General features: G+C 34.4%; 1 protein-coding gene and 1 pseudogene across 2 annotated transcripts; one reads left to right on the forward strand and one right to left on the reverse strand.

The window, feature by feature from the left end:
• The first annotated feature begins 1,425 nt into the window (after positions 1 to 1,425).
• LOC149552281 (pentatricopeptide repeat-containing protein At3g09040, mitochondrial-like) lies at positions 1,426 to 59,961 on the forward strand (annotated as a pseudogene). Its single transcript, XR_016352895.1, has 4 exons — positions 1,426 to 3,537; positions 19,935 to 19,965; positions 56,692 to 59,472; positions 59,639 to 59,961. The product of XR_016352895.1 is annotated as a pentatricopeptide repeat-containing protein At3g09040, mitochondrial-like (transcript).
• A 78,748-nt stretch (positions 59,962 to 138,709) lies between these two features.
• On the reverse strand, positions 138,710 to 140,731 carry LOC149552282 (uncharacterized). Its single transcript, XM_089787803.1, has 4 exons — positions 140,502 to 140,731; positions 140,340 to 140,409; positions 140,058 to 140,244; positions 138,710 to 139,603 (listed from the first exon to the last, which is right to left on the reverse strand). The coding sequence occupies exons 1-4, from the start codon at positions 140,606 to 140,608 to the stop codon at positions 138,882 to 138,884; spliced, it is 1,086 nt and encodes a 361-aa protein (XP_089643929.1). The 5' UTR covers positions 140,609 to 140,731; the 3' UTR covers positions 138,710 to 138,881.
• Positions 140,732 to 144,179: the final 3,448 nt, after the last annotated feature.

A 144,179-nucleotide genomic window follows, 5' to 3' on the forward strand; every position in this document is an offset into this window, starting at 1 on the left:
CGTAATGACCTGTACTAGTCATTATAGTTATAGTTAATAAAATAAATAGGTAATATATAATTATAATTAATAGAATAAATTATTTATTATATAATTATAGTTAATAAGATACACATTTATTATATGTAGCTAGAATACACTATTATAGTTAATACTATTGTATTATATAAATAATAAATGAATTAGATTGTTTTATTCTTTTAGGTGCTGATAAACTTGATTTAATGTGTTATAAGTAGATCAATACATAATTTATTTTTACAAACTTGATTTAATCTGTTATAAGTAGGTAAATTACATTTATGATTTTTTGATACATTCTATAAAAATGAAGAGGAAGGTAAGTTGTTGACTCACTTTTAACAAGTGTCATATAATGACTTAGTGCTTGTTGTTAGTTTTAATAGAAATTTACTTGCATTTAATAAATTTAGTATAATGTATAGAATATTTAAATTAATAAAAAACTTATATATAGTATTTTTATAATACTTCATAATATTTCATAACAGTTTGTATAATATAAGTATATATTATATTTTTAATTAAAGAAAAAATTTAATTTGTAAATTATAATTAAAAAAATACAATATTAAAAATCTTTAAAAATAGCAAAGTATCATTTTTACAATCAGAGTTAAAATGATATAAATCACATTATTTAAAATATAACTCTTAAAAATTATCATTCCATGAAATTTGGCCCATATAAGAGAGTTAAAAAGCTTGCATCACACTAAGCACAATGTATTGAAAAAGTATCACAACAACACCTGACAAGTACTAATAAATTACATTAAAAAAATTTCATCGCCTATTTAATTTTAGATTATAGTTCTATTATAAAATAATGAAACAAAGGAGATGGTAAAGTTTAGACAAACATAATTTATCACTATCAATTGAATTTGCTCCAAAATTCTCCACTACCCTTTTATAAATTCAATTTATTTGGATCGTCTCTCCTATTAATGTAGCTTAATGAAACAATAACTATATATTATATTATTATAATGTTTAATCTCCAAATATGTCACATAACTAAAGTTATCATCTTGCTACACATACATTTGTCAATACATAATCAATTTTCTCTTACATTAGTTATTATTAAAATATTTACACCCAACCAAAACAATTTCATACCTTCAAACTTTCATGCACTAAAATTTATTTTAGCCATTAAAATCTATCATATCATATCATGCCATTGATGATTCAAAGAAACTAAAGTACAAATTTCTCTTACATTTTGTATAACATCAACTATAATCAAAATGATTAAATCCAACAAAAGCTAATTCAAATTTTGAATTTACCTCCATTACCAAATCACATATACCACACACATATCCAACTATCCGCATATCTTTGCACCTAATATAGGTGCAAGGGCTAGTTTATAATATCAACCCAAAACAAATATGAGATTTCCTCAAAGTAGTGAAAAAATCAATATCCATTTTCACACTCACACCCTCTTCAAAGGAGCTCTCTCCAAATGCGAATGCGAATGCCGCTTGCGCTTGCCTGGTATCTTTCCTCTTTCGGAGATCTTTTCCCCAGCAAATAATTTAGATTAGCAAGAGACATAAACTGAATGACAATTACAATTACAGTCACTTCCATAAATAAATAATGCGATTGCCACCTACTGCCCATCTCAATCTGACAGCAATATGTAGAGAGGGGCAGTTGATGGAGGCGCTGCACATTCTGCTCACTGCACACAACCCCCCTGAAAATTCTTCTCCATATCTTCAATTGCTGCACACTTGCATTCTGCAGAAGGCGCTTTCACAAGGTAAAAAGATCCACTCTTTCATCGCTCAGAGAACATTTTCGTCTACCCCGCGTACAAATCTGCATAATAACCTTATCAACATGTATGTCAAGTGCGGAAGTTTGGTTAATGCTCGGAAGCTGTTTGATGACATGACAGAACGAGACGTCTGCTCATGGAACACCATAATTGCAGGATACCGAAGTCACGAGTTTCCTCGCGAGGCGGTCACTCTGTTTCACCAGATGCAGCGAGCAGGTTTTCAACCCGATCAGTTCACATTTGCCACCGTACTCCCCGCCTGTGCCAAAATAGGAGCTCTGAAACAGGGCATGGATATCCATCAAAGCGTAAAGGAGAAAGGAATTTCGTCAAATGTTGTAGTTGCAACTGCCCTGGTAGATATGTACGCTAAGTGTGGAAGTATAGACAATGCACGTGAACTATTTGACAAAATGCCTCAAAGAAATCTGGTTTCCTGGAACGCCATGATTGCAGCATATGCACATGTGGGATATGATGACAAGGCTTTAGAAATTTTTAAGAAAATGCGGTTGGCCGGTGTGAAACCAAATTCCACAACATTTGCCAGCATCCTCCCTGCCTGTGCAAAAATCGGAGATCTGCAACTGTGTGTGGACATCCATCAATGCGTTGAGGATAGAGGAATTTCGTCAGATGATGTAGTTGCAACTTCACTGGTAGACATGTATGCAAAATGTGGAAACATGGTTAAAGCACATGAACTGTTTAACAGAATGCCTCGGAAAGATGTAATCTCATGGACTGCAATGATTGCAGGTTATGCAAAAAATGGATTTGTTGAGGAGGCTTTGCAAATGTTTAAGCAAATGCAATTGGCAGGCGTAAAGCCGAATTCCAAAACCTTTGCCAGCATTCTTCCAGCCTGTGCGAAAATGGGTGCTTTGGAACAGGGTATAGACATCCATCAGAGCATTAAGGATAGAGGGATTTCGCAAAATATTGTAGTTGCAACTGCCCTGGTCGACATGTATGCGAAATGTGGAGGCATAGAAAAGGCATGTGAATTGTTTGAGAAAATGCCTGAAAGAGATGTCTTCTCCTGGAACACAATGATTGTAGGGTATGTACAAAATGGGCTTGTTGAAAAGGCATTAGAAACTTTCAAGCAAATGCAATTGGCAGGTGTAAAGCCAGACTCCACATCCTTTGCCAGCGTCCTTCCAGCCTGTGCCAAAATGGGAGCTTTGGAACAGGGTATAGATATCCATCAAAGCATAGTGCAACAGGGTTTTATGTTAGATGTCGTGATTGCAAGTGCCCTGGTGGACATGTATGCGAAATGCGGAAGCATAGATAAGGCATGCCAACTGTTTGACAGAATGCCTCGAAGAAATGTAATCACATGGAATACCATGATTGCAGGATATGCACAAAATGGATTTGTTGACAAGGCTTTAGAAACTTTCAAGCAGATGCAATTGGAAGGTGTCAAGGCAAATTCCACAACCTTTATCAACATCCTTCCGGCCTGTGCCAAAATGGGAGCTTTGGAACAAGGCATGGACATCCATCAAAGCATAACTGAAGAGGGATTCATGTCAGATGTTGTAGTTGCCAGTGCCCTTGTAGACATGTATGCAAAATGTGGAAGCATTGAAAAGGCACGTGAATTGTTTGACAGAATGCCTCAAAGAGATGTGGTCACATGGAATGCCATGATTGCAGGATATGCACAAAATGGATTATGCAAAGATGCTCTCAAAGTATTTGTATTGATGAAGGACTCTGGAACATATCCTAACATTGTAAGCTTTGCTTGTGTTTTATATGCATGCAGCCATGCAGGTTTAGTGGATGAGGGTTGTACATACTTCAATCACATAAGTAAACATTCTTGTATTACACCTACACTTGATCATTATGTGTGCATGGTGGATCTTCTTGCCCGTGCTGGCTATCTTGAAGACACCCTTAACTTTATCATTAAGATGCCAGTTAAACCCGTGGCGGTTGTGTGGATGTGTTTTCTTGGTGCATGTAAGTCGCATATGAATATCGGCTTAGGGGTATTTACAGCGATGCTGCTTTTAGATTTGGATCCTGAAAATTCTGCAACATATGTTCTTCTCTCAAATATCTATGCAGAAGTGGGCAGGTGGACTGAGGTTCAGATGGTAAGGAAATTGATGAAAGATAGAAGAATTAATAAGATCCCTGGTTGTAGTTGGATTGAAGGCCACAAAATGTTACAGATGAATTAATGAGAACCCTGGATATAGTTGGGTTTAAGGCCATAAAATGGTAAAGAGGTTGTTTGTGGAGGAGACAGTTCACAGCCAACAACATGCAAGATCTGTGCAAAAAAGTAGGAGAAATTGGGCTCGGAGATGAAGGATTTTTTCCCACATTCAAGACATTTACTTAATGATGTGGAAGAGGAGGAAATGGTGGCAGATATGTTGGCAGTTTGATTTCATTTGTTTAACATGCCCTGTGGAACAAAAATTTCAGTTGTTAAGAACTTTCGAGTATGTGCTGATTGCCTCATTATAAAAAAACTTATCTTCAACATTGTTGTAAGAGAAATTGTTCTGAGAGATGCAAACCGTTTTCATCATTCTAAAGGGATGACGCTCTTGAAGAGATTATTGGTGATGTGAAATGAACCAATCTCAAAAATAGGCCCACTCTACGATAATGTGCACCGTGTTAGGCCTGCAATAAAACAAGGGTAAATATTTTTATTTTCATGTTAGACCTGCATAATAATCAAGGAAAGAGACTCTATTTTCAGTATCTAGGAAGGATTAATTTTTTTCAGAGTATTTGGCAATCTAGGCCATGCTGTTACATTGTATAATTAGATGCGTAATGTAATGTAGATCACTTTTTACATAAATGTTGTGTATTTGGAAATTAAAAAGTTTTATTGAATTGTTTTAGGAAATCTGTACGAAATAAAAATTCTGGAGGATGTGGTGGAGAATGAGGATAAAACAGAAGCTAAGGAACACTTCAAATGGAAAGCTAGTATGAAATTGGAGAGGAGGGCTCACAATCAACCCTTCTTATTTTCTAGCTTTTAAATATCAATTGTAATTACTTTGGTCTATATTAGACCTGCAATTTGAGTTTGGGTAACTTTAATCAGTGCAGCTGAATTCTGTTTCATTTATAGTTTGTTAATGTTGCTTCACATCCGTGTGTTTCATGAGATATCTAGTAGATTTGTGAATATATAAATACTTTTAATTAGTTCCTGCCTACGGCAGATAACTAATGTATGTGTTGAGGTACTAATTTTTTAATTTGACCATTCAATTGACCAGCAAGCGCAAAAACATTATAGTTATTGTTAATTTTTAATTCTCTGAATTGTTATTGGCTAAAACAAGCAGAAAAATCAAATTTTCTGAAAAATAAAATAAAATTATTAATATCATTATGTAGAAGCTTTATGATTTTTCCCAAATTCTTTTCCTCGCTTCCAGAAAACTCTCCTCTCATAGCCTTCTGTAGTGGTCTGGAATCCACCTCTTCCTTCTCCAACCTGCAAATTTTGACCAAAGAATGTGCATCTATCAAGCAAGTTGATTACATACATATGGAGAATTGGTGCAACAGGAATAAGAGGAGGATAATGTTTTAGAACTGTTTTTGGAATTACAAGCATGAATTTATGCTGGAAAAAAAACTGGGTGGTGCTTGTTTTCTCTCTATGGGGAATCACAGAGGCACATTTCTGTTCTAGTTCTTATTTTTAGAATCCCTTTTTGAGAATTGAATACAGAGTGTTGGCAGCAGGCTCACAGATTTTTATGCAGAACAGGTACAATTTCGTATAGAAATTGCTATGAATTTTAAATTTCAACGACATAATTCCTACTATCCATAGAACTGACACAATATTTCTTTCAAACAAAGGCTGCAAATCTGTTACAGTTCATCATATTACAAAATAGAATTATTTAGCTGAGGATGCACGACTTAAAAAAAAATTGTTTATCGTTTTGGTTTTGTTTTAGTGAGGTCTGCAGGGGGAATGGGCTTGCAATGATGAGATATGATCCTATAAATGTGAGTTTATTCCTTGTGCTATGTGGGAATTGCTACAGAAAACCATAATCTCTTGCCTTACTGGCAATGGAGTGAAATATATTACATAATAAGTAAATTCCAGGCTCATTCAGCAGCCCTACATTTTGCTACTGGATTCCTCCAAAATAGAATCGGTGTGGGCAACGGGTGTTTGAGATTTCTGAATTTGTTTTGAGCAAAGGGTGTCATTTTGAAGATACAATCCATTACTGCAATGGGCTAAATGGTGTAATCTTTCATTCTCACTACAGGGAATAATGGAGATGTGAGAAATATTGAAACTCCTAATGTGTAATGTCCTAATGTTGTTACTATTATGCCCAAATATGGATTTTATGTTGTTCTTGGGTGTGAAAGGGGCGGTTGTGATGGTGGAGGGTGGAGCAAGTATAATCCTGGGAATACAGAGGCCAACAACGTATCTGTCTCAAAGAGAAAAAACCAAAATATCTTAATGTCAAGCAATCATATTTAACATATTGACAATCAACCATTTAATATATGTCAAGGATTAACAAAATAGAGGAATTGAAAACACTGTTGTACATAGCAAAACAATTGTTGCAATAAATCATGAATGAGCTTCTTACTGTTCAATAGAAGCTCTTATTAGTAATGGGTAGTGGTATCAGGTATGTATTGAAGAATATAAAGCCAGTACATTCACATTTGGACCAAGTTCATGATGTTTATTACTGCGTGAAAGTCAACAGTAAAATATTGATTATTAACATTTTATCATTGCTTATCCACAGCCCTGCTCTGTAGCTATCAATCAAGTGAAATTACCTACGGATTTCACAAAATTCATGAAATAAAACAGCACAGGTAGTAGAAATGACAGATTTAAATTGGGGAAGGAGAAGTTGGAGACAAATACAACATTTTATATTGCATATAATATTGAAATGAAACCAATGCATTAGCTTACAAGCAAGCACTACATGATATACATAAATTACAATGGTACAACTTTTATTGGGCATGTCAGATGCCCTAAATTCTTGCAGTTTGGTCCATGTCATATCACAAAAACCGTGGTCTTCATCTAGCTCCAAATTCAAATCAGTGATTTTAATGTTCAAACAATCAAAGGCTGAAAGTCCATCCCACTTGTAATCTATCTACTTGAGATCTATTAATGCAAATAAGCATTCCGAAATTTCTGCCACAACCTGAAATAACACGGGCAGACAATGTTCAATGAGCCCATGTTGAAATAACTGTAAAGTTGAATCTAGAGACTTGGACCTTCATTGATATCTTAGCTGAAATTTATCTCTGGAGCTCTCCTTACTAATAATTTTGTCTTTCGGGGAGGCAGTTTGCATAGATATATTGATGTTGTTGACAGCATCACTGCTCCCATATGACCCAACATGTCAAATATCTCCTATTGCATTCATTAGCAATGACAGAACTTTAATACATTCAAACGTACCAAGTGAAATGAATCAACACTTATTCAAACCCGTCATGTCCGATATTCCCAGCTATGTTTATTAATTACAAGAGTGCAATTCTTGCAAACCACACTATGATAAATATGAACGCTTGCTTAGTTCCCAGGAACTCAATTCTCATTTTCCCTCTGGGAAATAGAAACCATGGCTTAGTTTCCAAATTCCAAAGGCATCTGGGCTCAGTTTTGCATGATATAAAGCCAATTTATAAGAAAGAGTTTAGATTTGGACAGAAGAAGATCGATGCAGATTAAAAGAAATATGATTCTATATTTTGCATTAGATTAAAACTCATGTATCAGCAGAAGCTAGGACTTCATTGAATGCAAACAATGCTAGATAAGACTAAAGGATAATAACTCTGTTTACCATTCTCAATAGTGTGATTGCAGTCGAATCCGTTACAGTTAGAATTTTACATGTAGAGTGGGCTCTGCCATGGCTGAACATGTCACCATACAACAAATATAGGATCTGTTCGGTCTCAGTGCTTAAAAACACTTCTTTTCAATTTATTTTTGTTTACAAGAATGCTCCAGCTTCCTTTTCATCTCATTTTTTAATTTATCCTCGAAAAAAAACCTCCAAGTGTTGTCACTGCAACTGGTTTTTCTTTTCTATTCATATCAAGTTTGTAACTGTAAAGAATTGCTTCATTTAAAACCATGAGTCTTAGGCAGTTGTGCTGAACACTTGGGGAAGCAAGATGTCACTAGAGAGCTTGTATAGTGGAGGATATTGCTAATATAACAAAGAAGAAAGGCCTTGCTTTAGAGAAAAAACGTTGTAACAACTTGTGCGATAGTGACTTAGGAGGAAATGAAATCTTGCCTTCTATAGTTTTCCATACTTTGGGTTTATGTGGGTTCTATCACTGTTATCTTTCATTTTTGTTCTTACTTGATCCTCTTCAATTATAGCTACATACTTGTTAACTTCGCTCTTTGCTCTATGTTGGTGAACATAGTTATTCTTCTAAAAATGAATACACAAACTGACTCAAAATGCCCACGAGGAAGAATAAACAGCACTAACAGTTGGAGAGGTTGTCATGGAACTGACAACTTTCTTCTGAATTGAGAGGTGCAGCTCCCTCTTAACAAGATTTTCAATGAATAAAACATCAAATATGCATTTTACCAGAAAGAAATAAAGGCCATTAACATCCTACCCATAGCTATGCAAGTAGATGCAGATGAATGATTTAAATTGAAGTAAATGTAGATAACGAGGCTGAAAGGTAAAGCATAGAGATCTAGGACAAAGCCAAAATTATCCATACCTTACATTAATACGCTTAAGAAATAAATGGAGATATCCACCCAAAACATAACATAGTAATAAGGCACAACTTGAAATGAATTATTTCTACAACTCATATCAATGAATAAACATTGACACATAACTGCAGAAGCTCAAAGTCTATTTGTAATAGGAGATCAACTTAAACACATACATGATAAGAACTTATCCTCATTTTATTAATGGATGCACATCAGTTCAAAAACTATACATTCATACTATGAGTTTTTTCAGTCTTTCCTCATATGAAGCTTCCTCCTTTTTTACACAAATCTGAAATTCCCTTATGATAAGATTAACTATTTTTGTTTCTCAAGGAATTCATCAAGAACAAGGTCTTCTCTGTGATCCTTGAACATTTTGCGAAGTTTTGCTCTGTCTCTTTCCCCTTCAAGTTCAATAATATCGTCTCATGCTGAGTCAAAATTGGTTTTCAATTCCCTTGCAGCTACAAAAAGGTTGGAGATAATGTCAAATTGTTCAAGCTCTTGCTATGTCAAGTCAATTTGCCATACTAGTTGAGGGTCTTCATTCTAGAAGTTGACATTTGCATGTAATCCCATTCTCGAAGTTGAAATGAATAACAGGGGTAGGAAGCATCAAGTGTCCAAACAAGGAGGTGACAAAGAATTAATTTGAAAGATTAATTCTAACATGTTTTCTTACAAACATGAGCTTGACAGTCTAGCAATGGGATTTGGATGACATGAGACTTAATTGCACATGTGTCACCTTTTCACTGAGATAATGCAATTTCATCCCAACACTTCAATTTTTCAGTTGGTATTCACATCAATGATCTTGAAGGATCAAATTCAAATTATTTTGCATCATTCCCAATTTTCCAAATTAGAATCACCTCGATAAGCCTATTGTAAGTTAATTGCCTCTTTTTACTAGCTTCAAATTAAAAATTGTAAGTTGTGGCCTTTTGGGAGCCAACAATTAGATGGTAAGTCATGAGAACATATCAAAGTAAAAGCTTAGAAATAAATGTTAGAATTACACATTTGGTTGGCACTTGGATATGTTGATGATGCATTGTACTGATGACAAGTTTGTCATTGATGACAACATATATGTTTGAGTTCATGGCATACAAGGTCAATGTACATAATAGAGGATTATTGAGTCAGCAAAGCTGACACATAACAGGTTAAGCTATGTGAGCTTAGGATTGTGTTCACAAACGAGTATAGAAGCTACATCTATGTTCACTTACATTTGTGTTGAGCATTGGATGAGTCATAATTCATTTGGTGAAGAATGGTCGCAAACCAGTGTGCAGGAAGTTCTGTTAGAGATAGTTGCTGGTAGATTGATTGTATCTTATCATCAAGGTGAAATTAAGGTTAGCGAGCTTGAATCGTGGTTGAAGACATGTTCATGATACTATGTTCGCGTTAGCATATCTTGGAGACCATTCTAGAGAGGTTGCAGAAGTAAAACATGTGACATGTTTCATCAACAGTTAAATATGTTTGTGAAATGTGTTGATCGTTATTGGAAAAAGTGTTAATTATTTTGTAACGCGTGGAAACTTTATTGTAGTAATTGTAATGATGCTTTAGAAAGCATGTATGCCTTAGGGTGGTCATATGTAACCAATAGTACATTAGGGAAGCTTTAACAAACCAACCTAATTAGTTATTTGGACAAGGTATAAAGGAAAGATGTTTTCCTTGGATGTATTTTCATATCATATTACATATAATTGCGTGGATCAGTGGATACAAATTTGATTAGAGAAGAGCAAAGATAGAGTTGGATGTTGGATTTGGACATCAAAGAAATTGTATTGGCAATTGAGTTGTATTATTGGTCAGTTTAGTAAATTGGATTTATTTTTTATTAAGAAAACATGTTTTGAAGCGGTCTTGAAACCCAAATTCAAAACAGGTGCAAAACTAAACACCTATAGAACAAACCCGAAAGATAATCATTACATTCTACAAAGAGACAAGGGACATAAACACGACATAACATAAACATAAAAAGGGGGTGCAAAATAACTTGCAAACTCCACAAAACAAGATGGTGGTCCAAGAAAGGATAAACTTTATAAATCGACCACCCAACAAAACATCAAATTTTAAGATTTTCCCAATACCCCCTTCTTAAGGGAATTAGGAGAAGAATGAGAGGGAAGTTTTCCTTCCAAAATGCTAGACCTGCGAATCAATAGACCTATCAACACCCACAAAACTAGGATCGGATATTTCAAGTATAGCACAAGCAACTCAACAACACTAGTATCACCCATCACAGAACCCAAGTCAATTTCATTAACCTTATCTGTGGAAATTGAATTACAACCACTTCCAGCCATAATAACATGTTGGGTTGAGCCAACAATATCATTCTGAATCTGAACAACATCGATAGTAACATTAGAAGCTCCATTAACAAAACTAGCCATAGGGGAAGTCACAAAAAATTCATAAGGACAGTCACATCAACCTAAACAAAAGAAGGGACAACATCAACATCCTGATGTTGAATAAAATTAGTAGCAACTTGGGATGCTTTCACTTCAACTTTAGACATCTTGACCACCATATAATGTTGTCGCAAAGCCCCCATCCACCAAGAGGGTTTTAGATTTGATCTTTTCATTATCAGACTTTGCTGCAACATGCCCGATATTAAAGCATTTCCTGCACCTAAATAGGGGACCCTCACAATCAAAAGACTGGATCTAAGAGCCAATACGGGTATAAAGCTTAACCTTCACCAGAAGGCCTTTAAAAGCATCAATATCAACTAGTATCCTTGTGTAGGTAGAGTACAATATGTCAGAGGATTCCAAATCCACCATTAAAAAATCTCCTAAAGCTTCCCTAACTTCCTCAAGCAAAAAATCATGTCATAGATGAAGAGGGAGGTTAGGAAGTCGAACCCAAATAGGCATTTTACAAAAAGATTTAGTGGCAAGGTTGAAGTCCTTATGCCAAGGTTTAACCATTAAAGGGAAACCATTTTCCCAAGTGAATAAATGATCACATAAAATCACTTTCATATCATTTGCATTGTCAAATCTGGCAATAAAGAAACCCCTTACCAGAGGAAAGATCTGTAAATAATTAGTAAGATATGGATCCCGGTGCTTTGAGATCCAAGTATGGAGATTCTCAAGAGAGGGCCAAAAACACTTGAATCGACAAATGAGCACATCCACCTTAAGAGCATTATTCTGTTGTTGAATCTCTGAAATAATTTCCTTGTTCAAATTAACTAAACTAGGGTTGCATGCAAGAAAAGGTTTGGAGATTGTCAACTTAGTGACATTCCCCAAACCACTGTCAAAATGTACAGATTGGTTAAAAGAATACCCTTCCTCACCCACTAGGGACTCCTTCCATGCCTTGGCTTCTTGCAATATGGCAATATCGGTGACAAAATGAACCTTAGAGGATGGCAACCCAGATTGCCCCACCCTTAGCGATCGAAACCCTAGGGACCAAAGGAGTAGGAGAAACCTACCGAATCACAATATTATGCCCATCTAGCTCATCATCAAGTGCAGAAGAAGCCATCGACATGAGCGAAAATGACCCTACATCTCCTGCATTAAGGGAAGAACCATCCCCACAAACACCTTTAGTGGACAAAATAGGAATTGCAACCACAGGAACACCAACGCAACTTTACAAACTCTTGCCAATAGAAACCCTAACATGTGTGAAATTGGGAATCATTGACGCCATTAACATAATAATTGAAATAATATAAAATAAAATTGGTAACTTCATTTGCCTACTCATCATAGTTGACTGAAGCAATTTGGACAGTGAGTTCATTTATCTTCATATAAGCCTTTAACAGGGTTTGAATCTTCTAGCAAGGGTTCAAGGTCTCCTAATAGGGATTTGTCCTCTAACAAGGATACACAAATATATCTGTTTTAGTTTCTTCTTTCTAGATCTGTAATTTTTGTTTTTTTATATGGTTGTTGTTTGTGGTGAGAATCCTCAGTATCTCATATTTTCCCTATATCAAGAATCCAACTCACATCTTTTTCAATATTGAACATGGACTATTGGACCCACCTTGTGCTCAATCCTTTTTGTCTATATTTGAGGTTGAGCTCATTAAGTCCACTTGCTTTAATATAATCAAGTGAGAATAGGCTTGATTCCTAGTTTACATGCATAAGCTAGTGAACGACTCATTTCCACCACATTACATGTACTTCCCAATTATAGTGGACAATTGTAACTTTTCCAACTTTAGTGGATGATAATTCATTACTATATGTGTCAATTCATATGATTATGAAACATGTCACAATTGAATGTCATCCTTGTTAGATAGCTGAGAGGGGGGGGTGTGAATGAGCTATCCTCAAGTCCTTTAAAAAAATTTGCCAACTTTTACCAACCTAAACTTATCAACAAACCCACTAGATAAACATATTAACTTTAATTAATCGAATCACAACAATAATTAACGGTCTTCACATGTAAGTGGAAAATAACATGTAAAACATTCACGCACAAATTAACACCAATATTTTTAATGTAGAAACCCAGTTAGGGTAAAAGCCAATAGAAAATTGTCACCCAAAAATAATTCGCTCTTCTAAAGTTAATTAACAACTTGCTTCATTAAAGGTTACATATGCATTTGCTAGATGTGACCCTTTAAGCGATTTTCATCAAAGATCATTTAGACCTTGTCACCCTTCAATGAGTGCCCTATGTAAAGGAATTACAAACATTCAATGGAATGTCACCTACAAAAGGATTACGAATAGAATTATTAAGTCCACACAGGTTAAGAGATTTTCTACTACAGTGGTTAGAGAGTAACAATGACATGATCTAATAAATATGCAACTACTTTTTTCTTGTTGAGATCTCCACACTAACTCCTTCAATCCACTTCAATCTGTACTTTAGATTTGTTTGATGTCAACTCCTTTAGTAACTTTTCCACCAACTCGACTAGCAAATAGACCATAAATATTTGTCTTCTTGCCCTCTCCTTATATAGACAAATTTTTGCTACTTCATCTCATTCATTAGGGTTTCCATGAATTCCTTCCATCCACGCGATCAATTTACAACTCAAATTCATTGAACCTATAGCTATGGAAAGCATTTTTTGAATCTTGTCAGCTTTATCTCCACCTTAGAACTTGAAATTTTCTTGGATATCAAAACACGTCCGAAATCTCCACCATCTGATTTTGCCTTATCAATTCCATCCATTGATCTTGCTAACTAACTTTCTCCTTATCTTAGAATCTTCTAGAATAGTCCAGATCTTCACTTGATGTCATCCTTTACTCAATCTTCCACAAACTATTCGTCTTAACCAAATTTTGTGTTCTTACTTCATCGAAAACCTCCATCACAAGGTTAACACTAAGCTTATTCGATAACCATCCTTTCTCGGGTATAACTTCTGCTTGGTTAACACTTGACTTACTTAACCTTTCTTCCTCTTTATTTACCGACCATCATTTCTAGTTTGGTGCAACTCGTTGATTTCATACCTTTTCACTTTACAACTTCATTCCTTTCTTTATCGACCAAAATAAATTACTTGTGCATTATCTCAACATTCATCAAATCATGTAAAACAATCAAACCAACATTATCTTTCCATAGACCAATGCATTGGTTTCCCAATTAAGTTACACATACTTACATCACTTCTACATTTCATCTTCTATCTTTTCCATCCATTTGAGCTATTCAACACCACCTCCTTCAAATAATTTGCAACTTACATGAATCAATATTGTCAATCAACTTGACATCAATGACAACATAACAAGTGATCTAACTCTTCTACATACAATTCATAGCTCAATTATATGACCATGTTCCTCATCAACGTCACTTTCATTCATCAGCATCAGTTGTGCCCAACAATATCCCCCTTTGACATTTATGGAAACACATTATGAAATATACCATCCAATACCAAACTTCTTCATCTTCTTAGCAACACATTTCAATACATCTTCTTCATCAAGTCTCACCCTTTGATTATGCTTCCTTCTTCTTTCTTCATATTTGTTCATGCTCAAGTTCATCATTTTGCTCTTCATCCCATTCAATACTTCAAGTAACTCTCTCCCTTAGCTCATACATACACACACTCATGAAGTAAATCTAATATCTCTCATGCACATGTTCTCCTATTTATCATAAACCAAAGGTTCTCATGTACACATTCTTCCCCTTTGACACCAATGCCAAAGGTATCCATAAACCTCTACTAAAAACATATTTTCCATGTAGTCGTACCTTGTACCTTGCCTGTACTAATCATGTTTGCTTCCTTTACATCATTTTCATAAATTTAGGTAGCTTCTAAATAGTGAACTCCTGCATCAACTCACAAATAGATATTATAATAAAGCTTGACTTTAAGCAATTCTACATCTTCTTCTAGTGAAAATTAGATAGGGGAATGACCCTTAGTTTTCATCTCAGATAATCAAAGGTATCCTTAGGTAATAATTTGTAAGCATTTCTACAATTTTTTCATTTGACTTCTTATACTCCAATCTTACTTGTTTTTCCTGAACTTTCTCTCTCAAATAGTGATACTTGATTGATATAAGATTTGTTTTTGCATACATCATTGGATTCTTTGAAATGTTTATAGCACTTATGTTGTTGCAATAGATTGTTACAGGATCAATCAATTCTTCTTGCATTCTTTCCTATAATTGTTTGATCCACACAATGTTAGAGAAAATTAATTGCAGCTGCAACATACTCTACCTCAACAGTAGATTGTGAAATACAACTTTGTTTATTTCTCCTAAAAGGAAAGATACACCACTTGTACTATTTCTATCATCTATGTTGCCTGCCCAATCTGCATCAATATAGACTATCAATTTAAAATCTCCATCTTTCTTATACTATAAAGCATATTCGTCTGTCCCCTTCATATTTATAAAGATTCTCCTCACAATAGTCATATTTGTTTCCTTAGGATTAGAAGAAAATCTTGCCACAATACCTACAACACGAGCAATATCTAGTCTGCTATGAACAACATATTGTAGCTTACCAATCATAGATTTGTAAAGTGTTTTATTTACCTTGATAGTATCATCTTTCTTTGATGGTTTACATCTAGTGATCATCGATGTACCAATTGGTCTTGAATCTTCCATGCCAAAGGTTTTCAAAATCTCCTTGATATATTTGGATTGTGTTATGTAAATACCATCTTTGACTTGTTGAAATTGAAATCCAATAATGAATTTGATCTCTCCAAACAAAGACATTTCAAACATTGGTTCATGTCCTCCATATATAGTATCATTAACAAATATTTCAGCTATCAAGATCTTTAGATTCACTTTTCAGGTACAGATGACTATTCTCACTAGTTCTAACAAAACCAATTCTCACCAAATAAGAGTGTAATCTATCATACAAATGCTCGAGGTGCCTGCTTCAATCCATATAAAGCCTTATGCAATTTGCATACCATGTTTTTCTTATTATGGTCCACAAGTCTCTTTGGTTGCTCAATGTAGACTTCCTCTTCCACAATTCTATTCAGAAAAGCAGACTTCACATGTATTTGATAAACCTTGAATCCTTTGAAAGTATCATATGCAAGTAAAGTTCTCACACCTTCTAATCTAGCAACATGAGCAAATGTCTGACCATAATCAATGCCTTCTTCCTATGCATATTCTTTACATACTAGTCTTGCTTTGTTTCTTGTTACTTCTCCATTTTCATATAGCTTACTTTTGAAAATCTGCTTTGTACCAATAACATTCTTATCCTTAAGTCTTAGTACTAGTGTCCATGTGTTGTTGTTCTCTATTTGATTAATCTCTTCATTCATAGCATTAGTCCAATTTTCATTCTCCAGTGCATCCTTAACCGTTCTAGTCCCAAATTCAAAACTCAAACATGTATTGTCTCTCAACTTACTTCTTGTCATTACTCCAACATTCTTGTCTTCAATCATCTAGTTCGGTGAATGATTCCTTTTGACATACTTTGCTAATACAAACTTCGTTATTTGTTCTTCAATATTTTCTCCACTCGCTGGGGGCTCAACTCGTTGATCAGTTGTTGGATTTTGTTTCTCGGTGGCTTTTGGTTGTTGCTTAGGTAGTGCACTTGGTGCTCCTTCTTGTACATATACAAATCTTTCATAGTCTTCATGTTCTTTCTTTCTTTCTTCATCACTCTTTTTTGCAAACTCATCAACTCTCACATTTGAATTTTCACCACTTTGTTGGTGACCTTATTCAAACATTTATATGTTTTGGTTCTTGTGGAATAACCTAATAATATACCTTCATCTCCTTTAGAATCAAGTTTTCATTCCTAGAATTTTTTAGAATATAGCACCTACTTCCAAAGATTTTAAAGTAGCTAACATTTGGTGTATACTCATACCAGAGTTCATAAGGAGTTTTGTTTCTACATTTTTTCAATTATACTCAATTTAGGGTATAGACAACAATGTTGATTATCTCTCTCCAATATATATGTACAATATCCTTATCAATTAACAATGTTCTAGCACAATCAATAATTGATATGTTTCTTCTTTTAGCTATGCCATTCTATTGTGGTGTCCTCAGTGCTAATAGTTATCTTTTAATTCCATTCTCATTGCAAAACATGATTAACTCATGAGATCTCAAACATTTTAATTTCTTACCTATCTCTTTCTCAACTATTTCCTTATACCATTTGAACGCAACATATTTTTCCTTTAGAAACATCCCACACATTATTCTTGAGAAATCATCAACAAATAATATGAAATATTGATCACCATTATAATTTTGTACTTTAATTAGACCACATATATTAGTATGAACCAACTCCAATACTTCATTAGATGAGTAATACTTTCTCTTAAAACTTGGTCATTTTTCAATTATGACATTGCTTACACATCACTTTATCAGGTTTTCTTACGCTCGGTAAACCTCTCACTCTTTTCTTCCTACTAACCTTGATCATGTCATCAAAATTCATATGACATAACATTTCTCCATAACCAAACATATTATGTTATTGCAATCAAGCACATGTTCTTAGTGGAATCTAGATAGAATAAGTTACCTCTTTTTTTCTCTCCAACACCAATTAGATTTCCAACTTTTTCATAGATCTCCACTTTTCAGTTTTGAAACTCTAGTCAATGACCCATGTTATACAACTATGCCACACTCAACATATTTTATTTTAGACCTTGTACCTATGCATTGTCACATCTAATCTTTTCATTCAACATAATAGATCCTTTTCCATTCACAAGACATGGGGCATCATTTCCAAGTTTAACAAATCATCCATCATAATTTTCTATATTATCAAATTTTCCAATATCACCACTCATGTGATGTGAATAACCATTGACAATAATCTATGTATCATTCTTACTAACTTGTGAAATGAGAGATTTTTCTTCTTCATAAATTTCTTGTCCTTTAGAATCATCCTTCACTGCAACATAAACAACTTCTTCACCTTCTTCTTGATCAACAGTTTCATACTCGGTGTCATCTTCCTATGCTAGGTAACAAGCCATTTTTCCTTATCTGTGTAGTCTCCATTTGTTCAGTATCTTCTCTCCCTTTTGTAATTCCTTTCATTCTTGTTCCTATCAAGACATCTAGATGCAATGTGACCAACCTTGTTACATTTAAAACAAATCTAGGATAGTTTACCTTTAAACTTTCATTTTCCTCTCGGTAACCTCTTTGTCAGAAATCCTTCAACCTCTTCTTAATCTTTGTCTTCTACTTCATAGTCACTATCATTCTAACTGTAATGAGTGCTCTTTTCTTTTCTTTAACTTCCAATGGTTAGAGAAGAAGGCAATTTCAATCTTAGGTAAACAATTACCAAAATTATTAAGCTCAAAAGCAATCAGCCTATGAACCAAATCATCAAGAGTAATATCATTTCTAGGTATGGATCTCAACTCCTGAATAATAGAAACTCTAATAGCATAGATGGGTAATATAGTTCTAAAAAAATTTCTTACCACAACTTTTTCACTTATGACTCCACCAACTCCTTTGATAAAATTAACTACTTCCTTGATTCTATTACTATAGTGCACAATGTTCTCACCATCTTGCATTCTCATGTCATCAAATTTTCCTTTTAGACTTTCATCCTTCGCTCTTAGTACATTTTGAACTCCTCCATGAACAAGTGCAAGATTTTCCCACATTTCTTTTGTAGTAACATTGTCTTTGACATCATTAAATTCAACTCATTCAAGGAAGAAGTGATTTCTATCATCAAGATATTGTGTTCTTGTTTTTCTCTCATCTGCTCGATTGTCATTGGTCCAAGGGGTGGTAACTAGTAATGATTGTCTAGGTAGTACAATGCATAATCTCTAATTTCATAAAGGTGTAGCCTCATCCTACTTTGTCATAATAAAAATTTCTCCTTGTTCAACTTTGGTACCCCTCTCTTATACATCTTCAAATCTTTGGCTTTAAGTATTTCAAACTTGTTCCTCCAATGACCTTTTCTTTGATACCAATTGTTAGATAAATGAGAGGGGGTTGAATTAGTTATTCTTTGGTCCTTTAAAATAATTCACCAACTTTTACCAACTTAAAACTTATTAGCAAATCCACTTGGTAAACAGATTAACCTTAATTAACCAAATCATAGAAGTAACTAATCTTCACATGTAAGCAAGAAATAACATGTAAAACATTTGTGCACACATTAAGACTAGTATTTTTAATGTGGAAACTTGATTAGGGTAAAAACCATTTGGAATATTCACCCAAAAATAATTTTCTATTTTGAAGTGAGCTCAGTTAAGAGCCAGCCTTGTTAAAGGTTGCATACACATTTTTAAGATGTGACTCTGTTATGGGGTTTTCACCAAAGATCATCTAGACCTTGTCATCATTAAATGAGTGGCCTATCTTAAGGACATGCAAACATTCAATGTAATGTCACCTTATAAAGGGATTTACAAATGGAATTGTTAAGTCTACCCAGTTAAGATATTTTCTACTACAATGGTAAGAGAGTAACAATGAAATGATATGATAAATATGAAACCACCTTTTAATTTTTCATATATGCATTTCGCTCATATCTTTCCTTACTAACTATCCATCACACTAACTCCTTCAATCCACTTCACATCATACTTTAGATATGCTTGATATCAACTCCTTCAACAACTTTGCCACCAACTCAACTAGCAAAAAGACCAACAACATTTGCCTTCTTGTCCTCTCCTAATATAGACATATTTTTGCCACTTCATCTCATTCATTAAAATTTACATGGTTTCCTCTCATCTAAAAGATCAATTTACAACTCATATTCATTGAACCTAGCACTAGGTAAAATATTTTTCAAATCCTTCCATTGATATCTCCACCTTGGAACTTGGACTTTTCTTGGATATCAAAACACGTCTCAAATCTTCACCATATGATTTTACCTTATCAATTCCATTCATTTATCTTGCTAATTAACTTCTTCCTTATCTTAGAATATTTTAGAATAATGTAGATCTTAACTTGATGTTGTCCTTTACTCGATCTTCCACAAATTATTCTTCTTTACCAAATTATGTTCTTACTTTGTTGAACACTACCATTACTTGGTTAACATTACACTCGGTTAACACTAAGTTCACTCAACAACCATCCTTCCACAATTAGCTTGCTTGACAACCATCCTTTATTAGTTATAACTTTTTCTTGGTTAACACTTGACTTACTTAACCTTTCTTCCTCTTCTTTTACAAACCACCATTTCTAGCTCGGTGCAACTTACCGATTTCATACATTTTGACTTTACAACTCATAGATCGATTATATGACCATGTCTCTCATCAACATCACTTTCATCCATCATCATTAATTGTGTCCAAAAATCCTATATTCACCTTTTCCTATATAACCAAGGGGATCACTTTGTAATCATATCATTTTTTTAATTTTTTATCATTTTCATCCTTGATAGAATAGTATTATTCTTTTATTACTAATATCTCTTATATTTTCATGGAGGTCCTATATCTTTGATGTCTATAATCTTCAACCAATACCATAGATCTAACCTAAATTTATTAACTCTATTTTGTGGTGACCCATTTTAAGTTGTATCTATAGGGGAAAAACCCTTTCCCTCGGGTGAAGATTCTATTTATCAATTAAAAATAAGAACCTAGGAAGTAGAGGAGACAAAAAAATAGAAGGGAACCAAACTATCACTAAGGGAAGCCTCACTATCCAGATCATTAATAATAAGTCCCTAGGCTCTCACATCCTCCAAAGACCCTACCCTAAGCTCACCAAGAATATTTACACGAGAAGGAAATGCTAGATAATTGGGGTGGGGGGGAGAGGGGTGAATCAATTATCCGTAGGCCCTTTTAAATAATTCACCAAATTATACCAACTTAAACTTATCATTAATTCCACTCGATAAACACGATAATTATAAACAACCATATATTGTAAACTTCATTTACTAAGTATCAACTTCATTAACCAAATTACAAAAATAATGACAATTTTAACATATAAATAAAACATTCTTGCACATGTTAACACAAGTATTTTAACCTAGAAACCTTGTTAAGGTAAAAACCACTTGGAAATTTTTAGCCAAAAATTAGTTGACTCTTCTAAAGTGAGCTTGCTCAAGAGCCAACACTGTTAAAGGTTACAAGCACACTTGTTAGGTGTGACCCTATTAGGGGATTTTTACCAAAGATCATCTAGACCCTGTCACCCTTCAATGAGTGGCTTCTCTAAAGGAATTACTTACAAACATTCAATTGAATGTCACCTTACAAAATAATTTACAAGTAAAGATTGTTAGTCCACTTGGTTAAGAGCTTTTCTTCTATAATGGTTAGAGAGTAATAGTGAAATGCTCTGATAAATATGCAACTCATTTTGCTTGTTTAGATCTCCATTATGGTCATATCTTTTCTTATTGACGAGCCATCACATCAACTCTTCACTCTAATTCAACTTGAATTTCATATCTGCTCGATATAATCTCCTTCAGCAACTTTACCACCAACTTGACTAGCAAATAGACCAACACCATTTCCCTTCTTGTCTCTTCCTTATATAGACAATTTTTTTGTTGCTTCATCTCAATCAATAGAGTTTCCATGAATTAATCTCATCCACATGAACATTAACCAAGTCAAATACAATGAATTTGGCACTAGGTAAACCATTTTTTAATCTTGCAAGCTATATTTCCACCTTGGAATTTAACTTTTCTTGGATCTCAAAACACGTCTCAAATATTCACCATCAGATCTTGCCTTAATTATTTTATATGTTGATCTTGTTACTGACTTCATCATTGTCTTAGAATCTTCTATAATAGTCCAAATCTTTGCTTGATGTCATCATTCACATGATCTTTAACAAATTGTTCTTCTTTTATCGAACTGTATTCTTCCTTCATCGAACACTCCATTACTCAATTAAGACTATGCTTGGTAAACACTAAACTCTCTCAGTCAACCCTTCTTCTCAGTTAATACCATTCTTTACTTAACCTTCCTCTTTCTCTTCATATACTGAACATAATTTCTAGCACAATGTAACTCACTAATTCCTTATCTTTTCACTTTCCAACTTCATTCCTTTCTTTACCAACAAAAAATGCTTGCTTGTACATCATCTTCACACTTCATGAAAACATGTAAAATAATAAAATCAACATTAACTAGTCATATAATAACTCATCAATTTCTCGATTAGATTCACATACTTAACATCACTTTTACAACTTATCTTATATCTTTGCCTTCTACGTCTCTATTCAACATCGCATCCTTCAGATGATTGCGACTTACATGATTTAGTATATTGTCAACCAACTTGACATCAATGAAAACATAAAAACTAATCTAACTCTTCTACATACATCTCATAGTTTAATTCTGACATTATACCTCATCAACATCACTATATTAAAAAATCTCCCCTTTCTTTTATCAAGCATTAGTTGTGTCCAACAATCTCTCCCTTTGGCATTGATGGAAACACATTATGAAATATATCATTCAATGCCAAACTTCATCATCTTCTCAATAATACATCTCACTTATCATTAAGTCTCCCCTTTTGATTATGCCTCCTTCTTTCTTCAATCTTTATCTCCTGTCATCCTCAAGTTCTCATTTTGCTTTGTTATTCTACAACTCATACACTTCCTTTAACTACATTCTCTCCCATTCAGTTCTTCAACACAATATCTCCCTTTTGACAATAATCATTCTACTTATCTCCAAACATCTCCCCCATACTCAATCTCTCCCCCTTTGATAAAAATGGCAAAGGTATCAACAATTTTTTGATTAAAAACTCATTTTCTATATAGTTATACCTTATACCTTGCATGTTCCAATCACTTCTGCTTCATTACATCATTATCACAACTTTAGGACTATCTAAAGAGTGAACTCCTACATCAAATCACAAACACATACTATGATATGTTGGAAATTTGGTTAGGATAATGTATTATGGTTGTCATTTATGGTAACATATAGCCAATTTTGATATGGAAAAAGCAAAGAATATTTTTGAAATATAAAAATCTAGAAAATTTTCTAAGTATGGTAAAGGGAAATAGTTAATAGTCAAGCATTTTGATTGAGCACACTTCATAGAAGACACTTGAGGTTATGCACAATTGCAGGAAAGGTAAAGAAAAGTGTATACATCACATGGGTAATTGCACTAAAGATTATGCCAAGTATAGTGTGAGTTATTACAAATTTACCAAGTATGGTTTGCTAGGACTAAACAAAGTTAAAGGCAAAATAATGGCATTTTTGTCAAGGAATTATTTTGGTTTACCAAAACAATGACTTAAAAATGTTGGCACAACATCCTAGATGTTAACCCACATGTGGAAAAGGATTATTTGAAGACTTAGCAAAGTATCAAGCAACAAGATCAATAGGACTAAGAAATCTGGTATAAAGGCAAAATATTTTGTATAGCGAAGTGTGGCATTGCATTGTATTGATATAACATTTACATGTGAACTTTATGTGATTGGTGTAGATGAAAATATGATGCTAGAGAAGATAGTAGTTATGTGTATAGTTTTGAAGAAGGAACTAAAGATAGATTAAATAATAAAGATATCAACACTATAAAAGGTTTTTGTAACTATCTCTATTGATAGCATTGCACTGTATGCATGTTTGAGCAATGGGCTCATATTAAACTCTTTTATATTGTAATTACAACTCCTAACATGGATGAGGCTTCTAACAAGGTCTGGTCCTCTAACAAGGACATATACATTATACAGATATAATAGACTCCTAACAAGGTCAATATCTTTCACAAAATACTTTTTATTAGTGGATCATTTTGTGTGTGTGCCATCCCCATAGGGGTTTTCCCTTGGCCAGGGCTTCCTTGGTTAAAAAATAATGGTGTTATGAGTTGCATTATGTTATGCTTACATTTACTTTTCAATTTAATCATCTATGAAAGTTTAAAAGATTGTCAATTATATCCATAGTTGGGCAAAATTTTGTAGAACACATATTCACGCCCCCACCCCCTCTTTTGTATACCTTAGTTGTAACAATTAGTATTCCATATTTCTAACAATTAGTATTAGAGGTCATTTACTTGGGGAAGGCCTAGTAGCTTGAGCAAGATCACTATGGATATGGAATAGTTGCAGAACAATCTTGAGGAACTTGATATAGTTAGTGAAGAGAGGAACAAACTAAAGATCAAACTTAAAGATGCACAAGATTTCATATCTAAATTGAAAGAGAAGATTGAAACCTCTAGAATGAAAAAGAAAGAATCAAATGATCAGATCAAGGATTGTGAAGCAACTTCAAGGCTTAAGAAGGAGAATGAAATTTTCAAACATGAGCTTGGAACTACAAATTTGAAGATGAGTATGATGGAAGATGAAAATAAAACTCAGTCAAATTTCAATATAAGAATGCAGATCTAAAATCTAAACTTACTAAGGTGACATCTAAATTTGAAACTACAAATTTATAGTATACAAAACTTGAGAAGTACAACATTGTTGTTAAAGGATAACTTACACACAAAAAAAGAAACATCTTAAGAAGTTATATTCAAGAACTAAGAAGCTTGATGAGAAGATTATGGCATAGAGACCTGCTGGAGACAAAAAAGGAATTGGATATGTTGAAGGAGAATCGTCTAAAGGATCAAAAGTTATTGAGGAACAAGATATAGTGAAAAAACAACCTAATCAACAAGAAGATCTAAACAAAGAATATATGAATAAAGAAGTACCTAGTCAACATGAACAACCTAGAGATGTAAAGAGACAATTTGATGGAAGATGTTTTGCATGTAATCAATTTGGACACATGAAGAAGTATTGCATAGGTAAGTATTCTAAACCCTTTTCTAGTTATTGTTATAATTTTTGTATTTATGGTCATAGATCTAATGAATGTAGGAAATATGGATTTAATAATGATAATAGAATATATGAAAGTACTAACCTTGCAACTAGTAAACCATTAGGAGCAACACATGTTATTAGAAATGGAGTAATGTGTTATAAATGCAATAATTTTGGACATATTGCTAGAGATTATAGACTATAAACTAATCAATTTGGACCTAGATATGGAAACAAAGTTATAGCATGCTAGATTTACAAGAATTTGGGACATACAACAAGATTTTGTATAATGAACAACATGAGAACACATAACATGATAACACCTAATCCTAGAAGAAATGTGAACAACAATACAAGAAGGAATGAAAGAGTGAAATGAAAGTGAGTTGAAAGTTTTAGTAAAAAAACATTTGTTAGAGAAGAAACAGCTACAAGAACTAAGGTATGGGCTGAAAAGACAAAATACACATCATAGAATAAGATGAAATCAATAATTACCACAAAAACCCCCTTATCAAATTGAGAAATGATTGAAACTTATGCAAAAGAAATACTTGAATTAGATTTGTATGAAAAAAGTGAGAGATGGGGAACATATGAGGAAACGTTAAGTGAAGATCAATGACAACTTACTAGAAAGATGGGAAGGAAGAAATTTGACAATGTGATAAAGAGCATCTTGAAGGATACCAAGATGACAAAGAAAGAGTTTGCTAAGATAGTACATATAGCCTTAGAGATGAAGACTAGTGGATAAATTAATTTTTTTTGGCCAAAACTTTGGCAATGGAAGAGACACCAAGTACCCTTGCAACATCCAATGCATCACAAATTCCACTATCAGTTGCACCATCACGAATACTTGGTACACCTTCAGCAACAACAATCGAGACTTTAGCAGAGGAAGAAGTTAGCATAACAAAAGTTTAGTCTACTCCTACAAAAGATACAAGAAGGTCAACATGGACCTCTCCATAAATTACACAAGGAGTGACACATATTAAGGAAGGAGGAGAAAGCTCCTAAGAGAAATAAGAGAGTAAAGGAAATAGGAGCTAGGAAAAGACCTAAGAAGAAGCCAAAGATAGAGATAGTATACTTGGGTAGAAAGAATTAGGATCAACCTAAAGTTGCATTAGTCAAGAAAAAGGATGAGAGGACAGATTTCTTTACCAATATAACAACCTAAAAAAGATTAGCTAGATCCAAGTAGCAGTGGAAAGAAAAAGAAGAATTATAAGCCTAAGATTGGCAAGATGAATGAGATGATCATGAATGAAGGTAACTTAGCAAAGTTAAAACAATTTTATGATAATTATGATGCTAATCAAAAGAGGAGTTTGGAAGTATCTATCATCCAGTACATAATCAAATTTAGGACACCTCTTATCAATTTGCATGGAACTTTTCCTAATGAAATGTATACAAATCAAGTCTAGGGATAATAGAGGAAGAAAATAAGTTAAGAGAGTTGTCTATCCATAAATGGTGTATTATAGAGAATGATGAGAGTTAGAAAGGATTAAGAAAAATTTGAACCCACTCTTGAGAGACAAAATGAGGGAAACTAGATTAATGGGTGGATTGTATGAAGAAGTAAGGGAAGAAATAGATAAATGTGTCTACCAAGTACTAAGTGAACCTAGCATACTAGACACATTAGTTACAACAACAAAAACAAAAGAAGAAACATAAGATGATGCATTAATAGATAACCCTACAAATCAGTTTGACATCATGACCATTAGAGGAGTGAGGAAAACAATAGATAATATAGAAGATCCATTCAAGGACTAGTACAATTTTTATGTTAGCAATTTGGTGACAAAGAATGTAGAGACCTATGATGAGCCTAAGCAGAAAGCACACTAGATCCTAGATAAGAATGTTTTTTTCAGTGAGTAAACATCACAACCTATTCTTTTGACTTTTTCATATGATAGTTCACAACCTGTAATACCTAGTATTGAGAATGCAATAGTTAGTCGACAAAGCCAATGGAAAAAATATTGTATAGAAGATGACTACATCAATGAGAACAAATGCACAAATTGAAGTCTAGGAAGAGAATAAGGAGACATAAGATAAGGTGGAGAGAATGAAAGACAATCAAGATCAATCTACAAATTAGTTAGAGAAAGAATATGAACAAAGGGAAGATAGGTATAGGCAATACTCTCAAATGAAACTAGTAACCCTCGTAAAGGATAGTACAAAAAAAAATCAAAGTTCATCTCAATCACCATTTGAGATTTTGTTGACTAGCATGGCTAGCAATACATCCATGACATATGATATGGACATAGGAAAACTATGTCAAGTTGTAACATTTTCAATGAGAAAAATTGCAGAGAAAACCACAAGATGATCAAGAGCGTACAAGGTACCCTAGAGAAAGTGAGAGATAGACTTTAAATTACTATACCAATTAAAGGTCACTTAGCAAGATTTAGAGAAGAGAGAAGAAAGAGTAGTGGAATCTTTTGATAACCACTTCTCTACACTTGAGGATGTTGTCATTTTGAAGGCTTAAGGAGAACATGATGCAAGTTTGTTCAACATATTATGTGGAAATATTAGAAATGATCTAACTACACTAGACATTTGCATCAAGGAATTGAGGAGTTGTACCTTACAGGGTAAAGACTTGTATAGGAAATGTGCCTTAGAACATAAATTTACTGAAGACATCTCCACAATAATCAAGAATAAATAAGATAAATTGGCTAAAATGGTAGATGAATTAAAAAAAATCCAAATGCCAAAACTATAGAGATCAAACAATGAATTAGTCAAATCTATGATAAGTTAAGGTTACATGAGCTAAACAAGGAGATAATCTTGAAAATATTATCATTACTAAGAGAACACCTAACTTTAAAGATTGACATTTTTCAAAGGCAGTCAGACACATGCTTAGAGGAAAAGGAATCGAATTCAAAATTTGTCTATTCATATCTCAATGCAGAAGAGGTTGCAACCTATGAGTTGTGTGCATTAACCAACATTGTAGAAGCTATGAAGGAATCTAAGGATAAAGAGTTTGGCAGCTTAATGAAGCATTTTGATGACTACATGGCACTTCTAAGCACCCATACAACATGATGACTCTAGGGTAGAACTAAAATTTTGACTTGTACATAATTTTTGGACTCACCTTTGTCATTGATGTTAAAGGAGGAGAGTGATAGTGTGAAAAATTGTAAATATTATGTATATTGTAAAGGGAGATATAAGTTATAACATAGTATAAGGTGGAGTACATTATATATATGTGAAAGATGGTATGATAAATAGATATGATCCATAAATTTTGAGATTTAAATGGCCATGTGAAATACTTCACAAATTTTACAATATTGGAAAATTTGACATTTAGCCAATTTTCCCCATATGTTACCATTAATACAAAAGGGGGAAGTTATGGCAACTTGGATAAGGTAATGTATTAGGATTTTCATTTATAGAAATATATAGCCTATTTTGAGATGAAAAAAGATAAGAATATGTTTGGAATATAAAAGCCTAGAACATTGTCTAAGTATGGTAAAGGGAAACAATTAATAGTCAGGCATTTTGATTCAGTGCACTTCATAGAAGATACTTGAGGTTATGCATACTTGCAAGAAGGAAAACATAGTGTATACATCATGTGGGTAATTTTGCTAAATATTATGTGAAGTATAGTGTGAGGTATTACATATTTACTAAGTACAGATCGCTAGGACATAACAAAGTTAAAGGGAGAATAATGGCATTTTGGTCAAGGAATTGTTTTGGTTTACCAAAATAATTACTAAACAACGTTGGGACAAAATCCTAGATGTTAACCCACATGTCAAAAAACATTATTTGAATATTTAGCAAATTATCAATTAGTAAGACTGACATGACTAAGAAATTTGGTATAAAGGTGGAATATTGCGTATAGTGAAGTGTGCCATTGTATTGTAATGATATAATGTTTACATGAACACTTTATCTTATTAGTATAAATGTGAATCTGATGCTAAAGTAGAGTAGAGTAGAGTATTTGTATGTACAATTTTAAAGAAGGAACTACAAAGAAAGATCAAATATTGAAGATATCAACACTATAAAAGGTTTGTCTATCCATCTCTATTGATAGCATTGTACGGTTGTATATGCATGTTTGAGTAGTGGGATCATCTTGCAAGATTTTGTATTGTAATAATAACTCTTAATAGGGTAAAGGCTTCTAACAAGGCCTAGTCCTCTAATAAGGAAACATACACTATATGGATATAATAGACCCCTAACAGGGTCAATATATTTCACAAGATACTTTTGATTAGTGGATCATTTTGTGGGTACCATCCCCACAGTGGTTTTCCCTTGGCCAAGGTTTCCCTAGCTAAAAAATAATGGTGTTATGAGTTGTATTTTGTTATTCTTATGTTTACTTTTTAGTTTAATCATCTATGCAAGTTTAAAGATTATTAAGTATATCCATAGTTGGGAAAACATTTGTGGAACATTGATTCACCCCCTCCCCCTCTCGGTATTCCCTATTTCTAACATAATAAAATATGAATTAATGCAATCTTGCATCTTCTTCTAGTAAACATTAGATAGGGGAATGACCCCTAATTTACCTCTTAGATATTCAAAGGTATCCTTAGGTAATGGCTTAGAAAATATATTTTTAATTTGTTTCTTTGATTCCACATTCTCCAGCCTAACTTGTTTCTGTTGAACTTGCTCTTTCAAATAGTGATGCTTGATAGGTATATGCTTTGTCTTTGGATGCAAAACCAAATTCTTTATAATGTTTATAGAACTTGTGTTGTCACAATAGATTTTTGCAGGATTAGTCACTTCCTCTTTTATACCTTCCAGTAATTCTTTGATCCACACAATATTGGAACAATTGATTACAACTACATATTCTGCCTCAATAGTGGATTGTGATATACAACTTTGTTTCTTGCTTATCTATGTCACTAGTCTTTCTCCTAAATTAAATAAATCTCCACCATAGTCTTATAGACTCTCAACCCAAAATCTCCATCTTTCTTATATGATTGATGCAGGAGCATCCTAGGTTGGCTAGCAATCCTGCATGTTGGTGTGGTTTGACCTTGGAGTTGAAGGACTTAAGCAAAGAATGAAGGGGACTCAGTCGATGCTAAGTTGCTTAGGTTGTTGTGTTAACCAAGTGACTCGATTAATGAAGATGTTTGGTGATGCTTGGGGCACACAATAGATACTAGGAGCTCAGTTTTCTCTAGGAGCTTAGCAAGAGTGTTTCCCAAGCAACTCAATTGATGATGGGGCTTGGTTTCTTCTGAAGGACCTAGCACATGCTTGTGCTTAGTTAGTGAAGGAAATCAGTTATGTCTAGTGGAATTCTATCACTTGACATGGTTTTCTTTGACACTTAGTTTGGTCTTGGATCCTGTGGTGCCTGAGTTGTTAGTGAGCCAACTTTTGGCATTTAATTTATGTATGGGTATTTAATTTGTGTTGAAACTGATTTTTGGCTTATGCAAATATTTAATGTAAGGGTTTATTTTAATTTTTAATGGGCTAGGCCGACTTATGGCTTAGTTGGGTATAAGTAGGGGTATTTTGTGGAGTCTTAAAGGAGAAGGTAGATCATCCATCTTGGAGAGAGGATGGAGTGTAGGAGAAAAATTTGAAGGGCTAGTAGTTGAGGCTTGGTAAACCAAGAGATTTCTTGGTGCACTTGCGAGCACAGGTTGAGATTTCCTTGGAGGTTTCTACCAGAGTGTGGATCTAAACTAGCTAGGATTAGGATTGTGAATTGGATCTTGTGAGATCTTATAGAACTATTTTGTATTTTCTTTTGTATTTGGCTCTAACCTAGAAGGCCTTACAGCCAGGCATATTGCATGTAAAGAGTTATATTTATTAATAAAGTATTGTGATTTGGTACCAGATCTTTCTTTGTTTTTGTGTTTCTATCATGTGGTTATTTGTAGGAATCTAGATTGCCTCTATTAGGGGCACCCTTAGATTCTTGTTGCATAAGATAGTATCATAGCACAATTGTTCTTGAGTGTGTAGACTAAGCACCGAAGTTGAGGCAGTTTGCTCTAGGAAATGGGTGAAGGCTGGAAGTGAAGTTTGATCTTATAAAGTTGATTGATCTTCTAGAATTGTGGATTTGTTGCCTTGGGTTCATAAAGGATCTTGAAAGATTCCTCCAAGAATATTGGACCCTAGGGAAATTGATGATCTTAGCAATGTTGTGGAAGAAAGGATCTCAGAGAATATTAAAGTTGAATTTAGATCTGAGATAACATTGATGAAGAGTGATAGGATTGTTGAAATTATGACTATTTTAGGTGATGTACTTGGGCATGTGAGTAATGAATATGGTTATGAGGAAGTTGTTGAAGACTTTTAAGTTGTTGGATTGAGTGGTGAAGACAAAACTGATCATGTCGAGAGACCTATGGGAAATAGAGTTGGTTAGTTTGCTAGACCTGGATCTCAGTTGAAGTTGAAGCATAAATGGGGGTTTCTAATTTCTCAAGTACTTTGACTCCTAAAGACCTAATTGATTGGATTGGTGAATTGGAAGACTATTTTGAGCTTGAGGATATTGAAGATCCACCTAGAGTAAGGTTGGCACAAACTAAGTTGAAAGGACATGCTACTCTTTGGTGGAAAGAACTGCAAATAGACAAAGAGGAGGAAGGTGAAATGAAGATTACTAGATGGAGGTTGATGGTAACTAAGTTGAAGGCTAAGTTCATTACTTCTAATTATGAACTTGAGTTGTTTAAAAGGTTGCATAATTTGAAATAGAAAGATATGACTATTAAAGATTACAAAGGAGTTCTACAAGTTGACTATTCAGTGTGGGCATAAAGCGTTGTCAAAGGACAAGAAGCTAGGTACATTAATGCTTTGAGAAATATCCAAGTTAAGGTTGGTATGTTGAAGATTGATTTGGTTAAGGATGCTTATCAATACTCCTTGAAGGAAGAAGATAAGTTGAAGAGGAAAGGTCAAGGTAATTCTAGAGGGAAGGAGAAGTAGGATAACTCGGCAAAAGCTAAACTGAGTGAAGAAGATGAACCAAAACCTGTTGATCAAAAGAGGAGGACATGTAGAGGCGAGTTTAAGGGTACTTGCTACAAATGTGGAGAATTAGGACATAAATTTTATGTCCTAAAGCTAGAGATAGAAGAACTGTTGTTGTGAATGAGGTTGAAGTCCAAGATAGTCAACTTGAGCAAGCAGAGAGTTTGCTAGCTCAACAATTTTGTTGATTAATTAGAGGACAATGGAATCTTGTTAGAGGACTAGTCTATTTAGGACTTTTTGCAAGTCTGGTGGTGGTATTGATAACCTTGTTGTTGAGGAGATGGTTCAAAAATTTGGTTTCAAGAGAATGAGACATCTTTATCCTTATAGGATTGGCTGGTTGCAAGTTGAGCATGCTTTGGAAGTAAAGGAGCAATTGGAGGGTTGTGTGACATTGGGTAGTATAAGGATAAAGTGTTGTGTGATATTGTGGACATGAACAATTGTCATGTGTTTCTTGGTAAACCTTGGCAGTATGATTGCAAGGTTGTGCATGATTGTGTCAAAAAAGTGTTTTCAATTGTGAAAGGTGGTAGGAAGCATTCCCTAATTCCTTTGCAGAATGAAAAGCTTGGTAGGAGGAACCTGAGTATTGGTAGCCGAGTTAAGTTGAAGGATTCTAAGAAGGTTGGATATCAGCATGGAAACTAAACCTGTAGCACACTAAGGATGGATGTGAAGAAGAAAAAGAAGATCAAGGGAAAGAGTGTACAAGTTGAGGACATGGAAGATGTGTATGTGAAGAACCAATTTGGGATTTATGGGCTAAATCCCAAAAGATGTTCTTCTAGCTACTGAGAACATCTTTTCAAACTTGGGGTGTGTGATGTAGGAGCATCTTGGGTTGGCTAGTAATCTTGCATGTTGGTGTGGTTTGACCTTGGAGTTGGAGGACTTGGTCAAAGAATGAAGGGGACTCAGTCGATGCTAAGTTGGTTTGGTTGTTTTGTTAATCAAGTGACTTGGTTAATGAAGATGTTCGATGATGCTTGGAGCACTTGATAGATATCGGGAGCTTAGTTTTCGCTAGGAGCTTAGTAGTAGTGTTTCCTTAACAACTCGATCGATGATGGGGCTCGATTTATTCTAAAGGACTCAACACATGCTTGTGCTTAGTTAGTGAAGGAACTTGGTTATGCCTGGTGGAATTCTAGCACTCAACATGGTTTTCTCTAACACTCAGTTTGATCTTGGTTCCTATGGTGCTCGAGTTATCATTGAGCCAAATTTTGGCATTTAATTTATGTATTGGTATTTAATTTGTGTTGTAGATGACTTGTGTCTTATGCAAACATTTAATGTAAGGGTTTATTTTAAATTGTAATGGCCTAAGCTGACCTATGGCTTAGTTGAGTATAACTAGGGGTGTTTTGTGGAGTCTAAAAGGAGAAGGTAGATCATCCATCTTGGATAGAGGATGAAGTGTAGGAGAAAAATTTGAAGGGCTTGTAGTTGAGGCTTGGTAAACCAAGAGATTGCTTGGTGGGCTTGCAAGCACAAGTTGAGATTTCCTTGGAGGTTTCTACCAAAATGTGGATCTGGACTAGCTAGGATTAGGATTATGAGTTGTATCTTGTGGGATCTTGCAAAATGGTTTTGTAATTATTGTTGTATTTAGCCCTAACCCAAAAGGCCTTACAGTCGGGCATATTGCATGTAAACAGTTATATTGATCAATAAAGTATTGTGATTTGATGTTAGATCTTTCTTTGTTTTTGTGTTTTCGTTGTGTGGTTATTTGCAGGTATCTGCATTACATCTTGTAGGGGTACCCTCAAATATTTCTTATATGATAAACCATAATTCTTTGTCCCTGTTAGATATCTAAATATTCTCTTCTTAATAGTCACATGTGTTTCCTTAAGATTAGAAGAAAATCTTGTCACAATACCTACAACATGAGCAATATTTTCTTTGCTATAAACAACATATTGCAGCTTTCCAATCATAGATTTATATAGTGTCTTGTTTACCTTGGTAGTATCATCTTCCTTTGATAGTTTACACTTGGCTATCATTGGTGTACCAACTGGTCTTGATTCTTCCATGTCAAATGTCTTCAAAATCTCCTTGATATACTTGGATTGAGTTATGCATATACTATCCTTCACTTGTTGAACTTGCAATCCAATAAATAATTTGATCTCACCAAACATAGAAATCTCAAAATATTTTCTCATTTCATCAATAAATTTTCTACACATTAGTTCATGTCCTCCAAATATGATGTCATCAACAAATATTTCAAAAATCAAGATCTTATCTTCATATTCATATTTTAGATACAAATTATTATTCTCACTAATTCTAAAAAAACTAATTCCCAAAAAATATGAATGTAACATTTCATACCATGTTTGGGGCTCTTTCTTCAAACCATATAAAGCCTTGTGTACCTTCCATACCATGTTCTCTTGATTTGGGTCAACAAATCCTTCCGGTTGCTCAATGTAGACTTCCTCTTCTAGAATTCCATTTAGAAATGAAAATTTGACATCCATTTGATAAAATTTGAATCCTTTCAAAGAAACATATGTAAGTAAAATTCTTATACCTTCTAGTATAGAAACAAGGGAAAATGTCTCACCATAATCACTTCCTTCTTCTTGTTCCTATCCCTTTTAGACTAACCTTTCTTTGTTCCTTGTTAGTTCTTTATTTCCATTCAACTTATTTATGAAAATCTACTTTGTGCCAATAACATTTTTATCCTTAGATCTCGGTACCAATGTCCATGTTTTGTTCTTCTCAATTTTCTCAATCTCTTCATTCATAAAATTAATCCAATCTTCATTCTCTTGTGCATCTTTAACTATTCTAAGCTCAAACTCAAAAATCAGACATGTGTTATCTCTTAACTACTTCTTGTCATCACTCCAACATTCTTGTCTCAAATTATTTGGTTTGATGAATGGTTCCTTTTGGCATACTTTGCTAATACATGATCGGTTCTTTGTTGTTCATCATATTCTGCACTCTATAGGGGCTCAATAAGTTGATCAAATGTTGGTTGTTGTTGCTTGGGTAGTTTTCTCTATCGCTCGTGATTTCTGGTTATTTCTCAAGTAAGGTACTTAGTGCTCCTTCTTGTACATAGACAAATTTGTGATAATCCTCAAGTTCTTTCTTCATCACCTTTAGAATCAAATTTTCCATTCCTAGCATCTTTTATAACTTAACACCTACTTCCAAATATTTTCAAATAGAATAGATTTGGTGTGTGCCCATATCAGAGTTTATAAGGTATTTTGTTTGTACATGTCTTCAATTGTACTTGATTAAGTGTATAGAACATAGTATTAATTTATGCAACCTTATTCTCAATCAACAGTGTTCTATCACAATGATCAATAGATCCATTCCTTCTTTCAACCATAGAATTCTATTGTGGTGTCCTCGGTGCAGATAGTTATCTCTTGATTTCATTCTCATTGCAAAAGATAGTAAATTCATCATAAATGAATTCACCTCCTCTATCATATCTTAAACATTTCAATTACTTACATGTTTCTTTCTCAACTCTTGTCTTATACCATTTGAACATTTTAAATGCATCAAACTTTTCTTTCAGAAACATTAATGACATCATTCTTGAGAAATCACCAACATATAAAGTGAAATATCTCACCATAGTAGCTTTGAACTTTCATAGGACCACATACATTATATGAACCAATTCCATTACATCATTCTATGAGTCAAACTTTCTTTTCAAACTTGATTTAGTCATTTTCCCAATTTGACCTTTCTTACACATCTCTTTATAAAGTTTTCTTAAGCTCAATAAACATCACTCATTTCTTTCTACTAACCTTGATTATGTTGTCAAAATTTATAAGATATAAAAAAAATTTCCATAACAAAATATCTTCAGTCCTTGCAATCAAATATATATTCTCAATAGAATCTAAATAGAATACATTACATGTTGTATGTTCACCAATACTGATCATATTTTTAGTATCATTGTATATCTTCACCTTTCAGTTTTGAAACTCCAGTCAATGACCTCTATTATTTAGCTGAGGCACACTTAACAAATTGTACACTAGTCCTTGTACTCAAAATGCATTAACACATTTAATCATATCATTCAACATAATATAACCTTTTCCTTTCACAAAACATAGAGTGACATTTCCAAGTCTCACAAATACACCATCATAATGTTCTAAATTATCAAAAAAATTAAGATCATTGGTCATGTGATGTGAACATCCACTATCAATAATCAATTATGCATCATTCTTACTAACTTGATAGGTTAGAGATTTTTCTTCCTCATTCCTTTCTTCTCCTCCAAAGTCATCTTTCATTGCAACACAAACAACTTCCTCACCTTCTTCTTGATCAACAATTTCATACTTGGTGTCATCTTCCTCAGCTAGGTAACGAGAATTCTTTCCTTTGTCCTTTTAGTCTCTATTTCCTTGGTGTCTATTCTCCTTTTTGTCATTTCATTCATTTTTGTTCCTATCAGGACATCTAGATGCAATATGACCAACCTTGTTACATTTGAAACAAATCAAAGGTAGTTTACCTTTATACCTTCCTTTGCTTTTTTGGTAGCCTCTTTACCAAAAATGCTTCAATATCTTCTCAATCATTATCCTCTAATTCATTGTCGCTATCATCTTGTATGTAATACAAGCTCTTTTCTCTCCTTGAAATGTTTAAAGAAGGCTTGAAAGAAAATTCATTCTTAAGTAAACAACAATTATCAAAATTATTAAGCTCAAAAGCAGTCACCTCACCATCCAACACATCAAGAGTAATATCATTTCCAGGTATAGATCTCAACTCTCGAATAGAGGAAACTCTAATAGGATAGATAGGTAATAGAGTTCTACAAAATTTTATTACCACAACTTCATCACTTATGACTCCACTAGCTCCTCTGATAGTATTAACCACATCCTTGATTCAATTACTCTATTGTACAATATTCTCACCTTCTTTCATTCTCATGTCATCAAACTTACCTTTAAGACTTCTAGCCTTTGACCTCAACACATTATGATCTTATCAATAACACAATATTTGATATTCAAATTTAGCGTTAGTCAGGGAAGAAGTAATCCCTTCAAGGAGTTGTGTTCTTACTTTTCTCTCATATGCACTATTTTCATAGGTCTAAGGGGTGACAGTGTGTACTGATTGTCCAGGAAGTATACTGCAGAGTCACCAATTCTAGATAGATACAACCTCATCCTAGTTTTCCATCATGGGAAGTTTTCCTTATTCGGCTTTAGTAAGTCTCTCTCTTACACATCTTCAAATCTTTAGCTTAAGTCTTTCAAACTTCTTCCTCCAAGCACCTTCTCTCTTATACTAATTGTTATATAACATGGAGGGGGTGGCAGAGGGTGGGGGGTGAATCAATTATCCTTATACCCTTGTAAAACTCTTCACTAACTTATACCAACTTAAATGTATCAATAGTTCCACTCGATAGACACAATAACTTTAATCAATCTTATGTACTACAATTTCTATACCAAGTATAAGCTTCATTAATAGAATTACAAAAATAATAAAGGTTTAATATGTAAACATAAAATAACATGTAAAACATTTGTTCACACATTAACACAATTATTTTACTATGGAAACTTGGTTAGGGTAGAAACCACTTAGAAATTGTCACCCAAAAATAATTCACTCTTTTGATGTGAGCTCGATTAAGAGTTGACACTATTAAAGGGTATAACCTCACTTGTTAGGTGTGAACCTATTAGGGTATTTTCACCAAAGATCATCTAGAACTTTTCACCTTTGAATGAGTGGTCTCTCTAATGTACTTACAAATATTCAACAAAATGTCACCTTACAAAAGGATTTACAAATAAAGACTATTATGTCTACTCGGTTAAGATATTTTCTATTACAATGGTTAAAGAGTAAAAGTGAAATGATCTGATAAATATGCAACTCACTTCGCTTGTTCATATCTCCATTCTTCTCATGTATTTTCTTACTAACTGGTCATCATATTAACTCTTCACCCTACTTTTACTTGCACTTTAAATATGCTCAATATGATCTCCTTCAACAACTTTACCACCAACTTGACTAACAAATAGACCAACAATGTTTGCCTTCTTGTCTCTTCCTTATATAGACAATTTTTTGTCACTTCATCTCAATCATTAGGGTTTCCATGAATTAATCTCATCCCATGATCATCAACCAACTCATATACAATGAATATAGCTCTAGGTAAATCATTTTCTGAATCTTGCCAGCTATATTTTCACCTTGGAACTTGAACTTTTCTTGGATCTCAAAACATGTCTCAAATCTTCACCATCAAATATTTCCTTAATTATTTCATACGTTGATCTTGCTAACTGAATTCGTCCTTATCAAAATGTTCTAGAATAGTTTAGATATTTTCTTGATATCATCCTTCTCTATCTCTCACAAATTGTTCTTCTTTTACCAAACAATATTTTTCCTTTGTCGGACACCTCTAGTACTTGGTTAATAATGCACTCGGTGAACACTAGACTTGCTCGGTTGACCCTTCTACTTGGTTAATACTATTCTTTACTTAACCTTCCTCTTTCTCTTCATTTACTGACCACAATTTCTAGCTCAGTGTAGCTCACTAATTCCTTATCTTTTCACTTTCCAACTTCATTCCTTTCTTTACCAACCAAAAAAAATTGCTTGCACATTATCTAAAAACTTCTTGAAATCATGTAAAATAATCAAATCAACATTTTATGGTCATAGACCAATTCATTAGTTGCCTAATTAGGTTCACATACTTAACATCACTTTTACAACCCATCTTCTATCTTTTCCCCCCACTTCTCTATTCAACATCACATCCTTCAGATGGTTACAACTTACATGAATTGGTAATGTCAATCAACTTGATAACATAACAACTTGTTGGCTACTGATTTGACAAGATTTCATTCACCTTTTGAGAATGTAAAAAACACCTAAGAATTAACTAAAGACCATGATAGGCATTTCTCATGCAAGCCAACAAGACCAACTAACAAGACTTTGTAGCCGTCTCCCCTTTGAATTCTGCAAGATTTAGGTGGGTATACCTCAGAATTTATCTTTGTTTTCCATGTCAATAATATTTAACATAAATTCCATTATAGGAGACATTTTCCTTGAAATCTTCTAATTTAGGGACAATAATAGGGATGCACAATAGCTAATTCTCCATACCCTAAAATTCTCCAAATCAAGTGCAGGTTAACTTTATAGATCTGCAAATAGGACATGAAATATTTAAGATTTTATTTATAAATTGTGACACTATGTAGTCTTAAATGACTTGTTCAACATCAACTCTTGATCAATGTTTTATCCATTTGGGCAATTTATTCACAAAATATGACACATTGTATGAGATCTATTCTTTGACTTTGTGGAAAGAAAATAAATACTCAACTTCAAATCTCGTACAGTGATTTTTTTAGTGGCAAATCTTTGCCAATTGGCTATTCCATCTCTTTGGGACTAATAAAACCTAAATATGGGTTCAACCATGTCGTCGAGATATTAAATAATTTGGGTCAAAATCCAAGGCTAATCACTTATTAGTTTACACATAATTGGTCCCAAATCCTGATCCAATCGCCAATGTAATCTACATTTAAAACACAAATATTTTAAAATTTTTGCCAACATTTCCGTAATGTTTTCTTATTGGACAATATTATTTTGCCCTTAAAATAAGATAATATTTTCCCTCTGGTTTAGCATCGCCTACCATTTTATTGACATATGTCTCTAACTATCCCCGTTTAGCCAACTATTTTATGTTTTGGTCTTTGGGACATGTGTCCTAATTTCGAGAAGATTTAGATTTTATGGTATGCTGTTTAAAATTGGGCCCAAAATAGAGCTAAAGCCATTAATCTATATTGCATCAATGGTCCAAATTAATTCCTTTCACCATAAAATGACAACATTAAAAGTGATGACCACCAAATTGGCAATAAAAAAGGGCACATTATTAATTGAATCTTAATGGATTAGCATACTACAAGTACACTGTATAATGTACACTTGGCATGTGGGCCATGGACTACTTGTGACTATAAATTCACCAAAAAAAAAAAAAAATCTCTCTTTGGAAACCAACATATTATCTAATTATATTAATATTTTGTGTTATATGAAATAATTAATTCGCCTCTTACATTATAAAAATATTTATGACCAACAAAAAAAATTGCCTACATTTATTTGTGTACCAAAAAAAATTAATTAATTCGTCACAATTATTTTTAAATTTTGATATGGGAAGGAAAATTTCACCAATGGAAAATAAATTTCTCCCTTGCCTCGAATGAAAAAATCGCCATCAATTAGAAATTTTTCATGCATATAAAATGTTGAATTCGCCAGAATTTTACATATTTTTCTCAGGAGGGGCTTCTTAAAGTTATCCCTGATCTCATATTTATCAGAATCTTCCAATGATGCATTTAATTCTCTCAAATCATACCAAGAATTTACATAATCAATTTGATTAACAAAAAAATATGAAATAAGATATGATTCAAAGTGAATTGTAACTAAAACTCAATATACTTTTTATTGAATTTCAAAAAATTAAAAGATGCACAAGAAGAGACATGATCTAAATTGAGAAATCAAATATTTCTCCATTTGTATTAATTAGCTTGGAAAAATATAGTCAAGGTGTCAAATCATATGATTTAAAATGACCCAGGATAGACTTAACCCACTACAAATCTATACTTCCATTATAAGAACAAGATAAGAGAGCCTTAATACACAACACTAGACCAACTTAAAACATGATAAACATTTATCCTATCAAAACTTGAACCTCTCTCTAGCCTCGGGAACTCATTTATATAGATGAGTTGCAAAAAAGATTTAGGCTTAGAGAAAGAAAAAAAATGTCAATATTTCATTTGATAAAATATTCTATTTGTAACAATACATGTGACTAATTAGATGAAAAGACATGCATTTATTTCTCTACTAGCATGATGTGACATCTCTTAGCATCATGTGATTTTCTATCACCTTTCTCAAACTGCCAGTCACTTTCAAAAGGGACTATCGTCCTTTATCATCATTGCTCTAGTGGGCTTTCACCGTTTGAATCATAAGATGAAATGTATTTTTTAGCCCACTCATATTCTTTATCAGCTAACCACTCAAGCCTAAGGATATGATCTACCACCTATCTATATGGGTTATATTTCACTGTAGCTTGTGTGACTTTCTTTTTAAAATTTTCATAAAGTATTCTAGAATTCACCAATTTTGAAATACATTCTTGAAAAAGTGTCATATTCATATTTTGGGCTATGGTTTTTACCATGTCATTCACCTTGGTAATAGCCTCATTTCTCCATTCAGATAAATCTTTTACATTTTTGTCTTCTTTCAAAATTGGTGGTACCAACATATCCTCAAAGTTCTCCAAATTATCTTTTAATTCCATCATTTTGCTCTCAATATGATCTGGGAAAAATGAAAAAAACTTTTTAAATGACTTCAAAAACTTACATGTAGACTCAACCTTTGGGGGAGAAATAGGGTCCACCTTAACACATAAGTCAAACTGCTTCATCTTCTCTGTTCTATTGACCCATTTTCTATATGTTGGCTTTACAAAGGTTTTATCATCCTCTAGCTTGTTGATGACCAAATACAACTTACATACTTGATGAAGCCTCAAGATCCTTAAATTTATCTTCTCATGTAAATGCATTAGATCACTCCTAACAATGAGCTCCCTATTATAATCTAGACAATCTTTATTGCTTTCAATCTGCAATTGCACATCAACCGCTTCTTTGATTAAAGAATCAACATCTTTATTTTCCCTTAGTGGGATCTGTTGAAGGGGCACTAGAGCACTAGTAGGAGAAATTGGAATTATACTTAATTGTCTTGAAGAGCTTGCTCTCTCCATATTTTGTGATCTCTCTACTTCTAGTTGTGTTATTCTCTATTCCAACATCTAATTTTTAGTTTGTAAGCTAGCATTTACCTTTATCTAATGTTCATAAGCAACAAAAACATGATTAAATTTTTATTGTAACTTTTCTTGTCTCATTTCTTTTCCCTTAGTTATATGGTGCACATATGATACATAATTACCTAAGCCACTTGTTGCATTAGTGAGCTTGGCACCCTCAACTCTTTGTAGAACCACATTTCCTCTAACACTAGTTTCTTTATGAATTTTTACCCTTTTTCTGGGGCAAAGGCAAAAAATGGCCATCTGACAAAGGAACCCAAATCTTCACTGAAGTATGTTCCTATGGTAGGCATATCAACTTCTCTAAAAAAAATTTCCCCCTTATTTATTGCATCACTGAATCAATGGCAACAACATCTTCTATATTCAAATTTGGAAGCAACATAATCCCTGACTTTTGCAAAATTTTCCTTCCTTCTTCTAATGTAATGGCCTCAAATTTGGTCATCATTTCCATCTCTATTTCTTGTCTAATTGTCTCAATATCAACTTTAGGCCTCTATTCCTTTTTCTCATCCACTTGCTAGAGGCATTTAGGCCTGTAATGTTGCCACATTAGTTATTTGAAAGCAATTGACTTTATGAATTCATCATCCTCCATGAATTCTTTGCATGCCTCTATTCTCACATCCCTAGGGAAAAATCCCTTTATTTCCTTAGTTGTAATAATAAAATTTGGTGCCCTTGACACTTGGACAAGGCCTTGTGTCATCATTTCCTCAAGCATGTGTGTGTAGTCCTCCTCTTTAGATTCCTCTTCAGGTTGGTTTTTCTCTATGTTTTCTTCTGCAAGTGGAGTAGTAATTGTATGGCTAGGAGCTCCCTTCTCTTCCTTCAAATAATCATGATGTCTCCCTGAAGGAAAGGGTGGAGTAGGAGGTCTTGGAGATTGTGGGGAAGGAGTGCTCCTCTCAATATTCTTAGCCTCTTGCCCTTGGTAAATAATTCCTGCATTCCTATCCCTATTTGATCTCTTTCTTTGATAAACCATCAACCTAGTGTCACTTCTCTACCTCTTTGATGGATCTTCATCTTGAGATCCTTCCTCTTCTCTTTGTCTTTTCTATCTTCTACCTTCACAAGGAACCATATCAAAATCCTTTAATAGAAACTTTAGGCCTTCTGCATCTTCTACAAAAGTGACTTTAGATACCTTGGCTCTACCAAGCTTCTCATTCATTGTGTCATATACCTCTGCAAAGTTATTAAAAATTATCCTCAATTTCTTTTCCCATGTCTTAGAATCTCAATGGATCATAATTGGGCTCTACTTTCTTGATTTCATCCCATAGATCTTTGATGGCATGCCAACATCTCTTCTTTCTCTTTTAAGATTCTATCTCCTCATCATTTCTGATGATATCCTCAAGGAAATCAAACTCATGTTTACCCCTTGATGCTAATCTTACCTTGTTTACTAGCATCTCATAAAAGCCTTCTATTTCTTTTAGCCTTTTTAAACTAACACTCATGGAGTAGGGTCTAAGAAAATTAATCAATTCATTCTTTCCTTCATAATAGCAAAATAGTGGAACACTAGGAGTTCAGGAAAGAAAGTACCTTTTTGGGCCTTAACTAGTGGAAAATGTGTCTTGAAGCATTTCAACTTTCCTAATAACTTCAAGGAATCCAATTCTTAGTGGGGAAAAACTTGATAACACAAAAGGTCTCCCCAAGAAACCATAAACCCTGATGATAGTTGTGTGAGGGTACAAATAGATGTCCCCCTATTCATGGAACAATCTTGACTTGGCATCACAATTAATTGGCCTTAGGAAAACTTGGATAAATGAGAAAAATGTATAACAAAGGGAAAACTTATCCTCCTAAGGGAAAAAGAAAACAATTTTCAAACAATGTGAAGCTAAAACCATCCCAATCAGAAGACAAAATTGTTGACCAAAGTTGGATAGACAATACTTCACAATCCCTTTCAAATTCCATACATATGTTGAGCAAAGTAGTCAATGTTATGCAAAAGATTTAGGTGTATCAATAATGAATACCACCTAAAATCTATGAATTTTCCTTCATGCAAAGTTTTCATCGCTTCATTGAACTTCTCTTCTAAATACTGAGGGAAATCATAGATTACAACTTCTCCATACTTCTAGAAACCCAAGCACATCCACATGGTAGCTTTACTGAATTGTTTTCTATTAGTCAATCCTAATACTTGGTATAAGGCAGTATGGGTGTTCACTTGTGTATCATCATAATGTTCCACATTCCCTACAGTGTATGATATGGCAGCAAGGGTCAATTTAATTCCATCCACTTCTTTCAAATAGGGGGTTATTAGTTTATGTTGCACAACTAGTCTAGCTTGGTCAAAACCCTCTTCAAACACTTTGAAGTCTACCTCATTTGTCATGGATAGGGAAGAGTTGAGATCAAATGTACTCCTTATTGATTCTGCATCATTTTTCAATAAAACCTCCCCATCCAAGTCCCTGGTTCTATGAGTGATGGATCATATCTTGCCACCACTTCTAATAACAAATCAATATTCAAAAAATAGTAGGGACTACCAATTTACCAAAATCATACTAACATATATTTTGGAATGGGCTACTTGTATTACCCTATCCATACCATATTCTAAAAACATCAAGACCCTTACTAGATATATTGGTATCACATACATTTCTATATTTATCTTTCAATCCTAGACGAACCTCATTATTCAAGGTTTTCCATATTTCTATAGCTTTTCTACCTTCTTTACATAATGGTAATTGGTTTATGAAGTCATTTTGTAGCCTCCTTTCTTAATAATTGAATTTCCCAGAGTACTTCTTGGGAAGCATTTTGATAATCTTTTGGCAAATTACTCAATTTAACTTGACAAGGGTTTACTAATTTGAAAATAGGGTTTTCACCAGATGCTAACAAATCAAAGAAAACCAAGGAATTTAATCTCTACAAGAATAACAAGGCTCATAAAATCTTGTGTACTTACTTGTTCCAAGTCTCCTTTGCTGAGAATTTTTTCTTTGAATTCTATTCTGAAGCTTTGTGCAACAAATAATCTTTGAAAAAGGAATTCTAAAAGCACCAAGATGATGGAAAATCAAGAAGAAGGGGCTTTAAAATCCCTCAAGGTGGAATTTAACTCACTTCATGCAAAATAACTCCAAATTGCAAGTAGAAAAGACTTTTTGTCATTGTAGTATGCAATTTGAATTGGCTCCATTGATTTGGTTACATATTTAATCTAATAGCTACAATCTCCCTCTAACCTTGTCTAACCATCTTAATCATCATCTTGGTGTAGATAATGCCATATAGTTCCCCTTTTAAATTTCCACATTTTGGAACAAAGATCTACATGTCAACATTGTGATTATTTGCTATCTTTATGTCAGAGATTGCCAATAAATGCAGACCATTCATCTTGCTCTTACAATTCATCTATACTATTGAATCTTCATTACAATAAGATCAAGTCCCAATCATGTCAATTCAACACATGTGGAGAATCTACTTCTTAAGTGATTGACATCTTATGGCCGCATGAGATAATCCACATGGAGAGATCTTGCTTATTTTCCATCCAAGAGAGAGAAGGTCTTGAATAAGTGAGTGTCATCTAATCCCTCACCTTTTAGCCTTCATTTGTAGTGTCATTCAAAACCCAATGAATCAATCCATGTAGCTCAATGAGATCTATTTGTTCGACCAAGCAGTCAAGTACCACTCAACATTTCCTTTGTTAGAATTTGGACATGTGTTTGCGTCATGATTTTTCACTATGTTTGTGTGTCTAATATGCAAACAAGTGATGACCCTCTAATATTCAATCCAATCATTCCCCATTTGATTCCCTCACTTTTCCACGTGGCAGACCTTAGCAACTCCAAATTCTTGATTGTGCTCTGAACCCACCATCTGCATTCCATATTGGAAAGACATGGACTAATGAAATTGATAATAATGCTTCCGATGATACAAGCCCCACCTTGAGTGTTTGTGCTCTAGTCTTTTCCATGTGACACCATTGCACTTATTCACTATGCAGGAGAGAGAGGCTCACAAGCAAGCGAGAACTGTTGATCTCTTTAACTGCAAGCGAGAGTGTCTTGAAATCCTCAAGCTTGCCATGGGACATGTGCTTGCATCTCGCTTCTTCACTTCATCAATTACTAAAAGTTTTGAATAAGTGTAAGCTATTTATTTAGTGACTCCACTCCACTTAGGCATATTACATGAAAAAGATATGAACCAAGTTAAAAACGAATATGTTAAGACTATCTGACCATGGGCATTAATCTAGGTAAAAGGAAAAACACGACTAGGGAAAATTTAAAGAAACCTATCAATGGTGTAACACCCCTTAGCTAAGTGACATTTGAAAAATTAATTTGTGTGGGGTCTAGACATCTTAGTTGATCACTTTGGAAAAGGGGAACACCCAACCAATGTAGTAAGGACCCTTACTTAAGTTATTTAAGAGATAACATCAAAATAGAACATTTTAAGGGTTGATTCATCATAGAAAGGGTTTTATTATTATTTTTACAACTTGGTTAATTTCACAAACCCTATACAAACATAACCTAAGGGATAAAGCACAAAAACCTTTTAGAAAGACTGGAAGGGTGCCAAGCCAATTGATCTAACTCTTCTACATACATCTCATATCTCGGTTATGACCTTGTTCATCATCAACATCACTTATATCCAACGATCTCCCCTTTCTTTAATCACCATCAATTGTGTCCAATAGGAAATACCTAAGAGAGGAAAACTCTTCATTGGACAAAATGAACCCTTGTGGAGACCCCTGACTTGCAACATAGTGTGGACACTAAGAATTGGCTACTGCCTACAATGAGATCTTTTACTAATATTTCCTCCACCTCATGTAATTGATCTTTATATTCATTTGATATCATTTAGTCCTCTCTTTCAATAAATAATTCTAATTATTTAATTAATAACTAATTATGTCCTCTAATTTGATCATTCTTTATTGATTTGTCCTAATTCAATTAGTTTACCTTTCTAATTAAATATTTTTATAAATTATTTGACCACCCCCCCCCCCCCCCCCCCCCCTCTCTCTCTCTCTCTGAGAGGGGCGAGGGGGGGGGTGATGTGGCAATCAATTGCCTTCATTTTTTCTTAAGGTTAAATAATTATTTTACTTATTTATGTAATCACCTAAAAATAGTCATCTAGACTATTAGCCATTTCTCAACATTTTGGCTAAACTATTTAATCATTTATCTAGGCCAAATTGCTAAAAATCAATTTATTTGATTTTAACCTATAGTTTAACTATAATATCCTAAGTCCACATTTGATTAAAAGAACATGTCCCCTTTTAATTAAATAAAAGGCCTCATTCTTCTAACCCACTTAATGTGCACACATAAAGACCTTTTCCTATTTTAAAATTAAAAGAAAAGTCTTTTGCCTCACATGAAGAGTAAACTCTTTTTTGATTGGCTTGCTCTTACACATGGATCATGCCAAAATTTAACCTACATCCTTGATCATCCACTTTGTGATCTTGATCTCAACCGTCTATACATATTTAAAAGGGATAGCTCTCTCCTCATCTAAGGACCCCAATTTTGAGCTAATGTTATGTTGCAGGTTTCTTGATAGGTTTCCTAAGAGCTCTATGGAGAACTTCTTTCTTCTTGTCTCATTCTTGCATCATCATGTTGTCTAGTGTAGAGTCTGATCAGTCCCCAAGTGGGAGATTGTTAGTTTGTGGTGACTAATCAGGGAAGTATTGTACATACTTCATAAATTCCTTAGGATTTGGGGCATTGTTAGTTTGTGGTGACTAATTAGGGAAGTATTGTACATACTTCATGGCCGACATATGGCCAACATGTTGTACACCTAAAGCAGCATAAAATTACTTGTATAAAAGTGCTTAGGGTTAGGGATTATTTTATTAATGTGATGTGAAATTGGTTCTTGTGGTGATATTGAGCTGTAAGGGATTATGGATTGTAATAATAAAAGACTTGCTATTTGGTGGACATAGCCCAAGGATTGGGTGAACCACGTTAAATCTTGTTTTCTTGTGTTCTTTTCTATTTGATCTATTATTTTTTGATATTGGTTATATTTGCATGTAATTGTTATTTCTGTCTATGGTTAAATCCTAACAAGTGGTAGCACAACGAGGTTATTTTTTTCAATTATCCTCTGCAAGAAAGTCTCACAATTGAGTGGGAGTCTCACGATTGAGTGGGAGTCTCATAGTTGAGTGGGAGCGATGGCAAACGAGGGTAAGCTAAGGGTTGACAAGTTTAATGGGAAAAAATTTTAGTTATGGAAGATGCAAATGGAAGACTATCATTATCAGAAGGATTTATGGAAGTCGTTGGAAGGCAAAACCAAGAATCAAGGATCTATGTCAAATGATGACTAGGATCTTTTAGAGAGAGAGGCACTTGGAAGCATTTGATTATGCCTAGCACCATCAATGGAATTTAATATTACAAAAGCAAAAACAATAGAAGAATTGATGCAAACCCTAGTGAAACTATATGAAAAGCCCTCCGCTTCAAATAAGATATTTCTCATGAAGCATTTATTTAATATGAAAATGGCAGAAGGTGGATCTGTTGTGGATCATTTAAATGAGTTTAATACTAGTACTACTCAATTATCTTTTGTGGGTATCAATTTTGATGAAGGAATTAGGGCTCTCTTGATTTTATGTTCTTTTCCTGAAAGCTGGAGTGGCTTGGTAATGGTTGTGATTAATTCTATTCCTGGATCTAGTATCCTAAAATATGATGATGTGATTGGTGTTATTTTGAGTGAGGAAACTCATGGGAAATCCTTAGGTGGATCTACATCAGGAAGTGTTTTGAACGTGCAAAGCAAAGGTAGAACGACTGAAAGAGGAAGTAATTCCAAAAATCATGGGAAATCAAGAGGAAAGTCAAAGGAGAGGAGGTCTCAATCGAGAGGACTGAACAACTGCTGGTACTATGGGAAACCAGGGCATAAAAGGAAAGATTGTTGGACTAGAAAGCAAAATGAAGGAGATAAACCAAGTGGAGACAAGGAGGCAAATGTGGTAAGTAATGAATCCGAAGAGAATGCTTTGCTTCTTTCTTTAGAAAGTGTTGATGATTCATGGGTTTTAGATTCTGGTACTTCATTTCATGCTACACCTCATAGAGGCTATTTCAATGATTATGTCCAACAGGATATCGGACTTGTTTATTTGGCAGATAATGAACCCTGTCAGATTTTGGAAAGGGAAAAGTTAAGATTAAGTTGTAGAATAGGAATCATTGGCTACTACATGAGGTAAGACATGTTCCAAGGCTAAGTTAGTTGTAAAAGGATTTGCACACAAAAAGGACATTGATTTTGATGAGATATTTTCTCCTGTTGTTAAAATGAATTTTATTCGTACTATTTTAAGTATTGTGGCTACTGAAAATTTTCATTTAGAGTAGCTTGATGTTAAAATAGGCTTTCTTCATGGTGATTTGGATGAAGAGATATATATGGCATAGCCACAGGGATTTGAGGTCAAAGGTAAGGAGAACTTAGTGTGCAAATTGAAGAAAAATTTATATGGCTTGAAGCAAGCACCTTGACAATGGTACTTGAAATTTGATATTTTTATGCATGAGCATGGATATAGTAGGTGTCATTTAGATCATTGTGTTTATTTTAAAAGGTTGGATGATGATAGCTACATAATTTTATGTTTATATGTTGATGATATGCTTGTAGTTGGGTCTGACATGGATCAGATTAAGGGGTTGAAATGCTAGTTAGCACATGCATTTGCTATGAAGTATTTGGGGGCAGCAAAACAAATCCTTGGTATGAAGATTTGCACAGATAGGAAGAACAGAAAATTGACACTATCTCAGGTTGATTATGTTGAGAAGATGTTGCAACGTTTCTCTATGGAGAATGCTAAAGTTGTCAGCACACCTTCACCTAGTCATTTGAAGTTGACTAAGGAGATGTGTCCCAAGACACAAGAAAAGGAGGATAAGATTTCCAAGGTACCCTATGCTTCAGCTGTAGGAAGCTTGATGTATGCTATGGTATGTACAAGGCCAAATATTGTACATGCAGTGGGAGTCATTAGTAGGTATATGAGTCATTCAAGAATTGAGCATTGGAATGCAGTCAAATGGATTCTCAAATATTTGAGAGGAACATCCAATAAGTGTTTACATTTTGGGGGTTCTACTACTAATTTATAGGGTTATGTTGACTCGAATTTGGCAAGGGATATTGATATTGGGTAGAGTACTACAAGTTATGTATTTACTGTTGGTGGGACAGCCGTGAGCTGGGTTTCTAGGTTACAGAAGGTTAATGCTTTATCCAATATAGAAGTAGAGTATGTTGTTTCTACAAAGGTAGCTAAGGAGATGATATGGCTTTAATTCTTCTTGGAAGAATTGGAATACCCTCAAAGGGATAATTGTTTGTTTACAAATAGCCAGAGTGCCATTCATCTTGCCAAGAATTCAACTCTATATTCGAAGACCAAACACATACAATTGTGGTACCATTTTATTAGGTCCATTTTGGACGATGGAGAGTTAAAGCTGGACAAGATCCATACATATGACAATCTAGTGCATATGTTTACAAAGGTAGTGACAAGGGAGAAATTGGATTCCTCTTCAACTTTGGTTGGTCGTCTAGATCAAACATGCATAAAAGAACAACAGAGTCCAGGGTGGTTTGATCTAGTGGGAGCCCCATGTAGTGGCGGTATTGTTATAGGATTAGTCTCCAAGTGGGAGATTGTTGTCTAGTGTGGAGTTTGATCAGTCCCCAAGTGGGAGATTGTTAGTTTGTGGTGACTGATCAATGAAGTATTGTACATAGTTCATAAATTTTTTTTAAAATTGGGTCATGGTCGATGTATGGCCGAAATATGGTCGACATGTTGTAACCCTAAAGTGGCATAAAATTACTTGTATGAAAAGGCTTAGGGTTAGGGATTATTTTATTGTTGTGATGTGAAATTGGTTCTTGCGGCGGTATTGAGCTATAAGGGATTATAGATTGTAATCAAGTTGTAATCACTCGATTGTAATAATATCAGACTTGTTGTTTGGTGGACATAGCTTAAGGATTGGGTGAACCATGTTAAATCTTGGTGTCTTGTGTTCTTTTATGTGTGATCTCTTATTTTTTGATATTGGTAATATTTGCATGTAATTGTTATTTTTGTCTGTAGTTAAATCCTAACACATCATCCTCATTCTAGTTTAGATGCATTTGCAATAGCTTAGCTTTTATATTCACATTAGCATAGATCACATAGCTTAATTAAAATTGTTGTAATATGCTCATCTTTCTTAATCTAGTTGCACTCTTGCATTTCATTCTAGTATAGATCATTCTTTCATTGCATGTTCGAAAGCTCTTTTGGACATTTGCACTCTTTCTCTTGTCTAAGGAATCTCCCATTGCATGGTTTACTAGCAAGGGTCATGTCTATAAGGCTCAGTTGAGAGATCCTCATATGCACAAACACACACCTTTGCACTCCATGAATAGGGAGCTCTAAGCCAAAATTTGAGTGTTCCAATCTATGGGATATCTTGGATAGAGGGGTTTAGAGAAAATAGGAAAAAGGAGTTGACTTCTCAATGAGACAAAAGACTTTTCTTTTAATTTAAAAATAGGAAAAAGGCTTTATGTGTGCACACTAAGTGGGTTAGAAGAATGGGGTCTTTTATTTAATTAAAAAGGTACATGTTATTTTAATCAAATGAAGACTTGGGATATTATAGTCAAACTATAGGTTAAAATCAAATAAATTAATTTTTAGCAATTTGGCCTAGATAAATGATCAAATAATTTAGCCAAAATACTAAGAATGGTCTAGATGACCATTTTTAGGTGATTACATTTGTCTCTCTTTGAATGATGTGTGATCGATCTAGGAAAACATCACATCAAAGAATACAGAAGCCAAGTAGGAAGCAATAGATGGATATAACTAATTCCAAAGAACATAATGTAGAAAGAGATAGCAAGTCCTTAATATACAGCCTGATAGCGATAGTACTGAACACTAGGAGAGAAAAGATATCAGGACTCAAGAAGAGGACTAACACCTAAGCAAAGTAGATAGATCAGGAGAAAAATGAAGAGATCAAACATATGCTCTTGAGAAATAGATAGTTGTAGCAAGCAATGATAGAGTATTTTGGATAGAAGGGTTTAGAGAAGTGCACTTTCTTAGTGTACAATTTAATCCATTGTTCTAACTATTCTTCTTGGAATAAATAAATGTCAATATTTTTTATCACCTTTTCCACTCCTAATTGAATAAGTCTAATATTATTTAATTCGCTAATTTATGATGTGTGGAGGAATTTATTATTTCTCTCCACTTAATTCTATTTCCATTTTGATTTATTTTCCACTCAACTCTATTACTTTTCAAAATCTTCTCTACTCCCAGTCCCACTTAATAATTTCTTCCTCCACTTAACTCAACTTGATTTCAATTTCCTCCTCTACTTAACAATATCACTTTCCCATTTATCCTCACTTAACTCTTGTCATGCAATCTTAGTCATCTCCAATTCCAAATTATTTTAGGTCATCCAATTAACCTATAATTGTCTATAAATTGTGATTCATTTGTCTAATTTATTTAACCAAGAATCTTCAAATATTATTATATCACTATCATATCTTTTCTAATAGCTTTCAGTTTGCATTAATTTTTTTAGAGCAACATCATTGTAGAAGTAAGAAGAAATTAAGAAATTATAGAGTTTTGTTGAATAGGATGCTTGATTAGTGCTTTTTTAACAGTCATTCACATATTTATTTTATTTTTCTATTGCATAGATTAGGTCTATTTGCATTATTTGATTTTTTTGGTAGTCTTCACATTTTGTGTATTCACACCCCCCCCCCAACTAATTTCCTTGTATATATACATGTAGTATAAAAGAATGGGAGTATCCAACAATCTAGCAAAAAATTGTTAAGGAGTTTGTTATATGTTTCATCCCAACATTCCTCCTAATCAAAGTTGCCTTTGTGATTGTCAATTTCATCTTGCATCCATTATCTTTCTCACAAAGTGATCAAACCTACCTCACCTCTCCCATTCACGTTAATGTTCCAAGCTCTTGAAATATGATTTATTTCCAAATATAGTTTGGTGTAAAATAAGTACATTTTTGGGTTTATGTTACAAAAGTTTTATGTTGTTGTAAATAATTATTTCAAACCTAATTTCTTATTATTTATATAAGAAAAAATTAATAACATATAGAGTTAGAAATGACTAATCAAGAAAAACTATTCGAAAGTAAATGTTAGAACATAGGAAACTAAATGAAGAGCATGCACACCAAGTTCTAAGGAGTCATGAGATTTGTAAGGGAGGGACAAATAAAAGCCCACAATATAGTGTAGATGGAAAAATCCTAGAAAAAGTCAAGAGGAAGAGAGAGGAAGAACAAGTATAGAAATTTTGCATAACCTAATAAATGAGAGAAACAACTCAAACATATAGAGACAAGAGAGAAGATATTCAAATTAACTCTCAAGTCTAAGGATTTCATATGAATTTCAATGTGTGTAATGTGTCACAATCCTTCTAAGGAGTAAATTTAATACTCCAAAATTTGGAATAAAGAAAATTAGCTATGCATAGGACTTGTGAGGATTCCTTAGAAATATTTCTACAAGAGACAAAATAGAGGAAAATATCTTTACCAAGTAAATATCAATTCCTAAAACCCCCCTTAATCTTTACTTGAGGAGTTTACAACAAATCATTCAATATGTTACAAGTCAAGATTGTAACAATGAGTGAGAAATTTATCTTTACAAGTGAAAATATCTGCAACTTGATCTTCACCCTTAGATAAATGTATTTGTCTTCAATTTTCCCTCTAACACAGTGATGTTGAAGAGAAATTTTTTGCCCTTGCACAAAGATTGAATTATTTTCCAAGTTACTAGCTCTTTGATTTTCACAATAGAAAGGTGTAGGAGCATCTTGAGGTAGCCCAAATTCTTCAAAAAGTCTTCTTAAAATAGATCATCTCTGTATGCATTGGTACAACCTTTACATTCAGCTTTGATAGAGCCATGAGAAGTATATTGTTGCTTCTTAGGATTGCACCTAATAAATAAATAATATCTTCGAGTAGATCTCACATCATTGATATCCCCTAGATCTAAATCAATACATCATTTTAAAATATTTTCACAATTTGCATCATATAAAAAAAATATATCGCTAGTACTTTAAAACTTATTAAAAGTATTCTTGAAACTCTAAAATGTCTTCATTATGGTTTGGGCATAAATCTAGAAATTAAATCAACACTATATGTGATATAAAGTCTAATAAGAGTTAATTAATTTAAAATTCTAGTTATTTGTCTGTACAAAAGTAGCATTAACAAAGGAGTTTCCATATCAATCATTAGTTAGTTCCCATTTCACAAAGAGTAGAAGCAAGGTTAGCATCATTCATTTCAAATCTATCTGAGCGATCCTAGGTATGTTTTCTTTGAGGAAGAAAGATACCTTTAGTATTTCCCGAATTTCCATACCAAAAAATAATATAACATACTTAATCATTTGAATTCCTTAATCACTTAAGACTTAACATCACAAATCAAATATTAGAACTTGAAATGATAATCAAATAATCAACATACAGAATAATAATCACAATTTCATCTTCATTGTGCTTGATTTTTAAATTAAGACTATCTCTAATGAAACCGTTAGAAATAAAGAAAACATTGATTTTAGAATACCATGCTCTAGAAGATTGTTTTAAACTACAAATTGAATTTGTCAACTTGCAAACAAGATGCTTATTATCTTCAAATAACAAAACCAAAAGGTTGAAACATAACTTTCTTCATGCAAATCATGTGAGCTTCACTTAGAGAACCTAAGTCATTGCATGTGTGTTTGTGGCATACTAAAGAATACCTTTATTTTCAAAAATATTGCCTTAGACTTCTTTTTTGTCATCTCCTACTAATACCCACCTAGTACCCCTCACACCCTTTTTTCCTATATGAATCCCCCACCCTATATAGATAATAGATTACCCTATTTTTTTGGCCCATTTTAGACCTCCCAAAATGAATACACGTGATATAATATTGCCCCATTAGTAAAGCTACTATGATGCAAATCACCATTTAAAAAGGCAACTTTGACATCTATTTGATGAAAAAACCAATGCATATTAGAAGCTAAAGCAAGAACTAGTTTAATAGCAGACAATTTAGCTAAAGAAGCAAAAGTGTTATTACAATCTAAGCCTTCAATTTGATAACTTAGTTGAAAATTAGTACTAGGATGCTATTAGTTTAAGGAGCTTTGATGGTTTATAAATGAGTGATTACGACCTATAAAATGCTTAGTAGAGATAACTTATCTAGGGATTTGCTAGTATATTTATCTTGATACACAAGCCTAGGCATACTCATGATATCAATCTCAATAAAAAAGGCTATCATCACCTAGCATACTCATAATATCGATCTTTAAAAAAAATGCTATCATCACCATTAAAGGTTATAGTGGAGGTAGCAATATATAGTATGAAAAGACATGAAAACATGAATGCATAAGGTATATGGTAGAGAAGGATGTATATGAGAGGTGAAGTTATGAACCAAAATGGAATGATTGAGAATGATGAATATAGGAACTTGCGAGGATGGAATGCTTAACTGAAGAGGAAAATCCTCTAAGTTATCTAAGATGGTGGAAAGGTTAACATGAGGTAGAAATGATGATAGGCTTTATAAGGTACACCAAAACAAAAGTTAAGTACTTGAGTAAGTAGGGAATGATGAATTTTGTTCTATCATAATATATTCTTTAAATACAAAGACAAGCTATAGATTTTAAGCTTAAATTTATTCTCTGTAAAGTCAACAAATTTTATACATAGACATATTATTATCTTTCAAAAATATTTACTAAATGATTATTTATAACTATTCATAAAAATCATTTCTAAACATGTTGTACTAATCTTACAATTCATAACAATCATGTATGTGACATTGCTAATCTCCAAACAAATGCACCAAAGAAAAAAACAAAAGTCAAACGTGATTTTTTTTTAAATTCACGAAAACACAGCGAAATTTTTTCAAAAATTTTGTTGTTTTCGATCACAAAATATACATATTATGAAGATCATGAAGATCAACTGTTAAAAATTCCAAAAATTTTCATTATATATATGTTTTTTAAATTTAGTCAATAATGCAATTTGTAGAGAGGATGGCCATTCTCCTCCACATTATTGTTTTCAAGAACAACATCGTTAAAAAATTAACATTTTGTTTGATATTTCGCTTATCAAATATGCCGTGATAGAGAAAGCGAGCCGTTGCCTAAAAACTTATACAAGATTGGTTATGTCGCAGGCTTGATCTGTAAGAAGAATTTAGATTTGCAATGAGCTCATTTAAGATTGTTATAAAATGAGATTGCCATCAACTTCCAATGTCGATCTCACAGCACTGTGTAGAAATGGGCAATTGAATGAGGCCCTGCACATTCTGCTTACCACACACAATCTCTCTGCAGATTCCACCACATATCTTCAGTTATTGCAGGCCTGTATTCTCAAGAACGCGCTTTCACAAGGGAAAAATGTCCACTCTTTCATCGCTCACTGGCATTTTGCATTTGCTACACGAACAAGTGTTCATAATAACCTCATTAACCTGTACGTCAAGTGCGGAAGTCTGGGAGAAGCTCGTAAAGTGTTTGACCAAATGTCAAAGCCCGATGTCTGCTCGTGGAATACCATGCTTGCAGCATACAGAAGACATGGGTTTCCTCAGGAGGCAGTCACACTGTTTCACCAAATGCGACGAACAAATCTCGTACCTGATCGCTTCACTTTTGGCAGCGTAATTCCAGCGTGTGCCCAAATGGGAGCTCTGAAACAAGGTATGGACATCCATCGAAGCATTCAGGATAGTAGAATTGAGTCTAATGTTGTAGTTGGAACTGCGCTTGTTGACATGTATGCAAAATGTGGAAGCATGGACAAGGCGTCTGAACTGTTCGATAAAATGCCTCTCAAAGACCCTGTCTCATGGAATGCAATGATTGCGGGTTGTGTACAAAATGGGATTTTTGAGAAGACTTTAGAGATATTCAAACGAATGCGATTAGAAGGTTTCAAGCCTAATTCCACAACCTTTGCTAGCGTCCTTCCAGCCTGTGCCAAAATGGGAGCTTTGGAGCAGGGCATAGACATCCACCAACGCTTAGTGGAAGGGGGATTTTTGTCAGAAGTTGCAGTTGCAAGTGCTCTGGTAGACATGTATGCAAAATGTGGAAGCATAGACAGGGCAAGTAAATTGTTTGACAGAATGCTTCAAAGAGATGTGATCTCGTGGAATGCAATAATTGTTGGATATGCACATAATGGGCTTGTTGAAAAAGCTTTAGAAACTTTCAAGCAAATGAAATTGTCAGGTGTGAATCCAGACTCCACAAGTTTTGCCAGCATTCTTCCAGCCTGTTCCAAGATGGGAGCTCTGGAACAAGGTATGGACATACATCAAAGTATACTGGAAGCGGGACTTTTGTCAGACGTTGTGGTTGCAAGTGCCCTGGTAGATATGTATGCAAAATGTGGAAGTATAGACAAGGCATGCGAATTGTTTGGTAGAATGCCTCAAAAAGATGTGATTTCATGGAATGCCATGATTCTAGGATATGCACAAAATGGGCTCGCAGAAAAGGCTGTAGAAATTTTCAAGCAAATGAAATTGGCAGGTGTAAAGCCAAATTCTACAACCTTTTCCAGTATCCTTCCAGCCTGTGCTAAAATGGGAGACTTGGAACAGGGTATGGAATTCCATCAAAGCATAGCGGACTCTGGTTTGTTGTCAGATGTTGTAGTTGCAAGTGCCCTAATAGACATGTATGCAAAATGTGGACACATAGACAAGGCACGTGAATTGTTTGACAAAATGCATAAACGAAATGTGGTCTCATGGAATGCCATGATTGCGGGATATGCACAAAATGGGTTTGCTGAAAAGGCTTTGGAAATGTTCAAGCAAATGCATTCGGCTGGTTTCAAGCCGAACTCCACAACCTTTGCCACCATCCTTCCAGCCTGTGCCAAGATAGGAGCTTTGGAACAGGGTATAGACATGCATCAAAGCATAATGGAAGGGGGATTCTTTTCGGATATTGTAGTTGCAAGTGCCCTCCTAGACATGTATGCGAAATGTGGAAGCATACACAAGACACGTGAACTGTTTGAAAAAATGCCTCAAAGAAATGTAGTTTCATGGAATGCCATGATTGCAGGATATGCACAAAATGGACTTTGCAAGGATGCCCTGAAAACCTTCGAATTGATGAAGCAATCTGGAACACATCCTGATAACATAAGCTTCGCTTGTGTTTTATTTGCATGCAGTCATGCAGGTTTAGTGGATGAGGGCTGTGCATACTTCAATTACATGAGTAATTCTTATTGCATTACATCTACAATGGATCATTATGTGTGCATGGTTGATCTTCTTGCCCGTGCTAACCATCTAGAAAATGCACTAAACTTTATCATCAAGATGCCTGTAAAACCTGTGGTGGTTGTGTGGATGTGTTTTCTTGCTGCTTGTAGATCACATATGAATATAGGCTTAGGAGTATTTACAGCAACTATGCTTTTTGATTTGGACCCCAATAAATCTGCGGCATATGTTCTTCTCTCAAACATATATGCAGAAGTGGGCAGGTGGGGTGAGGTTCAAATGGTAAGGAGATTGATGAAAGATAGGGGATTAAAAAAGCTCCCTGGATGCAGTTGGATTGAAGACCAGAAAATGGTACATGCTTTTTCTGTGGACTCAGATCACACTGAGAGACACAGGGGATCCATGCATGGTTAGAAAACATGGCTTGGGGGATGAAGGCAGCAATTTTCTGGATTCAAGACACTCACTCGATGATGTGGAAGAGGAGGAAAAATAATCATATCTTGGTCACCATGGTGAATTGTGGCAACTGCATTTGGTCTGTTAAACATGCACCCTAGAGTGACCATTAGAGTTGCTAAGAAATTTTCAGTATGTGCTAATCACCAAGTGAAATGAAATTATCTCCAAGGCTGGTGTGTGAAAAATTGTTATGTGAGCTAAGTCAGAAGGTTCGGGTTCGAATTTGAATTTGAATTTAGCCACCATAAAATTTCGATGAAGCTCCACAAGAATAAAACTCCCAACGCCATGGTGAATAGGGACAATGTTCTTGCACAGATTATTGGTGGAAGCTATTTGAAAAATAGGCTTGCACTACAATAGTGTATGCAATGGCTTGCAGGATTTATGAAGAACCAAGGTTTTATTTTCAGTTTCTAGATCTTTTTATTTTAATTGAAAGCTTTTTTTTCATACAGTATTTGGCAATTCAGACAATGCTGTAGACTTTGTAAGATTGGATGCAGAGAGTGCAATGCAGAGACCTGTTTTATAGTAACATGAATGTTTTATTTAATTGTTTTCAGGAAGCTTGCAGAATCTATGAAATGGAAAGTTGGAGAACATGGAGAATGGGGAAAATCAGAAGGTGACGAACGCTACAAGTGATTAGGTAGATACTTGCCCAATATGAAATGGGAGAGTAGAGATCTCAATCAACTTTCGCCATTTTGTGTAGTTCTTCTGTTTGGATTAATTACATTATATTTTGCTTGTGGACCATTCCAAATAAAATTATATGTTTCAGATTACACATATAACATGAAAGTGCATTATATTCTGCCTGTCAACCATTCAAACTTAATACACATTCAAATGTAACATGTGGGTGCATTTAGATTTTGTCTCATTTATAGCTACGTGTTTCTATTGATGCTCAACATACCTAAAGTTGATGAGATGGCTAATAGATTTGTTTTTTAATTACAAATATTGATTTTATTTTGTATGATTTTAATTTGAAATAAATTGTTAGCCAATAGGCTTTTTCATGCGGGGAACCCCCACTGGAATTGTCTCATGCAATCAGAAGGAAAATTTATTGACATCAGAAACTTGCGCAAAAATATTTGTCTTTGTTTAGCAGTTGTTTTAACACTCACTTCTTATACATGCCATCAAGGTAATAAAGGAAATGTTTTTCATTTTGATACGATGCTGATGTGTAATCACACAGCTGGGTCCAGATGTGTGTGTCAAATTTGATAAGTTTCCTATCAGAAGCAGATATGCTTGGCACCACTTGCGAGTACACTGCATCTTTCTCAGTAATCCACGACATTATTTGTGGCAATGTGGTCTCATGGCTTGTAGTGGTTGCAGGATAGGCAGAAAAAAGATTTGATGAAAAAAATTGGAAGCAGAAACCAAAAAGTCATGGAATGGCAACCCCTCCTGAATTCAGAGACCTTGAGTTGAAGGAGGCATTGCACAATCTACATACTACACGAAAACATGCATATCTTCAGTTATTACAAACCTATGCTCTATCAAACAAATTTCATTTAAAGCTAAGTTTGGTTGATACCCATCAAATTGTTTGACTCCATAAACAAATGAGAGAGGATCTCATGGCAAATGATTTTTCCTGTGTGCAGAAGACATGGATATCCTCAAGGCACTCACACTCTTCTGCCGTATGAAGAAAATAAGTCTCCAACCTGATTAGTTCATACTTGGCATATTCTCAGCCTCTGCTAAAATAAGAGCTTTGGGACAGGGTATAGATATGCATTAAGGTATGAAGAATAGAGGATTCTAACTAGATGTGGTATTACCAACTACTCTGGTAGACATATATGCGAAATGTCGAAGTGTTGACAACTTACATGAATTGTTTGACAGAATGCCTCAAAGAAATGTGTTCACATGGAATTTAACAAGAACAGTTCATGACTCAATCCAACAGGATTGACTAAAATTGTATTTGGTCATTGAAATCAGAACTTAATTAAGCAGAATTGCCAAAGTTGTTTCCCCAAAAAGATGTTTGTTCAGCTCCCTTACGGGAGGAACTCCCACTGTGAAAAGGAAAAGGAGTGTTTGGAACCACTATCAGCTGAGGAGTTTGGTATTCATTTAAGGAAACATTTTACCCCAAATTACCCATTTGATGAAATTGCTTATATATATATATATATATATATATATATCGATCTGGAGTATGAGGTGGTGGGGGGTTCTGTCATCATTCTTTGAATTTTAACCATTCACAAAATTAAGGTATCGATGTATTTTCGCCTAACTCTGTGAATATAGTATGATAGAGTAGTGAAGCATCTTTCTACAGCATTCATTTAGGAATTGAAGCTTATTGCTTACCTTTTGTATTTTATCTTTTCAATCCATTATATCCTTCTTCACCTTGGTGTCTTGGTTACATCTCAACATCAGAGTGATACCGTTTGCTATTAACAATACTAAAACCAATATGACCAACAAATGTTATGTATCATCACAAATTTAAATAAGTCTCCTATGGTTATTTTGCAGCAGTATGTTTTACTTATCTGAATAGCACTAATGATTAAGTGCATATCTAATGGCAAGTATTTTCACATCATTATTGGAGTTACTAGATCTCAATCTACATCTTGTTCCATATCTCCTTTATCTCTTTAATCTTTAACAATGTGTGAATATACTGCAACAAGGGCTGCAGGGCAACATAGTTCCTGGAAAAGACATGCAGGACAGGTTGTTTTAGAGTAAAAAATAAGGAATGGATTGTTATATAGTCCAAACTAAGGAAGTACATTTTTTGTACTCTTTGTTGCAGGCAAGTATGGAGCTTGTGTAGCTCATTTTTGTTTAAACTCATTTAATGAATGTCTTATGAGCTTTGAGTAATGAATTCCTTACGAGCTTTAAGTACAATAATTATGTCAATGTTTGCAAATTTGCAAATATTAATTTAAATAGGAAATTGTTTCTGTCCCTTCAAATTATTTCACCATTGTTTATGTACTGAAAACTAAATAATCATTTTCAAAAAACATATTCAGCGCATGCAACTAGAAAGCAAAAGAAGATGCCGAAATTATCATTTCAGTAACTAACAGTACAAATTCAAAAATGCCATAGCTCTCCACCAATGTGCTTCGTGGCAGAACAAAATACTTGCAGAAGTAACTTTTTGATGTCTTTGTATTATCTTCCATAAAAGGAAATGATTTTTGCCCCAACTATTTTGAACAGTGTTGTATAATTTTATTTGCCAATTTCAAAGACCAAGCTTGTCGTAGGGCTTGGAAAATAAAAGACTCAGAACATCTGAGGCAGAAAAAAGTTTAATTCTATCAGGCTTGGGATAAATGGCATGCAGTACAAATGTCCATAAACCTGAATGCCAGCACAAAAGATAAGAAAGGACATACAAATTTAGCTTATTGAAGCCAGCTGACCAACATAGAAGGCAACATTCACTTGAAATGTGCAGACAACTTAAAAATGAATATCATTGCCAACTGTAAAAAGCATTGATTATCTTCCTAAAATTTTATATCATAGCTCCTGTAAGACATTGAAAAAGACTTCAATATATGACGATAACTAGAATGACTTCTAATATTTGTTGAGTCAGAACAAAGTAGAGTTTGGATCAATATTATTTGTGTTGGATTTGCAATACACAGACTTACAAAGTGCATGTACATGTGCTAGAATGTAAAGATCCAAAATCAATCATCTATGACAGGAACATCGCATGATGTCAATGCTAAATATTGGAACATAGTGAGGTGGATTGACTGTTAGAAAATATGAAAGAAATAGTGTTTTTTGAACATTCATATAAATGTTGTCTATATTTGCTAAACATTATCAAATACTTATAAGAAGGAATAAACTAGCTTATATATACCTCTATATATATATTATGCCGACAGTAATCGTTCTCGAGGCGCCTATTTTCATTTAATCCCAAGGTTATTTTAATCACAGTTGGGATTTATGAAAATGAAAATAGGCATCTCGAGAACGATTATTGTCGGCGTAATATAGATAGAGGTATATATAAGCTAGTGGCAATCACGACGCAACAGGAAAAGTATTTTTTAAATTTTTTCTATTTTTTTATGGTTAGTGCTGAATTATTTATTTCTTTTTAAATACAATTGTATAAACTTAATATAAAAATGTAATAGAGTAAACTTACCATAAAATTATTCTTGAATATTTTATTTTTAAATTCTATATATGGTGTTTATTTGCATCACTTTAATTCAGTTTTATTTTAAGCATATTGTTACGTAAAATGTTATATTGAAGAGTAGAGTTATAGTTAGGGTTAGGTTTAGTGTTAGGGTTGGGGCTATTGTTAGGGTTTGAGTTATGGATAGGGTTAGAGTTACGGTCAAGAATAGAGTTACAATTAGAGTCAGGATTAGCATTAGGGTTAGGGCTAGGGTTATTTTTAGGATTAGGAATCGTGTTAGGGTTATAGTTAGGGTTAGGTTTAGAATTAGAGTTAGAGTTAATGTTAGGATTAGGGTTAGAATTAGGGTTACAAATATAGTTAGGTTTAGGGTTCAGGTAAGGGCGAGGGTAAGAATAAGGGTTTAGGTTACAAATATAGTTAGGGTTAGGATTATAATTAGAGTTAGGGTTTGAGTTAGAGGTAGAGTTAGAATTGGAGCTCGAATAAGGGCTAGAGTTAGAGTTGAAATTAGGGTTATAATTAGGATTAGGGTTAGGGTTAAAATTAGATTTACAGTTAGAGTTAGAGAAAGGAGTAGAGAAAGGGTTAGTTTTAGGGTGATGGCTAAGGTTAGGTTTATATTTAGAGTTAGGGTTGTATATAGAGTTACATCAGGGTTGAGGTTAGGGTAAGGGTTTGAGTCGGGGTTAAGGTTAGGGCTATGGTTTTCGTCTAGATTAAAGTAAGGGTTAAGGTTAGAGTTAGAGTTTTGAGTCAGGGTTAAGGTTGAGTTAGGCTTAGGTTACGATTTTAGTGAAGGTTAAATTAAGGATTAGGGTTAGGATTAGAGTCTAATTATGGTAGAGTTAGATTTACAGTTAGGGTTATATTTAGGGTTAGAGTTAGGGGTAGGATTATGGTTTTAAAAAAGTAATTTTCTTTTTGGCATATTGTAATGTAAAATGTTATAGTCAAACATAGATTATGGTTGGGGACAAAGTTACCATTAGAATTAATGTTAACCTTAGGGATAGAATAAGGGTTAGGGTTAGCATTAGGGTTAGGGCTGGAGTTAGGGTTAGGGTTTGAGTTATGGTTAAGGTTAGGGTTAGAGTTATGGTTATGGTGATTGTTAGAGTTATGGTTAAGGTTTGGGTTAGAGTTATGTTTATGGTTAAGGTTAGGGTTAGAGTTATGGTTATGGTTAAGGTTCGGATTAGAGTTATGTTTATGATTAAGGTTAGGGTTAGAGTTATGGTCATAGTTAAGGTTAGGGTTAGAATTATGGTTATGGTTAGGGTTAGTGTTATAGTAAGGCTAGGGTTAGGGTTTGAGTCAAGGTTCGAGTTTGAGTTAGGATTAAAGTAAGGGTTAGGGTTAGGGTTAGAGTCCAATTATGGTAGAGTTAGATTTAGGGTTAGAGTTAAGGGTTAGAGTTATGCTCATGGTTAAGGTTAGGGTTAGAGTTATGGTTATGGTTAGGGTTATTATAGGGCTCAAGTTAGGGTTATTGTAGGGATAGGGTTACGGTTTGAGTCAGGGTTAAGGCTAGATTTAGGATTAGGGTTAGGGTTTTAGTTAGGATTAAAGTTAGGATTAGGGTTAGGGTTAGAGTCTAATTATGGTAGAGTTAGATTTAGAGTTAGAGTTAGGGATAGAGTTATGTTCATGGTTAAGTTTAGGGTTAGAGTTATGCTCATGGTTAAGGTTAGGGTTAGACTTATGGTTATTGTTAGGGTTAGGGTTATAGTAGGGCCAGGGTTAGGGTTAGGGTTAGGGCTTGAGTAAGGGTTAAGGTTCTAGAGTTATGGTTAGGGAAAAGTTTTGAGCCAAGATTAAAGTTAGGGTTAGGGTTATGGTTAGAGTCCAATTATGGTAGAGTTAGATTTAGGGTTAGAGTTAGGGACAAATTAATGTTTATGGTTAAGGTTAGTGTTAAGGTGAGGGTTAGGGTTAGAGTTAGAGTTAAGGTTAGGGTTAAGGTTGGAATTAAGGTTAGGGTTAGTGTTAAGGTTAGAGTTAGGGTTAGAGTTAGAGGTAGGGTTAGCATTAGGATGAAAATTAGGGTAAGGGATAGGGTTTGAATTAGAGTTAGGGTTCTTGTTACGGTTAGGTTTACAATTAGAGCTAGAGTTAGGGTTAGGGTTAGAGTTATAGTCAGGGTTAGAGTTAGAGTTAGGGTTAGGGTTAGGTTTAAAATTAGAGTTAGAGTTGGGATTAGGGTTAGGGTTAGAATTAGGGTTAGAAATATAGTTAGGATTAGAGATAGAGTTAGGGTTAGGGTAAGTGTAAGAATTAGGGTGAGGGTTAGAATTAGGGTTGCAAATATAGTTAGGGTTAGTGTTAGGATTAGAATAAGAGTTAGGGTTAGGGTTAGAGATAGAGTTAGAATTAGAGTTAGAATAAGGGTTGGAGTTAGAGTTAGAGTTAGAGTTAGGGTTATATTTAGGGTTAGAATTAAGGTAAGGATTAGAATTAGTGTTAGAGTTAGGGTTAGGGTTATGGTTAGGGTTAGCATTTGTGTTAGGGTTAGGGTTAGTGTTAGGGTTATGGTTAGGATTAGCATTAGGTTTAGGGTTACAATTAGAGTTAGAGTTCAAATTAGAGGTAGTGTTAGTGTTAGTGTTAGTATAAGAGTTAAGAGTTAGAATTAGAGTTAGAGTTAGAGTTAAAGTTAGAGATAGACATGTGGTCAGGGTTAGATTAGGGTTAGGGTTAAAGTTACATGATTAGATTTAGGGTTAGGGTAAGAGTTAGGGCTAGGATTAGGATTAGAATTAGGGTTAGTGTTAGAGTTAGAGTTATATATAGTGTTAGGTTTAGGATTAGGGGTAGGTTTATAGTCAAAGTTAGGATTAGGTTAAATATTGGGGTTAGGGTTACAAAAAGAGTCAGAGTTAGAGTTAGGGTTAGAATTAGGGGTAGGGTTAGAATTAGAGATAAAGTTAGAGTTGGAGTTAGGGTTAGAGTTAGAGTTAGAGTTAGATTTAGGGTAAGAATCAAGGTTAGGATTAGAATTAGCATTAGAGTTAGAGTTAGGGTTAGAATTAGGGTTAGGTTTAGGGTTAGGGTAAGAATTAGAGTTAGAGTTATAGTTAGGGTTAGAGTTAGGAACAAAGTTATAGTTAGGGTTAGAATTAGGTTAGGGTTAGAGCTAGAAGTGGGGTTAGGGTTAGAATTAGGGTTAGAGTTAGGGTTATATAGGTTTGGGTTAGGATTAGGGGTACAATTAGAGTTAGAATTAGGGTTAGGGTTAGAATTAGGGTTACAAATATAATTAGGGTTATAGATTGAGTTAGAGCTAGAGTCAGGGTAAGGGTAACAATTAGGGTTAGGGCTAGAATTTGGGTTACAAATAAAGTTAGGGTTAGAATTAGGGTTAGGGTTAGGTTAGATTTAGAGGTAGGATTTGAGCTAGAGTTAGAGTTAGAATTAGAATTAGAACAAGAGTTGGAGTTAGAGGTAGGGTTAGAATTAGGGCTAGGATTATGGTTAGCATAAGGGTTATGGTTAGAGTTAGGGTTAGCATTAGGGTTAGGGTTATAATTAGTGTTAGTGTTAGTGTTAGTGTTAGTGTTAGGGTTAGGGTTAGAATTGGGGCTAGAATTGAGGCTAAGGTTAGGGTTAGGGTTAGGGTTAGGGTTAGGGTTAAAATTAGAGTTAGAGTTAGGGATCAAGTTAGAGTTAAAGTTGGAGATAGAGTTGGGGTTAGGGTTAGGGTTGGAGTTAAGGTTAGAATTAGGATTGGGTTTATGATTAGAATTAGGGTTAGGATTAGCATTATATATAGTGTTAGGATTAGGATTATGGGTTGGATTAGGGTTAGAGTTAGGGTTACAATTAGAGTTAGAGTTATAATTATAGTTAGGGTTAGAGTTAGAGTTAGAGTTAGGGTTAGAATTAGGGGTAGGGGTAGGGTTAGGGTTAGAGATAGAGTTGGAGTTAGAGTTAGAATATGGGTTAAAATTAGGGTTAGAATTAGCATTAGAGTTAGAATTAGAGTTAGGATTAGAGTTATAGTAAGGCTTAGGGTTAGGGCTAGAATAAGGGTTAGGGTTAGAATCAGCATTAGATTTAGGATTATAAAGGATTAAGGTTAGGGTTAGGGGGAGAATTAAAGTTAGAGATAGAGTTAGAGTTAGAGTTAGAGTTAGGGTTAGGGTTAGGTTTAGGGTTAAAATTAGAATTTTCTAGTTAGATTTAGAGTTAGAGTTTGGGTTTGTGTTATTATTGCGGTTAAGATAATTTTTGGGTTACTAATCATATTATAGTTGATGTTAGTGCTATTATTACACTTTACCTTGGTGTTAGGATAACTAACAGGTTAAATTTGAATATGGGTTAGTTCTATTATAGTGCCCATGATTAGTGCTATTGTGATACAAGTTATTAACCTTTTTAATAAGGTAATCCCTCCCCCCCCCCCTCTCTCCCTTTCTCTCTCTAACTACACCCATTAATATCTCCCCCCACTATCTAAATATACCCTCTCTCTATAGTCTCTAGTAATGCCCCCTAATCTGTCTCTCTAATCTCTAGATACACCCACTTATCTCTCCCACCCTACTTTCTAGATACTCCTCCTAATCTCTCTCTCCCTTTATGCTCTCTAGATACACCCCTAATCTCTCTCTCTCTCTCTCTCTCTCTCTCTCTCTCTCTCTCTTTATGTGCTTGCTCTCTAGATACACCTCATAATCTCTTTTTCTCTCTCTCTACATAAAACATGCTTTTATAAGAAACATAATATGAGCTCCTTCTTGTCTACAGGTATGCTCTCTCTCTCTCTCTCTCTCTCTCTCTCTCTCTCTCTCTTTGGGTGTGTGTATATACATATTATCACTTATAAAAAATATAATATTATTTCTAGTTACTTGTACATATAGGGTTAGGCTAAGGTATATAATTTACTAAATGATTAGTACAATCATATATAGAGTAAGAGTTAAAGTTAGGATCCAAGGTTTACAATTTCATTTATATGACACTCAGTGTTATGGTTAGGGTTAATAAGTGGTTAAATGTTACACTAAAATAAGGGACAAGGTTAAGGGAAGTATGATATTTAGGCATAGTGTTGGAGTATTTGGAGTAAAACTCTGGTCAAATTTGGGATATATGTTATACAAATGACTCGAATAGTGGAAAAATTAATTCATGAAAGGGAAGTTTTAAGTCCCAACACAACAATTCAGATGATGTTAAAAGTGTGAAAGAATATTATAAGTCTCCATGAAAGTTACATTGAACAATGGGGAAATAAAATTGCCAATACAACTAATTAGAAGTAAAAATTTGAAACCGGAGACAAGAATGAACTATATACAAAAAATATATTTATGATGGTGTAAATACATGTCACATTCTTCAATGATTAGGATTCTTTTGTGACCTTTATTTGAACAATGATTGTGAAATACTTCTTTCATCATTGAGGGAAACCCATCCACTTTTGTAGATGTGTCACACAGAAATTTTTATGCATCTTCCATATGCATTTCTTCCATTTCCTCAACATAGTCAATTGGAAATATTGCTTCTCTACAACTTTGATTATAGTTGTGTGCATCTCTTTAATTATTTGTAGGCATTTGTCAATCTCAATCTCAAAGAAATCATTTGAGATAATTGAAGTAGTTAGGCTCTAGTATCCAATAATGTTTGATTCTCTATTCGAGGTATCCATAACTCAAATAGTAACCTGCAAACTTATAAACAAAAATCAACATATGGAAATAATCATAATGAAAAAGTATTAATAGTTAACATAAATTATTTCAAATGAATAATGTTCAAAATAACATAAATAAAAATCAAAACTATTTCAAATGAAATAGTTAGATTGTAATGCCTAAAATATGGTGGCATTGTCTTCCACTTTTCAAACATTACAAACATAAATATTAATAAAAATCTATATATAATATGAAAAATATTTAAATAAAATACATATATAATCTAATTAAATAATGACAATATAAACTAAATATATGATTCGTTTATTTTAAATTAATCACTAACTTTAATAAAATACAAATTTTATTGATAAGGTGACCTTCTTATCCACATCAACGATTAAATTTAATTATGAAACATTAAAAATATAAATATTTTGAAACATGCAAATATAAAACTATTATGAAACATACAAATCTAAAACATGGAAACCAAAAGTATTTTGAAATATGCAAATCTAAAACTAATGTAAAACATAGAAATGTAAAACTAAATTGAAACATGCACATTAAAAATCTACAAAAGAAATGTATTATCAAATATGTAAATCAAATAGTATTTGAATCCTAAATCTAAATCAAATATACAAGGCTAAACTATATGGAACTTTAATCTACTCCTGTTCAAAAACTCTAATTGCTCCAATAATCTCCATCTCTTCCTCCTTGCAAAAACACAAAATGAAAATGAATTGAGGAGCATATGTTTTATAATTTATGAGAGAACCCTCATATCCCCCAATAGATGTCTTTTGACATTCCATGAATTTGTTTCAAATTCCCCCACTCCTGACAAAAAATAAGCATGAATGTGCATGCAAAAATGTATTTAACAAAAAGAAAATGTTTTATATTTAAAATTTTAATTATTAAGTTATTTCAACCCTATTTTCTTGGGTTCTATTTTTTTGGCCTTATTATTTCAGGTCCTATTATTTCGGCATCCATTTGGCTTAATATTATTTTGGCTAGCTATTATTTCGAGAACTTTATTTTATTTTATAATTCAATAATGATAAAATATATACTAAATATATGATTTATCTACTTTAAATAAATCATTAACTTTAATAAAATATAAATTGTATTGATATGGTGGCATTCTCATCCAGATTAATAATAAAATTATGCTTTGAAACATGAAAATATAAATACTTAGAAACATGCAAATGTAAAACTATTGTGAAACATTCAAATTTAAAACATGCAAACCAAAACTATTTTGAAATATGCAAACCTAAAACTAATATGAAACATGCAAATATAAAACTAATTTGAAACATGCACTTTTAAAATATGTAAATGAAAAGTATTATAAAATATATAAATCAAATAGATTTTGAATACAAATCTAAATTTAAATCAAACATGCAAGACTAAACTATTAAATGCAAGCCTAAATAGTTATGAATAGAATTCTAAATCTAAATGAAATTAATTAAAATTGAAATCTAAATCAAAGTAGAATATTATAACTAATTTTGAATTTCAATTTACATCTACATCTAAATCTAAATGAAAATATAAATAAAAAATAGAAATCTCACCTTCAAAAATGTTACTCCAAAACTTCAATCAACTGCTATTCAAAAACTCTAATCTAATCCTCCAATAACCTCCACCTCTTCCTTCCTGCAAAAACATAAAATGAAAATGAAATGAGGAGCCTTGGTTTTATAACTTCTGAGAGGCTCCTCATATCCCCCAACAGACGTCTCTTTACATTCCACGAATTTGTTTCAAATTCTCCTACTCCCCACAAAAAATAAGCATGAATGTGCATGCAAAATTATATTTAACAAAAAAAAAATCATATTGAAATTATTTCACCCCTATTTTTTCGAGCCCTATTTTTTCGGGCCCTATTTTTTGGTCCTTATTTTTTCGAGTCCTACTTTTTCGGGCCCTATTATTTCGGCCTCCATTTGGCTTCTTATTATTTTGGCCAGCTACTATTTCGAAAATTTTTTTTTAATATTTAATTTGGAAGTTTGTAACCACTCCCAATTTTTTTTTATTGATGAAGAATTTTTTTTGGCATATTCTCGTGCTGAGTATTTGTGTTGTGATTGTATAGAACGCCTCTCGGCATAATTACTTATACATTTTGTAAAGACTATCTTTTTAGCTGGGTTGAAGCAGCCCCTCCATTGAATCTGAACTGAGCCTAACAACACACATCAATTATAATTAACAGACAAATTTTACAAATGATTCACACCATTCACCTATCGGCTAGTTATAATTTATATACGTAATAATAATTGTATTTATGTTATAGTTAGCAAATAACTTGCATAATGAAATTCATATATTAATGATAGAGATAAGAGAATAAATGTTGTTTATATTAGATAAAATCGCAAATTATAGTATAATCTTATATTCATAATATTAAAATTTTGTGCATGATAAATTGTTATTAATGAGATAAGGGTTCAAAGGTAGTTCAAAGAGAATTAAATAGGGTATAAGTGTTGAAGTGACAATATGTTTAAAACAAGGGGAACTCAAAAGCATTAGGGCTATAAAAAAATTAGAGAATCACAATGAGAGATACTCATGGAAATAAAAGAATATTACAAATGTAATCCTAATATGGTCAAATTAATTACTTTAGTCTTGTGTGACAAAAATATGAAATCATTTTGAGTGTCAAGTTTTCATTGCATGATATAAGAAATGAATAATATTGCATAAGTTGCCTACCTAGCAAATGCTTGATTAAATTCACATGTGCATCCAAGTTTTGTTTACAATTCTTACCACAACTACATTAAGAATCTTTAAAAAATTATGTGTTTCGTGTTGATAATTTGGCTAGGGTAGATGATATAAGGTTGTCATTTTTGGCAACATATAGTCAGGATTAAGTGAGCAAATCATGGAGATAAAGATTTGATAGATGTACTTAGAAAACTGTCTAAGTATCACATAGTTTATCTAATAGCACATGCATAGTTTTGATCAACGCAATTCACAAAGGTATCTCTAGCACACATAAACTTAGTTATGATAAGAACAAAGTATGAGGATTCTACAACTAACTACACGAGGTTGTATAGACAGTACAGACAATATCAGTTTTACAGTGATAATATTGAACAAACAGGATATGATAAACATAAGGAAATGTAAATATTAAGTTAAGGATGACATCCTAGATGTTAACCCTAATTCAGCAAGAATTAATTTTGTATTTTGGCAAATGTGTAAAGGTATGGAGGTCGACAATGCAAGTTATTATGAAATAACTTGGTATAAAGGACATAACTTGATATGCCGAGCTTTTTGATGTCTATGACATTGAAATGCTATTGTTTTGAGATGTGAATTATAACGGTCGATCAGAGCAATACAGACATATGATCAGTTTTGAGAAGAGCAACAAAAGAAAAAAATCAAATATTGAAGATATCAATAGCAGTAAGAGGTTTTGTACTTATCCCTTATATTGAAGAACATTATTGTACATTGCATGTTTGGGCAGTGGGATCATCTTACATATTTTCTGTAATTATAATAACAACTCCTAATAGGGTTTAGGCTTCTAACAAGGCCTAGTCCTCTAACAAGGATCGAGACACTATATGGATGTAATAAACTCCTAACAGGGTCAAAATCTGTCACCAGATGCTTTTGATTAGTGGATCATTTTGTGGGCACTATCCCCACTAAGGTTTTCCCTTGTTCAGGGTTTCACTGGTTAACAAAATATGGTGTTATGTGTTGCATTACTTTATGGTTGTGTTTATTGTTTAACTTAATCAAGTTACTTTCATATGCAAGTTATAAGATTCTTAATGATACCCATAATCCGACAAAAGTTTGTGGAATACTGATTCACACCCTCCCCCCCCCCCCCCCCCCGCCCCTCAATATTTCCTATTTCTAACATTCCATGTCAAAATTTAATAATAGAAAATATAATTTACAATAATCGAAGACTTGTGATTCATATGATTAACAATTTTTGCTTAGCTATTCAAAAATGTGGCGATGTTTTTGATTAATTTAAAAATAGATTTTGAAGGGACTCGAAACCCTTAACAACTTTTAAAGTATAAAGATATTCAACTAAAGCTGTAAGAAAATATGCTACCAATAGACACGAACCAAAGACAAACCAAAGGAATAGTTTAGAGAACAATACTATTCAAGACCCAAAAAAACCAACAGAATAGAAGGAAAAAATAGAAAGCCCAATCTACCTATTGGGTTTGAAATCGAAAACCCGCAACATACACAAAATAAGGAAAAAAACATGATTTTCCTTTTCCTCCCTTCTTCAGGGAGTGCAATGTCATGTCAAAATGAGACAAGGACTTCTTATTGTTGAGATAATGGGTGTTACACACATTGCATAATATTGTTATATTGCATTATTTTATTTTATTATATAATGTTGCACCTCGATGGACATGCAACATGGAAAGATTCCCATGGGATGTACTTGATGAGTTGTATTGTAACACTGTGATAATATTTCATATAATTATTCAATATTGGGAAAAAGAATTAAATATTCAATATTAAATGTGGGGTCAATAAGTTACTTTCTACTACATAAGGAGCCACAAGGGTAGTTGTAAAGACAAGAAGAAGGCAAATAGATCGAAGGCAAAAAGGGAAAGAGTCGAGCAAGACAAGGCTTGACAAGTTAGCCAAGGGAGCATTTGTGAAGGTTGGAAACATGGCATGGGATGTGTTGATTCATGCTTGTTCACATGGATTGTTCAGTTGTGGCTATGGTTTTGAAGACCTCCATGGTTGTATTGCAATGGTATTTTTGCTGAATAATACATGTTGATGGATGCTTTTGGAGGTTGGGTTTTTTCCTTCAATGAGGGTTTCCTAAGGTATATCTTGTGTCACATCGTTGTGGGTATGTTGTCTATTCTCTTGTATGTGGATTTTTATTGCATGTTTATTTTAGATTTATTATGGGTTATGTGAAAACAATTATATTCTTTGTCGCAAGTTTTCTCACAAGTGATATCAGAGCTATGGTTTTATTATTGTAACCCTAGATTGAATTCATGGGAATGCATGAGAGGATAAAAGAAAGGGAAAAATATATTATTTGTTTATTGCAGCTATGAGAGTTTTGGTTTGCTATTATGATGGGATATTGATAGATTTTTGGGCATGTGAAATTTTTGGACAAAAGGGTTTTTTGAATGTTTCATTTAAATGAGGTTTTAAGGGCTAGCCTGCAAAAATGACCTCCTAGGTAAAAACAAACCTCACCATTGGATCTAGGTCAATGTTTTCATAAATATTGATATATAATATGCCCTAGTTTGGCCATGTTCAGAAGAAATGAAAGGGTTTTTTAGTTTCAGCCCGTGATGGCCATCAAATTTAATCCCATCAAAAAATTTCGTCGCAAAAAAAAATCACGATGAAAATGGTAAAAAGATTGTCTTAGTAAAATGACAATAACTTTCTCTCAGGATATCAGATTTCAGACTTCTTATAGCGTTGGAAAGTTAATTCAAAGCACTACAACTTGGTGTAGGTTTAGTTCTATGATTTTGACACTTTATCAAGTTTTAAGAGCCCAAAAGTAAGATGTTATTTATTTTGAGCACAAATTAGGGCATAACTTGGGCATACAGAGTCAGATTTTGGACTTTGAGTAGTCAACGGAAAGCTCTTGGAGAGATCTACACATTGTTTCAAATTTGGTGCAAGTTTGGCATGGTTTATTTCATGATATATTAATCTAAATAGATTATGGTATATATTGACTATGGTAGCATTGTGAGTTTATGATATTGTATATTTTGGAGATTTGGATTTGATATCATTGTATACTCGGTTCATATTTTAAATTGGTCTCATGATGATATGGTTATCAATGTTTGGTTTTGATATGTATAATGACTTGTTGGGTCTACAAGTTGTGCAGTGTTCTAAGCGATCTATACTTATAGGTTGCATTTATAGCTTGGTTATGGGTTGTCTTTGCCCATTGATCTTTCATTATTGATGCATATTCAGATTGATGACTTGTATTTGGGTTGTCTATGCTCTAAGTCATATGATTTGTTGATTTTTCTTCATATAGAAGGGTGAGATGTTGTTTCCAGGTACAGTCATGGGGGAGAATTGTGGTTGACTATTTTATGCTAATAGGTTGAACACTTTGAGAGTTATTTGCTCGTTCCATGGATGTGATCATGGTGTCATGGATTTTCGCATGACATGATTGGATATACAGGTACATCCTTGATGTTCATTAGCTTGGATTTCTAATTTGGTTATGGTGGTATATCTTCTTGGTTGAGGATCATATTATTTGGTTTCTTTTAAAGATCTCATGATGTGCACTTTGAGTTCTTTTATGATTTGATGCCTTAGTTGATTCTCATGGTTAGAGGATGGTTTTTCATCATGATGTCATGGATAGCTTGGATACATGATTTAGTGAGAGCTTGTGACAGTGATGGGGTGGCAGTGCATGACTAGTTCCTAATTTGATTTGTATCTTTTTTATTTGGAGATCTTGGTTTATCTTCATGTAGGAGATGGATTTTGTGATGCCATAGGTGACTTGGTACCATGGTTGAGTGGGATTTTTTTGGCATTGATATAATTATTGAGTATTTGCAAATGTTGGAGGTTTGTCTTAGATCCCGTTGTTGCAGAAGCATCTTTGACATTTGCATGGTGCACTTGTTATCTTCATGGTGTGTGAAGATGGTTAGATCTTGAGGATTCATGGGGTTCTTGGTTATCTTCATGGTGTGTGGAGATGGTTCTTCATGGTATGTGTGTAACGAAACTCATGTGCGGAAACAACTTCCTACACTAATCCCTTAAGGAAAGTATTGTACAAATTTCTATTAAATTCTTACAAATTCATATTCAATAATAACAATAATATTGCAGTCAATCATGAATATAGAAAACATGTAGAGAAAAAAACACATAAACACAAAGATATGTCGGTGGGAAAAAATCTTTTGGTAAAACAACCCCACCCCTCCAAAACCTGCACAATGTATATCTTCAACACAAAAGGTTACAACACACTTGCAGTGCAAGTTCTTTCAGGACACAGAAGACCAAATCAGTAGCAACATACCATACCAATACTACTCTTTCTTTGTCTCCTATCTACAACCTTAAAAACACTTATATCATGCACTTTCCATTTTTAGGGCAACTTCCAAAGAACAATCGTATTAGGGTTTTATCATTCTCTAAAAAAGTAGGAACCCAAAAAAAAATTCCATGCAATGCCCCGAACCTCGCGCGCTAGATGGAGACTCGAGTATACAGTACTCAATGATCAATTGCCACATGTCTTCACGTCTTCACCCATCATCAAATCTTCCAGAAATAGCTCTTACGCATCATAGGAATCTGTCATAATCATTTCAGCCATGATCTCCTTACACACAATTCAAAATGCTGACACATACAAGTGGAGTGACACATCAACATGCCAACTGGACATGTACACTCACACTTAATTACATTTTTTGCAAAAAATACATTTACAAAACAAATAATAAGAATAGGAATTATCCAAGGTCAGGAAACCTTATTCCTAAAATTCTCCCACTTGTCAAACACCTTGTAAGAGCAACAGGAACATAATAGGAACTAACCGCTATAGGCCAAAAGACCCATAGACTCTAAACACCATCTGAACTTCTCTGTGTCCACTGGTTTTGTCAATGTATCTGCAACATTCTTTATAGTATCTACCTTCTCCAAATTTACCTTTCCATCTTCCACCATATCTCTCACAAATCAAAACTGCACATCAATGTGCTTCGTTCTAGTATGAAAAGTTGGATTCTTTGCGAGGCAAATACCACTCTGACTGTCATACCAAATAGTAATCTATCCTGCATCAACACCAATATCAGAACACAATCACATAAGCCAAATGGCTTCCTTACAAGCATGAGTAGCAGCCATGTACTCAACTTCTTTAGTGGACAAAGCAACCATAGGTTGTCACTTACTCATCCAACTGATGACACCACCAAACATAGTGAACACATAAGCATAGGTAGATCTCTTGTTGTCAATATCACTTTCCTAATCTAAATCCACAAAACCATGAATAAAATGTGGAGGTCTAGAAGAGTTACCATTATAACAAATGGAGTGATCTAATGTATCGCTCAAATATCTGAATACTCACTTAACTACATCCTAATGTACTTGTCCAAGATTATCCATAAACCAACTCAAACTCTCGTTGCTTGGGCAATGTCTAGTCTAATATAGACCATAGCATACATAAGACTACCAATAACACTAGCATAAGGTACTCTACTCATGTCCTCCACCTCACTAGGAGATTTTGGACAATCATCTACAGATAACTTTGTTCCCATATAAACAAGAACACACAATGGTCTACAATCTACCATGTTGAACCTATCTAACACAGACTTCACATACTTACTCTGACTCAACCAAAGTTTTTTGTTAGATCTATCTCTACTAATTTGCATACCCAAGATGTACCTTGTTGCCCCAAGATCCTTCATCTCAAACTGTGCTAACAACTAAGTTTTATAATCAGAGATCATACCCTTACCCTTCCCAAACAACAACATATCATCAACTAATAATGCAACAATAAAATGGCGATCATTTTCAACTCTGAAATAAACACAATGATTTGATTTTGATCTTACAAATCCAATTGACAACACAAAGGCCTCAAACTTAAGGTATCACATCATAGGAGATTGTTTCAAACCATACAAAGACTTCTTTAATTTGCAAACCAAAGATTCTTTACCTTTAACAATGTAGTGCTCAAGCTATGACATATAAATCTCTTCCTCCAAATCACCATGAAGTTAAGTTGTCTTCACATTCATCTATTTTATCTCTAAATCATATGATACAACAAGAGATAAAAAAAATCTAATGGATGTCAACTTTGCAATACGAGAGAATATTTCACCATAATATATTCCCTCTACCTATGAGTACCCCTTCGCAACCAATCTAGCTTTATACCTTTCAACACTGCCATCTGTACAAAATTTCTTCTTAAACACCCATTTGCTACCAACAGGTTTCCATCCTTTAGGAAATGTTACGGCATCACTCATGGCCTCAATCCAGGAACCTACATCTTCCATATCCAAAGACTCTTTCATAGATCTAGGCTCATTAGTGTTAGTAATCAAAGTGAAGGCACAACTGGAATCTAACATAGAATAACCAAACCTTTCTAGTTGCTTTCTTACTCTCCTAGATCTCCTCAAGGGCCAAGGTTGAGGTTATTCTTCCTCTTCTTTTGAACTATCAGAGCTACTAGAGCTCTCCTCATCATTAGACCTAACATGGTCTTTATGTTCAGTCTTCTCAGGGGTAGGAGGCAACTAAACAATATCTTCTTTCTTTTCTTTTTCATTTGGTTGTAGTAAAATAGGAGAAGATGTTAGCTCTCTAAAAATAAGATTTTTGTTATACAACACCTTACTAGTCACAGGGTCCCAAAGCTTGTATCTTTTCATACCAACACCATATTTGACAACTTTGTTTTCCAATTTAGATCTTTTCTCCTTTGGAACATGTGCATAAGCTTCACAACCAAAAACATGAAGATGTCTAATTAAAGGCTTCTTACCATACCACACCTCCATGGGTGTCTTACCAACAAGAGATGATGTGAGAGATTTGTTAACTAGATAGCAAGCAGTGGCCACAACTTCAACCCAAAATCGTTGTTCAAGACCAGCTCCACTAAGCATACTTCTAGCCTTCTCCATCAGTGTCTTGTTCATTCTTTTTGCAACTCCATTTTGTTGTGGGGTGTAAGGATTTGTCTTATGCCTCTCGATATCTCATTCTTTACACAACTATTCAAACTCTGCTAAGAAAAACTCACCACCATTGTCAGTTCTCACACACTTAATATTCTTACTAGTCTGATTCTCTACAAGGGCTTTAAATTCCTTGAATCGACTAAAGACTTGTGTCTTACTTTTCAGGAAATAAATCCATGTCCTTTACTATAATCATCTATGCGTGATACAAAAAATACAGACTTGGAGATTGAAGGAACTTTTACAAGACTAAATACATCAAAAATAATAAGATCCAAAACATCAAAAGATTTGTGAGAACTAAACTAAATTGAACACAATTTTGTTTACCATAGACACAATGTTTGCAAAAGTTGAACTCGAGATTACAATCATTTAACCCCTCAACAAGGTTCTTATTTTTTAGGGTTTTGAGACCCTTCTCACTAGTGAGGCCAAATCTCATATGTCATAACATTGTCTTTTCTATAGGAAGCTTGCCTTCCAATGTGTTTTCACCCTTCGGTACACATGTTGCACTGCTATCGAAACCAATAACCACAATCTTCTTCACTGATTTTTCAAATGGTGGGGATGAAGTGATAGCTACTCTCTTCATTGAAATAGAAGAACTATTGCAGTGAGAAATGCATGCATCAAGCTAAAACAAAGTACCTCTCCTAGTACCCTTAGCAAGCACCATAGCTCCTCTCATCATCTTAAATCCATCTTTAGAAAAAACAACTTGCACATCTACATCATTCAACATACTTACAAATAATATGTTTCATGCCAAACCAGGGATGTGCATTACCATGATGATCCCCTTTACTCGTCCATCAGGGAATCTAATAGTGACTCATCCTCATCCAACTATCTTTAGGTGAGAATCATCACCCAAGTACACCTTTCCACCATCGAAAACTTCATACTTTGAGAAACAACTTCGATGAGAGGTCATGTGGAAAGAAGCACCTAAGTCTATCAACCACACATCATCATATGCATGCGCCATCACAAGAGCCATCACAAGATGGTCCCATGAGTCTAGCAAGGAACATAATAGGGCCACACATCGATCATCCTCGTCTATCTTGATACCAGATGATGTCAACCATGTAATTAGTAAATTAAAAGCATTTAGATAATCTATAACAGATCCTCCTTCCTCCATTCTTAGAGAAGACAAGTTCTTCCTCAGGAACAACTTATTCACTAGATATTTGGCCTAATACATAGATCCAAGCCGTGTCCATAAACTATTTGTGGTCTTCTCATCAAGAACATTCAGGAGAACTGAATTAGCTAGACATAGTCTAATAAGACCCTTAGCTTTCTGATCCTTGAGATCCCAATCTACTTGAGATATTACTGCGGGTCTCACATCAAGTGAAGCTACCTCCCATAGATCACGATCTTCAAGCAAGTCTTCCATCTTGAGTTTCCACAACTTGAAATTACTACCATTAAATTTCTCCACCTCCATTTTTTCATATGATGAACTAGTCATCTTAATCAGCAAATAAGATTTAGAATGCTCTACACAAAACTCTCACTCAACTTGAGATTAGCTCAAAAAACCCTACCCAATAACTTGGATCAAAAGTTGAACAATTTCTGATACCACTTGTAAGGAAACTCAGGTGAGAAAACAACTTCCTACACTAATCCCATAAGGAAAGTATTGTGCAAATTCCTATTAAATTCTTACAATTTTAGATTCAATATTATGTAAACAATAATATTGTAGTCAACTATGAATACAGAAAACAGATAGAGAAATAAAACACATAAACACAAAGATATGTCAGGTGGGAAAAGCCTTTTAGTAAAACAACCCCACCCCTCCAAAACATGCACAATGTATTATCTTCAATACAAAAGGTTACAACACACTTGCAGTGCAAATTATTTTAGGACACAAAAGACCAAATCAATAGCAACATACCATACCAATACTACTCTTTCTCTATCTCCTATCTGCAACCCTAAAAACAATTATATCATGCACTTTTCACTTTTAGGATAACTTCCAAAGAACAACCATATTAGGGTTTTTCCATTCTCCAAAAAAGTAGGAACCCAAAATTTTTTTTAGGTCGATGTCTTGAACCCCATGCACTAGATGGAGACTCAAGTGTACAGTACTCAATGATCAATTGCAACATGTCTTCATATCTTCACTCATCATCAAATTTTTCAAAAATAGTTCTTACGCATCATAGGAATCCTTCATAATTGTTTCAGCCATGATCTCCTTACACACAATTCAAGATGCTAATACATACAAGTGGAGTGACACATAAACATGCCAACTAGACATTTACACTCATACTTAATTATATTATTTGTAAAACATACATTCACAAAATAAATAATAAGAATAGGAATTATCGAAGGTTGAGACACCTTATTCCTAACAATGTGGAGATGGTTTTCTTCATGGTGTGTGGAGATGGTTGCATCTTGAGGACTAATAGGGTTCTTGGTAAAGGATGCTTTCATTTGGCATGTTATCATTGGTATTAGGATGGTTTCATTTTTATGTCATGGTATACTCTTGATACACGTTTAGAGTTTTGACATGTTATAGTATGTTCATATGGATCATGTTATCTCTTTGGTTGAAATGGTTAGATCATGTTGTCATGTTTATGTTCTTGAGGCCATGGTTGGAACTTTGACATTGATCTTAGTTTAGTTTCTTGGTATTGAGTACATTGATCATAAGATGGATACTTCATGATATTGCTATGTTGCATTTTGAGTTGGCATGGATTGATTGGTTACAAGCGCTCATGGATACTTAGAGACAATGGTGATGTTGATTTCTCTTGGATTAGAGAAGTATTTTTTGGGACAATTATTTGGTTTTAGTAAGAAGTCTGAGGGTCACTCACCTAATATGGACTTGAGTGGAGATTAATCTTAGTAGAGTCTTGGTTGGAGACTTTGATATCTTGATAAACATTCTCATTCCCCACTCTTGGTCTCCTCAGCGATTTTCTACTTGAGAGGTATAGCCCATTGTTTCTCTTAGGTACATTATATTTATGCTTGTCTTTTGTGGATATGGATCTTGAGCTATAGTACATGGGTTAGTTCTAGAGGGTTCATTTGAGAGATGGCTTAACATTGGTTATCTCCATTTGCATATGTTGTTATGCTAGTTGAGTTTGGGAGATGGTCGAATATTGGGCATATTCCTTAGTTTAAGAATGGTTATTCCTTGAGTTAGGAATGGTTTATCAGTTTGATCTTGTTGTGAGAGGCTTACATCCATGATTAATTATATAGTATGGTTTGGGTTTTGTTGAGGCTTCTTCATTTTGGGTTTTATGGAGGAGATCATGCTTGCACAATTTACATCTAGAGGTGTGTATAAAAGGATATGATACAAGTTATGATTTGCATGGTTTCTATTTGGTCTTGGTTATCTTCCTAGATGTTCGATTTTTCTTACATTGGATTTGAGATTGGTTAGAGATTGTGATCACTAGTTTGTGCTCATGTATGTCATGTGAGAGATGACATGGTTATTCCTTTATCTCTTTTCTCTATTGGTTATGGAGAACATGGGAGACTATTGGAGATTTTTTATGAGAGTTGTTCTTGTCGATTATTGATTTCTGTGTTGTGGATGTCCTTGAGGCTACATGGATTCACTTCTTTGAGATGTTGTGAGTGGATTAGTTATAGATTTGACATTATCTTTTGCAGTGGGAGCTTCTTGGTATATATGTGGCGGGTATTGCTCTTGAGACTTGTGATTGCAAGTTACAGATTGGATATGTTAATGTGAGATTCACTTGGTATACCTTTGGAGGTATCGATAGTTGGATGGGTTTAGCACTTGTTGTGAGTGTTATTTCAGATATGGATATTTTGACAACTATGGATACATGTGATTAATTTTTGATCAGGTTTTGTGCTTGAAATTTTAGTTGGTACAGGATTTTATGATCTTCTAATGCAACAAGTTGGGTGGCTTTCTCTTTTGATGACTTCTATGTATATCCAATGGTAGTGAAATAATAGGAGGTGACTTCATTCATGTTTCAAATTTTGGATACTTTGATTTTGTTGCAGGTACCAAGATGGAGCACTTCATGTACTTTGATCCACGATGGTGGATGTGCTAGGAGGGATTGTTCAATTGTTTATTTATGTAGCTACAGATTGACCCATGTAATGTATACAAATAGTGGGATATTGTTGAGATAATTGGTGTTGCAAATATTGCATAATATTGTTATATTGTATTATTTTATTTTATTACGTAATGTTGCAACTAGATGGATGTGCAACATGGAAAGATTCCCATGGGATGTACTTGATGAGTTGTATTGTAACATTGTGATAATATTTCATATAATTATTTAATATTAGGGAAAAGAATTAAATATTAAATATTAAATATGGGGTCAATAGGTTAGGTAGCACATGGTTTGTGTAATACCACTTGGTGGTTTTGTGTCACTTGCTACTATATAAGCAGCCACAAGGGTAGTCGTACAGACAAAGAGAACACAAAAAGGGAAAGAGTTGAGTGGGATAAGGCTTGACAAGTTAGCCAAGGGAGCATTTGTGAAGGTTGGAAGCATGGCATGGGATGTGTGAATTCATGCTTGTTCACATGGATTTCTCAGTTGTGGCTATGGTTTTGAAGGCTTCCATGGTTGTATTGCAATGGTATTTTTGTTGAATCATACATGATGATGGATGCTTTTGAAGGCTAGGTTTTTTCCTTTAATGAGGGTTTCCTAGGGTATATCTTGTGTCAAAATGTTGTGGGTATGTTGTTCATTCTCTTGTATGTGAATTTTTCTTGCATGTTTATTTCAAATCTATTATGGATTATGTGGAAACGGTTATATTCTTTGTTGCAAGTTTCTTTACACTTATGGTGTTTTCCAATAGTTGGTATCCACCCCATCGCCATAAAAGCCTTCTCATGCCACTCATGGGAAACCAAAGCTTGAGACCCCAAGAAAGAAGCAGGACAAGGGCTAACCACAACAAAACTAGCAAGAGAGTTTTGGATATAACCAATAATAGGGTCCTCTGCCAAAGGAATGACATCAAAACCAACAACAACTGATACAACATCACCATGCATGATAGCACCAACATTAGTAGAAACGATTCCCACCTCCTCCAAAAAGGGAGAAACATTAGGACCAAATTTTCCATCTACAACAAAGAGACCAACAAGCATAAAATCCCTAGCCTGCAAAGAAGAATCAGAAGTTGTTTTGACCAATGCAGAGATAGAACTTAAACAAGGAGTAGCAACAAAACTACCAAAAGATTTATTAGTAGACCCAACAAGAACAATTCCAAAAAAATAGACATTTGTAAACTTTCCAATGTCAGAACTACCAAAATCAATGCTAGTAGACTTAGTAGGAATAGTACTAGTAGGAAAGACATCTACAGAACTAGCAAGCATACTATCAGTAGACTCTTGTGCCACAACTTGGGAAGAGCATTTCTTAATAGTGGCATAATATTCAGAAGAAGTGACCTTTATCAAGAAGCAGACATTTTTGTCTTTTCCCTTTGTAATCCACATTGAGTCATCAAGTGACTCGCATTAAAGCACTTCCTACATCTACAGGGAGCCAACCCTTCATAATCCAAAAACCCTTAAGAGTACTCTAACTTAATCATTTCTAGTAACCCCTTAGAGATGTCCATCTCTACTAGGATTCGCACATAATTAGAGTACATAATATCAGTTGACACATCATATATCATCAAGAAATCTCCAAGAGCCTTTCTCATTGCTTCTAAAAGGGAGTCAACCCAAAGATGTAGAGGAAGATGGGGGAGCCTCACCAAAATCAGAACCTTGTTAAAGATTTTGAAAGAGGGGGAGAGATTAGAGTACCACATTTTCATCACCAACACAAAATGATCTTCCCAAGTGAAAGAATGATTATGCAAGATCAACTTCTTATCATCAACATTATCAAACTTAAAAATAAAAAATCTCGTAGACATAGGGAAGATGTGAACAATACTAGAAATAATAGGTTCCTAATAAGAAGAGACCCACTAGTGCAAATCATGAAGGCTTGACCACAAACGCAAGAAATGATAGATCACACTGTGGGAAGTAAAATGTGATGATGTTATCTTAAGCATGTGTTTACATAAATTGAAAGAAAAAATATTGTTATTGAAAAATTTAGAGCAGTTAACCTCATTTCATCTAATACAAATGCATTTAGTAGTGCTATGCTTACATTAGGAAAGATGCAATTCTAGGGTCACCACAAATCCTTAACAAGCATATTCAATGTATAAAATAGATCAAAGAATTTTATTACAAACTACCTTTAACTATTATGAAATATAAATCAATTTGTAACTATTCCTAATGGTATCAAACCCAAGGTCTTATAAAGCATCAAATTTATAAATCAATATTTTAATGTATGTATTATAGTAATTTTAGACCATTTGAATGGGATCGAGTCTACATCTTTTTTTTTTTTTTTTAAGAATATTAAAGCTTTAGGAATTGATTGCATATACATTTTTATCATCAATGTTTCATATCATACTCCATAATCTATCACTAAAATTTAGAGAGTGAGACTATAAATTAAAATGGTAAATATTAGATTAAACTCCCTACATAGAGGATGATAAGGAGGTGGCCCAAGAGTTGAGAAAAATAATAGAAAGGGAGGAGATGTGCCTATTTTAACCCCAAAAATATAAAATACAAAATTAAAATTAAACATCCAAAAGAAACAGAGTCATAAAGAAGAAAAATAGAGAACATTTAATTCATTAGAAAGAAGGTTTATAATTGAAGAGGTAGAAATATGGCATGTAACTAAATGAGAGCTTACAATTAACTCAACATAACAACAAGGGAAATCAATGTGGGTTGGGAAAGGAAAATCAAATGGAATTGACATGATATACAAGAGTAAAAGAAGAACAAATAACAAAGATGAAATTGTGGACATATCTATAATTGAATAAAAATAAAAGGGAAGAAATACACATGCATATGAATAAGCTCGGTATTGTGAACATGAATAAGAATCTAAATGCAAATCTATTTCCATCAATAATAAAAAATAATTTTAAAATAGTGACATGGATTACATTACAAAATTGGGAATAATTGTGTGTAAATAATTAGAGCTAAATATAAATTAAATGGAAGATAGAGTAGGAAATTGAAAATAAACTCCCATAAGGTACAAGAGTGAAATGATGAATAGTAGAAGCGGGATACTATATGAACAAAATAACTAATGATCACCAACAAATGAGGAAGATGAGAAAGAGATAATATAAATGTAGTGGTATAAAAATACAAGGTTAAAAATACAAATGCATAGGAATAAATGTAGCATTGCACATAAAAAACCATTAATAAGAATCTACTTACAAATCCATCACCACCAATAATAGAAATAATTGTATCAATCCTAGGGATGACATTATAAAGTTGAACAATATTGTAGTGGTTCTTTAAATTGAAGGATGTATGAGTCATTGTTGATAAAATTTATATTAAAAAATCAAGAAAATTATGGGCCACAAGATAGGTCAATATTTATGCAATAAAAAGGTTAAGATTTCAAATGTGTGCACTCACATTATAAATCATAAAATGCATGAACCAAACAAACATCACAAGATTGGAAAAAGTTGTATTAATAAGTCCAAAATAAGAGATAGTGATTTGCTTATTTTCTTAACACCTAATAGGATGCATATTTGAGGATTAAATATCATTTATTGTCAAGTATGCCTAGTTCCTATATTACCATCTCCCAATACTTAGTTTAAGCTCATGATGGTTTTTTTTAAGTACCAAACAAATATACTTATTTGAAGAAGAGGGGTTTGTTTTCAATAAAAGCATTCTACATAAAGGTTAAGTCCACAGAGATGGGAGACCAAAAGGGGGTCTTAAGATGCCACTTTTGTTTTTGAAATCATCACTCTAAACTTTGACGAGAAAACAGAGATAGTTACACTCAAATTTTGAAGATACAACAATGCAAGTTGTACTGCATTGAATATGTTTCTAAACTACTATTTATTTTGATAATGGTGGAGATTACAGGCATAAAGAATGTATCACGCCAAATGGTCTTTGAAAAGAATATAACATTGTGACTAGTATGCTCCCCCTAAAATATCTAATTCTATCTAATATTTTAATCACTTTAATGAGAAGTTAGATAACACCACATAATTTATCCCAAATTTTGAAGCTAATTTTTGAAGTTGACATGTAGAAATGTGAAATTTGGGTGTGCTTCCCCACCCCCCGACACCCATATATATATATATATATATATATATATATATATATAACAAATCAAAAAATAATAATTTGTTTCTAGGTGTATAAAATGGAGTCTAGTTTCTAAAAATATAATAATTTATTTTAAATTTTGATGAACATGAACAAGACAAAATCTCTATGCTCAAAATACCACATGTCATTTTTTTTGACAAAAGTCCTACACAATTAAAAAATTAGAGATGGAAAGCTTATCAAAATCAAAATTCAAAATAAATTGTATGGCTAGATAACTAAAAAAGAGCTTAATAGTATTGTAGTTTTTGATTTTTTCTACATTGGACCATGTACAAGCTTGATGAGAAACATATTTGAAAATGTGAGAAATATTTTATGTTTTCATAAAAATAGATCTTGGGTATGTTATAGTTCTCCAAGCCTTTAGGTATGATGCCCAAGGAAAATACAAGTATAAGGCCTAGTTTATTCCAAGGAAGTTGATGTGGGAAGTACTATATATGATGTGCATCAAATGTAAAAAATGTTCAATATGGTGTTTACAACACTGGAGTAAGCAACTCTAATTCAGCACATGGTGTCTACAACACTGGAGCTAGCATAATTAACTGAGTTGTCCTATAGATGACACAGTTATTTGCACTCCTATTTTAGCACATGGTGTCTACAACATAAATTTGTGTGCTACACCTTTGTAGGCTTATCCTCTCATCATCACACTTACTCATGTGCTTAATGGAGGATAACCCACTTCTGGTGGACATGTGCCTAGTTGTATGAGTTATCATGTTGTTGATTCCTAGGCATTCTAGAAGCATTCTAGAGGCCTTTATATATAGGCACTCCTAGTGTACTTTCACATTGAATTGAATACATATCGATATTTTGATCATACTCTTTTGGTCTACTGTTGTGCTTGTGCTTGAGCTCCTTGATCTTGGGTAATTTTACCCTAAGGCAAATTCTTACATGGTATCAAAGCTTGGAGAATTTCTCTTCACATAGTCATTCGAGACCATCTTGTTGCTTCAACACCTTGACCCAGATCCAGAGTATCACAGTCATTAAGAGTGTCTAGAGCCAAAGTGGACCTTGCCATTATGTCCAAAACGTCGATTTAGTGAAAATCAACTATAAATTCACCTATGTTGGGCTAAAGTCAATTTTTAGGCAAAAAAATTTTGCAAACCAACACTCGAAGGCTGATTTACAATTCCTCTATGATCGTTCTTTAGATCTGCAAATTTTATATCAAATTGCTACTTATTTTTCTCTGCATTTTCGTTAGAATATTTCTGCAATTTTTGAAAAAAAATTCTCGACTAGTTGGCCCTGCAGAGAATTTTTTTTTGTACAAGCACTAGGTAGTTACACCCGGCCCTGTGCGGAATATTCTTCATATTCCAATTTGGAAGTATTTCCTTATACATTTTCCAATGGCATTGGGCACAAATTTTGGGCAGCACCTTGCAATAACCAGGGGGCACAATACTCCACCCACGGCTTGCCTTTGTTGCACAGTCTATGGAAAAGTCATTTTAGACACCCCAAGGGTGTTCCCACACTCAATGTGGGACTAAACCTCACATTACAATCGTGCTTTAGATTCTCCAATAGTGAGAAAACAAACTTTGGCGATCTTATTCCTTCTTCGGCACTACTGCATTCACGACCTTTGACACCATTTTTTTAGCCCTACCACGTGTCACAGGCTTCCCACCTCAGTCCCATGTGGTGAAGTCAGGCTGCCCACCTCAGCACCATGCTCAACAGTAACAGAGGAGCCTACATGGCAACCTATTTTCGGACCTGCCAACCCAGTCAGTGAAGACAGGGACGTTCACCTCAGTCGCCAACTATATAGTCAACTCGACACGTTGGAGCCCAGTCATGCCATGTGGCCCAATGACCAAGCTCCATGTCACTTGCCACATGTTCATAAATTCCAACGCCACTTCACCTGACCATACATTCTATATAGTACGGCTCTGCCATGTCACCAAAGGGTTATTTTTTGCTGATGTCATCTAGACACAGCATTAAATTTGACTATCATTCCTAGGCACTTTTCAATTGTTGTGATGGTCGTTTTGCCATCAAATTTAACCTAGCAATTTTTTTCCCATGTAATGACCCGTACCAATAGGCCACTAAACAAAACCCTAAATTTAATACACTAATAAAATATATTGCTGAAATAAAAGAAATAATAGTGCCAATATATTCATTCAATGAAAACCAAATGTTTTTACAAATGATATGGAAAATTTTAGCACCAAAACATTATGACATAGCACATTACAGAGAAACCCTAACTGGTTGTATACAATTAAGAACTTGTTGCAACTACAGATTGAAATGAAGAACCTAGATTGATCAAATGGTGGAGACTGAATGCTGAAGATGATATGGTGAAAGTGCAACTCCACTGGAAACTCCAAACCAGCAATTAAGCACAAGTGAAAGGACTGAAATATCCTTCCCACAGTTGCAATAATTCAGGTGATCTTTCACACCCTCAAAATTGCGTACCAATTGAGAGTTTTCGTTCTCAATGGCCAATTGTGATTACTTGCAGAAACCCTAGGCTCCACAACGCACATCAAAAAAAATTCAATAATAAAACTTGATGATAGGCAATGAGCCCTCAATGCCTATTTATTCTTTTTTCCTTGATAGGTCAGCCTCCTTTTTAATTTTTCTCCGTTTCTTCCAGCAACCTCTAGAAGATTTTTTATTTATTTAATTTATAAAGTTACCTTATAACATATATATTTTTAATTGATAACTTTATAATTAACTCCTCCAAAAAAATGGGACATTACAGCCCAGACCCCTCTCTAGATTCGGTTTTGATTTGATAGTCCGACTTTGGGAGGCGATAACTTAGTCATCTAGACCCCAAATCAGGTGCAATTTTTTTTATTTTGGGTAGAATTTTCTAAAGTTTTTAGTGGTGCAGTTCTTTTCTAGTTTTGGTGCATGGATTTGTCAGAAATTGTATTTTTTGACAGTTGTACCTGTCCAATCCTACATCTTGCAACTTGAAACACACCTTACAGGCTCATCTAGACTTGAAAACAGGTTCCATTTTTTTTGAATGTGCATAATTTTTTGTCTACTTTCTAGATCTACAATCAGATTATAGGATTGCGTGGACAAAAATATCACTTTCATATTTAGGGCCTTTTTTGCATTGTATTGCTTTGATTACTTTTCAAAATTGTTGTACATCTGAGCTACAGTGCATAGTGATAGATTTGAGCCTCAAAAAGTAGTTGTAAATAGAAAAATTAAAAATCCACTTTGTACATTTTGACAAGTCGCCTATTGTACATGCACTACATATAAAGTGTCAAAAGCATCTTCTTCTTCTTCTTCTTCTTCTTTTTGGGGGGGGGGGAGGGGGTTCTTTGATTGAGTGAAAAGAGGGGGGTTTCTCTTGTGTATTGTGTCTCTCTTTTGTGCTCTTTTTTCATTTTCTGCATCATGGGTTCACCTAAAGGTCCACTTCTAACTTCACACAAATATTCTACATGGAAAGATATTGTATGGAGTAGATTAATGGAAAAAGGTCTAAATCTTCATGTTGTTGGTACAATCCCCAAACCCACTAATGCTACAACACTCTTTGATTAGCAAATTAAAGATCAACGGGCTTTAGGAATTATCAGGAGCTATGTACATAGAGATCTCTTCTTCCACATCTCCAGTTTCAAGGAATCCAAACTTGCTTGGGACAAACTTGAATCATTGTATGGTAAGGTGGATGAGGAAAAAAGATTCTAGATTGAGGATGATCTACTTCTATTGCATCCAAAGAATTTTGACACAATTCAAGATTATATCAACAAAGCCAATGAGTTTAGAGCACTACTTAAAGATTGTGGTAATCCCATGAAGGATGATAGGTTGATTCATCACATCTTGAAGAGGCTACCTTCAGAGTATGCTTCCTTTGTTTCGAGTTATGACACTCACAAGTTGACCCTGGGAAGTGCTTTCCAAAAGCCTACATTTGATGCATTTGCAAAAATGTTGATTTTTGAACAAACCAAGTTGATAGATATGGGACTTCTCACGTCATCAAAGACCAAAGCATTGGTGGCTAGTGATGAGAACCAATCAAGTCAAAGTGGAAAAATTTCTAACAACAGCAAGAAAAAGAAGTGGAAGCAAAAATCACAATTTGAGACACAACAATCCTCTTCACAACAAGGCAGATCTTCTTCCAACAAGAAAGGAAACAATGAAAAGAAGAATAAAAATTTTTGTGCATATTGCAAGAAACTGAATCATGATGAGCATCATTGCAAAAATAAGATAATCGATGAGTTGGAAAACCTACTCAAGAAGAACAAAATCAATGTGCCAAGTGCTTCCAAGGATTCAACTCCCACCACTTCAAAGGGAAAAGTGCAAGCACTTATGGCTAGTTCAAGTTCTTTAGCAGAATGGACCCTTGACTCAGGTACCTTGTATCACATGGGCTCTTCAAAAGGAGACTTTTCTTCATTAAAGCAGTCACAGATACCACACATCTTTGTAGGAAATGATACAAAAATGGAAGTTGAAGGGAAAGGACATGTGGAGATGGAAAATGGAGAATTCAAAGATGTTCTCTATTTTCCAAACCTTAGCTCTAATCTCCTCTCAATTTACCAAATCACTCACCTTGGAGATGGTAACAAAGTTGAGTTCCTTTCAGATTCAATAATGGTGCACAGTCTCAAAGATGATTCATTGGTTGCAGTAGGGAAAGTCAATCATGATAAGAGGCTTTATTCCTTCTCCCACTTTGTGCCTAAGTCTCCTTCACATGCCTTGTTGAATCAATCTCATACACAAACCAAATTATGGCATGAGCAGTATGGTCATCTTGCCTTCCGCTATCTTTAGCAACTTTGCTTAAAAAAAGTGGTCAAAGTTCTACCTATAATCAAATTTTCTAAGGGTGAATGTTCAACATGTTTAGTAGATATGCATCTAAAGGAGAAGTTTGATAAAGGGAAGTCTTCAAGAGCACCAATTGTTCTTCAGTTAGTTCACATGGTTTTAGCAGGTCCTTTTGTAGTGACAACAGTTAGCCAGGGATGCTACATACTCACTTTCATTGATGACTTTTCACGCTACACATGGGTCTACTTTCTTCATCACAAGAATGAAGTGTTGGATAAGTTTCTAGCCTTCAAAACTTATGTTGAACAACAATCAAGGAAAGCCATCAAGGTTCTTCAGATGGACAATGAAAGTAAATATGTGAGCACAATACTTAAAGACTTTTGTAAACATGAGGGTATTGATCTTTAGAATCCACCAGCATTTAGTCCGCATAAGACAGATGTTCACTAAGGATATGAACTCTTAATTCCATGGAAAGTTGCATGATACAAGACTAGTCTCTTGATCCAACACTTGAAGTTGAAGCTATAAGTAGTGTCAATCACATACTTAATAGGTCTCCTCATAGTGCCTTAGATGGAAAGACTTCTTTTGAGGCATGGTGTGACAAAAAACTAGGTGTGAAACACTTCAGAGTCTTCGATTTTCCAACATGGGAAAACATATCTTCCAAGGGATGCAAGGCACCACCACCTAGGCCTTGTACTTTCATCAGATATGAAGACAGTGTTAAGGAATATAGACTTATGGATCCTGAGACTTATGAGATTTTTGTCGAGAGAGATGTACAATTTCAGGAAAGTTCACCCAACTTATCCTCTATTCCTCTCCACACTTCATACATTATGGAAAATGACAATGACACCAATGATAGTGATTCAACAGATTTAGATTTGTGGGATCCTATTGAAAAATGCAAAGAGAGGTCATGACATCAGCACTTTCCACATGCATACATCACCATAGTGAAAGGTCCAGCATAGTAGGGTACACCTTGTCTTCAAGCTCCAGCAATAGGGGATGACTACATAGCAAAAATTCCAGGTTCATTTGTGGAGTCATACATAGCTGATTTGGGAGACATCATTGATGATATACATATTCTCTTTGATGAAGAAGATCCTTCTTTAGTTGTTGCCAGGGGCGACCAATAGTCTTGGAAGGGGCGACCATCAACATCAACACAGGGACAGTTGAGCAAGTTTCAAAGTAACCATTCATCATTAGGATTCTTTCTACACATAGGGGAAGCATCTCACTTGTACCTTTTCCATTGTTTCTTCCAAAGGGAAGGAACATTATTTAGCACTCATGGACTAGCTTCTTCCTTGGAGTAGCTATCACTGATCGACACTTTACACTTAATGTATGTCATAATGAGGGGTCTTGATTATTCCATCCATCCATGCATCTTGTTTTTTTTCATCTCTCTTTTTGCGGGAGGGCTTTTTGCATGAGGTTTTCCCTCTTTCTTCGCTTTATGAGAGATTGCATTACTTATGTACATCGGTACCTAACATGGCCTATTAGTTGAGACCCATCTTGCATTTCATCCCAGCTTTTCTAAGCTTAAGTGCATTCCTCTAAGTTGCACTTAAGGGGGGGTGTTGGTGTAAATAATTATTCACTATTTACACTTAAGTTTACTTAGGTCAATGCATTGTTTTATTATTATGCATTATTTTATTATTTCTTAGGTAAGAACTTATTTGCTTACGTACTCTTATGAGTTGTCATGTTGACAACACTAGAGTAAGCAACTTTAATTCAACACATGGTGTCTACAACACTGGAGTTTGCATAATTAACTGAGTTGTCATGTAGAAAACATAGTTATTCACACTCGTATTTTAGCACATGGTGTCTAAAACATAAATTTGTGTGCTACACCTTTGTAGACTTATCCTCTCATCATCACACTTACTCCTGTGCATAATGGAGGATAACCCACTTCTAGTGGACATGTGCCTGGTTGTATAACTTATCATGTTGTTGATTCCTAGGCATTCTAGAAGCATTCCAAAGGCCTTTATCTATAGGTATTCCTAGTGTACTTTCACATTAAATTGAATACATGTCGATATTTTGATCATACTCTTTTGGTCTACTGTTGTGCTTATGCTTGAGTTCCTTGATCTTGGGTGAATTTTTCCCTCAGGAAAATTCTTACAAGTCAAAATATTTGGAAGTAGGTTTTACATTCATAAGGACGTAAGGAATGGTAAATTTTATTCCAAAGGAAATGAAAGTATTTTCCTTGGCTATTCATTGAAGAGAAAAGCATATAAATGTTTGAACAAAGCTACTAACACAATGATTGAAAGTGCAAAAGTGAGAATTGATGAGTTTGTAGATAAGAACGATGTGGAGAGAAAGAAGGAACCTAAAGATTACAACATATTTGTATATGTGTATGAAGATGTACTTGATACACTACCCAAGTTACAAGAGAGAGCTATCGAGCAACAACATACTTTACCTGAGCAATAGGCAATACAACCCAAGCAAGAAGCTAGACCCAAAATGAATGAGAATAATGTTGAAAATCAAAACTTGAACCTTTTTATGTAAGAAACAATCATTCACCTAAATAAATCATTGGAGATAGGAATGTTGGGGTGAATATGAAAAGAAGTAATTTAATATGCAATACATGTTTAATAGTTGATTTTGAACATGGTTAAGGTTTCACTTGATAATAAGGACTCGATAAATGCTATAAATGAAGAGATTGATGAAATAGAGAAGAACAACACATGGACACTAGTATTGAGACCTGCAGACAAGAATGTGACAGGAATAGCATGGATTTTTAGGAATATGTTGAGTGAGAATGGAGTAGTGAGAAACAAAGAAATACTAGTTTGCAAAGGTTATGTCCAAGAAGAAGGAATAGACTATGGTGAGACTTTTGCACCTGTGGCAAGACTGGAAAGAGTAAGAACATTGTTGGCCTATACAATTTACAAGAAGTTCAAAGTGTATCAAATGGATGTCAAATTTACATAGAACAACTAGAAGGATTTTTCGAACCTTATTAGAAGAACCTGGTTTGCAAATTGAAAAAGGCACTATATGGGCTGAAGCAAGCACTGAGAGCATGGTATGAAAGGTTACATTCTTATTTGATTAAAATTGGATTTGCTAAAATAAGTGAGAACAATAATCTATATTTGAAGAGTTAATATGAAAATATGGTGTTGATTGTTGAGATTTTTGTGGACGATATTATATTTGGTGGAAATGATTTTCTATGTAAATCATTTTCTAATCAAATGAGTAAAGAATTTGAGATGTCATGTTTGATGAGATCAAATTTATCATTGGCTTACAAGTTCATCAAACAAAGAATGGTATGCATGTGACTTGGTGTAAGTATGTAAATGAAATCTTGAAAACATTTGGAATAGATGAGTCAAGACCAGTTGAAACACCTATGGTGACTGGAGTGAAATTATCAAAAGAAGACACTACTGAGCATGAGGTAAAATGAAACTTAATGTAGATCAATGATTGGTAAATTGCAATATATTATGCATAGTAGGCAAGATAGTGCACATGTTGTTTCAAGATTTTGATCTAATCCAAAGGAAAAACACACATGATTGTTGTTGAGAGGATATTCATATATCTTAAAGGGACTGGAGATTTTGGATTATGGTATAAACATGATGGTAAATTTACTCTTAAAGTCTATACTAATGTCGATTGGGCTAGTAATGTTGATGATTGAAAAAATACAAGTGGTGGAGCTTTCTTTTTAAGAGAAATATTGATAGCATAGTTAGGAAAAAATAGAGTTTCATTTCACAATCTATTGTTGAAATTGAGTATGTTACTACTACAATTAAATGTTCTAATATTTTTTGGATTAAGTAACTATTTGAAATGCAAGAAGAGATAATCAAGTCTGTTACTATTTATTGTGATAACACCAGTCTAATAAATATATCAAATATTATAGTGATGCATGCAAGGAAAAAATTTTATATCTATCAAATATCATTGTGTTTGTGCTTTAGCTTTCATTTCAATTCCTAGGCACTTAAATATCTCGTGAGGAAGGTTTCATATTGATGGTAGTAGAGTATTCTCTTGTCTTCATAAGACAATCATAAATCTTGACCCATTAGTGTTAATTGAGAGTGGAGAGGTCATTCTTTAGGGGCCTTAATTAACCCTTGTATGGTGTGTTTGGGAGAAGAATTTGGAGTGGGAGTGTATGATATTTTCATCTTTGAGAGAAAATTGGGTTAATTTCCTTGTGATATTTTTTACCTTTAGATGATCTATCATTGAGGGTAAAATCTCATGAGAATGACGCAAGTGGGAACAAGTGAACATAGCTACTCCAATCCAATATAATCACAAAGCCCTTGGAAAAGACTAAAGACTTAGAGGGACATAGTAACTTCAACCATCTAGTGAGGATCTTCATGGGATTATGACCATGGGGGAATTTCTAGGTGGGTATGCTTGATGTGTTTGGGGTCCTTGAGGCCTTAATCTTGTTTACAAGACCGAAACATTGAAGTACTCTTGTGGTTGCAAGACCCTAGTTCTATACCAAATGTGAGATGGGGTATAATGAATGAAGCACATACTAAGAACCTAGGATTAAAGGCCACCCTATTTTAGCTTCCCAATATCTTTATGCAAGATAGACCTAAGTGGATTACTTATGTCACTCGAAGATTTGACTCACCATATGTGTCCCTTTGGATGTGTTAATAGCACTCCACGACAAAGAAAAAATCAATGGGGTTAAAAAGCACAAACCAATGTCACCTTTTATAAAGAAAAAGAATCCCAGAACACAAAGTGTTCAATTTAAATGATGTAAAAAAAGGTATTTGTGCTTACAATTTGAAGATGATGTTAACTGATGAAATATGTAAAATTAGACAAATTTTATGCCTATAATTTTTTTTTTTAAATTGAGTAAGAATTTATTTAGATTTCTTTAATTTCGAGGTTGTTTTTTCAATTGTGAAAGATAAAGGGTGTAGTTTGCGTCAAACAAGTATATCCAAATCATCATTTTTTGCTTTTATTTGAAAATATGTTATAGATGGCATGTATACATAGGGGAAAAAATAATTAGTTTTTGATGTATATTTTCTTTGTTATAAGTACTCAAGTTCGACCTTATCAGAAACCAATAGCTTTTACCTCCCGTCAAAACTTCTCTATCAAAGCTACGGATTTTTGAAAGAAAATTATACATTATTGAAGATGACTCTCTCCTCTAGGGATAAATATAAATTTTAATTATTTTGATATGATTTACTATTTTTTTCATTTTTTGGGAGAATCTTCTCAAATGTTAAAATACCTACTTATAATATTCAAATTATAACATATTATAACTAATCAAAACACTATGAAATTTACATAATGATGATATTGACATTGAGATCTATAAAAGGGTATTTTAGTTTTTGAAAAAAGTTAAGTTTTGATAGAGAAATGAGATTTGACCAAAACAAGTTTAGAACTCCTAAAAGGTGACACGGGTCTATGCTTTTACAATGGTGGGTAACTATTAGTTTGTGGTGACTGATCAGGAAAGTACTATACATACTTCATAAATTCTTTGGAAAAAAAAAAATTGGGCCCTATTTTATCAAGATTTTGGGCTGACATGTAATTATTAATTATAACTCTAAAGCGGTTAAAATACTTGTACAAAAGGGCTTAGGGTTAGGGATTTTTTCATTTTAGTTGTGATGCAAAATTGGTTCTTGCGGCGGTATTGAGTTGTAAGGGATTACAGGCTATAATTAGGTTGTAATTGTTGGATCATAAAAATATTGGACTTGTTGTTCGGTGGACGTAGCCCAGGGTTTGGGTGAACCACGTTAAATCTTGGTGCCTTGTGTTCTTTTCTATGTGATCTATTATTTTATGTTATTGGTTATATTTGCATGTAATTTTTATTTCTGTGTGTGGTTTAATCCTAACAAGTGGTATCAAAGCCTAGTTATTTTTCAGCTATCCTCTACAAGAAAGTTTCACGGTTGAGTGGGAGTCTCACGATTGAGTGGGAGCAATGGAAGATGAGGGTAAGCTGAGGGTTGATAGGTTTAATGGGCAAAACTTCTAGTTATGGAAGATGCAAATGGAAGAATATATGTATCAGAAGGATTTATGAAAGTCGTTGGAAGGCAAAGCCAAGAATCAGGGATCTATGTCAAATGATGAATGGGATCTTTTGGACAGAAAGGCACTTAGAAGCATTCGATTATGCCTAGCACCATCAGTGGCATTTAATATTACAAAAGCAAAGATGACAGAAGAATTGATGAAAACCCTAGTGACACTGTATGAAAAGCCCTCTACTTCAAACAAGGTATTTCTCATTAAGCATTTATTTAATATGAAAATGGCAGAAGGCGGATCTATTATAGATTATTTAAATGAGTTTAATACTATTACTAGTCAATTATCTTCTGTGGGTATCAATTTTGAAGAATAAATTAGGGCTCCCTTGATTTTGTGTTCTTTTCCTGAAAGCTAAAATGGCTTGGTAATGGTTGTGATTAATTAGTTCCTGGATCTAGTACCCTAAAATATGATGATGTGATCAGTGTTATTTTGATTGAGGAAACTCGTAGGAAAACCTCCAGTGGATCTACATCAAGAAGTTCTTCGAATGCACAAAGCAGGGGCAGAACGACTAAGAGAGGAAGTAATTATGGAAATCATAAGAAATCAAGGGCAAAGTCAAAGGGGAGGAGATCTCAATCAAGAGGACTGAATGACTAATGGTACTATGGGAAACTAGGGCACAAAAAGAAAGATTGTTGGAATTGAAAGAAAAATGAAGGAGATAAATCAGATGGAGATAAGGAAGCAAATGTGGTAAGTAACAAATCCGAAGAGGATGCCTTTCTTTTGTCTTTAGAAAGTGTTGATGATTCCTGGGTTGTAGATTCTAGTGCTTCATTTCATGCTACACCTCATAGAGGTTATTTCATTGATTATGTCCAAGGGGATTTTGGGCTTGTTTATTTGGGGGATAATGAACCCTGTCAGATTGTTGGAAAAGGAAAAATTAAGATTAAGTTGCAGAATGGGAATCATTGGCTACTACATGAGGTAAGACATTTTTCAAGGCTAAGTAGGAATTTAATTTTAGTAGGGCAACTCAGTGATGAGGGTTGTGTAGTTACTTTTAATGTTAAAAATTGGAAGGTTTCAAAAGGTTCCCTTGTAGTAGCAAAAGGTATGAAAGTAGGCACCTTATAACTTTTTATAGGTCATATTGTTCCTTCTACTTTAATTGTTTCAGAGAAAAATGAATGTTAAGGAACAATTACTGTAGTTACGCAGGGAGAAAAAATAGCTGCTATAGATTCTGATGAAGCGTTGTGGCACAACAAACTTGGGCACATGAATGAGAAAGGTATGAAAGTACTTCATTCAAAGAAAGTTTTACCAAGTCTGAAATGTGTTAATATGGATTTTTGTGAAAGTTTTGTGTATGGAAAACAAAAGAGAGTGAGTTTTGCAAAGACTGGGAAGAAAAATAAAAGGGAGAAATTAGAACTTGTGCATACTAATGTATGGGGACTGGCTCAAGTATCTTCCCTTAGTGGCTCTCATTACTATGTTACATTTATTGATGACGCAACTAGAAAAGAATGGGTTTATTTTCTTAGACAAAGATCTAATGTATTTCAAACTTTTAACAAATGGAAATGCTTGGTTGAAAATGAGACTAGTAAAAAATTAAAATGTCTGAGATCTGATAATGGTGGTGAGTTTTGTAGTCATGAATTTGAAAATTATTGCTCCACTAATGGTATTTGTAGACAGAAAATTGTTCCAAGGATTCCACAGGAAAATGGAGTGGTTGAACACATGAACAAGACTATAATGGAACGTGCAAGGAGCATGAGGTTGCATGTTGGGTTTCCCTTACACATGTGGGTAGAGGCTGTCAATATTGTTATATATTTTATTAATAGAGGTCCCTCTACTCCTTTGGGCTATGGTATTCCAGAGGAGGGATGGACTGGTAAGAAGGTGAGTTATTCTTTTCTCAAAACCTTCGGTTGTGAAGCATTTTCTCACATAGATTTTGAAAATAGAACCAAGCTAAAAGCTAAGTCAAAGAAATGTGTATTTGTTCGATATGGCATTAATGAGTTTGGTTATAAGCTTTGGGATTTTGAAAATCATAAAATTGAAAGAAGTAGGGATATCATATTCAATGAGAAAGTGTTGTACAAAGATCTGTTGTGGCAAAATGAGAAGAAATAAGATGATTATGTAGTGTTGGATGATACTTCAAAAGCTGATGTTCTAGCCATTCCTCATGATGTGCAACAACTACAACAACAAATACTACACACACCAATGAATGTCAGACAGTCAACAAGGAAAATTAGACCTCTAGAAAGATTTTCTCCCTCTTTGTATTCTATTTTACTTACTGATGTTGGTGAACCTAAATGTTATGATGAAGTTGTGCAGGTGGATACTAAGATTTAGTAGGAGTTTACAATGAAAGATGAAATGGACTCTTTGCTGAAGAATAATATATGGGATTTATGCAAGTTGCCTGCAGGTAAAAAGGCTTTACAGAATAAGTGGGTTTACAAGTTGAAAGAAGAGGATGGAGGTAAGAAAAGATTTAAAGTCAAGTTAGTTGTAAAAGGATTTCCACAAAAAAAGGGAATTGATTTTGATGAGATATTTTCTCATGTTGTTAAAATGACTTCTATCCGTACTGTTTTAAGTCTAGTGGCTACTGAAGATTTGCATTTAGAGCAGCTAGATGTTAAAATAGCCTTCCTTCATGGTGATTTGGATGAAGAGATATATATGGCTTAGCGACAGGGATTTGCAGTCAAAGGTAAGGAAAACTTAGTGTGCAAATTGAAGAAAAGTTTATATGGCTTGAAGCAAGCATCTCGGCAATGGTATCTAAAATTTGACAATTTTATGCATGAGCATGGTTACAGTAGGTGTCATTCAGATCATCATGTCTACTTTAAGAGGTTGGATGATGATAGCTACATTATTTTATGTCTATATGTTGATGATATGCTTGTAGCTGGGTCTAACATGGATTACATTAAGGGGCTAAAAAGACAATTAGCACATGCATTTGCTATGAAAGATTTGGGAGCAACAAAACAAATCCTTGGTATGAAGATTTGCACGGATAGGAAAAATAGGACATTGATGCTATCTCAGGCTGATTATGTTGAGAAGGTGTTGCAACATTTCTCTATGGAGAATGCTAAAGCTGTCAGCACACCTTTACCTGTTTATTTGCAATTGACTAAGGAGATGTGTCCCAAGACACAAGAAGAGGAGGATAAGATGTCCAAGGTACCCTATGCTTCAGCTATAGGAAGTTTGATGTATGTTATGGTATGTACTAGGCTAGATATTGCACGTGTAGTGAGATTTGTTAGCAGGTATATGAGTCATCCAGGAATTGAGCATTGGAATGTAGTCAAATGGATTCTCAGATATTTGAGAGGAACATCCAATAAGTGTTTACACTTTGGTAGCTCTACTACTAATTTATAGGGCTATGTTGACTCATATTTGGCAAGGGATATTGATACCAGGCAGAGTACTACAAGTTACATCTTTACTATTGGTGGGGCAGCCATGAGCTGGGTTTCTAGGTTACAAAAGGTTAATGCTTTATCCACAATAGAGGTAGAGTATGTAGTTGCTACAGAGGCATCCAAGGATATGATATGGCTTCAATGCTTCTTGCAAGAATTGGGACATCCTCAGAAGGATAATTACTTATTCACAGATAGTCAGAGTGCCATTCATCTTGCAAAGAATTCAGCTCTGCATTCAAAGACCAAACACACACAATTGTGGTACCATTTCATTCGGTCAATTTTGGAGGATGGGCAGTTAAAGCTGGAGAAGATACATACCAATGAAAATCCAACATATATGTTGACAAAGGTAGTAACAAGGGATAAGTTGAACTCCTTTTTAGCTTCGGTTGATCTTCTAGACTGAATATGAATAAAAGAACAGTAAAGTCCAGGGTGGTTTGATCTAGTGGGAGCCTCATGGAGTAGCGGCATAGCTACAGGATCAATCTCCAAGTGGGAGATTGTTGTTTAGTGTGGAGCCTGATTAGTCTCCAAATGGGAGATTGTTATTTTGTGGTGACTAATTAGGAAAGTACTATAGATACTTCATAAATTCTTTGGGGTTCAAGGCATTGCCCTAAAATAAAAAATTTGGGCCCTATTTTATCAGAATTTTGGGCTGAAATGTAATTATTAATTATAAACCTAAAGCGGTTAAAATACTTCTATAAAAGGGTTTAGGGTTAGCAATTTTTTCATTTTAGTTGTGATGTGAAATTGGTTCTTGCAGCGATATTGAGCTATAAGGGATTATAGACTGTAATCAAGTTGTAATCGCTAGATCATAAAAATATTGGACTTTCTATTTGGTGGACATAGCCCAGGGTTTGGGTGAACCATGTTAAATATTGGTGCCTTGTGTTCTTTTCTGTGTGATCTATTATTTTCTATTATTGGTTATATTTGCATGTAATTATTATTTCTATCTGTGGTTTAATCCTAACAATAACCACCTTTTGTAAGGAGAGGGGTATCAAGTTATGGGAAAAGGTATTAAGTCGTGACCTTTAGGTAGAAATTTCTTGGTGTGTCTTCGTTTTGTGCTAGACCCATGAAAATCTATTGAACATACACAAGATAGTAGTTTTAGTGTTTTCCACTTGAGACTTCACAAGTGTTTGTATCATGCAAGGTTGCTTTGTCCCTTGCTCGATTGTTTGAAGGTTACTTCGTGTGTCACATCTCTCTTATCAAAAATTTCTCTATGAACAATAACTTGATCCTATAATTGAGCTAAAATATTGTCAAAACACCCAACATTACCAAGACCTTCAAAATAAGAAACAAAACTAGGTCTTTTAGGCAAAAATTTAGTCATTTTTCATTTCCAATTTTCTTGGTCACCTTATGTTCTGTAAAATATTATAAAATAGTTTAGACTGTCACCTACAATTTAATGAAGTATCATACAACCCTTTAGTGTATTGTTCATTAGTTCTATGAAGTGTCATCTGGCTTCTAGAGGTGCATTGTCTAGTCTTATTCTAGTATATTGTTCCTAGCTAAAATATCGTCAAGATTTAGGGGGAACATCATATGTATGTCTCTATGTCACCTAGTTTACTATGAATTCTTGCCTAACTATCATTCCTAAATCTGGTTAGGGCATCTTACACTTGACTTTTCTAGCCTCCTAGTTTAACCACTAGGTTAGAGATTGTTATTTCGAGCATAGATTACTTAGATTCCTTGGTTACACAATTGATTAGTAGAATTTTTCACTTGTCCAATCTTATTCTTTTCATATTTATTTTCTTTCTTTTGGCTTTATCTCTTTTCTTGCTCACAAGTGTCATACATAGGGCATCTACCCACAACTTGGGCACTTTGTGGAAAGTTATCTTTGCTATCTCTTTATTCTCTCTTTTTTTCTCTTTAGACAAGTGGACAATTTTTTTAATCTAGTTTAGACAAGTTGTCCTATTAGCTTCTACACTCTCTTTTATGCCAATGAAAACTACATATCAATTTCATACAGGAAAGTAGCCTAAAATTAGATTTGACAAGTTTCCTTTGACTACTGGAATGAACATCATCAAGGAAAGGTGCCCCAAGTTATCTTTGATGAATCACCTAAGGAAAATTCAAAAACTTGGTTTGATCCTCTTGGTAGCGTCTTTGAGACACCATTTACCTCACTTAGGTCTGAGAATAGTCTCTCTTTTACCATGTCCAAAGAGGAACATGAAATTTACATGCATGACCTTTTCATGAAAAATGAAAGAAATATACAAATTAAGTTAGGAAAATAAGCTTACATGGAAGAGGAAACAAGGCTTTTGGATCAACAATTCAATAACAAAACTTTGGAAACTTTGGAATTGGTTCACCTCCAAGAACACCTCCAAGATCACCTCATAATGCTAGATATGATTCACCTCCTAGGTCTTCACATACTAGGTATACCTCACACAACTCCCAACATGGAAATGACTTGGACCCTAATATTATTGAAGATGAGATCCTATGTTTTCAACAAGATGGACATTTACAAAGACTTACGGAGAAGACCTTAGAGAAAAATGGGGATCAATACTTCATGCATCTAGCCTCTTGAGGAGTAAAATTTGAACATAACTCTGATTTTTGATAGTTTGATTCAAAGGAGAAACCTACACCCTTTGAGAAAATGGAAAAATAAGTAGAATCATAACCAAAGAGTTCTCATCCTTGAAAATGGAACAATAGAAACCTCAGACATTATTCTCACTTGAAACCATATGTGCTTTACCCTTTGACAAGATTTTGTACATGCTTCCTTTTCCACGTGATGTTGATATTCCTAAATATGAAAAATTTGATGTAAATGGTGACCCATGTGATCATGTTAGAAAATTGTATGGCTTGAGTATGGACTTTTGGCATGATCACACTTACCTCATGAGGCTCTTCCCTAGGAGTTTTAGTTTTCAAGAGATGGTATTTCTCACTAAAATCTAACCTCTACTTAAGTCATTTAATCAACTTGCACAAAGATTTGTCCAAAATTACTCCTATAACATTCAATATCTAGTTACTATGATTGACTTGTACAACATCAAACAAAAACTAGGAGAACCTCTTGTCACATTCTTACAAATATGGAGAACACTACACTCACGTTATTCAAGACAACTTGAGAATGAGATGATTGATATCTTTGTCAACAATCTCATATTTTAACTTCATTATGCCTTTAGGAAACAACTCTTTTCTACTTTTGGCAAGACTCTTCACTTTTGGCAGGACTCGGTCTTGGAGGCTATAGGGGAAGCCCTTGGGGATTTCTTATTGGTTAATTTGGTCTCCTCCATGTCTATAGGACAACGTATGCTCACATCCTTGTGGAGATGGATGCTCTAAGGGGCTCCCTGCTATGTTGAAGTTGGCTTCTTCAAGTGGTTCTTGGATCAACTTCTTGATTATAAAGGTATTCCCTTTAGACATAGGAAATGTCATAAAACTAGCCATCTCACTGTATGATGCTCCTCTGACAAGGTTAGATCGAAGAAAACACCTTCTTGGTGGTTGGGGGTTTTAGATGATCACTATACGATTCAAAAAGTAGCTTTAGATGTGGATGGGTTAGATAGCTCTTCTCATATTGATCTCACTTTGGATGAGAATTTTGTTGATGTCTCTGATGATTCACATGTTGTCCCTATGACAGTTTTGACTCAAAATGATGATGTTGATCTGTCTCCTACTGTTGACTCTATTGTTTTGTTTGTTGTCCCCTTGGTAGCTTTGAGTCAGAATTTTTTTGTTTTCCCTTCTGCTATTGACTCTATCTAGAACACTGTTGTTAATGCTTCTACTGTTGCAAGGGTTTTTGCGGTTAGTGGGGAAGGTGGAGGATAGTTAGACTTCAGTTAAAGGAAAAAAAGGAAAATCCTCCAACCTTCTTTTGATATGTCTTTACGTTCTCAAAATATTGGACCAAAATGTAAATCTTGATGGTATATGGACTCTTGGGTTGTTTGCCCTCTTGTTGAGAACTTTTGTGTGTCCCTCTAGTTTTTCGGGTCATTTTCCACAGTTGTTTTAAGATTTTCATTGTGATATCTTTCTTGTCCCTTTGTACAAGGTTTCGGGTCCTTTCAAAACCTATTTTTACTTAATCAAAACAACTCTTTTCTACATTTGATGTTATGATAGAAATTAATTTTTGCATTGAGGATGTTTTGGTCAAAAAGGGTGAGATCACATTAAAAAAGGATAAATCCAAGAATGGCAACAACTCTTACAAAAAAGAAAAGAACAAACCTTGTAACAAGAATAAACACATGATCAATAATGGTGTTGTTCATACACCTAAACCCAAAGAACCTATTTTCAACTTGACTAGTGTTATTCAATAGTAAAACAACAAGAGGCATTTAAAGCTAGTGACTCGAATAAATCCAATGACTCTGGAGGAAAACCCGCATGGGTATCAAAACCTAAGTGTAACTTCACACCTTACCGAGGCACATATATTGTGGTGTTAAAGACCTTGCTTACAAATAATATCATCACATTACTAGACAAATATAGACCATACAAAATTGAAGTAAAAAATAAGTGGTAGAATGATGATCACTATCGTGACTACCATAGGAACAAAGGTCATAAAACTAAAAAAAAATACATAAGGTTCACGCACATCATTCAAGACCTCGTTGATAATGAAAAGGTGGAAATTGATGGATTTATGAAAAGAAAGGATCATATAGTTTTTAAGAAACCCCTACCTGAATATGAGAAAGGTGAAACATCTAAGTAGGAGAATGGAGATGCCAAAGTCAACTACACATACATGGATAATGACAATGTGATACACATGTTGGAACCCACTGAATAAAGAATACACAGGGTTATACCTAGGGTGATAAACATGACTACAACTGAGATATTGCTGAACCACCCAAATTTATCTTAAAAGGTGTTGGCTCTTCTTCTTCACAATCATGATCCAACGATGCCACTATAAGAAAACATGAACAAAAACCTTTAATTATTCTTAGAGGCATCATGTCACCTTCACATGTTGAAACCGTGAATGTTGTCACAAGAATTCAACCAAAGGTTATTCTTAAATATCCCAATTCCTCTAAGTCATCAACATTTAATCAAGCAAGTACCTCTTCACTCTTAAAGTTCCTAATTCCTCTAAGAAGTCAACATCCAAGCAAGTAGGTACCTCTTCAGAGTAGGTATCCACCTCTTCTAGGTCAAGTTATAACCTTGTTGATCAGTTGCAAAGAAACCATCAAATTTCAATATTTGAGTTGCTTGAGCTCTCACCTACCCATAAGAAAATTCTAGAGAAAGCATTACATGTAGCTAGTATAATCAAAAATAATAATTCTCATTAATTCCATACTATGTTCTACCACATTACCACCCCATGTTATCTCACTTTCTTTGAAGAAGATAAAAAATCATTAAGTCATCAACATAATCTTTCCTTGCAAATTGAAGTTCAAACTTATCAAAACTATGTTAAATGTGTGTTGATAGATGGAGGTGTAGGGTTAAACATATGTTCTTTTGACTTGGTTAAACAATTGGCTCTTTCTAAATTCACCATTGATTGTAGGCAGAAAATCACAATCAAACCATATGATGAAGAAGAATAAATATCATCTAAAGGCCTTGTGGATTTTCCTATTTGACTTGGAACTATGGAGAAAGATGCATTTTTCCAAGTATTAGACATTTCTCTTGCTTAAAACATCTTGTTGGAAAGACCATGGATTCATGAAATGCAAGTGGTATCTTCAACATACCAAAACTCTATAAAATTCTCTTATTCTAGTATGGAGGTCTCTATTCCTAGGGATAACTTGATGTCTATCAATATTCTCACTGAATCTTTGGTACCACACAATAGAGATGAAGAAAAAAAGAATATGTTTTTTTAATGTGAAAACAAAATCAAGATCTTGAATATTTGAATGGGAGAGTATTTTCTAGATTCTATTACCACTCTTCTTGTGTTTCCACAGTCCTACGGTAAACTTTTAGAAGATATATTATGAAACCTTGGTCTTTAGCAATGACCATCTATGACACTTCTTTTTTCCCATTCATCAATACTCTTAGAGGATGAGAATTATGATAAATAAGTTAGAGAATGGATCTATAGAGAAGAAGACCCTTAAGAGGTTACCCTTACTACTAAAATCCCCTCAAAAATATGGAAGGGATATTAGCTCCTCTATAAGTTGGGATATCCAAGTCATGGTCCTTTAAGTAATAGAAAGCATGCTCTTGTTGAACCTTTGAGTCAATTAATGGGCATAAGTCTAGGGACAAGATCGGATTGGGATTCTCTACTGCTAACAAACAACCCATTTTTTACCAAGGTCCTGATAGTACTACTGAATCTGAAGAAGAATATTTCCTATTAATTCTAATGAACAAGATGATGAAAAATTTATTCCTTCTAATGCTATTATTTGGAATGAAGAAGGACCTCCACTAGATCATGGTGATGAAGCTTCTACATCCTACCAACATGATAAATTAAATGTTGAGGACATAAATAAAGAAAGAATTTGAAGGAATATTTCACATTTAGTAGAAAGGCATCATAGCATGGACTCACATAACTATGAATGGGATTCAATTTTAGTCGAATCTATTGAACTGAGGGTCGATGTAACACACATTTATGATAATCAAGTTGAGGTAGTAGAGGAGTCACCTGTAGGACTTGATGATAAAAACTTGCATATTGCACTTGTTGATGATGTTGACCATGCCAAGGGGATAATTGATCTAGGTACCTTTGAAGGGGATATTAGAGATCTTGAATTTTTCATTACCAAAGACAACTCCTATCGCATCAACTTGAAACCCTCCTCATCACTATCACTTTTCCATTTTGACCTTATTTCTTGGTCATAGAAATACCATCAACCTAATTTCTTACCTCTCAAATTGACAATGAAATCACATGCTTCCTCAATGCTATTGAACTTGCAATTTCTTCCACTAGAAAACCAGCTATGAATATGATTAAGTTAGATATCAAGTACCTTCGTTAGAAATTAAAATGAAAAATGAAAAAAAAAGGCACTCTGATGGCAAAAACCACTTTGATGTTAGAGCCTAAAAAGGTAAAAACAAAATATGTATTCAAGGGTGAAAACCTCCTGAAGGTTCTCAAGGATGAGGTACTTGGTAGCCTACGTAGTTATTTTTAGGAGAGATCCTTGATATTGATATTTCTTACACAACCAAAAAATATTGGGATGGAAGAATCACCTGAAATAATGAATCTAACTCAGTCACTATCTGAGGAAGAGAAAAGCCATTAAAAAAATTATTTATGTATAAAAAAATCAACTTTTCTTGGATGTATTCAGATATGCTAGATTGAAAAAAATCTTATCATGCATCATGTATCCATATCTCCTGGTGTGAAATAAAAATTGAGAAAAATGCACCCACATGTAGTTCTCCTAGTTAAAGTAGAACCAAGAAACCTTCTTAATGCTGGATTCATATGAGCTATTGTTTACATTGAATGTATTTCAAACATTGTACCTATCTTAAAGCATGACAAATCCATTTGGGTTTTCACAGACTTTTGAGATGTCAATAAAGTATGCCCTAAGGATGACTTTCCACTCCCAAACATAGATATGACAGTGGATATGACTATGGGCTATGAAATGTATTTTCTTATGGATGGATTGTTGAGATGCAATCAAATTAAGATAGATCTTGAAGACTAAGAAAAGATTTCCTTTAATTGTGCATAGGGAACCTTTTGTTGGAATGACATGTCATTTGGATTAAAAAATACTAGAGCTACCTATCAAGGCGTTATGACAACTATATCCCAAGATGTGATGCACAAACCCATGGAAGATTATGTTAGATAACTGAGAGGGGGGTGAATCAGTTATATCCAGCTATCCCACTGGCCTTAAATAATTCAATACGAAATTAAAGTTCATATACTTTTTAATCACAAGCTTGGTACCACATTCAACATTTAATCTTTTAGTTGTAAACATTTTACTTCAAACTGTCATCTCATTATTTATGACTACAGTAAGTATCAAAGTAATTATTTAGCTTATACCAAATTGCAACATGAAACATAAAACATGAAATAAACTTTGCAACACATAAGAAATCACATAATTGAACATAGAATTCTAATGTGGAAACCCCTGTAAGGGAAAAACTACCTGACACTAGAAACCTGAATAATTCACTCTTCTGAAATGATCTTTGCTAGGAGCCAACGTTTGTAAAATGTTTACATGGATATTTTTAGTGTGACTTGGTTAGAGTATTTTAACCAAAGATCATTTAGACCTTATTCAATCTTTTCATTACCAAAGAATGACCTTCTTTAAAGGACTTACTAACATTACTACTCGATGTTACCATATAAGATTTCATAGACTGGTTAGGTCCACTAGGTTAAAAGATTTTCTCTGCTATAATAGCAACGAAGTAATAGTCAAATGATCTATTTAGGTCTAGCACTACATTTTCTTGTTTATATATTTTATTCATTTGGTCTTCTTCCTCCTGATCTCTTATCTAGTTGATTCACACTCTTTCTCTTTCACCATGCACTTCCTCTGCTTGATCTTTCTTTCTCTATTATGTTGGGTTCACCTTGTTCTTCTTTCTCCTTTAAGAGTTCACACTTTATCAACAATGAACAATGATCAGCAACCAATCAGCAACCAAAAATTGTCTTAATCATCTCATTAAATAGTTAAATTTTTCCATCTAGATCCTTTCAAATTTTTCCACTTAATTACAATCATAGATCTCAAATTCATTGTATCTAGTCATTCAAAAAATACTAGTTCACCTCAAAGTTTGTGCTCATTCTGAAAATAGAAAATCTTCTCCATATGATTATCTCTAAATTATTCCAACTATAGATCTCATAAAAAAATTCTTCCTTATCTTTTATGCTTCTTGAGCATTATTAATATTCATTATTTGTTGGTCTCATATGTCATTTTTGTTTGTTCTTCACTCTGTGAATATTGCTACATCACTTGGCCAATACTACGGTCGTTAACTCTAAGATTATGCGGTTAACATTGAACTCCATCTCTACTTCGCGATGCACTCCATTATTACTTTAGTAGCTTCGACAATACTGTATTCCTTCTTTTACTCAATGTAATCGATGTAGCTTGGTGAATACATGAAATTCATTACAACTTTACATGATTACAAAACAACCAAACCAACATTACACTATCAGGGTCTAAGTCATTCAAGTGCCCATTTAATACCAATACTTATCAACTTTTTCATCATCATACTTTCTTCAAATAATCTTCATCAATCAAATGATATGACACTCTATTGAATTATCATATTGTCTAGCCAACTAAGACTTAACATCAATGACAATGTAATAATTGATATGATTCTTTCACATACAATAATAGCATTCTCAGTTACATTATTACTTGGGGCTAACAAACTCCCCTTTTGGCATTGATGGCAACACATAACATAAGAGTTTGCATTACAAAACATTACAAATAAGATAATCAAATGTATGCATTGAAAAAAATACAAATTTTCATCTCTCTGACATCATTCAGATTCTCTACAACATATTTGACTTCATGTGTACTCATTTTTTATCTTCAGCAACTTCATCTTCTCATTTTTCTCAATCCCCCCCCCCAGTATACTTAATTCTTTAAAAGAAACTCTATCATTCAGACAACTTATCCTTTTAGTTATTCTCTCCTTTTATATAATCATCATTATTACAAATTATCTCCCCCTTTGACAACAATGCCAAAGGTAAATATAAGTCCCAATGTGAAAGTTATAAAATCTTTTAGTTAGACCTTTTACCTTTCATATACTATTTACATTAATTTCATTCAAAAATATTTTCACAACTTTAGAATTGCTCCTAAAGTGTGAACTCTTGCATTAACTCCAAAAAGATATATATGATCATCCATGAATTGATGCAACGTGCATCTTCACTTAGTGAATCTTGGATAGGGGTACCTCTTAGATTATCAAAAGCATCCTTAGGCAATAGCTTGGGAAATATCTGCAATTTATTCTTTAGATTTTACATATTCAAGCCATACTTGCTTCTCTTGTACTTTCTCTCTCAAGTAATGATACTTGACAGATATATGCATGGTTTTTCATGCATCACTTGATTTTTGATATATTTATTGCACTAGTGTTGTCACAAAAGATAGTGACAAACTCAATAGCTTCTTACATTCCTTCCAATAGTTTTAATATCCATATAATATTACTACAATTGATTCCAACAAAAATATACTCAACTTTAGATGTAGATTATGAAATGCAACTTGTTTCTTTCTCAACCATGTTATCAATATTTCTCCTAAGAAGAAAGCTCCACCACTTGTACTCTTTTTGTCATCTAAATTACTAGCCAAATCAATATTGGTGTAAACCTTCAGTCCAAAATTTTGGATTTAACCATGGAGGAAACTTTGTAGTAAAGCACGTCTAGGATGGAGTAGTACTGGCATGGGTGACCTCCCGAGAAGTCTCAGTGCTTCACCCATGTGAGCATCACCTAGATCCAATGAGTGCTAAGTGTTCCATTTATTCTCATGAGAAATGGATTCATGTTGAATCACTACTCATGAAATGTGGGTCAATGAGTTTGACTTAAAAAATCACACAATTAAATCCTGATAGCAATATCACAATTTGACTTGTTGTGGAAATTATCTCCTACTTATCAATTGATGAGATTAAGGGGCTTTCTAATGAGTGGTTCATAAGGCACAAAACTTAGTGAAGGTTTTTCAAATGGGGTTGCAAGCTTTGGGTTTAACCATGGAGGAAACTTCATAATTAAGTGCGCTCAAGCTGGAGTAGTACTAGGATGGGTGACCTCCCAAGAAGTCTCGATGCTTCACCCCTATGAGCATCACCTAGATCGAATGAGTGTTGAGTGTTCCATTTATTCTCATGAGAGATGGATTCATGTTGCATCACTACACATGAAACATGGGTCAATGAGTTTGACTAAAAAAATCACACAATTAAATCCTGATAGCAATATCACAATTTGACTTGTTGTGAAAATTATCTCCTACTTATCAATTGATGAGCTCAAGGGTCTTTCTAATGAATGTTTCATAAGGCACAACACTTGGTGAAGGTTTTGCAAATGGGGTTGAAAGCTTTGGGTTTAACCATGGAGGAAACTTCGTAGTTAAGCACACTCATGCTGGAGTAGTATTGGGATGGGTGACCTCCTGGGAAGTCTTGGTGCTTCACCCTTGTGAGCATCACCTAGATCCAATGAGTGTTAAGTGTTCCATTTATTCTCATGAGAGATGGATTCATGTTGAATCACTACTCATGAAACATGGGTCAATGAGTTTGACTCAAAAAATCACATAGTTAAATCCTAATAACAATATCACTATCACTATCTTGTTTGTATAACAATCCAAAATCTTCAATCCCTTTAAGATATATGGATATCCTCTTAACATCAGTCATATGTGTTTCCTTAGGATTAGAGGAAAACCTTGCAACAATTCCAATTGCATGTGCAATATCTAATCTACTATGCACAACATATTGTAGCTTTCCAATCATTGATCTGTATTATGTCTCATTTATCTCAATTATAGTATCCTCTTTTGATAATTTGTAACCAGTCACGATAGTTGTGTCGATTGGCCTTGACTCATCTATCTCATAAGTTTCCAAGATCTTCTTTACGTACTTAGACTAAGTCACAAATATACCATTCTTTATTTGATGAACTTATTAGAGAATGAAAATTTTAATCTCACCAAACATAGACATTTCATATTATATACTCATTTTATCAACAAAAAAATCTATATAGAAAAACATTACCACCAATATAATATCATCCACACAAAATTCAGCAATCAACACCATGTTTTCAGCTTCACTCTTCAATTACAAATTATTGTTTTCACTAGTTCTTGCAAATCCAATTTTAACCAAGTATGAATGTAACCTTTCATACCATCATCTTGGTGCTTGCTTCAATCCATATAGAGCTTTTTTCATTTTGTAGACCATGTGCCTCTAATTAGTTTCAATAAATCCTTTTGTTTGTTCTATGTAGACATCCTCTTCAAATATTCCATTCAAGAATGCAAATTTGACATCCATTTGATACACTTTGAATATCTTGTAAGAAGCATAAGCTAACAAAGCTCTTGTCTCCTTCCAATATTTCAATAGGGGAAAAGGTCTCATCATAATAAATTCCCTCTTCTTGAGCATATCCTTTGCAAACTAATTTTTCCTTGTTCCTCATAACTTCACCATTTTCATTCAATTTGTTTATGAAAATCCACTTTGTTCCAATCACATTATTGTCATTTGGTCTCAGCACAAATGTCCATGTTTTGATTTTCTCAATCTAATCAATTTCTTCATTCATGGCATTTATCCAATCTTCATTTTCAAGTTCAATTTTTCACATTTCTTGGTTCAAATTCAACAATTAAACATGCAGGGTTCTTTTAACTTCTTGTCGTAAGTCCAATGCTTCTTTCTCTAGTGATTTGTTCAATTGAATGGTTCTTTCTCACATACTTGGCTAGGGCAGGCTTAGTTCTCTAATCTCCAACAATATCTCCACTCAATTGGGGCTCTTCACTCTACTTAGGTTGTACTATCTATAGATTGAGTATAATAGGTTGATGCTCAATAACATTATACTGTTGTTCAAGCGTTACATGTTTTCACTCAGGTACTGGAATGCCCCGCTCGAGAACCCAAAAGAAATAAACCTAATATATTAAAAAGTTTACTGAACTATTTTTTTTTCAAGTTTAAAAAATATCAAATTAACAATAATGTGGAAGCAATATATATATACACACACACACATCAAGAACACATAATCAATTACAAATACAGTTTCAATTCCTCTAGGGTTCCTTCATGTTGAGTCACATTTAAGAAAGTTTTATTAATAAGTTTAACTCTCAATTACAATGTCCATAATCATAAAATGAATAAACACATACATAGTCATATAAGCAAATGCATAAGTAAAATTAATAATATGAAAGCACATCTAATGAATAGCATCCACTGCATATATCACAAGATATGTGAAAATAGATACAAGTACATCAATATACAATACAATATCCCATAGGATCTCAAAACATGGGATATATAGATACATCAATTGAATAGAAGTCTTCAAGATAAGAGGAAGAATGTTAACAGTACCATTGTATCAAGGAGCATTCGACATTTATCAATCTGAGGGAGACCCAAATGATAAGAATACACTATGTCTCAACTACATAGTCACCTAATCAGGTTCTCACTCCCACCGTGCAAAAGAGATAATGTATGATCCACACACATATAATCAAATCATAGAATAATCTTAGGCAAGGAATCCTAATAGCCAAAACTACCTCAAGGGTAACACAAACTACTCAAGAAGAGATAGTCAAAATCGAAAGGACACGCATTTCAATACTAACATCTCATACCAAGTCAACATACAAATACCAAGACCAAAAATATACAACCACCTTGAAATCAATGTCAAGTGTCACAAGCACAATGATCAACAGATAAAAACTGTCAGCAATAAAAGTAAACTATCAATCACTAACTCCAACAATAAAAACACCACCAATGAATAATTGATCATTCTTTAATAAAAGTCAACTATCGATAATAAATGACATTCAATTAGTAACAACTCACAATAAATACACCGTCAAAAGTAATATCCAACAAGTACACCACTAGAGGCAAATATATTTAAAAAATCATGAAGTAGGTTCAGGCTACATACTATGGAGTGTCATCACATGAGCCAACTCTAAGGTTACCCTGATGGTCTCTCAAGACCCCAGCTCCCTAGTGACTCTATGCGAAACCAGAATACCCTCTCGTGAAGACGAGGAAACTAGTCATACCTCTCAAGATATTATCTCACTCTCATCCTTAATCTATACAAGCACTCAAGGCATCAATGAGAAAAAATATATTATTTATCTTTTTAATATATCTCAAGGAAAAGGGCTAGGAAAGATATTTTAATTACTATATTATCACTTGCTACACAACTTACAATGAGTTACTCTGGCAGCCACTTTGGGCCCTGGGCCCCGGCCCCCATTGCAAGCCACTCTCATAGACATGTACCTAGACTACCTTCCCAAAAATCACAAACCACAATAGTGTACCATACCACAAGAGTAGTATTGATCGAATTTGGTTCCTTAACAAGCAACCCGAAAATAATATTGGTTCTCAAAACCCAACTTCTCATAAATACTCAATAGCCTAAATTTCATAAAACATAAATCTTAGTTAAAATCATAAAGTTCATCATGATATCCAGTCAAAAAATAGTAATAGAAATCTCAAAAACGCCTATAGTGCACATCCCAACTTGATCAACTAAACAACCCATAAAGAAAAAATATCAAGAAAATAAACATCACAAGACTATAAATAAAATATTAGAAAACACATAATTTTTAGCCATATGATTTAATTCCACCAATTTCTCTTGTTTAGTTTGGGTCATAAGGATGTGTTTAGAAATAAAATAAGAATATATATATACACTTATTTAAAACAACAAGTATTTAAATATTCAATCTTTTTGTATATATTTAATTAACAACATAAATATATATTATTAAATTAAATACTAATATCAATTTCATTTCTAAAATATTAATTTGACTTCTATTTAAGTCCAATACTAATATCTACTTTTCCTTTAATTCATAATGCAACTAGATATAAAATTATAAAGCTAATTTAATTATTTATAATTTCTCTCATAAAGTCAAATAGTTATTAACTAAATGATTACAAAGTGAACTCTACCAGAACTTCTCTTAAAACATAATAAAATTCTAAATAATTATTTATTAACTTCCCTCTTGTATTAATAATTATAAAATCATTTATATGTAACTAAGAGTTCAATTAAACTTAAATAATCACTAATACTAGCATTAACTTTATAACTAAATGGATAATATTTATTTCATTTAGAAATTAATAAATTATTTTTATTTTATTTTTAAATAAATAAATCTGAGAATTAAATTATATTTTTATAAAATAAAAATAAACATGCAATTAGTATTTTTGCATGTCTTTAATTTCTCAAATCATGCAAACATACTATGCTTAGTTTTCTATTTTTAGCATATTTGTTTTCACATGCATGTATACATTTAGTTACAATGTGCTTTCCTCTCAATTAATCTTTTGCTTTCTAAATAAATATTACAATTAAATTATTTTAGATGTAAGAAGAGTATTCATCTATATTTAAAAAATTCATGATAATTACATAGTTCTAATGATAAATTTAAAGGTGAAACCCTAACTATTCAATTTATTATTTTCTTCCAATTTTCAATAATTAAATTTTTATTATATTAGAAAAAGGGTTTATAAGAATACAATCACAATAATTTTCTATAGCTTTTCTATAATTTTCCTCAATCAAGTTATCTTGATTAATAAGTTTTCCTTTTTCAAAATCTACAACATAATTCTTTGTTCAAAAATCAATACAGTAAATTAAGAAATAATATGCAAACACCTAGGAAGACATGAAATAGATAGATCTTTCAATAAAATTCTACAATGGTTTTTCAAACCATACCTCTAAACCACAGCTAAAATCTAAGACAATCTGTAAATGCATGCAAATCCAAACCCTCTAAAACTTTCAACAATTCTTTTGATCCAATTCTAAATTTTTGCTCCCAAAACCTCAAAACCACAGCTAAAATCTAAGACAATCTGTGAATACATACAAATCCAAACCCTTCAAAACTCTCAATAATTCTTTCGATCTAATTCTGAATTTTGCTCCCCAAAACCTGTGTAATTGCAAAATGAGCTCTAGATCTCTGATAAAGTGTTCTCCCCTAAATTGGGACTTTGTGCAATCACGAGAGGAAACTCATGATCAATTATTGTTTATTACTTTATTACCTTTTACCTTTTCATGCACAACTCTTTTAGATATTTAATTATAAAATATCTTAATTCAACTAATTTGCTTTCTCTATTTAATTAATTTTCGAAGCACTTTTAATAATATATTTATTAATTTAATTAATAACATTATTAGAGCTTATTATTAAAATAAAACTCTTAAATAATTATCATTAAATTAAATAAATATAACTATGCCACAATTACAACTATAACTTTATCTTTAAATTTTTTTTTTTTAAAGTTTATTAATTAATGCAAGCACAAATTAAAATATGGTTTATTATTTAAAATAATAATAATAATCAAAGCTCATCATTTAAATGCAACTCTAATTTAATTATTATTAAATAAATAATTATAATAAAGCAATATTAATTCTTTAATATTTTAATATTTAAGTTCTCTTTTTGTCCAACTTATTAAATTAGACTTTTAAATTAAATCTTTTAAACTGAAGTACATAATTAATTAATTAACTATCATCATATTTTAAATTCTCTTTACCAATTTTTTAAATTTGGACTTTTAAATTAAAGTACAAATTTAATTAATTTTTTAATTAATTAAATATTCTCAAACTTTAATAATTTTTTAATCATATAATATTTAATAATTCTCAATATGATATGATTAACCCAAATATTATAATTAGATCATTTACCAAATAAATCACGAAGTGAAATCCATATAAAAGCAACATTACCAAAATAGACCAAAACTCAAAATCAAACAATACAGACAAAGATAAACTTGTGGATTTAAAAAGGGTGAAAAGTCAGTTACGAGTCCTCCTTGCAAGACAAGTATTTAGGCTATGGTTGGGATTGGACCTGAACATTATCTCCTCATTCTTACCATTGAGTTATTGTGATAAGGCACGCTCATCCTGAAAATTCATGAAAGTCGATGCTCAGTACCTACATTCTGCATAAAAGATGAGCATGTACATGTATATAAATATATCTAAACTAAACAAGCAATGGCAAGGAGTGGTACATCGTGTAGATCCTGACTAGCAGATGACTATGACTCCCTACCTTAACCACATCAAAAATGACAAACAGAAAGATAAAACAAATACACACATCATACACATGCAAGTATGGGGTAAGTATCATAATAATTATAAGTCAAACATCAAATACTCAGATAAAATAATGCATCATTACAAATATGAAATAATCATCATTAAAACATCATCTGACATTGATATGAAAGAAATCACATTTATTAACTACGAATCATTAAAGCATCATTAATACACCAATAACCATAATCATTAAACAACACATGAAATATAGTCAACTAAGTAATCATCGTTGATATATCCCTAGTATAAGTTATGAAATAATATCCTTGAAACTAACACATGCATGAAATAGGCATAAAAGAGTTTAATAAATATAACGAAAAAAGCAAACTTGGGTGGGCATTACATGTATTACATCAGATGTATCTTTATAGAGATAGATAAACTTAGTGTAATCATCAATACCTTTTTATATCCTCACCATTCTTTTCAGCAAACTCATCAATTCTCAAATTTGCACTTTCAATCATTGTATTAGTAGTTTTGTTCAAACATTTATATGCTTTTCTCTTAGAGGAATAATCGAGGAAAATACTGTCATCACCTTTAGAATCAAATTTACCATTTCTTGCATCTTTATGAATGTAGCATCTACTTCCAAATAACTAACGTTAGGTGTATGACCATAACAAAGTTCATAAGGTGTCTTGTTTGTTCCTTCTTTAGTTGAACGCAGTTGAGAGTATAGAGTGTAATTAACTGCTTCTCTCCAAAACATTTCAGCAATCCATTTTTCAATCAACAGCATCATTGCACAATCAACAATAGACATGTTTCTTCTTTCAACAACTCCATTCTATTGTGGTGCCCTTGGGGTAGATAATTGTCTCTTAATTCCATTCTCAACACAGAAGTAAGTAAAATCAACAGACATAAATTCACCACCTCTATTGGATATCAAACATTTTTGTTTTTTTTCTAATTTCCTTTTCAACTCTAACTTTGTACCATTTGAACATATCAAAAGCACATGATTTAACTTTCATAAACATCATAGTGACAATCATCATCCTTGAGTAATCATCAACAAATAGTATGAAATATATATTACCATAATTACTTCACACTCACATTGGTCCACACAAATCAATATGCACAAGTTTCAGGATATCATTATAAGGATGTGTTTTTCTTGAAAAAATTGACTTGGTCATCTTACCAAGTTGACATTGTTTGCACATTGCATTCTCAGGTTTTTGCGGATTTGGTAAGCCTCTAACTCTTTTATTTCTACTGGCCTTAACTATGTTCTCAAAGTTAACATGACATAACCTTTTGTACCACAAACATACATCTTCAACTTTTGCAAACAAGAAAGTAACAACTCTAGGATAAAGGTAGAATAAATTACCGTTCACCAGTACCAACCATATTTCCATCATGATCAAATATTTTCACTTTCCTATTATGAAACTCAAGTTTATAACATGTATTATTCAAAAGAGCAACACTCAACAGATTATATCTTAGTCCTTGCACCCAATATACATCCTCACATTGTATTTTATCTTTAAGCATCAATGATCATCTACCTTTCACTAGACATGGAATATCACTCCCTGGCTTAATAGTTCCACCATTTTCAATCTCCTCAAGTTTGTCAAATCCACTTATATCATCAGTCATATGATGTGAGCAACCACTATCAAAGATCCAAGTATCATTCTTACTAACATGTGAAATAAGGGCTTTTTCTTTTTCATATCTTTCCTCATTAGGGCCTTCTTTAACAACAACATACACCACTTGAACTCCATCTTTTTCATCTTCAGTATCTAACTCAATTTGCTCTTCCTCAACAATATAGCTTGACTTCTTCTCATCGTCTTTGTAATCCTTGTAATCTCTATTCTTTTTGAATTCTCTCTCTCTCTCTCTTCATGTTTGTCATTCATGTGCTTTTTACAACATTTAGTAGCAGAGTAACCAACTTCATTACGCTTGAAACATATCAGAGGTAATTTACCTTTGTATTTACCTTTCCCTCTTGGTAGCCTCCTTGTAAGAAATGATTCAATCTCATTTGTATCATAATCTAATTTTGAATCACTTTCATCTTTACTACTCGTCTTTCTTTGAACTACCAATGATTTTTGAAAACTTGAAAGCATTCTCAAGTGTAGGCATACTATTATCATAATTTCTTAATTCAAATGTAGTCAACCGACCAACTAAACCATCAAGTGTAAGAGCATTACCAAGCATAGCTCTAACTCCCTAAATTGCAAATATTTTTATAGCATAGATAGGTAAGAGTATTCTAAGAACTTTACTTACAATTTCACTACCACTGATAACTCCTCCAGTAACTCTGATTGCACTCACAACTTCCTTGATTTGGTTCACATATTGTGGCACAAAATTCTCACCTTCCTTCAGTCTCATGCCATCATACTTTCCTCTCAGACTCTCTAACTTAGCTCTCAACACATTCTCATCTCAACCATGTACAAGTGCCAACTAGTCCCACATCTCTTTAGCCTTGGTACATTTTTTATATCATCGAATTCTGGATCAATGAGGGAAGATGCAATTTCAATCATTACATTGTTGTTAAATCTCTTTTTTGATTCATTTCATCTATAGTCATAGGACCAGCAAGAGAAACATATGCATTGTCTAACCAGCTTAGATCATGATCTCCAACTCTAGATAAGTGTACCATCATTGTTTTTCCATGAGGATAAGTTCTCTTTGTTCAACTTAGGTGCCTGTCTCTTGCACGACATCTTTGGATCTTTATCTCAAGTCCCTTTAAACTTATTTCCTTCAAGAACTTAGCTCTGATAGAAATTGTTAGATAACTAAGAAGAGGGGGTGATGAATCTGTTATATCTAGTTATCCCACAAGCCTTAAAAATAATTCAGCACCAAATTGAACTTCATATACTTTCTAATCACAAGCTCGGTAATCACTTTCAACATTTCAACTTTCACTTGTAAACATTTTACTTCAAATTATCATCTCATTGTTTATGACTATACTAAGTACCAGAGAAATTATTTAGCTTATACTAAATTGTAGCATGAAACATAAAATATGAAATAAACTTTGCAACACATAAGCAATTAACAATGGAACACATAATTTTAACATGAAAAGACCTTGTAATGGAAAATAACCACATAGGACTAGCAACCAAAATAATTCACTCTTTTGAAACGAGCTCTACTAGGATCCAACCTTGTAAAAGGTTTACATGCACATATTTAGTGTGACCTGGTTATTGGGCTTTAATCAAAGATCATCTAGACCTTATACTCCTTGTCATTACTAAAGAGTAGCCTACTTTAAAGGACTTAAAAACATCACTGATTGATGTTACCATATTAGATAAGATAAGATAATATTATTAATGTCCAAAAAAAGACCACAACAAGGATCTATGAGACTGGAAGCTTACATCAAGAAAATAGAAAACAAACGGAGCACCAAACAGTGACCACAAAAGAACAAGAACAATAAATGAAAAAGAAGAAGAAGAAAGCAAGAGACATCACAAGAAAGATTAGGTATCTATCCTTGCAAAGAAAAATTCCAACATCAACTTATTAGTGCGGCTACCAAAGCCCTGTGATGAATTTGAGTGCTATGAGAGGAGTGTTGCTGGCAAAGAGGTCCCTTTAAGGGTCTCACAGATCTGGAATGGCCCATATTAGGGAGACTGTACGGACGCTTAACACCCTGAACCAGAGTTAAGGGTGAGAAGGTCGTAATAAGCTATGTTTGGGCCTAACTTTTGGGAAATGAAAGCTGCAAAGTATGATCACAAAGGTGCAAGGACTCACAAAGAGAGCGCAATGCAATGCTGATCAATGTACCTGAAAAAATCTGAGAGGGATCTACAGTCTCTAAATAGACAATAAAATCTCCCTCTAATCTCATAGCATATAAGGCATTTGAAAAGAAAATGAGTCAGGCATTTGAAAAGAAAATGAGTCTCGCATTTTGCCTCATCTAAGGTACAAAGTGTGCACACCCAATCCTCTCTAGCAATATGGTGATCAACCTAGATCCGGAGTGTGTGCGAGCCCACTTTGAAGGAGCCAAGGGAGATATGCAGGGTGTGTTTAGTATCTGTGTAAGTACTCAGGTGAGCAATAATTTCATCCCAAATATCTAAGAAGTGCTCAACATAGAAAGCCATCCTCAAACGTAGTCCCCCTGGAGGATCCACCCAAGTCCGTATGATATACTGCCTGTAGATGTCAACTCTGACATGCCCGATCAACTCTTGCCCAGAGGGGAGTAGATGAACAAGAGTGTCTAATGAGAACTGGTATGAAGAGAGATGGCTGATGTTGATCCCAACTAAACTCAACAAGATAGTAGCCTGAGTATACCAACAATGGGCTCTGGTAGCTAGATCAGAGTCTGCAATAGAAACTGAGGAGCAATAGGCTAAGTAAAGGTATCTGTGTTGGCCTTCAATCGAGTCTGCAAAACCACGAAGACGATGGAGAAACCAGATCAAGTCAAAAATGGTTGCAAACTTGAATGGGTGAGCTCCAAACTCAACCAAAATAATATTGTTGGGGGTAGATCTATGACATTTGATAATCCGATGGAGAAGCAGAGTTTGGGTACGCTCAATCATGGCCCAATTCGAGTCTAAAAGGGAAGGACCCCAAACCACCACACCATAGAGCACTATGGGTCTTCCTAAGGAATCCAAGAGGGATAGCTTAGATGATGTGTCCTGAAAGTGGTGTCTGAAGCACTGTCTCTCGAGCATGGCAAGGGAACCCAACCCTTAAATGATCTGAGGCTGAATGGTTGGTCTCAAGTTAAAACAAGATCCAAAAAACTTAACCCCAAGGTATGTGTAAGATGATGTAATCTCAACTTCCTAACCCTAGAAGTGAAAATGGAGATGTGACGTCTTCAACTGTTGAAGACCATAACATGAGTCTTCTCAAGGTTCATGACCAGCTATCTCATGTCACAAAAAGATACAAGTCTATCCAAAATCCTCTGAAGCCTTTTAGGATAAGAGGCATGAAGAACCACATCATTAGCAAAGAGAAGGATGGAGATCAATACCTGGTGCAAATGACAACCATCACCTGGAAGCGAGGAGTCACTGAGAAAAGCCTCGAGCTCATCAATGTAGATCTTGAACAAGGTGGGCGAGAGAGGGCAACCCTACTTCACCCCAATGGTGCTCTGGATAACGTTGGAGAAGCCCTTTGTGGTCATGAGTCTACCAATCATAGTCTCATATAACCTCATGATAGCCATCAGTAAGATCTCAGAAATACCAATATCTCTTAGTCTCTAAAAAAGGGTCGCTCTGGAGATGGAATCAAAAGCCTTACAAAAATCCACAAAACAACAATAGATTTTCTTCGAGTGGTGTCAAGCCTCCTCAATAATAGCCTGTAGTGTAAAGATATGATCCATGGTCTAGTAGTCTGCACTGAATCCTGCTTGACCCTTAGCCCTACAATTCCTCCTGTCGAGCTCACTGGATAAAATAGTATTTAATGTCATAGCATAAAGTTTGGCAAATGTATGCTCAATCATGATGGTCCTATATTTTTTGGGATTAGAGGTCAACCCAGAATTATGGATCGAGTGAATAACGTGTCTCGACCAAGATTTCGAAAAACCAAAACAAACCATGCTATTAAAGAGTGTAGAGAGATAACGGCCCAGGGTCGTGGTGTCGAGCTTGAAGAGCTCATCCTAAAAACCCTTCTCATTAGCTGCCCAGCTACATCTCATAAGTCTGATGACCTCATAAATACTAGAGTTGGAGAATAAGTGACAATGGGGGTGTGAGCTAGGAAGGGGAGCGAGCTGACCTGGGATATCATACAACGTGGAGACATGAGAGTCAAGGAGGCGAAGGTTGGGGGTGGACTGGGGTTGGCTATGCTGGGGGAACATGATGCGCCAAAACAACTTGGGATACTGAATAAGCCTATCAGAGAGGGATTTTCCCTGTGAAGCAATAAATAATCACTTCTTATGGCGAAGAAAGCGTTTGTAGGAGAGTTGTAAATTGGTGAAAGCGAGGGAATGAGTATCAAAAGCCAAGCATAAAGAGCAGTGGAATGTTTTACATGCTTCATCAAACCACTAGTTCATGGGACAAGTATTCCATCGAACGGATCTAGGAGTGTTGGGAATGGAGTGGTGAGGGATAAAGAGGAGAGTCAACCCCCAAATCGCAGTAGCTAGTGAGTGAAACATGGTAGACACCTGACTATGATCCGTGAAGCTAGCAGGGTGGAGGAATCTTCTCAAATGGAAAATGAAGAGGTCTTGATCACTATCCTTAAAACAAAAATAGGTAAGGGGATGGTTATGGGCAGGATGACTAGAGATGGGTGGTAGAGGGTGGGAACAAACGTGAACAGAAAGGCTAAGGAGGGCATGATCTGCAGGGGAAGATGGGAGATGGTAAAATTTTGGATAGAGGGGAGGAAAGAAGCAATAATGGGGATATAATCAACTGCACTCACAACCCCACTATGAGGCCAACATGTAAAAAGCTCAGAACCCAGGAAGCAAGAGAGGCAATTTAGAATCACCAGATCAGAGGACTCACAGAACTAGAGAAGGTGGTGACCATAGCAAGTTAGAGGTCCACTATGATCCTCGGACAAACGCTAAAGCCCCTTACTAGTAGGATCCCTCTCAGTAGTACAAATCAAGTTGGACCCATGGTCATACTGGGGGTCTGGAGATCTTTAGTTTGTGCATTAAAGTCTCCTAAGATGATGATGTCACCCATAACCCCAAACTTGGAGATGCTCTCAAATAGGTCTGTAACAGGGTTCCTATCCTCAACACTATGAATGGCATAAGGTGAGGAAGTCGATGATAAGTAACAAACGACAATGAAGATATCTCTCTAACGACGACTAGTGCCACCAACCTGGATCCACATAAATCTGGACTGAGAGTCAGAAGGAACCAATCTGGTAGTACTGAAAAAATCATCTCTAATCAAACAAGCAACCCCACCAGAACCACGCATCCCACCTGAAGTGCGGACCGCCTCTCTGCAAACTGAAAGCCACTACTATCCTGTGTAACTTGGAAAGGGTCGAGCAAGACTCTGATGAGTCTTAGTAACAACCAACAAATCAACATACCTCACTGCATCATGAAGTAAGCCTGGAAAAGACCACAAGGAGCCATTTCCATTCCAACAATTGATAAGCAGAGAGCCAATGGAGGGCTTAGACTTGCCCAACTGTTGGTGCTCAAACCGTCATTTGGCTAGTTACGTCCACTTAGTTAAAATATTTTCTCTACTACAATGGCAACAAAGTAACTGTCAAATGATCTATTTAGCTTTAGCACTACCTTTGCTTGTTTAGATCTTTGCTTTGCTCAGTCTTCTTCCTTCCGATCTCTTGTATGGTTGATTCACACTCTTTCTCTTTCACCTTGCACTTCCTCTGCTTGATATTTCTTCCTCTATTCTGCTAGGTTCACCTTGTTCTTCTTTCTCCTTCATAAGTTCACACTTTATCAACGATCAGCAATGATCTACAACTAATGAACAACAAAAAATAGTCTCAATCATCTCCTTAAATAGTTAACTTGCACTTTCTAGATCCTTCTAGATTTTGCCTCTTAATTAAAATCGTAGATCTCAAATTCATTGTATCTAGTCATTCATCTAATACTAGTTCACCACAAAATTTGCACTCATTCTAAAAATAGAGAATCTTCTCCATACGACCATCTCTGAATTATTCCAGTCATTGATCTCATAAAAAACCTTGTCCTTATCCTTTATGTGTTTTGAACATTCTTAATCCTCATCATTTATTGGCCTCAAATGTCATCTATCTATTTGTTCTCCACACAGTGAACATTTCCATATCACTCAGGAAATACACTAAGATTACTCAATTGAGACTGAACTCCATCTCTACTTTGCTAGGTGCTTATTTATTACTTTAGTATCTCAAGCAATATTGTCTTCCTTCTTTTATTTGATGTAACGGGTGCAACTCAATGAATACGTGAACTTCATTACAACTCTACATGATTGCAAAATAATCAAACCAACATTACACTATCAGGGTCTAACTCATTCAAGTGCCCATTGAATACCAATACTTATCAACTCTATCATTATCATACTCTCTTCAAATCCTCTTCATCAATCAAATGATATGGAACTCTATTGAATTAGCCTAATGTCTAGCCAGCTAAGACTTGACATCAATGACAACATAATAAATGATATGACTCTTTCACATACAATAATAGCATTCTCAATTACATTATGAGTTGGGGCTAATAGGTTATGTGGATAATACCCTAGTTAAATCAAAAAGAGAAAGAATCACTCACCTTGAATATTTGGATTTAATCCTAGATTGAATAGAATGATTCAAGCTAAAGTTGAATCCTAAGAAATGTGCTTTTGATGTCACCTTGACAGAAATTACTTAGATATATTAACTCAACTAAAGGAAAACAGGTCGACCTTGAGAAAATTAAGCCATAATGGATATATCACCTCCCAGAAATATTATTCAAGTGAGAAGTTTGCAAGGACATCTTCAATCTATTAGGAGATTCATATCTAATCTTGCACATAGAGCACAACTGTTTAACAAGAAAATGCACAAAGGAGCTACTTGCATCTCAAGTCAATAATGTGAAAAGAACTTAAACCATATAAAGACATACTTGGCTAAACATCCTATCCTAATGCCTCCAATACTAGGAAAGCCTTTCATTGAGTATATCTGAGTTACAACTAGATCCCTAATGGCATTATTAGCATCAAAATATAAGTTAGGGAAAGAACAATACATATACTATATTAGCATAACTCTAGTGACTTATGATCCTAACTACAATATCATTGAATAAGCTTATCTTCTTTTAGTGATTTCATATCAGAAGCTCAAATACTATATGCTAGCTCAAACTTTTCAATGTCTTTCCAAAATTGATCCATTGAAACACTTGTTAAGAAAAGCTACCCTTACTAGTTAACTAGCAAAATAGGTGATGATTATCTTGTATTTGACACTATGTCAAATATAAGGCCATTAAAGGACAAGAAATTGCAGATTAGGTAGTTGACTTTCCACTTCAAGATAGTTCTCTAAGGCAAACTTACTTCCCTAATTCATCCATTATGTACATGACTGAACACATCTGGAAGATTTTATTTGATGGTTCCTATACACATAATGGTGTTGGTGCTAGAGTTCTCTTTATTACCCCTCAAGGATATACTATACCCAAGTCTTACAAGTTGTTATTTACATGCACTAATAATATATCTTAGTATGAGGTTCTAACTAATGAAATCAAGCTAGTAATTGAATAGAGGATTACCAAGTTGCATGTCTTTAGAGAGTCTTAATCAATAAAACAAACAATGACTTCCAAACTAAAGATGAAAAATTGATGGCTTAAAAGAAAATGATTGATGATCTCAAGAATTTTTTTACCTTTGTCAAATTTTGACAAATTCCTAGGGACGAGAACAAAGTGGCTGATATTATGGCGACTTTGGCTTTCATCCTATAGATAGAGAAACATGAATCAAGATATGATTTCTTGGTTGAAGAACTACATTACCCTATCTATGAATCACTTGATAATGTTATATATACTATCATTGGTCATGATTCTTCCCACTATGCCAATATATATTCTTACCTTAGTAATAAAATTATCACTAACAACCTCACTTACAATGAGAAAATTAGCTTATCCACAATGCTTCTCATTATAGCCTCATCTCTAGTGACCTATATAGGATGGGTATAGATGGAAGAATTATTAGGTGCTTAGAAAAAGAGAGGAATCTAAATGTGTGTTGGTCAAAGACTATGAGAGCATGTGTGGGTCTCACTATAATGGTCTTACACTAGCCTAAGAATTTCTTAAGGCTAGTTACTATATGTTGGCCATGCAAAAAGATGTAGTTAGATTTGGTAAAATTGTAAGAGGTGTCATATTCATGGAAATTTGACCTATGCTCTAGGAAGGGACCTAATACCTTATGTTTTTCACTAGCTCTTTCAACAATGGGATTTTGATATGGTAAGCCAGGTACATCCCAACTCATCTAGAGGTCATAATTTTTTCATCATGGCTATAGAATATTTCACTAAGTGGGTTTAGGTTGTACCTCTTTCAACTACTACAGGGAAACAAGTCTCACATTTTATCCCAAACTATATCATCTGTAGATATGGTGTGCCATCCTCCATAGTTACTAATAATGGACGAAAATTTAAGAACAAAGACCTCAAACAATTTTATAAGAAATTAAAGTCAAGAAACATTAGTCTTCTATTTATTACCCGCAAGGAAATGGTCAAGTGGAAGCCTTAAACAAGACACTACTAAAAATATTGCACAGAAATCTTAATAAGGCAGGTATGGATTGACAACTTCAAATTAATCCTTCCTTGTGGGCCTAAAAAATAAGAACTCATACACCTATGAGACCCCACATTTTTTCTCTTGTCTATGGGGATGATGTTGTCTTACTTGTTGAGGTTGACATACCTTCAATCCGAGTCTCCCTTAGAGGGTTGATCATTGATGAACACTATCACATTTCTCCTCTATAGTAATTGGAAATATTGGATGAATGAAGAAAAGATGCCTTTGTTCATATGAGGGTTTATCAATAATGAATGTCTACGAGGTACAATAAGGTGCACCATAGAGATTTTGAAGTTGGTGAGTTGGTCTTCAGAGAAAATCCTAAAAGTTAGCAAAATATAACCCAAAAGGGGAAGCTTGAACCAAATTGGTTGGGTTCTTATATTATTATTGTTGTTTTTGGATCTAGTGAATATCAACTCTTAACACTTGAGAAAGATCACTTCCACGAGCCCATCAACATTCTTCATTTGAAGAAGTTTTATGCTTAATGCTCTTGACATCCATAGCTTTGTACATAGCTTATGGTCCTAAAAAAACCCAAAATAAAAATAAAAAATGGTCCCCAAAAAATCCTAAGAAAAGAGAATGTCCTAAAAAAATGATCATCTTAGTAAAAACCTAATAATAGGCGCTTTGATATATTACCAAAAAATCATTCAATATCTTGGAAAAAAAATCCTTCCAAGTGGTGAAACCCTAAAAACATATGCTACTCAAGACCTACTTACTTATATCTATGAGCTCATAGGCTTGACACTTAACCATTTCACTCCATCATACACACTTGTCTCCTAGTTTGTAATATATCTTTGTTTAGGTATAAGGGGCATGAATTGTGTTGTATTTGGTCTTTAGGATGTACTGGTGCTCTATGACACCACCCCAAATAGTTTTTCCCAACACTTACCTTTCTTTGACATCGAGTGTTTCTTAACACTTATTAGATAGTCTAACTTGAGCTTACACTTTGTCAATAATCTAGCTAGGTGATATACCCCACATATAGGCATAAATATCAGAGTCAATAATTATCTTTTTCTTTTCTTTTACACTGTGTGCTAAAATTAAAAAGAATGGGATTTTCTTGTTGATTCTCTTTGTGTACTACTTTTTATCAACTTTCATTGATGTTCCCTCGTTACTTTCTATAGGATATACCTCAACTAGAGGAATGGGAGCATGGGGCATATTTTCTTTTCTTTTTCTACATGCAGGTATAGTTTTGATGACCCTAGGTGTCTAAAGCATATATCTTGCTCTGGCCCCTTGAACACTTGGGTGATTTGGATTTGTGTCCTTCACCATTTCATCATGTTTTTTTTGTAATGTCATGCTTATGGCCATCTCAACATTTTGTATCTCGCTACGAGCATAATATTGCTATATTAACTCGGAATCTAACTACATCATCATCCTAACATCCATGTCTTTGATGTGTAGGTTTGTACTCAATCTAATATAGATCATATTCATATCTTCGTACTTATGCTTGCACTAGTTGTATGATCTTTTAATGCTCCTTAATAAGAATCGATGATAATAACAAGGACCTATCTAATTGATCCTTGCAAATTGCACTTTTCATTTCATGATAGTTTGCATATTAGGGTTTTCATTCTACCTTGTATTTTAGACTTTGCATCTTGAGTAAGGAGAGAGCCTTTGTCATCTAATTATGTTTATCTTCACGTCTCCTCTTCTCTTCTTGATCATATCTTCATCATTTCTTGGTCTTTCTATCATTGTCATCACCTCTCTTCTATCTCACAACCAAAGGGATTAATCATATCATGATATTTGATCTTATCCAAAATGATAAGTTTTCAAGTCATGAAGTTCCTAAACATATCTTATAAGAGGATATCATTATGAGCATAGCATCTATGAGAGGATCACATACATCATGGTACTGGAAAGATAATGAAAGCATATATATCAATGACATCACATATCATAAGTAAGTAAAGTGTTGAAAGCAAAGATACATTCATGATACAAGCATAAGTAAATGAGACAAGTGCACAACACATATCCAAATCTAGTATCTCATATATATCATGATAAATCAAGTACAAGTATAATGTGAGATCAAAATCTAGATGAATGTCAAAATCTTAAAGAATCTCAAAATTGCCCTAATACAATCTAAGATCAAGAGCTCTCATGAATAACTCCCACCCTCCTATGTAGGAGGGGGAGGAGCTTATGTCTTGTTTGGCAACTAAACTATGCCCCCTGACCTCCTTCCCTCTAGAGTAGTTAGGTATTCTCTACTCTGTAGACACTACTATAATGTAGGATGCATAGTAATATGCGGCCTGATCCACATGTCTCTCTGCATCTTGGTGAGCTCTGTATCATTCCTGTCTCAATGTGTACTCCCTAGATCAAGCCTCATGTCAATCAACCTATATTTGTTGATCCCTAACTTCAACAGTAATCTCTAGTTGTTGCACCTCTATCTCTAGCCCCTTCACCCATGCTATGGATGAAATACTCTCTCCATGGTCCTCTTGCTAAGGATTTTTTCTCCATCTCCTCCACCTAAGGTCTCCACACTAACTTCTCGCCCTCAATCTCATCCTCCTCCATATCCATGACTATCCCTCTAGTCTCATACTGAGTAGTTAGATGACTTTTAGAATGGGCACTATCCCTGCTCCCACATCTGTTACTACCTCCTCCTCCATCCCCTTTGTCCCCACCATCTCTATCTCCTACTCAGGGCACTCTCCTAGTTGGATCTATAAACCTAGGATAGGGATGGTCCCTAATCCATCTCCTATACTCAAGTCATCCCTGCATCCACCATGTCTGGGAGAAAGTCCCGTATAACGTGCTAAATAACATGCACCTCCTAGAGACATGGTGTATCTCAACATAGGACCCCATTCTAGGACCTCCTCTGTCAGGTACATTAAATTGTCATATATATGCTCACACCTTGTTAGCATCTAAACTGTCTCCATATGCAGCTGATAACAAACCACTCCATATACCTTGGATGTCTCCCCAATAGTGGCCTACTACAAAACATGTAGGATAACTCCTCCCTCGCTCCCTCTTACTACTCAAACTCTTTGTAAGGTCACCACACCACTGAAGTAATGTCATCTAGTATCTTCCTCTAGTAGAAACCATCTCCCACATGAGTCTACTAAATATAGTCAAAGTATCTATAAATATATGGTCTCCCCCGTCGCCTCAATTGTACCCTATAGCGGATCACATCTATGTGCTCCCACGCCAATATCTGTGCTATCACCATTCCCACTGACCATCTCCTACCCTCTCTATACAAAATATCATGGATCTCTCTATACATGTCACACAGAATAGATGGGCCCCAAGCCATGTGATGAGGACGTGATAGGAGGTCCATAACTAAGTGGCCCCACCTGCACTAGAAGCCATTATGGCTCTAATTTGCACCAAGTATGCATCAAATCAAAGATCACTAAATGTAGGCCTCAAGAAATTCATCACTATAATATCGCATCATTTTATCCCATAAGATATATCATTCCAAGATGGTCTCATCTGTGAAAACTTGATGCATCACCGCTATCCCCTCTGCTAGAGTTTGATCAAAGTACATCTATATCACAAGTCAAGGAATGTATCAGTATTTATCATGTGTATCTCATTAGAAAGTTAGAAGAGAAAGTAACATAGCACAATTTGGATACTCACAATCTCTCCTTGATAAGGAATCCATAGAATCTAATACACATCCTCTAATGTGATTACCATCTCTCTAGTTGGAAAATGAAAAGTATTATGCTTAGAGTGGAAACTCTTAACAAGAGTAGTCAGTAGGCCATAGTTTTCTTAGATATGGGGTAGATTAAGTAAAGATCCAAGGTCCTTGGTATTTAGTACAAAGGTATCCTCATCGGTCAAGTGAATCACTAACCGCAAACCAAATGGATATGGACACCTCACGAAAAGTTATGAAAACAATAAGCTATCAAGAAGGGTCTCAAAACACTATGGAAACACTTAATACAAGTAAAAAGTCCAAGTTATGAGTACAAAAAGAAACTAAGACACCAAGTATGGTTGTACACCATTTCATAGACTATCCTAGTATCGTAAGGTCATACGATATTTTATGATCATGCGATACTTCGTACCTCATCGTATAACATATGGGTATGTCTCATACAATACTATGTAACTCTAATATACGACACTTTGCAATTTTGAGAAACGCCATACAAAATTCTACCAAACTACAAATGGCATTTGAAAGTATCATACGAAACTTAAAACCTAAGAGAAGCATACAATATCACAAAACGGAAGCAAGAACAAGTTCATTTTTCAATCACCTACCAACACAAGGCAGTCTTGTCGCTAGTTATGCATTTGGCTTAGTTCAAAATACTACTCATACACTAGGACCTATATATTCGCTCTCTAAAGGCTCTGGAATCACTAGAAGACAATACGAACAAATGATTTGAAAATGACCCTTTTGGACTCTTTATATAACATTTTGACCTAATATTTTAAAGTCTTGGATTTCCCCACACATTTCAGAATAACCCAATTTTGACATCTTGGATTCATATCGGGATGAAAATTGAAATCTAAATTTATCTTTGATCATTAAAATTGCGATCTAAAATTGATCTTCTATGTGCAATTGGCTGACCCTTTCGAGAAAAATCTTCACATCTTCTAAGGAAAAAATCCTTTCATCATTTCTACCTCTTCATCTTCTCCTCTTTCCCATTTCATCATATTTCTTCTTTGTTTGACCTAATTCTAATATTCCATCAACTCTGTCAAACTGGGGCACATTCTCAACACTTAGTGTTAAAATGTGGTTTTATTCTTTCTATATAGCTCATCTATCATCATGGACCTTATGTTTACTCAATTTGATCAAATATATCTTAATTTTTCATCTCATCTACTTCATTTCAATTTTAATCCTGAGGGGACAAGAATATTGCCTTCAATGACATGGATTCTAAGAAAAACCTATTTCAATCAAACGAACACTCGATAGAGGATTTGATGATGGAGGAGCTTCTTCCTCAGGTGGTCTCAAGCCTAGGGAAATCAGGTTTGGGCAAAACCTACACAATGCTTAACTTCAGTGGGAAGTTGTTTTGCAAAGCAAGTTCAATGTGGTGGTAAGCATGTTGAACTTTCACCTGAGAAATTCAAAAAATTTGATGAACATCATTTTTGGGGGGAAGAATTGGATGCTAAAGGGGGCAAGGAAGACTTTTTTTCTTGTTGAGGATTTTTTTCTATGTTGTAGACTGGAACTTGTTGGGGATGTGATTTCTGTGTTGTAGACTAGAAATACAAAGCAGAAAGACAAGGTGTTGGGGGCACACAAAAATTGAATTCCACTCTCCCATTAACAAAAGATATTAATTTAACTTTTTGACTCATTTGATAAGAATAAATGAGATTTAAATTATTCAATGGACAGATGTTAAAGTTTCCCCACACACCAACAAGCCATTAATTTTTATTAGATTTTTTTATGTCTTCACATATCATTTTATAGGTGCTCTTAAACCTTATAGTGGTTTGTTCCAAAAAACTTTTTAACTCTTGTGCTAATTGTTTTACCATAGTTTTCTGGTGTGTAGGCTAGACTTCACATTATGATAGGATTATGCTTTGATACTAATGTAATATCCTTGCTATTAGGATTAGCTTGCAACAAGTAATACCTACAAAATAAATGTCAAACTTTAAATAATAACAAATTTAATTATAACATTCTATCATCTATCCTAACCTCAAATCTTAAAGACGTCTCCACATCACCTTCGTGAGAATCTCCAAAATTAAAATCATATAATATCAATTCTAGAACCATCCTAGATTATTTCATTGTCTTATCTAAAATCCATGACAGAAAGCCAAACCAATTTCACATTGTAAAGAAACATGATTGAAGCGTTGACTGTAAATAAAGGCAGCTATGACTGGAATATCCTAGTAGAAATAAATGTCCATTGATTACTCCATATATAGTTTTCTTACTATTTAAGTTTCAGTATTACTGGCCACGCACAGTTCTTGTCTATTGACAATAGGACACTTTGATCTCCTTCACTATAAGTAATTCATACATCAAATACGTTACGAATCATGTCTTCTATGGCCCAACCTTTATTCTTATTCATTAAAAAAGAAAACACAACTACTGAATCTTAATAAAACAATGCAAAAATAGACCCACCAAACAAAAAGACTTATTGGTTCAAATCTCTGCTTGTCAGTGCTGCCCCTCTGCCTCTTGCTGCATATACACCTTTTTCAAATGTTATCTGAACAGATGCAACACAATATCACTCATATATATATATATATATATAATCAATGTAACACCAGTTCTGGGGTTCATTGGGACAGTGAGACGAGTTTTCGGAACAGGAACAATGGGTCTCAATTTTGAAATGACAAGGAACATCGCTAAGAGATGGTGGAACAGGAAAGGGTTCAATGTACTATACATAGAACTTTAAATATTTTTTTATAAAATGATGTTTCAGTATAACATTCCAAATCAAAAATAGATACTTCCAAATTTTCCAAATGTAAAAGTGAGTGGTGTACCCCAGTCTCACTGTATATAACCAAAGACAATGAATTATATTGACCTACATTTATTTATAATCCTTTTCCATCCTTTCTCTAACATAATCTCACCAACTCCACACAATGCAGCCAATGACAGAGCAAAAATTAAAAATAAAGTTCGAGTCCAAAAAAGAAGAACCCATTTGAAAAACTAGTGCAATTGATCAGACAATCTAGCACTAATCGAAGAATTCGGCATTCGCAGAAATAAAACCAAGACAATCCCTGCACATAGTGGCGACACAGCAAACCTCAGTGATGTCAAATCAGATGCTCGTCACAGAAATTTTCACTTCTGTCCCAGGCATGATCCTTTCTAACGCCTGCCCCTTTTTGAACTTGTACAGTGTCATCTTAATACACAACCCTAGATTTCCATTGCCAGCAAATTCTTGCCATTTTATTGTACTCGAAAAATTAAATTATAAAAACAAAAAACTCCGACAGGGGACGTTGTACTTCTACAAATGCTGGGCACATTGCATTCTACGCATTCAAACTATTACGAGTTCTGATTCCTAGCAAGAACGCCCTCTTAGTCGTTGCCTTACGCCCCTTCAGCCAAAACAAATAACCGAGTCGGACTCCAACCTAGCGTCGCCATTCTGCTGTAGCATCACCCTTTAGTCTCCCGTTTGGGCAGTGTAAACTACTGTTTAATGATATATCCTTCATGCATTCAAATTTTTTGAGGGTGATATGGAGGAAGCTTGAGTTCTATTTTCCTAGGGTTGAATTTTTGCGTGGTTAAAGATCTATTAAGAATTTTTTTTATACAATAATAAGTGTTCCAACTTTTTAGTCCTTTCAATTTAATCAGGTAGAAAAGATGTGGCTAAGCTCCATACAAAATGCATTGTTGACCAAATTTCAAAAAATCAAAAACACAAATAATTTTCCTGAAATTTCGACATGTGTTCTTCCTGATCTACATATTTCATTGTCCAGAACAGTAAAAAATTTAGAAAAAAATCATTGCCTTTTCCTGAATCTGAAAAAATAAAAATTTAACTACTTTTTTTGTCTTTGGTACATTTTGTGTGGAGCTTAGCCAGTGCCAGGTAGGTAGAAATGGTGTGGGGCTAGGAAAGCTTAGGAAATATTTTGCCACATGTCAACAATTGCTAGTTACTTTTCCATCAAAAGTAAATAATAATTTAATAAATTTAAAATCTTATACTACCGTCACTTAGAAAGCTCCCTCCATGGGTCCCAGCCTTAACTTGCAAATAGAACATTTATCTCTTAGTTGACCTTGATTTGTTTAGAATTTTGACATATGATATTATTTTGTGCTTTTGTGCGAAGGAATTGTTACTTTGTGCATGATTTTTTATTTAGTTAGGGGTTTTTATGTGCAACCAATAATCAAGAATCTATCAAACAAAGCATATACAATAGTCAAAAGGTCAACATTTAATACATTATTGCAAGTCAAATGTGCTAATCCTACAAGCTATAACATGTACACAAGTGTTATCCATAAGGGTATTTTATCCTTGGATTACAACATATTTAAATATCATATCCAACATTATAAAATTCACAAAAAGTTTACATTTTAAATTTGAGAACTAGTAATGTACAAGGAAATAAGCTACTGACAAGTATACCACCAAAGAGCATTAAAAAAAAACAACTTTATTATTGAGTTATACTATTATTGAATTTTATTTGTTCTCGACACCATATTTAAGATAAAAACAAACACAATTACTTTCCAACATTTTAAGGAAAATTAGGCCTCGTAGCATTGAACCACATCATAATACACAAACTTCTCATTGCAAAGCTTTTAATATAAAACCATATATGAGACTGAATAAAATAGTCTTAAGATATAACAATCACATTGAAGATTGGTTATGACTTAAACAATCTAGATGTGATAGATGTGTGATCCACTAATCCATAATTAAATTAATTTTGAGCCATATTTAGTAATCACTAATCAAAATAGTCTAATTGAAAATGTTAGCTTAAAACAGTAATGAAGATTTTAACATAAAATCATATGTATCCAAAATACATAATTGAATATCTTGATTGTAATACAAAACATTATTAATATGGACGTACCAATTTTGTAAAGATACTCTACTAGCATTGCAATCTAAATTTCAGTAATGAACACAAAGTTCTTGTTCAAGTAAAGTTTTCACTACGACTAATGACCAAAAAAGCTATAATCTTCTTTTGTTATAATTAAACATATCATTGAAGGTTTGTATTCTTTTAGAATACAATCTTGATCCCTTAATTTGAGGAACCTTTGTAAACAGAACCCCATGATAATCAATCACAAGGGAGCACCAACAAAAGGAGAGTTAATAGAAACCCTGAAATTAGAAGTGACTCTCATCAAGGTAATGCATAGTTCAGAGATTTTCATGCATTTCAAATGTTTTTGCCTGAAAAATACAGACAGTGTTTGCTAGTCTCAAAGTGATCCATTAAGATTCAAAAATGAAAACCTAACTTTTCAATTTTCTTATATCTAAAAGCTTTAGAGATGAGCTTTTCAAGACTCCTTCCATTTAAAGCTTTAATGACCCATTAAACACAATAAGAATAATACAATGTATCCAAAAGTTAAAGAAACCACCTCTATCTCTTTAAATTGACATCAAATTTCTTAAACAACCTTATTAAAACCTTTAAAATCAAAAGAAAATCTCTTAAAATCCCTTTCAACTTGTTCTAGATTGCCTTCAAGTGGTTTTATGCAAAATATAAGCGTGTGCAATATCAAGACTTTGAAATAAACCTAAACTTAACAGCCAAAGAGAAAGGCTTAGTAAAATAGGAAGGCTCGGTATTTCAAATAGTATACTATATTACTCTAGGCCTAGAACACCAGGAATGGATGGACATGCATATAATTACATTGTCATCTGGAGATCAAGTTCTTCTTTAAATTGCAGGAGGAGAAATAGTTCATAACATGGACATAATCTCCTGGTCATTTCTTGTACAGAATAAAGATTTGGTTAATGATATTCCAACTCGATGAATAAAAGCGTAATTTGCTCTTGAAAGTTACAATGTATCAGTAGTAAAAGTCAAATGTCAAGGTGGAACTAGGCTTGACAATCATAAAAAAATTATGATCTAGAATCTAAATCTATGTCAATCAATGTCACGGAACTTCAAAGTAAATTTGTTACGTAAAAACTAGTAGACTATGGGGCCAACCTGATAAGACGGCCAAAAGCGTCCCTATTCCATGGGCCCTCTCCTTCTAATACTGCTGCTGCTGTTGATGTTCCTCCTTTCTTTGCGTTGTTGTTGTTTAGGCTAGTGATTGTGGTAGAATTAAAATAAAAACAACAGTTTGCATTGAGTTTGGTGAGGCAATGCTCTGCATCCGCCCAGGCCCAAGCCTCCTCATATGTTCCTTGCCCTGAAACTATCAACCTTTTATTACTATTATTCATCTTGTTCTCATTCTCAATTTCATTAGTGACTGTGTAATATGTACTCATTTCCCACGGCCTTCTCCCTTCCTTCCCCTCTCCTCCTCTACTCAATTCCATCATCGTCATCATTTGGCTTTTCCTCTTGCGCATGCGAGACTGCAACCATCTTATGACCAACTGTGCAGCTACATAACCTATAACCAGCGAACGCAAGTATACATGTTTGTTGCCGTGTACTATTGTGGTACTTTCTGGCAGCATCGCCATTGATCTGGGAATTATTATGTTGTAACGGTCTTCTCCTTTTACTTGGCCCTTGCACTGGGGGTAACACACGCTATAAACTTCTGAGGAGTGGTAGCTGGAATACCTAATCATATCGCCCACGACAAATGGCACAATAGCATAGGATTCCCCCTCGGCCAAAAGCTTAACCTCAGAATCAACCGCCTTGTCTTCAGATCTCATACAATACAAGGTTTTCCCTTCACATTTCACTCTCAAATAAGCTAATTATCTTGTAAGATGCAAAGAATCAGAGCATAATTTGAAAGACAAAAAAGGCAAAGATTAGAGAAAAACATTTTAACATGAAGATTCGGAGAGAACTGCGTATAACTTAAAAAGTGGGCTATCTTCATTTGAGTCCTACCATACACGTCTCCACAAGCCTTTGGTTAGAAAATTTACAGGTTGTGTATATTTAAGTTTTCCTAATTAATAGGAAGAGCTTATGGAAAACAGTGTATGTTTGTTAACGTCAATCTTACAGATTACAATCTGTGATCAATCATGAAAATGAAAGCAAATGATCCCAAACGCCGATATAAACAAAGCATACAGTTATTCTATTTCCAGAAGCTCTTATTATCGAATAATGTGTTATAAAAGCCTTAAAGATATAATTTTAAAAACGTTAAGTAGGGTTTGAGTGCACACAGGAATGGCGAATGTCGAGGCGCAGGGCTCCTCCGGAGTGAGGAATAACGAAGAATTCCGTCCATAAGCTCTCCCGAAATCCGTAATGGGTATAATTGTTCAGGGAAAGCAGTCCGACGCCTTCACTCCTTACATAATTTGGGGCTTTAAATGCATAAAACCTCCACTGAAGCGGCTGCTGCCAACTCTGTATCGAAAAATAAAGACCATTAGCTATTCCATCCAAATCCAAGGGCAAAAGGGAAGAAAAGCAAAAGGAAACAGAAAAATTATGCAACTCACATAGCTCCCAATTTGAACAGACAGCTGAAATTGAGAAGAAGAAAAGGATTCTGTCGCAATGTCGACAAACCTGCCCTCTCAAATACAGATCCAAATGTGAGAATATAACAGGCAGAGAAGCAGGGGATGCAAATTTAAGCATATTTATAGAATTGCACTTACCCGTAAAGAAGAAAGTCTTGGGCGTGGGCGATCGCTACGGCATACATTAGGAGAATCGTACCTATTTTCTGCATTTTAAACACTGTTTTCCCGCCCTCCATTACCATACCCTTCCTCTGCAAAACCCTTCCATCCAAATCCACCCCATTCCAACACCCCAACTCAAAGTAAACCACGATTTTGATTTGCCGGGCTTTTAAAATGCTGTGTCTTACTTGTCACTCAAGGATAAGGTGTTAAGAGGGGTAAAAGCTTCATTTATCGAGATTAATTAACCAAATAATTTATCATTAAAATAATTCAAAATAAGTAGTGACAAGGTTATATATTTATATCTTTTTCATAATGATGACTAGGAAGTAAGGATTTGGTTTTATGTTTTTGAAATATAAAGCAGCCAAAACAAGGGGGGCTAGCACTAATAGAAAGTTTAGTTGGTCAACTACCAACAGGTTACCAAGCAAAAATTACTTCCTACCTTCGCTTAATATACCAAAAACATAACAAAACATAAGAACAACAAGGTATCCAACTAAGATACCATAAACAGGATTGTTTAAACTTAAAGAGTAAATAAACAAAGGCCAAACTGCCTTAAAACTGACCAAGTCCGAGATCCACCAAAAAAACATAAAACCAGAGGGCAAGCACTAATTATGCTTTTCACCGCCTCTCCCCTTGAGGAGGACATTCGCCTAGTCTTCCGCTAGGAAGCCAAACAATAATTTGGAGTCCTCTTTGTTCAGGTCCTCATCTTGGTTGTCTTTCAGCAAATGCAAGGTCGTGGCAGCGGGTCACCTTGATGGTGAGTTTGGACAAAAGGCCAAATCTTTCCTCCAAGGCCATCGTTTTCTCCCTCAACTCCTTGACCTTCGTTTTAAGAGCCACCATTGTATCCTCTGGATAACCACATGACCTATATTTCTCCTTCATGCTATTAACCTGCAAAACTAGGGAGTCGGGAATACTTTTTTCTTTAGTATTCACTCAAGCCGGGGAGGATACCATCACGAGAGAGGGGGCTTTATCCACCATTTTCGGGAATTGATTTTGCATGAGATCCACTATATCCATCATGAGGGATGCAAAGACGTGGGTCACCTCCTCCTCACCACCCGAACCTGACACCAAGGAATTTGAAATATCCACCTCCATTTCAATATCGTCCTCCTTATCCGCTCTGTAAGTCATCATATTTTGTTTCATCCTTTGCTTGCAAGGGGGGCATCTTTAGAATCCGACTCATCCTCATCCTGTGAGGCAGTCGTTCTCAATTTCCTTTTGGCCTTAGTTTTAGCAAGTCTCCCCAACCTTCTTCTACCCCCTCTGTCCTCCTCCTCCGAATCCACAAGGTATTATGTTTTTTATTAGATAAACAGGTTTTACAAGGATCCTGAAACCCAATAGTTAAAACATATAAGGCTAATAATAAGCGTGAAAGCCCAACCAAAAAAGTATAAGTTCAGAGGTTGGTAATAAGCATAAAGCCTAGCCAAAAAGTAGAGTTCTGAGAAAAGACCAGGAAAAAAGACAAGTAAAACCACGGCCTAAAGCCAGACCAAAAGCCAAAAGACAAAGAAAAACAAAAGAGCAGGCGAGAGTTATTCCTCGCTCTTACCTCCAGCTCTTGCATAACTTGAGCAGCCTCGAAGGCCAGTTGGTTCTCCTCTGCTTCCAACTATTGCGCCCTTTGGTCCCCTTGGTCCTGATTAGGAATGGTGTTGTCCTTTGCGAAGTCGTCCTTCGTTTTGGCTTCAACCTTGTCTTTTCCTTCCTCATCATCCTACATTTTTGTGTCTTTGATCTAGCCCGTAAAAGAGATGGTGTTGTTGTTAATGGAGCTTAACAAAGAGAACATCTAATTCACAAGGTTGTGATTGTAGTTCTCCAGGTTGTGTATCCTTCTTTCTGCCAGACTGAGCCTGTCAGTCGAATCCGTCCTCCTGTTAGCATCCATCCCATTCCTTGTTGCCTCAATATGTCTCACCTATTCGTTGACCTCCTCCAACTCGTGGAAAAGCCATTTGATTGATCTAAAATTGTCAATCATACTGTTACAAGCATTGTTCAAGAGGTGCATCCCTATCTCCCTGGCTCTATCTGAAATAGCCACTATTGTCGGGTCAATGAGTTCTTCCAGTCGATGTTCCTCTTGATTTTCCACAAGGATTTGGGGATTTATGGCCTCCTTGAAGATGCCCATCTTCGAAGTCTTGACATTAAAGTTTATCCAAGCTTTCCTCCTATCATTGACCTACACTTCCCCTTCCACCTACCCTGCATTCTCCTCTTTTTGTTCCTCAGGTTGGGCTTGGAGGTGGATAGGAGATAGGGGCAGCACAGACGCCTCCTCAAACTGAGAGCGCACTTCCTCCAAACTCTCCCTCTTGCGTTTCTCCCTTCCACTTTCATCCTTAATTTCCTCCTACGTCTTCTTAACCACCTCCTCAGACTTCGGCTCCTCCTCATCATCACTAACTCCCTCCTCATCCTTCTTAGGAGGCTTCTGCCCAAGATCCCTAGGGATTTTTCTGCTAGGGGTTATGGGGGAGGGCAATTTTTTAGCTTGGTGAGTCACTAATTTCCCCGAAGAAGAGATTCCTCCTTCCTCAGAGTTGAGGTTCTGAATTTCATCCGAGTCAAAGGAGTAACTAGAGCTACCAGACTCCACCTTCTCTGCCTGAGGGGGAGCGATGCTTATAGTCTGAGCCTTAAAGTGCTCGTGGATAAGCAGCAACAGCCCCTCGTGTAGAGCTGGGTTTGCGGTGGGCTTCTTTTTGAAGTTGTCCACCGCCTTGCTCATTGAGGTTAACAGATAATATGGTAAGGAAATATTTGCATTATGCCGAAAATGATTCAATATAACAAAGTGATGGGTACGAGCTCTATCAAACCTAGGGTCCAACGTGATGTACTCAATAACAGCTCTCAGAACATACCTCCACTGCTTCTTCATGGAGTCGGGGACATAGTAGGTGTCAATCTTTCTCAGTGCCTTCAGTTCCTTCTCACTCTCCACAAAGTCCCTAACCGCATTGGCCGAGAGCTTCTTATCCCTGAAGAATTTGAAACCCTTGATAGGGATTTCAGTGACAGTTGCAATCACCTCCTCCATTATCCGGAAGTAGACCCCGTTCACCTTCACCCTACCATCCTTCCAGGACCCCACCATTCTTTTGGTCACCTCCTAATCGAATCCATGCAGCTTCATGATATAATTGGTAACCCCACCCTCTTCTAGCTTTTCCCACACTTTCTCCCTACTTCTCTATTTCTCAAAATCTCCCACCGGCTCCTTTTTGCACCTTTCGCCTACCATTTCTACACACTACACACCCTCTTTACTCATGTGCTCCTCACTCTGTGACTGAAAGGGACCACCGAGAGTTAGCAATAACCAGAGAAAAATAGCCCTGCTATTGTTCCAGAAGCGAATGTGAAAAACAACCCACAAAGCGTGTCGATTAATCAATAATGAATTACTGCAGTTACGATTTCCCATGCTTCCATTTTGAAAAGTACCCTTATTACTTAAAACCTTCATAATCATAATTATAGGTTGATTTTCTCCGTACTTCCTTGGATCTTGTCCAAGTTGATCAAACTTTTAACGTTCGTCGGCAAACAAATTTTGGGAAGCCAAGTCATTTTTTGGTCTGCACCGACCCCAATGTTCGC

This window comes from Cupressus sempervirens, chromosome 6, assembly GCF_028749045.1.
Source record: "Cupressus sempervirens isolate cs-2001-9-10 chromosome 6, ASM2874904v1, whole genome shotgun sequence".
NCBI classification, from domain to species: Eukaryota; Viridiplantae; Streptophyta; class Pinopsida; order Cupressales; family Cupressaceae; genus Cupressus; species Cupressus sempervirens.

Bases quoted from the DNA above. Each gene is read 5' to 3' on its own strand.
- LOC149552282 (XM_089787803.1), bottom strand. From the start codon at position 140,608: ATGGTAATGGAGGGCGGGAAAACAGTGTTTAAAATGCAGAAAATAGGT. The intron at 140,410-140,501 runs GTAAGTGCAATT...TTGAGAGGGCAG, and splicing joins CAAGACTTTCTTCTTTACGG to GTTTGTCGACATTGCGACAG. The intron at 140,245-140,339 runs GTGAGTTGCATA...TTTTCGATACAG, and splicing joins CTGTTCAAATTGGGAGCTAT to AGTTGGCAGCAGCCGCTTCA.